This window comes from Mytilus trossulus, chromosome 5, assembly GCF_036588685.1.
Source record: "Mytilus trossulus isolate FHL-02 chromosome 5, PNRI_Mtr1.1.1.hap1, whole genome shotgun sequence".
NCBI lineage: Eukaryota > Metazoa > Mollusca > Bivalvia > Mytilida > Mytilidae > Mytilus > Mytilus trossulus.
This window is the reverse complement of record NC_086377.1, coordinates 66,417,499-66,535,160: the sequence shown is the minus strand read 5'-3', so window position 1 is coordinate 66,535,160 and position 117,662 is coordinate 66,417,499. Positions and strand designations below refer to the sequence as shown.

Here is a 117,662-nt window from a genome sequence, read left to right as displayed (position 1 = left end):
CTCCATGCATCATTAATTATCTTAGCTTTATTTACATATACTTACTTTGACAGACTCCATGCATCATTAATTATCTGAGCTCTATTTACATATACTTACTTTGACAGACTCCGTGCATCATTAATTATCTGAGCTCTATTTACATATACTTACTTTGCAAAGTTACATGCATCATTAATTATCTGAGCTCTATTTACATGTACTTACTTTGCCAGACTCCATGCATCATTAATTATCTGAGCTCTATTTACATGTACTTACTTTGCCAGACTCCATGCATCATTAATTATCTGAGCTCTATTTACATATACTTACTTTGCCAGACTCCATGCATCATTAATTATCTGAGCTCTATTTACATGTACTTACTTTGTCAGACTCCATGCATCATTAATTATCTGAGCTCTATTTACATATACTTACTTTGCCAGACTCCATGCATCATTAATTATCTGAGCTCTATTTACATGTACTTACTTTGTCAGACTCCATGCATCATTAATTATCTGAGCTCTATTTACATGTACTTACTTTGCCAGACTCCATGCATCATCAATTATCTCAGCTCTATTTACATGTACTTACTTTGCAAAGTGTCATGCATCATTAATTATTTGAGCTCTATTTACATGTACTTACTTTGCAAAGTTCCATGCATCATTAATTATCTGAGCTCTATTTACAGGATGTATAACCTATAATACAACAATATATGTTTTTCAAGAAAACAATTTGGAAATTAATGATCTTCAAATGTTGGCCTTTAATACAACCTGCAACTATGACTCGGATCATTAAATGCTGTAAACCAACTTATTTTCGCGGATACTTTATTTCACGTTTTACCCTTTCTTGACCACTTCGCGGCTATTGAATTTCGCGATTTTCTGATTTACTTGATGAAGTTTGATAAGGTTAGAGCCAAGTTTTACATATTCGCGACGATTTATACTCGCGTTATTGTTCTACTAGTGAAAATAAATCGCTCGCGAATAACAAGTTGGTTTACAGTATCAGTTTTCGTCGGTCCTGCAGAAGATTCTGTGTGGTTTTATTCGTTTAAGACGTCTGCATGGAAAGCTGTGAAGAAACCATTCAGTATAAACAGAAACAGCACGTCGATCAAAATGTCAGGTTTTTGTTTTTTTACTTTGAGTTTGAATGTCCCTCTGGTATCGTTCGGCTCTCTTTTTGAAGGAAGTGAACAATTCCATGTACCGTAAATCAATTTCTGTTAATTTTTCAATTTGTGTCAAGCCGTTACAAGTGTCATGGAAAAAATGAAATCAGTACGTTATATAAAATGTATACGTCCGAAGCGCTTTTCTGTTTTTACCTTCTCCAGAAACACTCCAAATCAAATATTAAGCCTAGGCAGACAAATTGCAAAAGCAACAATACTCAAATGACTATTGAACAATAACACAATGACGGGATGTAAAGATACCAAACCACGCCGAAAGAATAATCCATGTGATGTACAATAGTATTTTTAAAAAGTTAAATAAAAGAACGATAATGTACTTTATGATCCGTTTTTAGTTGATCTATTAATTTGATCCAATTGTCTTCTGGGTAATTTACTCTGTAGAACCCATATTGTCTTATATTTCCTATATACCAGTCATTCCCACTTATTACTCCTGATAGTAAAACTGAAAGTAAAAAAAAATGATCCATCGATAAATACGATTCGTATCTACAATGATGAAAAAGAAGATGATATGCATTGTTTTTTTAACATGTAAAACTTTGGATAATGTTAAAAATCCATTTCATAGTAAAATATAAAGTGAAAATAAAAAAAAATAAAAACTTATTATTTGGTAAATGAAAAATGAAGATAAAAACATTTTGATAATAGTTTGTCAATTATTAGAGGTTTTAAATATAAACATGAATACAATATTAAATTAGATTTCCCTATATAAAGATATAGAATGATATGTATGATCATATATGCATTTTTATTAGTTGTTTCTTTTATATGTAATGAATTAATAGTATACAATGAGATATGCTGTCTAATAAAGGGACTAGAGTAACAAACAACAGGTCATATTATGTTTAATCTGACCTCCAATAGATTTATGGGGAGATTATTGGTTAATGGACTACACGTGGTGACTATGTATATTTGATATAGGGTGTCTCATGGTTAGTTACCATATAGGGTTAACAAACATATGGGGTTATTACTTCCCTTTGAAAACAAAAAAAGATGCCACAACCCTTTATAAACATGATAAAGACAACACAGTGTTGAGGAAATATCTGAAAGGATTCAAAGACGACGAAATGACGATGAAAGGTTGAAATAAGTGCATATTGTTACTATTAGCATAACGGAGTTATTTCCCTTTCAAAGCACGAAATCTGAAAGGACTCAACAGACGAAGAAATGAATACATGTCATACACGATTGAAATAAATTCATTTAATGAATTTAAAGCTTAAAAGCTGTTATAGTTTGTTTTTTCGTATAGACAAATGGAAGTATAGGAACTAAATACTAAATATTGACGACTTGATCACTTTGATCTTGTAAACATCCCACATGTGTAGATAGTTGTTAAAATAAATTCGTTACACGGTGTGCTAGCGACCTTATACGCTATATGTGGGGTAGGTAAATACCCTATGGAGATTCGAGCTTTGCTCTCACTCCATATATCTCATATAAGGTCACTAACACATCATGTAACTAATAACATATATTTATTATTACAAATTGCTACTTCATTTGCTGTGATATTTTATATTAACCAATTAAATCAAAATCAATCAAACTGTGGTCTTTGTTTAGCCTATTTTTAAATGTGCTTAACATTATGTTTGAAAATTATATTGTTATCATTCTGCTCATTTAAGACTCCGGGATTGGCAAATTAAATATGTGTTTGTTAGTTTTTGTTACGACTATTCATCTTAATAGATTACCAAATGCAACTTGATGGATAACATATTATTGTCTTTGGTAAACCTGTTGTTTGAACACAATAAACTATTACAAATCCAATTACAAATTTGTTATTCTATATGCTTGGATTTTATACGAATTAATGAATTTACATTGAATGAGAAGACATTATCTATGGTATTTACGACAAGAATGATGTTGACTTTCAACATATGGTTTTCATTTTCGTTTGAAGAGGAGTAATATGCAAATATACGTCTGGCATACTTACCGTCTGACCCGTCTTTTCCCATCCAGATTATGTCAGTATCGTTCTGGTTGAAATCTTTACTAGTTTGGGTTGTAAGTGTGACAGGTATTTCCCATTTATATCTAGGAAAGTATTATATCATGCATAAATGACAGTGCATCATAAGCCTCTAACGGATGGTTGGTATAAAATACATGTTAATTGATTTCTTATGTTTAAAATTGTAATACATTGTATTTCATGTACTTTTTGTAAGACTAAACATTTAAGAAATCCATATATCTTTTCCTTAAATGTGACTTTTTTAAGTTTGTACTTAAAGAGATTCGCTATTCAGTTTCAAAAAAACAAACTTTTCATAACCTAGTATATATTGATAGGTAATAAATAAAGGAACAAAAAGATCAAAAATAAAATATCGTTCAATGTGCTTGTTTTCCAGATATATAACCATTGAAAGTTTAAGTTCTTAGACTTGAACTATTAAAAAATAACAAAGATTTATTAGACTTTTACCGATGGCTTATAATTTTGAATATAAAAGATTTAAATAAAGAAAGAAAAATTGAGGTCAAAGCGGCAAATTGTTAAGGCATATAAATGGATAATTTCAGAGGATTCCGAAATTCTGAAAAAAAAGCACAAAAGCAAATATCCTTAAATGAGCAACACGACAGATAAAACATGTGATGCAGTATATACTTTCCCCGCCGGAGCACCTGAGAGCAGTTGTGTTTTTATTGTATTCGGGGTGGTGAGTTATAACTTTTCTAGGTTGTGTTGTGCAGCCTGTTGGTTTTTTGTTCGTCAGTTTTCGTTATTTAACGTACAAAACATTTGTCTTCCACTGATGATTTTGAGTATGCCTTCGGTATCTTCTGAATCTCTTTTCAATCAGTTATTATGCATTGCATTTTGTTTATTTATTGTTTATGATTGTGTACAATGTTTTCTGTGTTTGAATTAACTTGAAGTTACATGTTGAAATTGTTTTATCTTATTCAATGACAGGTCTTGTCCATTCGTTTTACATGTGTTTTTCAAATGATTTTGCCATGTGATAATGGACTTTCCCATAAGATTATCCACTGAGTTTAGTATTTTTGTGATTTTACTTTTTATCATACGGTAATACTGTTTTTCTTTGTCGAATCACATTTGTTAAACTATAGACGTTATCTTATGTGTCTTTAAGTCTTTGAAATATATGCAACACTTTTTTTTATTTAATGAAATAAACTTACCCGAAAGTTGAGTTATACTTTCCAGGATCAGTAGCAGTTTTGTCACGTAGATACCTGGATTGACTTAGTGTTATGTTATTTCCTTTTCTTTTCATGAAAACTGTTGGGTAGTTCATTTGCAAAGTCCAGGTGTCCATTATTCTTTTAACATCATTAACCTGTTGTAACTTACCATCTATAACACTTTGCTATATAGAAATATAAACATATTTATTATTAGCTAATCACTTATTTGCATATATCAAATACTTCTTCGAATCAACATAATTTAGAATATTTTTAGCATTTTTGTTTTTGTAAATTTGATACAGTGATTATCAGTCAAAACTTTATCATTTTGATAAATTGATCATTTCAATAGATTGATTGTCGAACCAAAGTGGATCATTTCAATAGATTGAGTATAGGACATACCACAGATCGTCCTGTGATGATACTCCATATGCTCTCTCTGTCATGTATAGCTAAAATGTAATACTTACTCTTCCTAAAGCATCCCACAGATCATCATGTGATTCTACATCGTATGCTCTCTCTGATATGTATAGCTTAAATGTAATACTTACTCTTCCTAAAGCATCCCACAGATCATCATGTTATTCTACATCGTATGCTCTCTCTGATATGTATAGCTAAAATGTAATACTTACTCTTCCTAAAGCATCCCACAGATCATCATGTTATTCTACATCGTATGCTCTCTCTGATATGTATAGTTAAAATGTAATACTTACTCTTCCTAAGGATTTTCTAAGATTTTCTTACCCCAGGAGTAGATTACCTTAGACGTATTTGGCACAATTTTTTGGAATTTTGGGTCCTCAATGCTCTTCAACTTTGTATTTGTTTGGTTTTTTAACTTTTTTGATCTGAGCGTCACTGATGAGTCTTATGTAGACGAAACGCGCGTCTGGCGTATAAAATTATAATCCTTGTACTTTTGATAACTATTTACACCACTGGGTCGATGCCACTGCTGGTGGACGTTTCGTCCCCGAGGGTATCACCAGTCCAGTAGTCAGCACTCCGGTGTTGACATGAATATCAATTATATGGTCATTTTTATAAATTTTCTGTTAGCAAAATTTTGAATTTTTCGAAAAACTAAGGATTTTCTTACCCCAGGAGTAGATTACCTTAGACGTATTTGGCACAATTTTTTGGAATTTTGGGTCCTCAATGCTCTTCAACTTTGTATTTGTTTGGTTTTTTAACTTTTTTGATCTGAGCGTCACTGATGAGTCTTATGTAGACGAAACGCGCGTCTGGCGTATAAAATTATAATCCTGGTACTTTTGATAACTATTTACACCACTGGGTCGATGCCACTGCTGGTGGACGTTTCGTCCCCGAGGGTATCACCAGCCCAGTAGTCAGCACTCCGGTGTTGACATGAATATCAATTATATGGTCATTTTTATAAATTTTCTGTTAGCAAAATTTTGAATTTTTCGAAAAACTAAGGATTTTCTTACCCCAGGAGTAGATTACCTTAGACGTATTTGGCACAATTTTTTGGAATTTTGGGTCCTCAATGCTCTTCAACTTTGTATTTGTTTGGTTTTTTAACTTTTTTGATCTGAGCGTCACTGATGAGTCTTATGTAGACGAAACGCGCGTCTGGCGTATAAAATTATAATCCTGGTACTTTTGATAACTATTTACACCACTGGGTCGATGCCACTGCTGGTGGACGTTTCGTCCCCGAGGGTATCACCAGCCCAGTAGTCAGCACTCCGGTGTTGACATGAATATCAATTATATGGTCATTTTTATAAATTTTCTGTTAGCAAAATTTTGAATTTTTCGAAAAACTAAGGATTTTCTTACCCCAGGAGTAGATTACCTTAGACGTATTTGGCACAATTTTTTGGAATTTTGGGTCCTCAATGCTCTTCAACTTTGTATTTGTTTGGTTTTTTAACTTTTTTGATCTGAGCGTCACTGATGAGTCTTATGTAGACGAAACGCGCGTCTGGCGTATAAAATTATAATCCTGGTACTTTTGATAACTATCTTCCTAAAGCATCCCACAGATCATCATGTTATTCTACATCGTATGCTCTCTCTGATATGTATAGCTAAAATGTAATACTTACTCTTCCTAAAGCATCCCACAGATCATCATGTTATTCTACATCGTATGCTCTCTCTGATATGTATAGCTAAAATGAAATACTTACTCTTCCTAAAGCATCCCACAGATCATCATGTTATTCTACATCGTATGCTCTCTCTGATATGTATAGCTAAAATGAAATACTTACTCTTCCTAAAGCATCCCACAGATCATCATGTTATTCTACATCGTATGCTCTCTCTGATATGTATAGCTAAAATGTAATACTTACTCTTCCTAAAGCGTCCCATAGATCATCATGTGTAGCTGCACCGTATGCTCTCTCTGTTATGTATAGCTAAAATGTAATACTTACTCTTCCTAAAGAGTTCCACAGATCGTCATGTGTAGCTGCACCGTATGCTCTCTCTGTTATGTATAGCTAAAATGTAATACTTACTCTTCCTAAAGCGTCCCATAGATCATCATGTGTAGCTGCACCGTATGCTCTCTCTGTTATGTATAGCTAAAATGTAATACTTACTCTTCCTAAAGCGTCCCACAGATCGTCATGTGTAGCTGCACCGTATGCTCTCTCTGTTATGTATAGCTAAAATGTAAAATGAAAACATTTTAAATAGTACACATTAAATTATAAAATTATCTTCTGATTGCAAATGACTGTCATAAGAAAATTGCCATCGTTCGATGTGTCTTGATCTTTTTGGTATGATGCAATTTGCCTAGGATATTCCTGTTCAGAATTTTCCTTGGAGTTCAGAATTGTTTTTATTTCGTTTTCTCGCATCTAGCCAAGGATTACAATCCACTCCCCTCCACTCCATCCATGGCGGATAAGATAGAATTTCGAAAATAGAAGGTAGTGGTTGTCATTGTTTGCAGTCGTAACTGGCTGCGTCCAATCACATGATTACATGTAAATGTAGAACATATAGGTAAACAATTGCAACGTGCTGATTATGCAACAAGTCTTTACACCCAAAAACATACGACGATATCAAGTAACAATTTTAAATTTTTAATTAACTAATTCCAGTTCCTGTGTATGTTTCTTGGCCAAATGTTGGAATATCAAGGAAATGTTCGCTTCCTGTTTTACCAAGTTAATAGATTCTTGACGCTACCATGTTTTATTCTCCACACGGAAAAGAGATCAAGTGCTACCATTGGTCAAGTATAATGTATTCCGAATGAACGTGCCTTTAATCAACAGATAAATGGCGCAACATTGTTATTACAAATTTTGGCTTGATCTGTCAAGACTGGAGAGGATTGGTGTCGTCTAACCACTGGCTAGCGAAGATGACTTTCTCCTAAAGAATTGACATTTATCTGTGAAACTTTTCAGTTAATAAATTAAAATGTTGATCTAATGAAATTAAGGATGGAAATGGGGAATGTGTCAAAAGACAACAATCTTTTTTCTACTAAAACATTCTTTTTCACAATATAAGAAAAATGTGTTCATAGATTCAAGTATGTTCAAAACGCTTACTTCGAACACTCGTTAACAAGAAATATCGCCCATTAACATGTTGAAGTAAGAATGCGCGTATTTCATCTTTGAACTAATTTGTATTACAAAATGTACGCTATTAAAAGGATAAAAACAAACAAAGTTAATTTTTCGAAAACGATTCACAAAATAACTTAATATCGATAGGATTGAAGTGTTGTTTGAGTATGAACTATGTTAAAAGATCGAATTTAATTAGGAAAACATGCCACTCCCACTAAGCTCGACACCATTATTTTACCACTACTTTGAGTTGGTTCTGAAAACATAATCCTGAAATTTTCTAATGGGATACATCTACGGTTCGTTTTTAAACTATTAGAATGCACATGTAGGGTTTATCTCATCCAAAGCTTATTCGATGCAAATCCAATCTAAATATCAAATCAAGGGGCCTTTTAGATAATTTGTCCGCATCATACACATTGGAAATTAGTTCATAATCATAATTCGTGAAAACAGCAAACCTGTGTGTGTGATGACTCAGTTGCCATCATTCGAAGATCTGAAATCGGTGTGTGACTTTCATACAATATACAAGTGAAATGTTAAGCTCACTTTAAACCCAGGTTTAATCCACCATTTTCAACATGACAAGATGCATGTACAAATTGAGGAATATGACAATTGTTATCCATTCGTTTGATGTGTTTGAGCTTTTGATTTTACCATTTGATCAGGAACTTTCTTTTTGAATGTTCCTGTGAGTTTAGTATTTTTGTGTATTTACGTTTTACCGAAGTACTGAAATCGGTCTTTACATTACAAAATATCAATACTCACCTGCATACCTCTTTTGAATGTTTCGTCACCCAAAAAGAATTGCATCATTCTTATAACAGATCCACCCTAAAAAAAAACATTAATGAATATGATTCGTCTCAAACAAGAAATTATGATATTTTTAAATTGCATATACATATACATAAATATAGTGAAGTATATATAGTGAGAAAGCTGTTATCATAAAATGTGTTTACAGCCGTGCATAACCTTCACTGGTGACCCAATGGATAGATCAGTCGTAGAGTTGTCACTTGTTCAGACGTTCTTATTAAAATATTTATTCCTGTGACTGTGCATATCATATGATCCTTAACGATGAGACTGTCATTATAAAGTGAGAGGGTTAGCGCTATAGAACCAGGTTTAATCCACCATTTTCTACATTTGAAAATGCCTGTACCAAGTCAGGAATATGAAAGTTCTTGTCCATTCGTTTTTGATGCGTTTTGTTGTTTGATTTTGCCATGTGATTATGGACTTTCCGAATTGATTTTCCTCTAAGTTCAGTATTTTTGTGATTTTACTTTTTACGACAAATATTAGCTAATTTGAAAAGATATAGCACTATGCCACCGAAAGCTGAATTATTATCGTCTCTGACTAAAAGTCATGTAATAACAAATAAAAACTTTAATGCATCTTAAAGCGTATCGATTCCTCTGATTTAACAACGGACCCATTCCTGAGTTTTAAAATCACAACAACATGTGACTTTGAATACAATTACGGGTTAAAAGCGAATTATACTGGTACTTTTGATAACTATTTGCTACGTACCTTTTCGTATAAATATTTTGCTTCGTACCTTTTCGTTATAAATATTTTGATACGTACCTTTTCGTAATAAACATTTTGCTATGTACCTTTTCGTAATAGATATTTGGATACGTACCTTTTCGTAATAGATATTTTAATACGTACCTTTTCGTATGAAATAGTGTCAAATAATTGGAAAACTTCAGCTGTACCGGAAACAGGAACGTATATAGGATGTGAGGAAATAAGTCCATCAACACTTAAAGCTCTCTGAACACTATTGACAACAAAGTGATCGAGCTACAAAAAAAGATATACTGTAAAACCTGTCTAAAGAGCCCACTAAAGAGAGAAAATCAAAGTGGTCTCTGAAGACAGGTAGTCTTTAACTACATATAGAATGAAAATGTGCCAATGAGACAACTATCCACAAAAGACCAAAATGACACAAACAAACTATAGGTCACCGTACGGCCTTCAACAATGAGCAAAGCCCATACCGCATAGTCAGCTATAAAAGGCCCCGATTAAAATGTAAAACAATTCAAACGAGAAAACTAACGGCCTTATTTACATGTTCAAACTATATGAAAAGTACTACAGAGGAATCTAAAAGTTATGGTCTAATGATACTGGTTTTTACTTAATACAGGTGGTCTCTTAAGCAGGTTTGAATGTATAAAAATACTTAAACCGATTCTAATTTGCTGTCAATCCAAGTTTTTAAGCTGTGATTTAAAGAAATTGCAAAGAATAATTTCAACAGAACAAAGAGCATAAATCGAAAATATATGGTAGAAAATCTGATTTTGATTTTTGTTGTTCCTTGTTAAGGATGCCTTTTATGTTTTTGTTGTTGAACAGCAAGACGTAGGATCCTTTTTTTTTTTTAATTTGACTGAAAGCACTTTTTAAGAGAACATGTTTTTTAATTAATTTCAAAATCATAATTTTAATTTTTCTTTTTATGGCAACTAGTAATACAATTGATAGATTTGCAGTCTTTGATACAAGCCAACCACCGTTGAGTACACCTTAAAGAATAAAAGACTTTCATGTATTTGGTTTTGATGTTATATTTGTTATTCTCGTGGTGTATTGTCTGTTGCTTGGTCCGTTTCTGTGTGCTGTTGCGTTTCGGTGTTGTGTCGTTGTTCTCCTCTTATATTTAATGCGTTTCCCTCGGTTTTGGTTTGTTGCCCCGATTTTGTTTTTTGTCCATGGATTTATGAGTTTTGAACAGCGGTATACTACTGTTGCCTTTATTTTTCAAATATGTTCACGAAACTTGTCTATTGTTGATGCATAAACGTTATCCTCTTAATGTCTGTCAGGCTTCTGTGTACTTGTTGAATCTTTATTCATAAGTAGTCGGTAACTAGTTGTTTACATTAGACTTAACATTTTTCTGTTCCAAGAATTTTTCCTGAGTTTTGCTTGGTTATTTTCAACAACAAAATCCAGCACATTTGAAAATTTATACAGTCCTGCGACAAATCAAAATCCAGAACATTGCACAATCCTGAAATTAAATATTTACCACCAGCCAGTCTTCGTGTATGAAGTCCATTCCAACAAATGCTATATAGTTGGCAAATCCTTCATTGAGCCATAAATCATCCCACCATGCGGGTGTCACTAAGTTCCCAAACCACTTCAAAATAAAAATAAAGTGTGAATATGTTCCGGACCATATGAGTATTTGGACCATACGCGTATGGTCATGACCATATGCGTATACTCATATGGTCCGACCGTACGCGTATGGTCGGACCATATGAGTGTAATACTCGTTTGGTTATTAACGGGCAGGACCATATGAGTATTTGGACCATATAGGTATATATATTTTTTCAAATTACATTATAAACGTTCCAATAATACACAAAATTTATCTAAAAAAACAGCGATGGTTTAAAACATGATATTTTTTTTTTTATAATCCAAAAAACTACGTAAAAATTTAATATTGATTCCATAGTTAGTTTTCATCGCTAGTTACATTCGTGCATGTAGGCTTGGATGACATTCCCTTCCACACGGTATCATAGCTTTTTTGCACTTGCAAGAAATTTGTGCACGATCTTTTTCATTTACACATTTTGTTTGCGAGTGAAAAACAAGCCTTTTTTTTGCAGCTGCGTACAGTGATACCGAGGTCTTTGGCACTTCTGATGTCTACGGTGTTTTTAAGAAGCTCTGAGATCTCAGATATCGTAAAATGACTGCAATACACCATCTTCGCAACACAACTTAAATAAACTAATAGTACGCTACTTTCCAGTGACTTCTTATGTAACAGTTCATTAAGAATTGTTTTAATTTAATTTTGTAGTCGACATATTGCCTTTACTCGTAATAACAAATCGGTTATGACCATCGGTAATGACCATCGGTATAAAATGTGTTTCATAACTACTTTAAATTTGACAATTAAGTAAAATTATAAGTTAGTGAAACTTCTTATTTTTATTCAGCTTATCTTTTATTATAATATAATGATAAAATTACCTATATGATAGCGTCTTTTGAATGAACGGTCATACCATATGAAGAGTTTACAAGTATTAAAAGTAAACTGTAACAGAGTGTTAATTACCCCGACCATACGCGTATGGTCGGACCATATGAGTATATACCCATATGGTCATGACCATACGCGTATGGTCCAAATACTCATATGATCCGGAACAAATATATAAACAATATAAATATTTAAGCAAAAGAGAATTACATAAAAAGCTTTTGAAGACGTCAATATTATTTGGACCAAGTATCTTTTAAAGGTGAATGGGTATTGTTATAATAAAAGATAAGAGCAAGGTATAAATCATGAACAACATTGGGACAAACTCTTTTTTTTTTTGTGGTAAAAAAAGAAGGAAAATGTGAACAAATTTTATAAGTGTCAACTTAAGCAGAGTTAAATAAAACAAGAGAAATAATGACAAATTACGCGCCTTAGTGTGATCGGTTACAAAGTTTATTAATACACGAGAAATGATGACAAATTAAGCGACTTCGGGTGATCGGTTACAGAGTTGAATGACACCAAAGAAATGATAACAAATTAAGCGCCTTTGTGTGATCGTTCACATAGTTAAATAATACCAGATATATTATGACAAATAAAGCACCTAAGGGTGATCGATTACAGAGTTAAATGATACCAAAGAAATGTTAACAAATTAAACATCTTAGTGTGATCAGCGACATAGTTAAATATTACCAGAGATATTATGACCAATCGAGCGCCTCATGGTGATCGGTTACAGAGTTGAATGATACCAGAGAAATTATGAGAAATTAAGCGCCTTAGTGTGATCGGTCGCGTAGTGAAATAATACAGGACAAATGATGACAAATTAAGCACATTAGTGTGATCGTTGACATAGTTAAATAATGCCAGAGACATGATGACAAATTAAGCACCTTAGTGTGATCGTTGACATAGTTAAATAATACCAGAGAAATGATGACAAATTAAGCACCTTAGTGTGATCGTTGACATAGTTAAATAATACCAGAGAAATGATGACAAATTAAGCACCTTAGTGTGATCGTTGACATAGTTAAATAATACCAGAGAAATGATGACAAATTAAGCACCTTAGTGTGATCGTTGACATAGTTAAATAATACGAGAGAAATGATGACGAATTAAGCACCTTAGTGTGATCGTTGACATAGTTAAATAATATCATAAAAATAATGACGAATTAAGCGCCTAAGTTTGATCGGTAGCAGACAACGACTGACATGCGAGATTTTTTGACTAGTTTAAAAACAATAATAAGTACTTCCCTCTTTTCAAAATAGCCTATTCCTACAGACAGATAGATGGATTATCTATTGGACTAGGCTTCTTTTAAAACAGGATGGTATATCTATCTTATTAATGTCTTCACGGTTTGATTAGCAAGCACGCTAACCAAACTATAACCTTTACCTACACACTCAATGCAATCGGCTGTAAAACAAAAGTAAGAAATATTTTTTACTGACCATGTGTGCCAATTCATGGGAGATAACCATTGTTACAAACTGTTTATCAATTTCTGCTGTGTCCAGAGGATCGTACAGCATGGACTTTTCTTTGTACACCACCAGTCCCCAGTTCTCCATTGCACCAAACAAAAATTCGGGAACTGCTATCATATCTTCAAATAAAAAGTTCTTAAATAGCAACTTACACTTAAACAAATACACTCATCATAGATATCAGGATTGAAATTATGATTAAAAGTTCTTGAATAGCAACAAAAACTTATACAAATACACTCATCATAGATACCAGGATTCAAATTATGAATAAAAAGTTCTTAAATAGCAACAAACACTTATACAAATACACTCATCATAGAAGTTGTCTGTTCTATGGCCGGGTTTTTGTCGCTTTGACACATTCCCCATTTCCTTTCTCAACGTTATTATCATCATAGATACCTGGATTGAAATTCTAATTAAAAAGTTCTTAATTAGCAAGAAACACTTATACACATACACTCATCATAGATAACAGGATTGAAACTATATATAAAAAGGTTTTAATTAGCAAGAAACACTTATACAAAGTATATAAAACACCTCCTAATATAATTTTTTTTTACAAGAGACCAAATGACACAAAATTAAAAACTATAGGTCATAGAACGGCCTTTAACAATGAACAAAGTCCACCAAGTTGTTTCGTTTTAGAAAAGGTAGTAGATTTAAAACATGAATCATGTAGCTAACTAAAAAAGTTAAAGATAATATCAAAGAGTAAAGTCAAATGGAAGTGAAATTTCATTTGAAACATTTCATGATTTAGCAAATTATTTGATAGAATTTTTTTTTTTATTTCATATTTATTGTTAAACACTATAAACGATATCCAATTTCATTGACAAAAAATCATATAACCCAATGTGTACTAAATCCAGACGCTATTGTCTAGGGTTAATGTTTACGAGAAATAAAATCTACGAGAGAAAAAAGTCACAAATAGATTTGCAAAAGAAGAACAAACCAGAGAGTAAAACAACAACCACAGGAGAAACACAACGGAACAAACAAAACACAGAATCGCCACAAAACAATTGTTAGCATGCATCATGTTGCAGAAAAAGGGAGAAGGTTTGGATCCATTAAAACGTTTAATCCCGCTGCAAATGTTTGCACCTGTCCTAAGTCAGAAATCTGATGTACAGTAGTTGTCGTTTGTTTATGTAATATATACGTGTTTCTCGTTACTCGATTTGTTTATATAGATTAGACCGTTGGTTTTCCCGTTTGAATGGTTTTACACTAGTAATTTTGGGGCCCATTATAGCTTGTTGTTCGGTGTGAGCCAAGGCTCCGTGTTGAAGGCCGTACTTTAACCTATAATGGTTTACTTTTTAAATTGTTATTTGGATGGAGAGTTGTCTTATTGGCACTCACACCACATCTTCCTATATCTATCATGTTGTACATCGAAACGGACTTTTTAACAACAACCCCATAAATCTGATTCGGTACATGACATGTTAAGACCAAATGATAGGCTGAACCTGGTTTTATGGCTAGCTAGAACTGAATGTTCGGGCTTTGAATGGAAGGGAAGAGGGAGGAGTACTTAAATGAAGTTATGGAATTTAGTTAACCTAATCATATATTTTGGATAGTGTTCCCAACCTATTCACATATTGTTTAGTTTGAAAGGTGACCTATTCCAGCGGCACATCCTATCACCTTGTATATAGGAAGTGGACCCCCGAGACTAAATATGTACAAGGTTTTATTATTTTATTGTTGTATGGATGGTAATTAGGATTAACGGATATACATATTATGCAACTTACCTTATTAAGAAAGCGAAGAAGAAAATAGTACATGTATGTTAATTATGTTGTGAAAGCGAAAATGGATTCGTATACAAATATTTATTACCTTATTTAGAAAACGGAAATGAATTCGTTTACAATCGTTCACCTTTTACTTTGCTTCGAACGCGGAAACTTAGTCGTATACGTACCATGTTGTGAAAGCGGAAGTTGGTTCTTTTGTATATAACTTTTATAAAAGGAAACTTATTTGTATATACTCTTACATTTGTAGGGAAGTAAAATTGATTTTATACCTATAACTCTTACCTTGTTTCGGAAGCGGAAATGATGTAGCAAAGTACTCCTCAAAGAAAGTCAAAATTCTGACTCCAACGTCTAAAGCATATGTTGTTTGATTGATAGCTTCTGGACGAGCCCACGCTTTGTACTGATAAAAAAGAAAATCAGATTTAATGCTTCGTACGTGTGTGTTATTTACAAATAAGATAGATATGTGTATGCTTGTATGACAGTGAGACATCTATCAACCACGAAAAACATGCTAATAACTACATGCTTCCGAGTATTACTAATCGTACAGGCAAAATAAGGAACTATTCGAAAGGAACAAAACTTAGGACTGCGTTTTAAACGAAAGTCGATATATAGTCTTAACAACATGAACTGATTTAGAACCAAAACACCGGGATTGACATCTGTTTTTTTTCTGAAGTGTAGATAGAACACTTAGAAACTATTCAAGAAAGACCACTAGCAGACGTCGATAATTTGTCTCATTATAACACAATGTTTAGGGCTGTAGTCCTATTTTTGACATTTGTATGTATGATTACTGTTTGTTTTGTCCTCACATCATTGTCAATATATTGGAATGTAATGCGACTATCATTTAAGTCAGAGCAATAAAACTAGGGTTAATTCGTTACTTTCTACTTTAAATAATCCCTGTACCAAGTGAGGAATACGACATGTCGTTATCCATTCGTTTGATGTGCTTAAGCCTTTGATGTTGCCATTATGTTAGGGACTTTCCGTTTTGAATTTTCCTCTGAGTGTAGGATTTTTTATTTCACTATTTTTGTATTAACAAACGAAAACACGAAATAGTTATAGCCCTTTTACTTTATTACTTACTAATATATTATTGGCAGTTCTTTCTTCTATGAATGTGAAATCACAAACAACCAAAGCTAATAAGTACGTTGACATCAATGGTGTATCTGCGTAACGATCCGCTATCCAGTCGTTAGCTCTTAAATAAAAACAGAGCGGAATAGTCCATTTTAAAACTTCCGACTTTTGACTTCGGAATTTATAACCTTTCGACAGGTTACCCGTAGTAGGTCAACCCGGTAATAGGTAAAGGAAAAGTAATTTCAATTAGTGAATTTTTAGATTCTAATCGGTACAATTTTGAGGGAAAGTTATATGTTTAATGCGTTTTATACTTGACAAAATCATCGGAAAACAGCGAACATTACCCCTAATTTGCATCGGTTCTATAACAAGTATTTGATTGGACTTCTTTTGATTGATAGAATATCATGATGTCCTACCACATAGAAGGTAACCTATTTAAAAAATATAAAACCCGAAGTCAAAATTCGGTAACATAAAAATGGTATCTTCATAATAATATTTTAACTTGTTTCTTTTAATATACTGTGTACCAACTAATTTTCGCAAGTTATTTATTTTTGCTAAAAAAAATGCGAATATATGTTCCCTCAGTATAAGTTTGTAACCCGGATAACAAAGCGATATTCAAACAAGAACTAAAGAGAAGTTGAGGACAACAAGTAATATGATATTGATACAAAAACTAACAGCGGATGATTTCAAAGGAATATTCAAACAAAATATTAAAGAGAACGGAAGATACGAAGAGATATTGAAACAAATGTCAATGAGATCGGAAGATACAAAGAGATATTGAAACAAATATCAAAGAGAACGGAAGATACGAAGAGATATTGAAACAAATGTCATAAAGATCGGAAGATACGAAGAGATATTGAAACAAATATCAAAGAGAACGGAAGAGACGAAGAGATATTGAAACAAATGTCAATGAGATCGGAAGATACGAAGAGATATTGAAACAAATATCAAAGAGAACGGAAGATAAGAAGAGATATTGAAACAAATGTCATAGAGATCGGAAGATACGAAGAAATATTGAAACAGATATCCAAGAGAACGGAAGATACGAAGAGATATTGAAACAAATGTCATAGAGATCGGAAGATACGAAGAGATTTTGAAACAAATATCAAAGAGAACGGAAGATACGAAGAGGTTTTGAAACAAATCTCAATGAGATCGGAAGATACGAAGAGATATTGAAACAAATATCAAAGAGAACGGAAGATACGAAGAGATATTAAAACAAATACCAAAATGAACGGAAGATACGAAGAGATATTTAAACAAATGTCAAAGAGAACAGAAGATACGAAGAGATATTGAAACAAAAACATACAGAGGAGGAATTAAATAAAGGGATAGAAGATTAAACCATATATACTGAAGAGATGCAGAGGATACCAAGGGGATATTAAAACTCACAAGAAAACAAACGGAAAGATTAACAAAAATATGCAAAAGATAATACATGTATAGCATATTAATGGCTGAGCCACTCGAACTCTCAAATACATTCAAAAATTACCTATCTGATTTTCCTTCTCGCATCATGAATTGAAGTTTCATAAAAGTTCAGTTGCAGCGGACTTGTATACATTAAACATATACATATATATTCCTTCTGGTACATTTAAGGAAATAGATGATACAATGATGATCGATGGCATTTACTAGTCTCTAAATATCGAATTGTTCTGTCGGAAAAGCTTACGGATGTCAAAAATAAATTTTCCATTCGATAAAGATTATGATATTTTTTATCAAATAAAAATGGCGGGAGATACATAAGAATTTCAAAATGAGTCATTTGAAAACAAAATAAAAACGAGAATAAGGATACATTTTCAACAAGACATTCCATGCATAACGACACTAAATGACTTAGCAACACAAACCCCACCAAAATCTGAGGTACATTGATAAATGTATATCGTTGAGATGTATCACGTGACATATTTGTCTTGACATTTTCTATATCCAAATGATGTTGTGCTGCTATTGTTTGATTGGATTTATTATTTTAAAGATATACAGAAAATCAAATCTTACAAGTCAGTGGATCCGATTTGGTTCGTATTGAACAAGGAAATAAGATGTTGTTTTCTGATCACAGTCACACGAAATCTTGCTTTAATAGCTGGTTCATCGAAACACGGCAAGACTCTTCTAGCATCTGATGGTTGCATCTGTGTTGTGGCAATATATCTGTTCAATACATAATGACGAAATGTATAATTATTGACAATGCAAGTAAAAAAACTTTTTATTGGTCCACAGCACACATCAATTGAAAATTACTTGACTTTGTACGGTAATTTTCTGATTCGGAAAATTGTGGATAAAACCTGATTTAATAGCTAGCCTTACCTCTTACATGTATGACAGTTACGTCAAATTCCATTACATTGAAAACATATATATCATTTTTATTGGTTTACGTCATACACATCAAGTGAAATTTACATTCATTTTTTTGACTTAGTACGGTATTTTTCTGAATTGGTAAATTGTGGATTCAACCTGGTTTTATAGCTACCTTTCCTTCTCATATGTATAATAGTTATCAAAAGTACCAGGATTATAATTTAATACGCCAGACGCGCGTTTCGTCTACATAAGACTCATCAGTGACGCTCAGATCAAAATTGTTAAAAAGCCAAATAAATACGAAGTTGAAGAGCATTGAGGATCCAAAATTCCAAAAAAGTTGTGCCAAATACGGCTAAGGTAATCTACTCCTGGGGTAAGAAAATCCTTAGTTTTTCGAAAAATTCAAGGTTTTTGAAAACAGAAAATTTATAAAAATGACCATGTAATTGATATTCATGTCAACACCGAAGTGCTGACTACTGGGCTGGTGATACCCTCAGGGACGAAACGTCCACCAGCAGTATAACAGTCGCATCAAGTTCCATTATATTCACAAAATCATCATTTTTATTGGTTCCCATGAACAAAACAATTATCATGTTTTGTGAGATATCAACCCTTCTCTATAATTCTAGCCAATGTGGAATAAACAATCACACGACTAAAAAGAAAAATCAGAAAAATACTGAACACTGAAGAAAAAATGAAAACGGAGAGACCCAAATCAAATAAGGAATTAATCAGCTCAAACACATCATTTGAAAGAATGGATAACAATTGTCATATTCCTGACTTAATACATGCAGTTTCGTATGTAGAAAATGGTGGACTAAACCTCTCAAGTATAACAGTGAAACTCCGATTGAAAGAAGTCCAAGTCAGATATTAGAATAGTTAACAGACGAAACTAAACAAAATAGACAACGACAACGGCTAACATAAATAAATAAAGGATTAGTATCAGTTAATGATATACGAGCCTTTAATTAAACTAACTGAACGATTATATCTTCATCATATGAAAATCACGCATAACCCCTTCTGTTAGGAGTCTAGTATTATGCCATCATAAATTATAGTTTTTAATGTGGTTCGCGTTGCTAAGTCTTATTACTGACTTCTTTTCTATGTGTCATGTGTACTTTTATTTGTCTGTTTGCTTTTTTTCTATTTTTAGCCATGTCGTTGTCAGTTTTTTTTTTTATTTATGAGATTGACTGTCCTTCTAGTATCGTTTGCCCCTCTTTTATAACATATATTTATATGTTGGGTCCTCAATGCTGTTCAACTTCGTACTCTAGATCTTTTGGCTTTATAACTTTTTTGATCTGAGCGTCACTGATGAGCCGTATGTAAACGAAACGCGCGTCTGACGTATTTGATTTTAATCCTTGTACTTTTTATAACTAATTATAAGAGAAGAAACATATTAGAAGGGTATACAATAATATATGTGTATACAGTTAAAATCGATTACTTAAATTGTTTTATTTCCACGTTGAAATAAGCCACGCCTACTAACCTAATATTGAATATACTCGGTCTCCACGCGGTTGCTTTTAACCAATCGTATTTCTAGACACGTATAGAAAATAAGATAATGAAATATGTGTATACTGTTTACTTACATTGTATCATTTCCACGTTGGTATGAACTTTGATATAACCCAGCAAGGTTAGAGAGTATAGGACCATTAAACTCAATGTAAACAGAATAATTCGATCCAGCCACCAATGACGTAGTTGATTTCAAAATCAGGAACTGATTGACAGTGTCAAATTCTATTGTAGGAATAATTGTACTTTGTCCAGGTGACATTGGTGTTATTGTCACAGAACTTGTCGTAATGTTAAGCTTATTACTGTGCAGAACTATTTCATTTGTTGATCTTCTGCATTCCATGTCAATCCTAACTTTTCCAATGAAATAGAAATCTGATGAATTTGTTTCATATATAAAAGGTTGTATCTCAAGGTCATATAAGAATGGATACAAATTGAGCGGCAAACGAACATCTCCCCCACCAGGTGGCGTTGTACTTACAGTCGGAGTTGTTGTAGACGGGGGCAGGGTAGGTTTCCCCGGTCCGTACCTATAGTGCTGTGTAGATGAAGGCAGAATAGGCTCCCTTTGTCTGTACCTATAGTATTGTGTCGTTTTGGTACCTGAAAGTAATTATATGCTTATCGATATTATATGCACATACGTTTATTATTTGAAATTGATGAAATTGATGAAATGATGAAAGCATTTAAATTGTTGTTTGGGTTTGTTTGTCGTTTTGTCATTTTCCCTCTAATTTGTGCCAACCAACTTCGGAATCATTTTGTCTCTTGTGAAGAAAAAATTCTCATTGGCCATCATGCAACATCTTTTTTTATATCTGTAAACACACACAATACATCGTACGTAGTAACAAGAGGCTCTCAAGAGCCTGAATCGCTCACCTGAATTTTTTTGGTTAAATCTCTCATCAATGATAATTTTGGCTTTTCAATTTATTTAAATGTTCTTTGAATCGTCCTTTTTTCTTTAAAAGCAAAATAATAATTTTCTCCTATGTTCTATTTTAGCCATAGGAGCTATGTTTCTTGACATACAAGGAAATGAAATATAAAATTTATACTAGATACTCTGAAACTAATTTAGCCTAAGTTTGGCTGAAATTGATAGAGCAGTTTCAAAGGAGAAGATTTTTTAAAGAAAGTCAACATGATGAACAAATTGTGAAAAAAGTCTTTAAAGGACAATAACTCCTATTGACAATTTTGGTCAAATTGACTTATTTGTAGATCTTACTTTGCTTAACATTTTTGCTATAAACAGTTTATCTGTATCTGTATCTGTATTCAGGACAGGTAGACCTTGACCTAATAAATACTTTAACATCTTGTTTTATTTGCTCTAAATGCTGGAGTTTTTGAGATATAAGCCAAAAACTGCATTTTACCCTGTGTTCTATTTTTATCCATGACGGCCATGTTTTTTGACAAAATAAAAAATAAAGCACAAACTTTATTTTATACACCCTACTGATCATTCAGTTGAAGTTTGGTTGAATTTGGTTGAGTAGTTTACGAGGAGAAGATTTTTTAAAGATAGCAAATATGATGAACAAATTGTGAAAATTGTCATAAAAGGACAATAACCCCTTAAGGGGTTAATTGACAATTTTGGTCATATTAACTTATTTGTAGATCTTACTTTGCTGATCATTTTTGCTGTTTACAGTTTATCTTTAATCTATAATAATATGATGAACTTGACCAAATAAACATTTTTCCCCATGTCAGATTTGCTCTAAATGCTTTCGTTTTTGAGATATAAGCCAAAAACTGCATTTGACCCCTATGTTCTATTTTAAGTAACGGCGGCCATGTTTTTTGACGGATCAAAAATTGAAGCCCATACTTTGTGCAGGATATACTAAGGAACAATCATGCTAAGTTTCATTCAAATCCATTCAGTAGTTTCAGAGGAGAAGATTTTTTAAACTTAGCAAATATGATGAACAAATTGTGAAAAATTGTCATTAAAGGACAATAACCCCTTAAGGGGTCAATTGACAATTTTGGTCATATCAACTTATTTGTAGATCTTACTTTGCTGATCATTTTTGCTGTTTACAGTTTATCTTTATCTATAATAAAATTCAAGATAATGACCAAAAACTGCAAAATGTCCTTAAAATAACCAATTAAGTGGCAGCAACCCATCAATGGTTTGTTTGATTCATCTGAAAATTTCAGGGCTGATAGATCTTGACCTAATGAACATTTTTACCCCATGTCAGATTTGCTCTAAATGCTTTCGTTTTTGAGATATAAGCCAAAACTGCATTTTACCCTATTTTAAGTAACGGCGGCCATGTTTTTGACGGATAAAAAATTGAAGCACACACTTTGTGCAGAATATACTAAAAAACAATCATGCTAAGTTTCATTCAAATCCATTCAGTAGTTTCAGAGGAGAAGATGTTTGAAAAATTGTTAACGACGACAGACGACGACGACGACGACGATGGACGCCAAGTGATGAGAAAGGCCAGGTGAGCTAGTAAAAGTAAGCAAATACCGCAAATCAAGTAATAAAATAAATAAATCAAAGAATGAAATAGCTAAAAAAACAACAAATATATATTGATGGATGGCATCCAAGTACTAAAATACACAATTTAATCATAGAATTTTACGGGAACAAAACCATGATTGTAAGAGTCTCCTTCACCTGAGCATGCTTAGTTTGGGCCGCTTTCAATTATGTGCCCGTATTATAACTCTTTCGTCATATCTCATTAGTTGATCTATATCATTCTTCACGGGAACTGTAATAATTTGACGGATGCCATTTTTCCGTCTCATATTTCGCTATAGTAAAAAAAAAAATTATTGCGATCCTTTACCATACTTACCTCTGTATCGTTTTGAATGGCTCCAAGAAGATATTCCTGATATAAAATAAGACAATGACAGTCAGTTATACTACATTGATAGTCAGTAATAAGACATTGATAGTCAGTAATAAGACATTGATAGTCAGTAATAAGGCATTGATAGTCAGTAATAAGACATTGATAGTCAGTAATAAGGCATTGACAGTCAGTAATAAGACATTGATAGTCAGTAATAAGACATTGATAGTCAGTAATAAGACATTGATAGTCAGTAATAAGGCATTGACAGTCAGTAATAAGACATTGACAGTCAGTAATAAGACATTGACAGTCAGTAATAAGGCATTGATAGTCAATAATAAGACATTGATAGTCAGGAATAAGACATTGATAGTCAGTAATAAGGCATTGATAGTCAGTAATAAGACATTGATAGTCAGTAATAAGACATTGACAGTCAGTAAAAAGGCATTGACAGTCAGTAATGAGACATTGATAGTCAGTAATAAGACATTGATAGTCAGTAATAAGACATTGATAGTAAGTAATAAGGCATTGACAGTCAGTAATACGGCATTGACAGTCAGTAATAAGGCATTGACAGTCAGTAAAAAGGCATTGACAGTCAGTAATGAGACATTGATAGTCAGTAATAAGACATTGATAGTCAGTAATAAGACATTGATAGTCAGTAATAAGGCATTGACAGTCAGTAATAAGGCATTGACAGTCAGTAATAAGACATTGACAGCCAGTAATAAGACATTGATAGTCAGTAATAAGACATTGATAGTCAGTAATAAGACATTGATAGTCAGTAATAAGGCATTGATAGTCAGTAATAAGACATTGATAGTCAGTAATAAGGCATTGACAGTCAGTAATAAGACATTGATAGTCAGTAATAAGACATTGACAGTCAGTAATAAGACATTGACTTCAGTTATATGATATTGACAGTCAGTAATAAGGCATTGACAGTCAGTAAAAAGGCATTGACAGTCAGTAATGAGACATTGATAGTCAGTAATAAGACATTGATAGTCAGTAATAAGGCATTGACAGTCAGTAATACGGCATTGACAGTCAGTAATAAGGCATTGACAGTCAGTAAAAAGGCATTGACAGTCAGTAATGAGACATTGATAGTCAGTTATAAGACATTGATAGTCAGTAATAAGACATTGATAGTCAGTAATAAGGCATTGACAGTCAGTAATAAGGCATTGACAGTCAGTAATAAGACATTAACAGTCGGTAATAAAACATTGACAGTCAGTAATACGACATTGATAGTCAGTAATAAGGCATTGACAGACAGGAAAAAGTTATTGGCAGTCAGAAATAAGGCATTTACAGTCAAAAATATGACAGTTACTAATTACAAATTGACAATCAGTTATAAAACATTGACTGATAGTAATAAGACATTGACATTCACAAATAAGACAGTGACAAATTCCACACTTAAGTATTGACAATCAGTAATTAGGCATTGACACTCAGTAAAAAGACATTGACAGTCAGTAATAAGACATTGAATATCAGTAATAAGACCATGACAGTCAGTAATAAGGCATTTACCGTCAGCAATAAGACATTGACAGTCAAAAATATGACAGTGACAAATAGCACATTGACAATCAGTAATAATACATTGACCGTTAGTAATATAAGACATTGACATTCATAAATAAGACATTGACCATGTTGACAGTCAACTTTAAGGCATAAATAATCAGTAATAAAACAATAATTATGATAGTCAATCAGTAATAAGACAATGGCAGTCAGTATTAAGGAATTTACAGTCAGAAATAAGGCATTTACAGTCAGTAATAAGACATTGATAGTCAGTAAAAAGGTATAAAAAGTCAGTAATAAGCTATTGACAGTAAGTTATAAAGCTTTGACAGCTAGTAATAACACATTGCTTGCCAGTAACAAGACATAAACAATCAGTAATAAGACATTGATAGCCAGTAATAAGACAATCACCGACAGTAATAAGACATTTATAGCCAGTTATACAACATTGACTGCCAGTAAAACGACATTGACCGCCAGGAGTAAGACATTGACCGTCAGTAATAAGGCATTGACAGTCAGTAATAAGGCATTAACAGTCAGAAATAAAGCTTTGACAGCCAGTTATAAGACATTGACAGTCAGTAACAAGGCATTACCAGTAAGTAATAAGGCATTAACAGTCAGTAAAAAGCTTTAACAGCCAGTAATAAGACATTTGCCTACTGTAATAAGACATTGACTGTCAGTAATGAGGCATTAACAGTCAGTAATAAGACATTGACAGTCATAAATAAGGCATTAACAGTCCGTAATAAGACATTGACAGTCAGTAATAAGGCATTTACAGTCAGTAATAAGACATTGAAAGTCAGAAATAGGGTTTTATATTTAGACATTGCCAGTCAGTTATAAGGTATTGACAATAAGTAATAATGTATTGACAGTCAGTTGTGATGAATTGACAGTCAGTAATAAGAAATTGACTGTCAGTAATAAGACATTCACCGTTACTCATAAGGAATTGACAGTCAGAAATAAGCCATTGAGTCAGAAATACACATTGACAGTCAGTTATATCATATTGACAGTCAGTAATAAGACATTGACTTCAGTTATATGATATTGACAGTCAGTAATAAGACATTGACTTCAGTTATATGATATTGACAGTCAGTAATAAGGCATTGAAAGTCTGTAATAAGATATAAAAATTCAGTTAATAGGTGTTGACAGTCAGTAATAAGGCATTGACAGTCAGTAAAAAGGAGTAAACGGTCAGTAATAAAACAAAGACAGTCAGAAATAAGGCATTACTAGTCAGTAATCAGTCAGTAATAAGACATTGACAGTCAGAAATAAGGCATTATCAGTCAGTTATAAGAAATTGACAGTCAGAAATAGGGTATTGTAATTAGACCTTGACAGTCAGTTTTAAGGTATTAATCGTTAGTAATAAAGTATTGACAGTCAGTAATAAGGTTTTGACAGTAAAAAACAGTGTATTGACAGTCAGTTGTGAGGTTTTGACAGTAAGTAATAAGTAATTGACAGTCAGCAAAAATGAATTGACACAGTCGCTAATAAGACATTGACAGTCACTATTTAGGTATTGACATTCAGTAGTAAGGCATTGACACTAATAAAAAAAAAATATTGTCAGTAATAAGACATTCACCGTCAGTCATAAGGGATTGAACGTCAGTAATAAGACATTGACAGTCAATAATAAGCCATTTAGTCAGAATAAGGCATTGACAGTCAGAAATATGACAGTGACAATTTACACACTGACAATCAGTAATATGATATTGACAGTCAGTAAAAAGGCTATGCCAGTCAGTTATAAGAAATTAACAGTCAGATATAAGGTATTAACCGTCAGTAATAAGACATTGACAGTCAAAATAGTGGATTCTAATTAAACATTGACAGTCAGATTTGAAGTATTGACCGTTAGAATTAAAGTATTGACAGTCAGTGTTAAGGTTTTGACAGCAAGCAATAATGTATTGACAGTCAGTTGTGAGGAATTGACTGTCAATATTTAAGTATTGACAGTCAGTAGTAAAGCATTGACAATCAGTTATAAGAAATTGACTGTCAGGAATAAGACATTCACCGTCAATAATAAGAACTTAACAGTCAGTATTAACGCATTGAAGTCAGTTATAAGGCATTGACAGTCAGTATCAAGGCAATGACCGTCAGAAATAAGGCATTAACCGTCAGTTATAAGATATGACAGTCAGTAATAAGCCATTAAGTCAGAATAATGCATTGAAAGTCTAAAATATGACAGTGACACATTTCACATTGACAATCAGTAATATGATATTGACAGTCAGTAATAATATCGTAGATTGGCAGGTAATATTTAGGTATTAACAGTCAGTAATAAGACATTGACAGTCAGTTACAAGACATTAAAAGTCAGTAATAAGGCATTGATAGTCAGTAATAAGGCATTGACAGTCAGTAATAAGACATTGACAGTCAGTAATAAGACATTGACAGTCAGTGATAAGGCATTGACAGTCAGTAATAAGACATTGACAGTCAGTAATAAGACATTGATAGTCAGTAATAAGACATTGACAGTCAGTAATAAGACATTGATAGTCAGTAATAAGGCATTGACAGTCAGTAATAAGACATTGACAGTCAGTTATAAGACATTGATAGTCAGTAATAAGACATTGACAGTCAGTAATAAGACATTGATAGTCAGTAATAAGACATTGATAGTTAGTAATAAGGCATTAATAGTTAGAAATAAGGCATTGAAAGTCAGTAATAAGACTTTGACAGTCAGTAACAAGACATTACAAGTCAGTTATTTTGCATTGACAGTCAGAAATAAGGCATTGGCAGTCAGTAATAGGACATTAACAGTCAGTTATTTTGCATTGACAGTCAGTGATAAGACATAATCAGTCAGTAATAAGACATTGACAGTCAGTAATACGGCATTGAAAGTCAGTAATAAGACATTGACAGTCAGTAATAAGACATTGACAGTCAGTTATAAGACATTGACAGTCAGTTATAAGACATTAAAAGTCAGTAATAAGGCATTGGCAGTCAGTAATAAGACATTGACAGTCGGTAATAAGACATTGACAGTCGGTAATTAAGCATTGACAGTCAGTAATAAGACATAATCAGTCAGTAATAAGACATAATCAGTCAGTAATAAGACATTGACAGTCAGTAATAAGACATTGACAGTCAGTAATAAGAACTTGAGAGTCAGTAATAAGACATTAACAGTCAGTTATAAGACATTGATAGTCAGTTATAAGACATTGACAGTCAGTAATAATTATAAGGCATTGTCAGTCAGTAATAAGACATTAACAGTCAGTAATTATGCATTGACAGTCAGTAATAAGACATAATCAGTCAGTAATAAGATATTGATAGTTATTAATAAGGCATTGACAGTCAGTAATAAGGCATTGACAGTCAGTTATAAGACATTAACAGTCAGTAATTATGCATTGACAGTCAGTAATAAGACATAATCAGTCAGTAATAAGATATTGATAGTCAGTAATAAGGCATCGACAGTCAGTAATAAGGCATTGACAGTCAGTTATAAGTCATTGACAGTCAGTAATAAGGCATTGACAGTCAGTTATAAGACATTGACAGTCAGTAATAAGAAATTGAGAGTCAGTAATAAGACATTAACAGCCAGTAATAAGACATTGACAGTCAGTAATAAGACATTGACAGTCAGTAATAAGACATAATCAGTCAGTAATAAGATATTGACAGTCAGTAATAAGGCATTGACAGTCAGTTATAAGACATTGACAGTCAGTAATAAGAAATTGAGAGTCAGTAATAAGACATTAACAGCCAGTAATAAGACATTGACAGTCAGTAATAAGACATTAACAGTCAGTATTAACACATTGACAGTCGGTAATATGACATTAACAGTCAGTTATAAGACATTGACAGTCAGTAATAAGGCATTGACAGTCAGTAATAAGGCATTGACAGTCAGTTATAAGACATTAACAGTCAGTAATAACACATTGACAGTCAGTTATAAGACATTAACAGTCAGTAATAACACATTGACAGTCAGTTATAAGACATTAACAGTCAGTAATAACACATTGACAGTCAGTTATAAGACATTGACAGTCAGTAATAAGGCATTGACAGTCAGTAATAAGGCATTGACAGTCAGTAATAAGACATTGACAGTCAGTAATAACACATTGACAGTCAGTTATAAGACATTGACAGTCAGTATTAATCCATTGACAGTCGGTAATATGACATTGACAGTCAGTATTAACACATTAACAGTCAGTAATAAGACATAAACAGTCAGTTATAAGACATTGACAGTCAGTAATAAGGCATTGACAGTCAGTAATAAGGCATTGAAAGTCAGTAATAAGGCATTGACAGTCAGTAATAAGACATTGACAGTCAGTAATAAGACATTGACAGTCAGTAATAAGACATTGATAGTCAGTTATAAGACATTTAAAAGTCAGTAATAATTATAAGGCATTGGCAGTCAGTAATAAGACATTAACAGTCGGTAATAAGACATTGACAGTCAGTAATAAGACATTAACAGTCAGTATTAACACATTGACAGTCGGTAATATGACATTAACAGTCAGTAATAAGGCATTGAAAGTCAGTAATAAGGCATTGACAGTCAGTAATATGACATTGATAGTCAGTAATAAGACATTGACAGTCAGTAATAAGGCATTGACAGTCAGTAATAAGGCATTGAAAGTCAGTAATAAGGCATTGACAGTCAGTAATAAGACATTGACAGTCAGTAATAAGACATTGACAGTCAGTAATAAGACATTGACAGTCAGTTATAAGACATTACAAGTCAGTAATAAGACATTAACAGCCAGTAATAAGACATTGACAGTCAGTAATAAGGCATTGAAAGTCAGTAATAAGACATTGACAGTCAGTAATAAGGCATTGACAGTCAGTTATAAGACATTTAAAAGTCAGTAATAATTATAAGGCATAGGCAGTCAGTAATAAGACATAATCAGTGAGTAATAAGACATTGATAGTTAGTAATAAGACATTGACAGTCAGTAATAAGAAATTGACAGTCAGTAATAAGACATTAACAGCCAGTAATAAGAAATTGAGAGTCAGTAATAAGACATTAACAGCCAGTAATAAGACATTGACATTCAGTAATAAGACATTAACAGTCAGTATTAAGACATTGACAGTCAGTAATAAGACAGTGGCAGTCAAATCTCCAAATGACAGTGGCAACTCTTCAACTACAGTACTGTCATTCCTTAACTAGATAATAGACCAACGACAAAAATAACCACAGAAAACACGGTTAATGTGCTCGTTTGTGCATCAAATTTGGCCTTTGTTAGTCTTGTATGATTTTAAATTTTAGTTTCTTGTGTATAATTCGGAGTTTAGTATGACGTCCATAATCACTGTACTATTATGCATAATTTTAGGGGCCAGCTGAAGGACACCTGCGGGTGCGGGAATTCTCGCTACATTGAAGACCCATTGGTTGCCTTCGGCTGTTGTTTGCTCTATGGTCGGGTGGTTGTCGCTTTGACATATTCACCATTTCCTTTCTCAATTTTATCATGTAAAATCGTTAAATGTTATCCTTACTATCAATACAGTATAAAAGGACGAGATGTGGTATAATCGCGAAAGAAACAACTATAAACTAGTGGGCAAACCAATTATACGTAAACAAAATAACAAGGATACGGTTTGTTTATGTTCGTCTCGAGCATCAATAATGAGACATTACTTGTCGAAATGAACATTTTATAAAGTAAAAAATAAGTGTCAATAATGTTATTTTACTAAAATTCCCAAAACAAAACATTTTTTGTATGCGTGTCTTACCTTTGTAACGGTCATTGTGACTTTTGTAGCGATTAGTTTGACCTTTGTAGCGGTTAGTGTGACCTTTGTAGCGGTCATTGTTGCCTTGGTGTCGGTTATACGCACGTCCATAACGTCCTGTAAAAGAGAAAGCAATAAATTACTTTTATGACAATTTATTTAATGATATTAATAACAACAGTTCAATCAAATTGCATACTGCCAAATTAATTTCAACAAATTATCCAGAGCTACATTTGTTTTGTGTTTTTATTTCACATTCTTTTTCATCATACACAAAAGATTATTTTTCTTAAGTATGGCTTGCACAGGTCTATAAATGTGCAATGTTTGTCGTTTTAAAACAAATCTTTATGACAAAAGCGATGATTTAAACTTTCCAATTGTGAATTTTCTATTTCTTTGTAGAAAAATATTCCAGCAGCGTCTATAAATGAAGTAAACATCTCCCAGTTAATACGATATCACAGGGCTTGGTTTTTTTCCGATCAGGATTTCCTTGAAAGAGGATTACTGCTCACAAGGAAGCTATAAATCCAAGAGTTCCAAATTGTGAAGTTGAAATTCTCCCTAGCACATTCTATAAACGTCATCGCGAGTTGGTTCACCGTAATGGTATATATCAGTTTCACAGATGACAACGATATGAATATGTAACAATAAACTATTTTTATATTACCGACTTTGGACTCCGGTTTTTATTATTTTTCAACAGGTTACCTGGTACTCGGTCAATTAAGAGCAGTCATAATAAGTAAAATCAAACATTTAATCGATGTAATTTGAGGTGAAAATTTACTTTTTTCCGATGAGTTTGTCGTGTAAAAAAAATCTGAAGCAGAATATTTCCCCCAAGAATTGTACAGATTAAAAACTTGATGAGACTTCTTTAAGTTGCCCTAACTCGACTTAGTACCAGGATGTCCTAGGTAACCTGTCGAAAAAAATTAAACTTCAGAGTCAAAAGCCGGTTAGAAGAAAATAGTCTATTGCCATATAGCTACAATCTCGTCCTTTTTCCCCGAATGGGACATTCGGAATGAGATTTTTCTTCTTACATGAACAACACGACGGTTTTCACATGTGGATCAGGATATGCTTACCCTTCCGGTGCACTTGAAACCACGCACAGCTTTTGGTTGGGTTTGTGTTGCTCAGTATTTTGATTTTTAATTATGTGTTTTGTGTATGTTACTGTTGTTGGTTGGGTTTTTTTTGTTTTTTTATCCTTTTTAGCAAATGTCGTTGTCAATTTGTTCTCGATGAGTTTGAATATCGCTTTGATATCATTCGCCTCCCTTTTTTATGGTAGAGTAGATTTATCCTGTCGGCTTCGCATGTTCGGATATTTTCTTTAGGGTATTTCATATTCCTCCACCGATAAAAAAAATAGTCTCTATGGTAACGCACAAGTAAAAGATGTTTTAAACAACAACAAACTATTATTGCAATAAAAATATCAAAACAGTAAGATACCTTGTAGAGTATATTCCACCAGGACACATAAAAGTAGAATTTTCAACATCATAAAAAATATCAAATAGATGACGCTTTGATGTTTCGGAGTCTTTCAATAACGGTCTTGTCGAGTACTGAGTGACGCCTTGATGTTGGAAGTCTTTATAAATGACGCCTTGATGTTCGGAGGTCTTTCAATAACGGTCTAGTCGAGTACTGAGTCTGTTTTATAGGCAATCACCACATCTGTATATTTGTATAGTATAGAAGTGCATTGGTGACCATCAAAAACTTGCAGTTTCTGATTTTGCTATTGATTTGTAATTACAAATTTTGAAACAGCTGGCTTTAATATATACACAAATGATGCAATGTGTTTGTTAAAATAATGCATTTATGAAATGTTTTGATAAAAATTTACATGTTTACATCCCGGAAAACATGTAAAATTACGCAAGACGAACAAGTTTGTACTTTTTGTGGAAATATATTGTTAATTAATATGCATAGACAAATATTATTGAAGTATTTTTCTTACTGAATTGTTGTGCAGCATTGCGTAGGAAGTTAGAGTTTATGTACTTTTTCAGTACAAATTTGTTTTAGCATTTTATTTAAACTTTATATCTGGATTACCACTGTATTTGTATTAGTAGTTTATTTCTGGATTACCACTGTATCGTACAATTCAGGTACAATAACTACTTGGTACTTGTTCAAAACTTTTTTATTGTACTTTTGCACAAACAAAATCTAAGTTGCTGTAAATTTCAAGGACTTAGTTTTTATACTTTGAACTAATTTACGTATTCTGTACTACAATGTCATCTCAATAAACTAATTGTATGTTTGGGCGGGGGGTCTCGCTGCGTTGAAGACCTATTGGTGACCTTCTTTTGTTTTCTGCTGTTTGGTAAGGTTTTTGTCTCATTGACACATGCCCCGTTTCCATTCTCAATTGTATGTGTATAGTTTTTAGGTAGGCTGGTCCGCTTCCTTGCAACAAATGGGTATATTTCTGTGAGAGACAAACAGATAGAGGACAGGGAACCAGTCGAAGATTAAGGAGACTCTCACTGCTACCTACCTCACAAATCTACAATATATTGACTTAAAAATCTATAAAATATATCATTTGATTCTACTGTCTTAATTATCACTAGAATCTTTTAGATTTAAAACCGACTGATATATTTGATTTATTGGGTTTTTTTGGGAGGGATATGCAAGTACCCGTTCACGTCCTCTCTATGTGTCTGTATATTTAACGCATCAATGTAAATATAACAAAATTTGATAAGACTGTCATTAAAGTGAGAGGGTAAGCGCTATAGAACCAGGTTTAATCCACCATTTTTTACATTTGAAAATGCCTGTACCAAGTCAGGAATATGACAGTTCTTGTCCATTCGTTTTTTATGCGTTTTGTTATTTGATTTTGCCATGTGATTATGGACTTTCCGAATTGATTTTCCTCTAAGTGCAGTATTTTTGTGATTTTACTTTTTAGATGTATCTTAATTTGTAACCATCTGATGAGTTAAGCATATTTCATGCAACTGTATTTTGTAGTTCGTTCTGATGTAGCACTGTTACACCACTGTCCCAGGTTTAGGGGAGGATTGGGATATCTCTATCATGTAGAATCCCGCCACGTATGTATGTACATGTATGTGCCTGTCTTAAGTCAGGAGCCTGTAATTCAGTGATTATCGTTTGTTTATGTGTTACAGATTTGCTTTTCGTTCATTTTTTAAGGCCTTACCTTATTTTCTCGTTTGAACAGTTTCACATTGTCATTTCGGGGCCTTTTATAGCTGACTATGCGGTATGTGCTTTGCGCATTGTTGAATGCCGTACGGTGACCTATAGATGTTAATTTCTGTGTCATTTTATCTCTTGTGGAGAGTTGTCTCATTGGAAATCATACCACATCTTCTTTTTCATATTATAAATTAAATGCCTTATATACCTTCGAGTTTTGCCATAAGACATATAGCTCCTTCATTTGTGTATTTTACATTGGTGAAACGCATTCTTTGGGCTGAACTGTTCACATCTTTCAAGAGAGGCGAAAAATACCCGAAGGACATCAAACCTCATATGTGGAACGAAAACTGACGAAGCCATGGCTGAAAAAATGAGACAAATAGACAAACAAATTATCAACCAGGTAAACGGCCCTAAGAATAAAGCTTGCTTTTTGGGAGTGCTGGTGGTGGTGGTGTCAAGAACATTGAGTGCAACATCTAGCTAGGGGTCAGCAAAATGTCGTTAACACTATACAAAACTAAAAATTACGTTAATGTTACGAATTGAATTCCCGCAAACCGACTCATAAAAAAATACAAAAAATAAACGGGTGCACGTCGCTATGTCATGATAAAGTTGGACTTTGACATTCTTTTCGTTTCTTATTGCTAGTTTTGAAATCCGAATTTGATGTTTCTGATTTCAAAACAAGCAATAAGAAGTCAGAAACATCAAATTCGGATAATGAACGGAAAAGCTTTGTGCTAAAGATGGAGTAATTAACTATGCGCGAATTCTTGAAATGTGCTTTTCCACAAAATTTGTATAACCAAATCTGTCAGAATAGTTTATTACCGGTGTGATATTTAACTGCATCAATAAATGCCTATTCGCAGTGATGCTCAATGCTTAATTCAAGAGGGCCCTCATGGGGTTTTTGATTATGTGATTACTTGGCCGTTTTTTTAATGATTATTTGATTATTAAGCCAAATATTTCATGATTATTTGATTACCTAGGACTGTATTTTTAGTTTATTATTATTTGATTACTAAAGATAAGCAAATATTTAATGATTATGTGATTATATTGGCAAAAAAATGGTGATTATGTAATTACTAGGACCCTCCCATGAGGGGCCTCAAAAATAAAAGAACTGATAAAACAAAACGCGGGAAGAGAAAATCTAAACCCAGGCAACGACGACGAATCATAGCTGAGATATAAAATGTATAAAGGAGAAATGAATAAATGCATTTTATTATTATTCACCAGTATTAATAAATCAATCGCCGAAATCATTTGCTCTAGATTTATTCGCAATGTATATAATAGTATATTGTTCCTTTTTTCAAGTTTTCCGAGCTATTCAGGAATTCATCAAATATTCGTACTTTTAAAAATTGCATGAAATCGCTTTCTTGAAGGGTGCCAGTAGCGATTCCAAATGGGGGTCCGCGAGAAGGAACCCCCTTTTTAATGACGACATGTGGTTGGAATCCCATAATCCTGGATTGGAACCCTCATTTTTAGGTGTAATACCACCAAATCATGGTACGTCACATCCGGTCACATCCGGTTGCATACGAAAGTAGGTCTAAAAAAATACTCCCTTGACTTTGACCGTTGTAGGTAATTAATCCTACATTCTATTGCAGTAAAACTATTTCTGTGTCATAAACATATGTCTTGGGTATTTCAAAACACCATTATTTTTTATTTGTGATATCTATAGAAAATTTTGTAATCTTGAGGTTACATGGTGACTAAACCTTGTACACAGATAGAATAAGGGGAGAAATTTGATTGGTTGACTTCCAATGAGGGTTATTTTCTTATATGCAATGAAATGTTATGTGAAACTTTTTCTATAGAACTGGACAGGATAAAACTTTACTCATGCCAAGTATTTCTTTATTTGAAACAAAGATAAATTCTGCACAATTTTTTGAAAAGTGCAAATTTAACAAAGACTAATAGGGGAAAATCAATGGTGGTATTACACCTTTACAAATAACTGGATATGCCCATGGTTGTAGTAGTCAGTGACTTATAACTGCTTAAATTCACGTCTTTTAAGTTGGACTCTGTGGGATAGTAGTCTATTTAGAAAAGATGGAAACACAACATAGAAAATTTTCTGAAGACTGAGCAACAAACATTTAGCGTTGTAACGTCACCGGCGCTCTATATGTACAGTACTTTTCTGGATTTATCTCCTTTTGTTATGGAATACGTTCCATGTCGGACATTCACTGAAATCGAAATCCTGAGCCAACTAAGGCGTAACTTGAACTCATAGATTATATCTGAACATTGATATCGGATAATTCTTAAGGATAAACATATCCTGCTCCACATGTGGCACCCGTTTCGTTTTGCTCATGGTACATTTGTAGTAAAAACCCGGTAATAAGTCTAATTCGGCACGGCACATTCGAGAAAAGTGTATAGAAATCATTTGAAATCATCTATTTCATCAGGAAGATTAAAATCATTTTTTTTAACTCTAAGCAATGTTGACACCAAATATACTTATATAGTGTTATATGCATTAGGGTAGCAAGCAAATATTCACAACAAGCATTCTGTGAGTATTGCATGGCTATACCTATTCCCCCTACGAAATAAAAATTCATTGAATGGGAACAAAATTCAAAGTTGATCTCTAACGTGTCACCATGGTCATGATGTTAACTATTATATAACAAATATCTAGTCAATATGTTTAAGCATGACGAAACTCTGCACATAATTATCAGAAGAAATTTAGAACTGGTCAGTAACTTTACTAGTCACGAAAAAAACACCAAATATCAAATCAATATCCTCGTAGTGGAGTGACAAAGTCGATAAATTTTCAACTTTAATGGACCACCCTACCTGCAGGCTTAATTATACATTTTTGGATAGAGAATTGATTAAAGTTTAATGTTTGCCTGGTCGTAGAATCGAAATATGGTGCATTTTTTTTTTAATTTGGGGTTAAAGTGCAGTGGTCGATTTTTTCACCGAAGTACATTTATTTCACACGGGGTTATGAAGAATCAAAAAAATAATATCACATTTGCTTTAATAAACAAAATTTAATTCTTAAATGAAGCAATAAACTGTAACAATTCACTATCCCACAAAAAAAAATAAAAAAAATTAAAAAAAATGGCGATTTTAAAGAAAATTTAGATCAGAAACAATATTTACACACAAAATAAACATGTTTATGACCTTTAATTGTTATTTTTTTCTTCACATATACATTTTACGATGTTTTTTTGATTTATACGTTTTTTCAAATTAAAAGAGAATAAATTATGCTTCTGGTATGGTATATGTCATTTGTCAGTGGCAAATATTTCACCAAAGGTATGTGAATGAGATCGAAACAATTAATTCCAATGCGTCAATGTTATGTGTACTCCAATAAAAATACATATTGTACGGATAGAAAAACAAAATTTCCCTTATTGCAGGATAGCTATGCATACATGAAACCCATAAAACAAGTAAAAAGTGGTCAGTCATAAATACACAAAATCAAAGAACCAAACAAAATACACAGGTTCAAATAATCGCTTAGTCGAAGTGATATTAACCACAAAGAAACCACAAAGAAACCAACAGTAATCATTTTGTTAAAAATATTGTCATGAATATATACAGCTTTACATGATTCACTCAGACCCCATTTTCATCGTCATCTTCTTCACTAATTTAAATGTGAGTAAGATAGTTTCTACAACTCTCAGAACCTTCACACGAACAAATAGTTGTACAACCTAGATTGTGCTGGTTGCAGACACAATTTTTATCGCAAGCCTTTTTACCCTTGCATGTGCAAATAAGGTCTTGAAGGAAATCTGCTGACACAGGTCCTTCAAACAAAATCGGTAGTAAACCATTTTTACCCTCTTGCCAACCAGAGTTTTTGGGCTGTCTGGTTGCTGGTTTTGCAATGTGTGAATGCATCCAAACTTGCGCCTGTAACATTGCACGGAGGATGTGTTGTTAAAAGGACGCCTCACATGGGGGTAATTTAACAAGATTCATATCTTTTGTTGTGGAAAATTTCACCCTTAACTTGTTTAGGTCTTCATGTAAATCACTGAATTTCCTCTTCGGATCGTATAACAAAGCAACAAATTTGCGTCCATCATGAATGGCGGATTCCTGATCTCCCGTGGAAAAACCTATCTGAAGGGATTGGAAATTGTCTGCACTTTTCTGCAAAAGTTTGTACATAGATTTTTTTCCGAGACCAAAAAAAGAAGAAGTCGTATCGCATCCTGTGAGGGCATGTGTGACTGGCAGTAAATTATAGATTGAGGGTTCAAGAGAGCGGCATATATCGTGAACAGGTAGAAAACGCCTTCTTTCTTTCAAATTTGATACTGACCCAGTTTGGAACCACATATCCTCTGTATTTTCAAGTTTAGGAAAATAGTGGACACAGAGCACTAACACATCAGTGTCAGATGACTTTATAATAATACGACCTTTTCTATCATTCGAAAAAATATTGGCATCTGCATACACCGAATGAAGAATCATTCGTGTATCTGCTTCTTCTTGTGTGCTGTATAAGTCAGTACATTTTGACAGGCCATCACAAGAAAATCTCTTGACAAATTCTAAGTTTTCAAAAACACCCTCGAGAAACAATTCGGTACCTCCCTCTAAAGGGGACTGTCCAAAATACCGTTCGCAATACTCACCAAGTAATCTGATAAGTGACTGTCTATTATTTTCTGGATTGCAAGGGAACTTTTTCCTGTCCGGAATTGCTCTTCCTTCAATAACCTGATAAAACTTTTGAGCTCCAAATGACAAGGTTCGACGCAATCTTTCCGCTGCTTTGATTGAATGTTTTACATCGTAGCGATGAAAAACATCGACCACTGATCCCGCATTCAAAAAACACATCAGAAGCATTGTTACATAGTTTCGTAGCAGATCACCAAAATGTGTTGCATTTCTTGACATCCATTCATTGAATAAGTCCCATACCATCACGTATCAAAACTGTATTTGCTGTGTCATAACTTGGAAGGTTGAAGGAAGAGCAGATTTCATCTTCAAGTAGGTGAATTATATCTGATTTGCAACACTTATGCATGGTACCATCATCGTGGAAAAGTGCTGAAGGTATTGAACCAATAGGATATGCCAAGATCTTGTCTCCTGTAACATCTTCTCGAACATTAGCCAGGGCTAAAGCGCGACGAAATATCATTTCTGGGTTAATATGGGCTTTCACAAAGTCACCTGTTTTACATTTGAGTTTTGAAGTCTAAGTCATATCCTCAAATGTCTTTATTGGAGACTTCGAAATAGAACTGTAGAAAACACGGGTTTCACCTTCATTAAAGCAACCTTTGACAAATGAATTGACCATTTGGTTGCCACGTTTAAGAGATTTTAGATTGATTGATTGATTGATTGTTGCTTAACGTCCAGTGGCAAATATTTCATGCATATTCAGGACGAGAACAAGTTCACAATAAATACAATAGGTAGGTTGATACAATAGAGGCCACTTGGGATGATGGTCGGAGAAATTTGGACTGCCACCGGAAAAAGAGGGTATATTGGATAGGGACAGAAATTTTGCCTTGCAACAGGCCACCTACGGACCCCTCAGAGAGTTGTTGCAAGGGTTCTTAACGTGCAAAGAGCATGGCACTCTCTTTACACGAGGCATCGGATTAAACGTCCCCCTTCTGACCGGACGTGACTGCGAACTTGATACATCCCGCACAGCCAAACGGACGCCCCACTTCGGCTAGCGTTTTACTGCCGGTCGGGAGAAGACCAGGTGACCATATTTCTATACCCCAGTCACCCTTGGGGATAAGAGATTTTAGAAGAGAATCTTAAACGTCTTTTGAGGCTTGCATCCTTGTAGAAATATTGATCAAGTATTTTGGATGATTGGTGATGTTAAATGGATCAGTCATGTTTGAATGCACATAACTAACCAAATCAGACACATTTTGGTCATCGCGATTCATTGCTGTTGGTTTCTTTTCTTCGTGATCACCTTCTGTGTCGGTCGATAATCCAGATGTTGCTCTCATTTCAGCACTGAAATGCGCTAGAATATGCCTTGTAAGCATCCATCGAAGTAATGCTGCTTGTTTTCTTATCAATGCTACAATGCCGCCACAACCTTTGGAATCTTTAATGATAGTTTTTTTCTGTGGCCATTCACTCCAGATACCATTAAAGGTTCCAGGCTTTTGTCTGACTGCAAACTCACCTGATAAAAAGGAGGACTTAACCGTTTCTGGTAAAAACATATCCAAAACGTACTAGGCTGGAGTCCACCTAGCATAGTTTGTCCGGTTAGTTATGGAGAAGTATGGCAACATTGCAGACACTGATTTCAAATGTAAAAGCCACAAACCATCCCGTTCAGCTCTTATACTCTGTAACAATAATTCAACTGCACGAAGAAACATATCCCAAAATGCTAAGGTTGGTGATATACTACAATAATGTGTTCTGATTTCTTCAAACAAAGGTAAAATATGTTCTTCAAAAACATTGAAGAACTCCTCAATATCTTCAGTGCTTTGTGGTGTGCTGGGGACAGCAAAGGAGCTATGACAGTCAATGAACACCTTCAACACAGTTAGTTGAATCGTTTTCATACGGTTGTCATTTCTACACCAATTAAAGAATGCCTTAAACAAAAGAACCATAAAAACCTCATAGGTCAATGTTAATCCTCGAACACCACGATTAAACTGTTTACCAACTAGCATTTGATCAACTGTATTTGAAGCATAAATTCCAGAGTCTACAAGTAAGTCAGAGAGCCCAGCTGATGCCCATAACTTACCAACTGTTGCTATAAAACAAGAAAGCCCGTGAAACCCACCGAGTCTTATTATATGGGAGTGAAAAGCATCCGACATAGACCATAGACCATTTTACCTGTTGGGCGAGAGCCTATAATTGCTGATCAAAAGTTTGTACAGCGTATTGATGACCAGCACAATGTGACATATCTAAACATCATTTCATGGTGGTATATACTGTTGCCATGTCGCTAGGTTTGGCGTCAATGACTGGAGCATAGGCTACAAACGTAAATTCATATTTTGATTCAGATTATCTTTTGTAGAAACCGGTTCAAAATGGGACAATTTGTTCATTACTTTCTACAGAAATAGGAATAGGATCAATGCTGCGTCTCGACAGTATTCGAAGGAAGACATGTCAGCAACATCTAGTCTTTAATCAATAAAGCTCGACACAATCTTGTCATAAGCATCTGAATATCGTGGGGGCCATAACATTCTTTTGGCTTGTCGTAAGGTAAGCATGCCATAAGTTTGGTATTATAATTTTCAGACGTCAGAGATCTTTCTGGTCCACGTTTAACCTTATTGGAACTTATACTTGCGTTGTATGTGTCATTTTGATACTGAAAGACAGCTCTAGGCATTGAGTGAAAGGTATTCTTACCATCTATATCTTCGTACTTTCTGAGTATGATGAACAAAAGCCATGTGAATTGACATTTTCAATCAAGATGAAATGGGGTAAAAATGCCTTTATTCAATAAAACCATACATTCGGCTATTGCAAGGACTTTATGCATCACATCGACAGGAAGGTCAGAAACATTACCCTCTTCATTGTATGACTTATCATCAATAATCCACAACAAAAACTGTGTTAATAAGCAAGGAGCGTGCTGTGTAGAATAAGACAACGATATTTCAGATGGTTTTGGGTAAGTCTCATTTGATATATCTAAGGACTGCAATTGTCTACGGATTATTGAAGCGGCCGGCTGCATGTAAAGTCTGGTCTTCATTTATAGGTCCTTTTTCAACTTCAGCTTCAATTTCTGAAAGTTTTAACTCACATTTTAAATGGCTAGCTGCTTGAATGGCTTCGGCAATTGATATAGAACTGCTGAATACTATATTGGATCTTCCCTGCCCTTTCTGTGTCTGAATGACGATAGAATGTCCATATTGCTTTTCTAGCCTTCGTTGAAGTTTGGCTGAAACATATCTCGTTTTTAATTCGGGATGTAAGAAGAAACAGTATTTTTCTAAAAGAAAAGACATTAAGTATGCCTTTTTGTGAAAAAGCAAGTCTTCATTTGTGTGACCAACGAAGGACTGAAAAGCCTTGTCATGTACAGAAATGTCCACCTCATCATTAAGTTCTTCTTTCTTTGAAATGCTAAGTAAATAATTAGCAATGCAATCTCTGTGGTAAAGAGCTTTAGATTTAAATTCTTCCGAAAAAAGAGGTGACTTCAACTCTAAATCACGTTTATGGTCTGCTAATTCACTTATTTTTTGTAGTCTTTCATCACTTTCTAAGTGACGTAGGTTTTTGTCGCGCTTATACGACTTGTGCTTACAGAAAATGCAAGTAGTCCAATCAAACGGCGTGAACATTTATCTGGTCTGAACAGGATGGGAACAACATTGTTGATTCGCATTGGGAGTGTCTTTAAGATTGTAAGATCGGTAAGGAATATAAAAATCCGGAAATTCAATGAATTTCATAGCAATGTTTATAAATTGCTAAAAATATAGATATACTCATCCAAATAAGCCAAAGTTGGTCTCATAAGTTTAGAAAATGAAGTTTTAATCCTTTTACATAAAAAAAACTTTGTAATATATCGATAAATTATGAATTAAAAGTTTTGTAACCTCTCCGTTCAAATAAAAAAAAGAGTATGCATTTTTCAAAGGGGGATAAAAAAAAGTTAAAAAAAAAGGTTCAATGGAACAAATTTTCATTTTATAATATACATGTGTAGTTACTCTCTTAATAAAATCCAAAATTAAGAGTTTGTGGATTATAAAAATGAAATCATGTTAAAAAATGTTTTTGGAATGCATTTCATGTTAAAATCGAAAATTCATTTTCTTTTCACTCTCAAAAAAAATTGCACCGTACGAAATGTCTACGACCGGGCAAAAAAGTTAGATTAATGTATTGGCTTTGCAAAAATATAATTTTCAGCCTGCAGGTATGCCGGTCCATTAAACTCGTAAAATAAGCACCTTTTTCGTGATTTGTCACTCCACTATCGAGCATTACGAAAAAAAAGCGGAAAACTGATTATTTATTTCCAAGGACCATAACTTTGCAAAATCCCCGGCAGTTCCAGTTCCGATCCGCATACGGGCCCGAATACTACTCTACACTACAATCGTAACTACTCGGCCATTCTCGCTATGCAGTACAATAACCTCGTATGCACTACGGAGAAATACTTCTTAAATTGTTGGCCGGAATTGTAGTGATCCGCGACACAAAGAAGTTCTATCCTCCAGGTGGCGCTATAATTTGGTTACATATCACAGTAATCATGAACTTTAACTCTGCCAAATATTTTGGCGCGAAAGAAGGAGCAAAGTAAATAAGTAATGGTAAAAAAATTGTACCATTCCAGTCGAAAAAATATAAAATTTAATCGGATCGGAAAATTTTCCGGACAGGAGCAAGGTAAATCAGTAGTGGTAAAAAAAATGTACCAGTCCAGTCGAAAAAATATAATTTTGAATCAAATCGGAAAATTTTCCGGACAATGATTCCTCCGCCTAATGCATACGAGGTTATTTCTTCGTGCAACCAGAAAGGCCGAGTAGTTCCGATTGCTCTACACTAGTAAAGGAAAATAGTTCCGGAACGGAAACGATCACTGTCCGGAGTTTGATAACTTTGCTCAAAATCATCACATCGGAACAACGTTCTTACTTGATCTGTAACTTGTCATGATCAAACAATTTACAAAATATCATGAATATCAAACCAAAATTATGAAGAAAAAAGTGTGAACACTGTTTTGGCGTACGTCTGACGGTTGGATAGACAGACGGACGGAGTGCCGACCTAAAGTCTCCAATTCGACTTCTTCGGGAGGGGACTAAGAAAATACAATTGTAATAAAACTTTATTTGAAACAACTAAGAACACAAGGAAACCACCATTAGATTTCTAAGGGAGGATTTTGAAATAATGATATATATGAATATATAAATTATGACCTGATACATGTGATAAGAACTGATAAGAAAGTTTGCCTGAAAGACCTTTTCTAAATACTTATATATTCTAACATTTATTGCCATATAAACTAAAACATTAAGTTTGTGACACATAAAATAATAAACAATATAACTATATTTCACATATATATATACACAATCATCCATTTACAGTAACTATTCCAGTGTCCCCTGTCCTCAGTTCTAATGACCTTTTGATGTAGGACCCCAATTTATTTACTTGTGATGGTGTTGATGGATTGAGTATAGAAATCAACTTTTCTTCATAAGATAAATATTTAACAGAAAAATTAAAATCCAAGTTGTTAAAAAAGTTATTTCTTAGTTCCATATTTAATTTACAATCTAATATAAAATGTTTTCCGTTTTCTAATGTTTTACATTTAAGGCATAATCTCTGCTCTCTAGGAATATTTGTATGTCTGCCTTTTTCTATATTTAAATTATGGTCACTTATTCTTAGTTTTGTTGTTAATTTTCTATAAGTAAAGTTTGATGTTCTTAAATAGTCTTCAAAACATAAATTTTGTTTAAGATTCTTATATAAATAAAGTTTACTTTTTTCATCTATGTTTTGCATCTCATCATGTATCAAATTTTCAAAGAAGTTTTTAGAGCTTGTTTTTATATAAACTTTAAATGAATTATTTATTTTTTTGTCTGAACTAGTATTTTGTTGAACTTGTGCTATATCTATAATAAGTTCACTTAAAATATTTTTAACATAGGTAAACCAGGAGTATACTCCTTCCGAGTCTAAGTTTTTACTAAGCATGTAAGCTTCTTTCAAAAGAGGATTTAATTTACAGCATTCAAATCTCTTTAAATATAATAATGTTTGTGTTTTAATATTAAATTCTATAGGAAGTCTCCCCAATTCAATACATCTAAGTTTTAAATCCCATATGTGTTTTTCTGAAAGTTTGCGCGAAAGACCTATTAACACATCTAAGTTTTAAATCGCATATGTGTTTTTCTGAAAGTTTGCGAGAAAGACCTATTAACACATCCAAGTTTTAAATCGCATATGTGTTTTTCTGAAAGTTTGCGCGAAAGACCTATTAACACATCTAAGTTTTAAATCCCATATGTGTTTTTCTGAAAGTTTGCGCGAAAGACCTATATAAATTCATCTAAGATTTAAATCCTCTCTGTTTTCTACTGAGTTTTTGCAAGAGGCACAATTCATAAAGACATTCACTGTATACATTATTTATATAAATATAAAAAAAGGTTTACATCAAAGATATACGTGTTCTATGTTTTTGTAAGTGTCTTAGTCACAAAGACTTTTACTGTTTATACCATACATACGGTACATCTAAGGATTATATATCCCCTATCTCTTTGACCTTTCATGAGTATGTACATTGAGTTTCATGTACAGAGGTTATGTAGTTCAAACTCTTAACAACATTCAGCTGACATTAATTCCGTTGCACTGGGTGCATCACCAAACTTATATATACATGTATATAAAATATATAATCAAATTAACGGACTCTTTAAATTGTGACTTTGAGTTAACTCTTTAAAGCAAACATCGGCGATTCACATTCCATATGAAGGCATCATGTATTGCCAGAATGCGTTATAAAGTTAGTCTTAAACGATCTGAGAAAAATAACACTTTATAACATAACTCATACTCCATTACCTAATGTATCACCGATCGGGAATGAATTCTCAAGTGAGTTTTTAAGTTGTGCTTTTGTGTAAACATTTTACCACATACATCACATACATATGGCTTTAAACAAGTATGAGTTCTCTTGTGCCTACTCAATGAAAAATACTGACTAAACCTTTTACCACATACATCACATTTGTACGGTTGGTCCCCAGTGTGGGTTCGTTTGTGCATCTCTAAATTTCCACTCAGCCTGAATCCTATACCACACACATCACACAGATGGGGCTTTTCTCCAGTGTGAACTTTTATGTGATAGATCACGGCATTACTGCTGTCAAACTTTTTGTCACATATATCACATACATGAGGTTTATAACCAGTGTGTGTTCTCATATGTCTGTTTAAGCCAGTTTTTCTACTGAATCCTTTTCCACACAAATGACATAAATGTAGTTTTATGTTACCCGTATGTGTTCTCTTGTGTATCTGTAAGTCATGGTTTCGTCTAAACACTTGACCACATACATCACATTTGTGGGATTTACCCTCAGTATGTATCCTCATGTGTGTCTGTAAGTTATGACTCTCACTAAATCATGAACCACACAAATTACATGTATACGGTTTGTATCTTATATGTGTTTTCATGTGTTCTTTGCAGTCGTCATTACGAATAAAATCTGTACCACATAACCCACATTTATAAGGTTTATCACAAGTATGTATTTTCGTGTGTGTTCTAAAGTCACTTCTTTGACTAAATGTTTTACCACATAAATCGAAGTCACGAGATTCATCATATGTGTGTGTTCTCACGTGTCTCTGTAAATGACAAAGGCGACTAAATCCTTTACCACATACGTTACAGTCATGAGATTTATTTCCAGTATGTGTTTTTGTATCTGCCTGTAAACTAGACTCCTTCTGACTGACCCCATTATTATATGCATAACATTTAAATGGTTGTATACCCTTATGTTTACTTCTCATATGTCTCTTCAACATGTTCAAGTCCCCTCTTAAATCTTTACCACAAATACTACAATGATAGGGTTTATCACCAGTATGTGTTCTCGTATGTCTTGTTACGTCCCTTTTACGACTAAAATCTTTACCACAAATACTACAATGATAGGGTTTATCACCAGTATGTGTTCTCATATGTTTCATCCTGTTCCTTTTGTTACTAAAATCTTTATCACAAATTGTACATTGATAAGGTTTTTTAACCGTGTGTGTTCGCATGTGTATTCCTAATTGATGGAGAAATGGGTAATCACAAGTATGTTTACTCTCATGTCTTTGTGATTTATCCATCTTACTAAAACTGGAATCACATACATCACATTTATACAGTTTATCACATACTTGATTTTTGATGTGTCTCTGTAAGTGAGAATTTCGACCAAATCCTTTGTCACATGACTCACATTTATAAGGCTTGTTATCAGTATGCTCTCGTATATGTCTCTGTAATATAGAATTTGTGCTAAACCCTTTACCACAAATACCGCATTGAAATGGTGCCCCACCAACGTGAGTACTTATGTGAGTCTTTAAGAGTTTAATTTGTTCAAATCCAACACCACACACACCACCATATTATCTTTAGTATCTGACGTCGGCTCCATATCATCTTTAGTATCTGACGTCTGTTTCATATCATTTCTAGTATCAGACGTTTGCTCCATATCTTCTCCAGTATCTGACGTCTGCTCCATTTCTTCTCCAGTATCTGACGTCTGCTCCATATCTTTTCTAGTATCTGACGTCTGCTCTAAATCTTTTTTAGTATCTGACGTCTGCTTCATATCATTTCTAGTATCAGATGTCTGCTCCATATCTTCTGTAGTATCTGACGTCTGCTCCATATCTGTTCTAGTATCCAACGTCTTCTTCATATCTGCACTAGTATCACAAGTATGTGTTTTCGTGTGTGTTTTAAAATCACTTCTTTAACTAAATATGTTACCATATACTTCGCAGTCACGCAACTTATCATTTGTCATGTTTGTATGTGTTCTCGTGTGTTTCTGCAAGTTATGAAGGTGGCCAAAGCCTTTTCCGCATACACAACAGTAATAAGAGATATCTCCGGTATGTGTTTTTGTGTCGGTCTGTACACTAGACTCCTTCTGACTGCCCCTTTTACAAATGTATAACATTTAAATGGTTTTGTAACCTTATGTTTTCTTCGCATATGTCTCTTCAAGTCCCCTCTAAAATCTTCACCACAAATACTACAATGATAGGGTTTATCACTGGTATGTGTTCTCGTATGTCTTGTTATGTCCCTTTTACGACTAAAATCTTTATCAAAAATACTACAATGATAGGGTTCATCACCAGTATGTGTTCTCATATGTCTTGTTACGTCCCTTTTACGACTAAAATCTTTATCACAAATACTACAATGATAGGGTTTATCACCAGTATGTGTTCTCGTATGTCTTGTCACGTCCCTTTTACGACTAAAATCTTTATCATAAATACTACAATGAAAGGGTTTATCACCGGTATGTGTTCTCATATGTCTTGTTACGTCCCTTTTACGACTAAAATATTTATCAAAAATACTACAATGATAGGGTTCATCACCAGTGTGTGTTCTCATATGTCTTGTTACGTCCCTTTTACGACTAAAATCTTTATCACAAATACTACAATGATAGGGTTATCACCAGTATGTATTCTCATATTCTTGTTACGTCCCTTTTACGACTAAAATATTTATCACAAATACTACAATGATAGGGTTTATCACCAGTATGTGTTCTCATGTGTCTTGTTACGTCCCTTATACGACTAAAATCTTTATCACAAATACTACAATGATTGGGTTTATCACCAGTATGTGTTCTCGTATGTCTTGTTACGTCCCTTTTACGACTAAAATCTTTATCACAAATACTACAATGATAGGGTTATCACCAGTATGTATTCTCATATTCTTGTTACGTCCCTTTTACGACTAAAATCTTTATCACAAATACTACAATGATAGGGTTTATCACCAGTATGTGTTCTCATGTGTCTTGTCACGTCCCTTTTACGACTAAAATCTTTATCATAAATACTACAATGAAAGGGTTTATCACCGGTATGTGTTCTCATATGTTTTGTCACGTCCCTTTTACGACTAAAATCTTTATCACAAATACTACAATGATAGGGTTCATCCACCCGATCCTTCAATATTAGCCACTATTAGTGGAAATCTATTAGTTAAATTAGTCCACTAGTAACACTAACAACAGTATACTTTTATACTGTACAGTATAGATGTTAAGTGCTGGTAGTTCTAACAAAAGTATGTTGAATTCGGGGATAGCAAAAATCATGACAAGGGTTGTTTTGATTCTAAGAAAATGGCGTGCTGAATCACAGGTACCAACATGGTTTTCAAAAGGAAAAAAACAATCAATTTAGTTACACAACAAACGAGGAGAGGTAAAAGAAGGGCTTTGCTGTCAGATACTTTTCGTGATATGCACGTATCGTCACCACTGGTAGTACTCAGTGTCAAGATCTGTCATCTTTACAAGTCGGGTATACATACAGCAATGAATGAAGAAACAAAACAGAAATATCCACACGACATTCAGATTGGTTTTAGCTGAGACTACTATAACACAGTAGTCTCAGGTTTTAGTAATAAGCTGGTAATGGTAATGAGGGTAATTAAATCGTTTTTAGAAAATGTTAAACGGTACAACGTTATCCCGATGTAAATGTATATACTCGGTTTTACACATACAGTGCCGTCTGCGAACGCCGTACTATCCTTTAATTTCATTAAAGACATAAACTTAAACATAAACTTTATAGTGTAGGATATAGTGAGAATACAACATAAACGCCAACGTCAATTTACGCGTTTAATAAAAAATAGAGATTTTATTTAAAAAACGGATTACTCGGGAAGGATTCCGATTTTGACTCCGGTTTATATTTTATTTTAGATCTCTACGATAAAGGTAGAAAAGGTATATATAAATATAAAAGTTTCATTTGTCTCATCTATTTAAATTAAACTGTGCCGCCGTTCCATCTATAGCATCGCACAGAAGGAACTGGTTGGAGCCATCGTCTAGATATGTCCTATTTTCGGTGCAAAATATATTAAGTAAGTCGAGATAGTTCCTGTGAAGCGCCCAATTGAAAATTTCTAATGCTATCGGAAATCTCCAAACTTATTGTACATAATAATAGTTTTGTGTCCGTGTGTCCGGACACAAAATGAATGTCAACTATATTTTGCACCGAAACCTTGCCACTAATACCATCGTCACCTTGGCGAGATACAAATTCAACGTTTCGCTAATGAAATTGACCATTTATAGGTATAGGAAATTGCAAATGTTAATACTGGGATGCCGCAAAATAAACAAGATATTATTATTAGCCACATGGTGGTAGCGCAGATAAATGACAAACGAGCGTGTTATCAGGTTCTTGACAAACTGAGCAGGTGTCTTTCATTCCCTTAAGAACTCACTAAGGTTATAAAAGTCAACGCACTATTGACTACATACTGTAGATTCTTCATTATATATATGTTCCTGCCACAAGTATTTGTACGGTGACAATTTATTATTGAATAGAAAATCATGATGTCCATCAGATGTATATGGTGTGATTTTTCTTATTTTACCACTTAAGATGAAAGAGTAATTTTGTCCGCAATTTTAAACAAAACTAGGGTTTGAAATCAGGGGAGGCAGGGGTTTGGAGGCCGCCGAATGAGGCAGATTTTTTTCTCTCATTCATATCAGAATACAGGATCTCTCATTAAAATGGCTAAAAGTTACCCTTTTTCCTTCGATTTCCTTACTTTAAGAAACATCGGTATTGCTTGAACCTGGAAACAATTTTTATTCAAAAACAAGCTGAAATTACTGTTCGAGGTGAGCCAAGGCTCTGTCTTGAAGGCTGTACTTTGACCTATCATTATTAACATTAAATACCTTGTGAACGCGGATTTTTTTCTCAAGTTGAAATGGCTTAAATGACCCGTTTTCCTTCAATTTCCTTTCTTTTAAACACATCAGTATTGCCGGATCCTGGAAGCAATTTTTATGCAAACAATAGGCCATTTGTCAATTCCCGTTATTGACCCTGTTATTAGAGATACCTCTTCTAGTTGTCTCCCTTATGAGGGACATTAATTTTCATTTATAATGGAGAGCTAGCAGAACGAGCAAATTCATCTGAGTGTTATGTGAGTAATCTTTAATGTTTTCAAATCTTTTAATTTATATACATTAATTTGTTGTTAAACTAAATACTTTTGACATAAAAAATTATTATTGTGAAAAATTAGTTCAACCGCCAATACATCACTTTCAATTCATCATACTTTGCACTGTCATTGGAACCAGTCTACAATTGACAAAGGAAAGTAATTTGTTTAAAAAGTGTGTAATTACAGAATCAAATCTGTAATTGGCAAATGGACTATTATTATCTGTATACATATAATTTAATTTTGGACGTAACATGTCTTCTGATTGGCTGACCGTTATTTTGTTATGAGCCCATAGCCATAATTTAGTCATGTGACTATGACGTCATCAACATTTTATCATGGTTTTCTACGGTTTAAAATGGAATTTAGAATTAAATTATAAGAAATGACTAATATTTTTTCTGTCTATTCGAAATAACATAAAAAATGTGGTGCTCACTGTTGAATAACCCTCTTCTCGCGTTATTCAGTGTGCACCAAACTTTTTATGTTATTTTTTCATAGACAGAAAAAATATGTCAGTCATTCCTTAATTAAAAATCTTGTTGTTAGAAATAAAACTGATAAGTTAGAAAAAACATATACAGCAAGATCATAGAACGCAAGTTATATTTTTTTATCGAGGACCCTGAATTTCAATATTGTTGAAAGCTGAACAGACATGTACATGTATATAACTACAACCAGGGACTTTCTATTTTGAAATTTATACTAGTATACTTAGTAAAGAAAGTCCCTGCTACAACGAATGGGAGTGTTTAAATATTTTAAAGACATTGACCATAATGTTCTCGTACGATCAGGAAACGATAAAAATAAATGATCCAACTGCTGATTCAGCTGGTTACGAATTTCCGATATTATTAAAGATTCACAGTACAAAGGGAACTTCCTATGCTTAATTGAGTTCTAAATAAATGTGAACAGTTAAGGTTTATTCAAAATTGTCAAAAATCAAAGTTTAATATGTGTTCTCGTACGAATACTGAATAACAGACAGACGGCCACAGGAAAAAAAATTCCAAACAAATACTGAAACGTTTCACTAAAAAATCTGAAAAATTACACATATCACGTATCATGATAACATTGTTTAACTGTAAACTTGTGTTGTTTATAATATAAATTGAAATTCTTCGTGTACATATTGTCAATATTTCATTTTATTACTTGAAATTTTGCAGGTGTAGAAAATTCAGGGGAGGCAACTGCCTCCCCTTCCTCAGTCATATGTAGTTACGGCCCTGAAAACTGTTAATATTACAAAGGCTATAGGCATGATAGGCATGGTAGGTATTGATAGCATGAAGAAGCTAAAAACCAACATTAAAATGCATTTGAATGCCCCCTTGAATGTTTTTTAGGACTGTAAGAGCCATCTTACATATTCAACCACCATGGGCATTTTGAAAAGTTGGAAAGTAGGACAATTATAACTTTTTTTAATGCCCAAACGCTAGTAGAAGAGGCATTAACTTCTACTGTTGTCACAATGTTCTCCATGCATATATGTCTGTCTGTACAGAAATTGGTTTTTAATTTTCTTACTTAAGTTTCACACAATTCTTTTTTTCACAAAACACTGATTGATGATAGTGATCAATTTAATTTGAAATTGAGTGGCATTACTTTGACCATTCGTAAGTTATCCCCCCTAATTATGCAAAAAATCTTTCTTTTCTAGTCTCTAACTTTAGTTTGTTACAACAATAAAACTTATACACTGCTTGTTACCACAAAACATATATGATCTGAACTAGACTACTAATAACTATAGTACACATAGTAGTTTCAGCACAGATCAAGGTAAAATTTGAACTGCATCACTGTTACTGTTCTTGAGTAACCTGTACTAATGCTCCTTTATTATTAAATGGAAAATTGCCAAATCTATGGCTGATCCTACAAACTTTTGTATACAGATTATATTTTTTTAGATATGATTTACAAACTTCAGAAAAGGTTGAGAAGCTTTTTTATTCTAGGGAATATCAACCTGAAGCAAGTTGTACCAATGGAAATGACAGAAGACCCAGTAAGAACACTTCATAATTGGGATTGCAACTTCACCATCTAATACAGCATCTAGTTCATCAAAGATGACTTATGCTGAAGTAGTGAGACTTCTTGTGCGTGCAAAAGGAGACAAAACTAAGACCACCTTTGATATTAAGGTATGAAAATAATGTCTAATATTATATGAATGGAATATGTGCCGGAGACTTGTAGTTAACCCCTCTGTCATTCCTCTGTATGTCCATCCTTTTTGCAAGTGCAACCCCTCTGATCTGCTAATATTGATGAAACATTACACATTAATTTTGATGCGCAACTGTTCAGGGAATGACCTCTGGGGTTGTATAAAGCTGTGCCCTGCGGAGCACCTGGTTACATGATAAACACTGTATTAATTCATGCAAGCTTCTTCAGAACATTTTTCCTCAAAATGGGTCCTAAATGAACGTTACGGTCATTCTGGCGTGACACAATTTATTGACTGACATCATTGTTTGGAATGTGACGTCACAATGGTCAAATTTTCATATTTCTGACACATGAAATGCAAATATAAAAAAAAGAACTCCATGAAATACCATACAAAACACACAAAAAACACAATTTATTTTTTTAAAACAACAGCACACAAATTGTAAGGTAACCCACGTACTTCTGATGAGTAATTGAGCAGTTCTTTTAAAGCTTTTAAAACAATAGAAAAGAAAAAATGAAGGTAACCCAGGTTCTATGGATCAGAAAGCAATCATATACATGATATATCATGCGCGTAGCTACGTTTACGTCAAAACGCCCGGGCGTACACTTGAATTTTGAAAATAAACAAATAATCGACATAGAATAAGAAAAACTGGTCAAAAGCACATCAATCTTGTACTTTTTTTCTTCAATGGATTGTAATTTTGAATAAAAAGGGACTTAACTTACTCAAATAGATCATTTAATATATTTGTTCGAATTTTTGTAAAAGTCTGAATCTACTATGTATTTTACGTGCTTTAAAATTTCTTATATTTAAAGCAATTCACTATCTGTTAAGATTCGATATGCCGTCTGTATTTTTGTCGAGCCTGCGATTTATATCCCAAAAGCGAGACAAAGCGGCGTCAATATTTAGATTCCGAATGTGGATAAAGTCTATTTTTAAAATGACTCTCCTTGAAATTTTACGAAAGTTGGACAGAAACTGTTTATGATCAAAAGAGTATATTCAGAGCAATATAATAATGCAATTATATCTTTAATTTTCCCGCATTTTAAGGACAAAATGTTTTTCTTTCTGCAATTAATAAGTGATCGCAGTTTGGGCCTACAATTTGTTATTTCTCAATTATATTAACTACTTGTCTAGCATTCATCGAATTTTATGAAATTGCCGAAGAAGCTTTTTCTATGACTAATGTCTAAAGCTAAAATTTTGAAAGCATTTGTTTCCGTTAATTTTTCTGTTCTTTTCTGATAGACAGATAGCCGGACTCTTCTTTACGCAATTAATTGTTTTACATGCTGAATTTATAAACCTTCATAGGTTGTCGTGAAATATTCATTCAAGAGAAAATAATAAAAGAAAATTTTTGATTTTTTTAAAATCCCTTTAAAGGAATGATAAATTGATTCACTTTTTGAGGGAAGAAATCCTAGGTGTTCCAAATTTTTTTTTTATTGCATATTTTAGAAATATTTTTGTTCGTGTTCATTAAAAGGTGCTACTGTCGATTGTAATCTCTCTCACGGTACCCTTTAAACTTATTCAAAAGTAATATTGGTTAGGACGTTTTCTCTAAAACCAATTTCCATTAGGCTAGCTTCCAGTTTAACACGATACATAAGTTAACACATTACAAAATTTAACCAAAACAAATAAACCATTTAGATTCAAAAGTATGTTGCTATCAATGATTTTTTACTGACAGGAATCATTACGGTATCTCATTATCGATAGCTTTCGGGGGCTTCGTCCCTTTCGAACCCACTACCAGCAGGTGCTTTAATATTGAGCGCTTGGCACATCTCATATTCCTCGCCAAGGTTCGGGCGTACACGTAAAAATGACCCAGCTACGCCACTGTATATACTCTTGATAAAGCGTATAAAAATATTATATATATATATATATATATGTATATATCATGTTCCAGACCATATGAGTATTTGGACCGTATAGTTTTTATATGCGTTACGGTTGGACCTGTGAGAATACTAGTATGGTCCAGTATGAGCTGACCATACATATTATTGGATTATATGGGTTTAAACAAACATTTATCACAATCTTTATTTTTTAGTTTTACAAAATGTTATTACAAAAATGTACATGTATTACAATTTAACTAGTAGATGGATAAGATGAACAAACGGACATTTGAAATTAAATATTTGTTTTATTGTATATCTGAATCATATTGAGGTACTCTAGCCCAAGGTGACATTTGCTATCTCACGTGACAAGAAACGTAATATTTTTAACGTTTCCATGTTTGCAGTTCATGCATCTTACAGATCCTTTGCATTTGCCTATTTTTGTCGAGCCTGCAACTTTTGTTGCAGAAAGCTCGACATAGGGATAGTGACCCTTTGGGTCGTGCACTATTGTATCTCACCCTGGGTACTATTTTCGCATAGTCAATGTAAAACACAACATTATTATATAAATAATTAATCCGCTAAAAATAAATCTTAAAATTCTTAATTTTTAATTTGGTCTCCTGACATAAAGAAGCTGTACAGCATATTATCATATGTTTAGTAGTAAATACAGTAGTTTTGCATATGTGATAAATAGCCTGCTGTTTAATCCATATCATGCTACTTTGATGCGCACCCTTAATCGCATACCTTTTTTTTTTTTTTTTTTTTTTTTTTTTATACATAAAGTCAGTTTTATTTTATTTTGCACAAGACAAATTTTCTTCAAAATATGTCAATTTTTGGAATGACATCATTGTCTGGTATGTGACGTCACGAACGTCAAGTTTTCATATTTTTGGCACACTTATTGCAACTATAAAAAGTACAAAACACACAAATAAATACAATAATAAACAAAATATTTTTTTAAAACAACAGCACGCAAATTGTAAGGTGCTTCGCTTCGGATAAGTAATTGAGCAGTTCTTTTAAGGCCTTTGAAACAAAACAAAAGTAGAACTAAAGGTAACCCAGTGCTATGGATCAGAAAACATTTTATATAATATAATACTCTTCGGTTGAAATATATGATAAAGCGTATAATACATGGCAAAAAGGCCCTTGGGCTGATATTGATGTCTCGGGATGATACGACATATGATACGGATTTTGCCATGTATTATTCTCTATATATTGCAGTTAATGGACTGAGATGTGACTATGAGTCTCCTATAAACCTAGAAAAAATTTATACCAGGCAAATATTGCATGTAAAATACTGAGACGTGACTATGGGTCTCCTTCAAACCTGGAAAACAATTTATACTGGGCAAATATTGCATGTAAAATACTGATATGTGACAATTGGTCACCTGTAAACATAGAAAACAATTTATACCAGGCAAATAATGTATTTAAAATTCTGAGATGTGACTATGGATCTCTTTTAAAACTAGAAAACATTTCATACTGGTCAAATATTGCATGTAAAATACTGAGATGTGACTATGGGTCATTTATAAATCTAGAAAACAATTTATACTGGGCAAATATTGCATGTAAAATACTGAGATGTGACTATGGCTATGGGTCTTCTATAAACATAGAAAACAATTTTTACTGGGCAAATATTGCATGTAAAAATACTTAGATGTGACTATGGGTCATCTATAAACCTAGAAAACAATTTATACCAGACAAATATTGCATGTAAAATACCGAGATGTGACTATGGGTCTCCTTCAAACCTAGAAAACCATTTATACTGGGCAATATTGCAGGTAAAATACTGAGATGTGACTATGGCTATGGGTCATCTATAAAACTAGAAAACAATTTACACCACGCAAATATTACATGTAAAATACTGAGATGTGACTATGGGTCTCCTTCAAACCTAGAAAACCATTTATACTGGGCAAATATTGCATGTAAAATACTGAGATGTGACTATGGGTCTCCTCCAAACCTGGAAAACAATTTATACCAGACAAATATTGCATGTAAAATACTGAGATGTGACTATGGGTCTCCTTCAAACCTAGTAAACAATTTATACCAGACAAATATTGCATGTAAAATACTGAGATGTGACTATGGGTCTCCTTCAAACCTGGAAAACAATTTATACTGGGCAAATATTGCATGTAAAATACTGAGATGTGACTATGGGTCTCCTTCAAACCTAGAAAACCATTTATACTGGGCAAATATTGCATGTAAAATACTGAGATGTGACTATGGCTATGGGTCTCCTATAAACATAGAAAACAATTAACAACAGGCAAATATTGCATTTAAAATACCGAAATGTGACTATGGGTCTCCTTTAAACCTAGTAAACAATTTATACCAGACAAATATTGCATGTAAAATACTGAGATGTGACTACGGCTATGGGTCTTCTATAAACATAGAAAACGATTTATACTGGGCTATTATTGCATGTAAAAAAACTGAGATGTGACTATGGGTCTTCTATAAACATAGAAAACAATTTACACCAGGCAAATATTCCATGTGAAATACTGAGATGTGACTATTGGTCTTCTATTAACATAGAAAACAATTTATGTGTTCTATAAACCTAAAAACAATTTACACCAGGCAAATATTGCATGTAAAATACTGAGATGTGACTATTGGTCTTCTTTTAACATGGAAAACAATTTATAACATGCAAATATTGCATTTATAAAACTGAGATGTGACTATGGGTTATCTATAAACCTATAAAACAATTTATACTGGGGATATATTGCATATAAAATACTGAGATGTGACTATCAGTCTATTCAAATCAAACTTCAAAACAATTCATACTGGGAAATATTGTACTGAGATGCATGTGACTATCAGTTTATTGTAAACCTTGAAATCAATTTATACTGGGAATATATTGCATGTAAAATACTTTGATGTGTCTCTCAGTTCATTATAAACATATAAAACAATGTAAACTTGGCATATATTGCATGTAATGAATATCTTTTTCAGAGATGGGTTTAAGCTGACAGAAATAACAGAATAAATGTCTCAGTAATTTCTAACAATGGAGTTGAAAGCAAAATAAAACACTAAAATATGAATACTTGCAACTAAGGAAATCCTTCACCTTGAGCCATTTGCTGTCGGTGATGGATATAAATGGCAGGTATGTTTATTGTATCATGAACAAAAAATCAACATTTATGGTCTTCTTAGTTTTTGTTTTTTGTTGTCTTTCCTTTGATTTCAAAATAAGAAGATACCTTAGTTTAGTTTAAACATATTTATTTATAGTGTATTGGGAAACAAGTTTTGCAACTAAATATTAATCCCTTTATATGTATGCTCTTGTAGGGGCATCAACCTGCTCTTTTTCGAAATCTATAAGGGTGTCTTTAACAAGCAGATACCTGATCTAAATTCAAAAAAAATAATGAAATATTTTTTATATAATTGTTACACTGTACTGTATGCTAAATCTATTGTAGATTATTGTTTAAACCCCTCTGCCATGGTAAAATCTTGTTCTTTATCAAACTAATGTTAAAAACACCCAACAAAGTTTTTAGGTGAATATAGAAATGACCCTGTCTGTCTGTCTATCCGTAAAAACAAAACACCAATTGACCTATCAAATAAATGTAATTATCTGCCCTTGATTCTAAACGTTTTTTGTTTTTATAAATTTAAATCACACTTAGTTTTTTCATAGTTTGATCTACCTTTTCAAGCTAAAGATGTTCCAGCAGTATAATGAAAATTACTTGTTAAAATATTTTTAAAACAAAAAGGTATGTTTTGCACCATACCCAAACAGGAAGATCAGAAAATGACACCATTCCAATTTGAGTTTATTATATCATTCGAAAAGCCAGCCATCTGGTAGAACTATGATCAAAACAGTTCAAAGTTTATATTTTTGTTCATTTTAAATGCATGTTTATTTCAATAATTGAACCATATTTGTGAATTTACATGAAAGCAATTCTATTTTAGGTTGATCAAGACTTCAAGTTCCGATACTAGTGTCAAAGAGTGAAGGACAAGAACAATTTTAAAGAACAGAGAAGACTGGTTTTATTGTACTTAGTTTTTAGTTTTTGTTAATGTTTTACCACTATGATGGTTATAGAGTATAAATGTAAAATTCTGGAAATGTATTTTTTTTATATATCTGTTTTGTAATTACTCCTTTTAAGATATGTTATAGATGTTGTTGGTTTTTTTTATACCTGTTCCTACTTGAGTACCAAGGACAACTATTTGAAGTTTTTAGTAAGGTTACTTTCTTTGTATTTTTTTTATTGCATAAGATTAAGATGTCATCCTTGGATAACTCAGACATGCATATATGTTTTTTACTTCTTGTTATGTGTAGTATTAATCCCTCCCCACATTATATTTAGTTTTGAAGAAAAAAAATACCATACCATAAGGACTGTCTACTATGGATGCCTCTAAAAAAAAAGATAATATTGGCATACATAATACAAAAAATTAGGAAGACTTCATACAAAAAAACTTGAAAGTGTCACATCAGTGATTCTTTTTGTATAATTTTGGTTAGTTTTTAATCTCATTTTTCAATTGAGATTTTCTTTGTTGCATAGAGAATTTTCAATTTACCTCACAATGTGATTTTTAAATGTTGTAAATACAGAAAAAACATACATAATAGTCCAGTCAAAACTTATCCAGTCAATCTAAGGTTTGACCTCAAACTAATTGCAACAGAAAATGTTTCAGTTCTAATCTATATAAAATTAAGCTCCAGATATACACAGAAAAAGGTCCAATAGAATCTAACTTGAGGAAAACTCAAAATCAGCAATTTTAATTTCCAACATTGAAAAGGAAAGATAACTCAGCAAAAATGAGTCTTTTTTGTCAGTTTTTTGTTGATTTTCCTAAAATTCATGTAAAGCATGATATTTTAATTGGGTTATTAGTTCGTATTTGACTGTATTATATCATCTCCCGCACTTGAAATGTACAAAACCAAAGTGTTATAGGTATTTCTATTGTTTTTGCACATTTTTCATTAAAGAAATTGCAAATTTGTGGCTTTGTGACCATTTTGAAAAAATAATGTGAAAATTTGGTATTATATCTTTTTTCAGCATCTACTTTGTTTAAAAAGACTTCTCTAATTCTTCCTCAATTTATCCCTTTCTGCACCCATTTTATTAAAAAAAAAATAATCAACATGTGGTTCTTTTGATCTCAGTACTTCATTGGTTAAAATCTGATTATGACGTCAAATTTTCTTGCTCTCCTCTGAAATTCCTATTGTGACGACATGAAAAAAGGCGACCATACCTGATGTCGTCACATAGAAAGAACACATCTTTTTGCAGATCATTGGAAATGAAGGAATAAGTTTGCCTTCATAATGTTAGAAAATCATTAGAGAAACAGATTCCACCACCAAATATCGTGTAATACGATATTTATCCACTCTCGACAGTTAAATTTTAAATATTTAAAACGCTCGGGCAAGCCTCGTGTTTTAAATTTGAAAATTTAACTGTCTGGAATGGATAAATATTGTATTACTCTCGATGCAGTGGTAGAATCTATATTTAAACCACAAAAAGAAAAACCTATGCTTAATTATTTTTGCTTAATTTATTAAATTTGAGGTTCTTTACCTTGACATATTAAATTTTTTAATAAATGGTCAACTATGAATTACAGAATCTTGGTTGAAGCTTGATATGATACACATTTAGAGTTATTTTTTATACTCGAAGGTCAGCTAAAATATCAAGAATCAATACATTCTGCTGTATAGAAGCCATAAAGTTATAATTTTGTATCAATTTTTATTGATATTCTGCCTTTTTGGCAGAGTTATCTCCCATTGTAATGCAAATCTCCATAGGAATTATAAAATCTTTATATTTTTATAGTCTTCCTCAAGTTATATTTTGTTGGACTTTTTTCTGTTTTTTTTGGGGGGTATAATGCTTAAGTTTAAAACTTTATAGTCTTCTGTTGCAATTACTTTGAGGTAAGGGTCCAATTTTGGCTTAATGGACTGGACTATAATGATTATTATATGCTAATAATTCATTTTTGCAAATGATTTTAATTAAATTTATGATAAACATATTTAATATTTAATATTTTATGCTTGTTGATTGTTGATGTTGTGTGTTGAAAAACAGAAAGATTGAGTCAAAGGATTCAGAGTTACAAGAGTGAAAGTCAATAAGTCATTATCAAGGAATTTACAATTATCAAATGTATAAAAGAAATTCATTAAATATTGTCTCTTCTAAAATAAATTGCTTGTGCATTATCAATTTTTGAAAATGGTAAACTTCTTAATTAATTAGTGTGGTCTATATTATATAATAAAAATGCTTATTGAATTAGTCTTTCTATTTAACAAAACAACCCTCAAAACCTCTTGTGACCTCTTGCTCTATATTTTATGGTAGTTTGAATACCTTTTTGTCTATTTTGTTTTATACCATAATATAATGCATGATACATATAAACTGTGCTGTATGCATGTCACTAATGTATAGATAATTTTCTTTAAATGTTGTATAAACTTTATTCAGGTATTTATGCTACTGCATTCATTAACCTATATACAAATTTAGAAAAAAAATGAAAGTTTTATAATAAAGAACAAAATTAATTAAACATGTTTTGATTGATTTGATTTTATCCAATATGCACATCAAAATGAAACCTGTTCCAATTGGTCCGAGAACACAATTAATTCGTAGTGCATTTCTTTTAGAACATAAATAAAAATTTAAAAAATCCCACCTGCGCTTTCTCAATGAAATTTTTACAGTGTGTTGTACTATTTTTGGGACAAATTATATCAAAATTATAGAAAACTTCATCGCCTCTAACTCAAAATATGGACAATTTTGTGTTTAGGGTGTCTTGAAATCTTTTGACAGCTTCCAAAGTGCTATTTTTAACCTTTTTCAGCTGGACCAAATCACTACTTTCCTGTAAAATTCTGAACCCAAATTTTTTTACAGTGTAATTTCACCCCCCTACTTACAATTTGAGGCATTAAACATGGAGAAATAAATTTGGAAGGAGTATAAAAATTAATGGCAAGTAACCCAATTTTAACACTAGGGACTATATTCGTGAACAACGAAAATCAAGGGACGACAATTGTGGTCTCGGACCAATTATAGAGATGGCGTATAAATGTAACTTGCATCATATAGAAAATAAAACAGCAAAAGATAGAAAGCAAAAGAGAAAATTGTTTCAACACGGTTGTACAAGTACTGTCATATTCAAAGTCACATGTCCTGTTTACAGAAGGAATAATTGAGTGCAATATAAACCCTGAATTGGACTTAATATCTTTGCTAAGCATTTGTGAATTTATTTATTAAGTGATGACTTTACTAATTTTACCAAGTAAAACTAGATTTGACAGGATACAATCTGTTTGAATTATATGGGTTTATTAGAAATGGTCTACTTGTATCTATGTATGTATTGTCTGTGGTTCTAAGATATTCACAGTATCAGGTTCGTAGATCTAGTCTGAATGTATTTTCAAATATTCAAATCACAGGCACTTGTTTCAATCCATATGAAGGTAGACTATCCATATAAATAGAAGAAGCTTCTTCTATTTATATGGATAGTCGACCTTCGTATGGATAGAAACAAGTGCCTGTGATTTAAACATATGTTGTGTATGCTGTTTTTGAGGGTCTTATGCAATATTTAAGGATTTAGAATTATAATACATGACAATAAACTTTATCATGTACAGGATCATTTTTCTTAAAACACCTTTCATCACAGTTCTTGTCTATTTATATAAAGCTTTATATTTCGAAAAAATAGAAGACCTGGTTGCTGCAGATACCAGATGTTACTGAAATTCCCTCTGTCTAATGTGCATTGCCCTTAACCTCATTTTTATGATTCAGCATCCGCTTATAGAAAGAACAATGATTGTCATGTAAATTTCTGCATATTTAGAGTAATAGGATAACTAAATTTGGCATAGGGGTTCCTTGCAATGTCTACATTTCAGTCAGACAGGTTTCTTCTGACCTTGACCTCATTTTGTGTTAAAGTTCTGTGATTTGATCCATATCTAAAATACTGGAAGTAGTAGGTCAAGTATATGTTGTGTATATGTTATGATTGTAAGGGATACATGTCAGTCTTGCAGGTTTCATCTGACCTTGATCTAATTTTCATGATTCATTGATCAATGTTAAGTGTTTTGGTCTTTTATCAAATACTTCAAGGCAATGTGTCAACTATATTTGGTGTATGGAATTATTGTTAGGTGTGCATGTGAATCTGACAGAATTGATCTGAAATGTTAATTGTCTGTGATACTTGTACTGAAACCATAATCTATGACTCATAAACTCAATGGTCATCATTAAAGTAGGTGAGACATTTCAGCGGTTCACTCTTGTGTGTTTTTAGAAGTCAAATATGAGTTGTTTGCCTAAAAAATGTACTTTTACTATATATATACAAGCACATATATACAGCAATAAGTCTAATTTAGTTCAAAATAGATTATGAAAGATGTCAGGCAAATGTACATGAGACAATAAGTAAAATAGAGATAATGAAAGATAAAATGCATGAACACAAGACAATGAGTTAAACATATAGATGATATAATATGAATTAAGGCGAATTGAAATAATAGTATTGTCTGAGGTTCCTAGATACATTCTGTAAGTATCGCCTGTGTTTCCTAAATACAGTCAAAGTTATGTATGAGGTTCTTAGTTGCAGTCTGTAAGTATTGTCTGAGGTTCCTAGATACAGTCTGTAAGAATTGTCTGTGGTTCCTAGATACAGTCTGTAAGTATTGTCTGAAGTTCCTAGATACAGTCTGTTAGTATTGCCTGTGGTTCCTAGATGCAGTCAAAGTAATGTATGAGGTTCTTAGTTGCAGTTTGTAAGTATTGTCTGAAGTTATTAGATACAGTTTGTAAGTATTGTCTGTGGTGCCTAGATAAATTCGGTAAGTATTGTCTGTGGTTCCTATATACAGTCTGTAAATATTGTCTGTGGTTCCTAGATTCAGTCCGTAAGTATTGTTTGTGGTTCCTAGATACAGTCTGTAAGTGATGCCTGAGGTTCGAAGTTGCAGTCTGTAAGTATTATCCATGGTTTCTAAATACAGTCTGTAAGTATTGCCTGTGGTTCCTAGATACAGTCTGTAAGTATTGTCTGTGGTTCTTAGATACAGTCCGTAAGTTTTGTCTGTGGTTCCTAGATACAATCAGTAAGTATTGTCTGTGGTTCCTAGATACAGTCTTTAAATATTGTCTGTGGTGCCTAGATACAGTCTGTAAGTAATGCCTGAAGTTCTTAGTTGCAGTCTGTAAATATGTTCTGTGGGTCCTAGAAACCGTCCGTAAGTTTTGTCTGTGGTGCCTAGATACAATCAGTAAGTATTGTATGTGGTACCTAGATACAGTCTGTAAGTATTGTCTGAGGTTCCTAGATACAGTCTGTAAGTATTGTCTGTGGTGCCTAGATACAATCAGTAAGTTTTGTCTGTGGTTCCTAGATACAGTCTGTAAATGTTGTCTGTGGTTCCTAGATACAGTCCGTCAGTATTGTGTGTGGTGCCTAGATACAATCAGTAAGTATTGTCTGAGGTTCCTATATACAGTAACTATTGTCTGTGGTTCCTATATTCAGTCTGTAAGTATTGTCTGTGTTTCCAAGATACAGTCCGTAAGTATTGTGTGTGGTGCCTAGATACAGTCCGTAAGTATTGTCTATGGTGCCTAGATACAATCAGTAAATATTGTCTTTGGTTCCTAGATACAGTCTGTAAATATTGTCTGTGGTGCCTAGATACAGAAAGTAAGTAATTCCTGAGGTTCTTAGTTGTAGTCTGTGAAGTATTGTCTGAGGTTTTTAGATACAGTCTGTAAGTATTGTTTGTGGTGCCTAGATACAATCAGTAAGTTTTGTCTGTGATTCCTAGATACAGTCTGTAAATGTTGTCTGTGGTTCCTAGCTACAGTCCGTCAGTATTGTGTGTGGTGCCTAGATACAATCAGTAAGTATTGTCTGAGGTTCCTATATACAGTAAGTATTGTCTGTGGTTCCTATATTCAGTCTAAGTATTGTCTGTGGTTCCTAGATACAGTCCGTAAGTATTGTGTGTGGTGCCTAGATACAGTCCGTAAGTATTGTCTATGGTGCCTAGATACAATCAGTAAATATTGTCTTTGGTTCCTATAGATACAGTCTGTAAATATTGTCTGTGGTGCCTAGATACAGTAAGTAAGTAATGCCTGAGGTTCTTAGTTGCAGTCTGTGAAGTATTGTCTGAGGTTCCTAGATACAGTCTGTAAGTATTGTCTGTGGTGCCTAGATACAATCAGTAAGTATTGTTTGTGGTTCCTATATACAGTCTGTAAATATTGTCTGTGGTTCCTAGATACAGTCCGTAAGTATTGTCTGTGGTGCCTAGATACAATCAGTAAGTTTTGTCTGTGGTTCCCAGATACAGTCTGTAAATATTGTCTGTGGTGCCTAGATACAGTAAGTAAGTATTTGCAGTCTGTAAGTATTGTTTGAGGTTCCTAGATACAGTCCGTAAGTATTGTCTGTGGTGCCTAGATACAATCAGTAAGTATTGTCTGTGGTGCCTTGATACAATCAGTAAGTATTGTCTGTGGTGCCTAGATACAGTCTTTAAATATTGTCTGTGGTGCCTAGATACAGTCTGTAAGTAATGCCTGAAGTTCTTAGTTGCAGTCTGTAAATATGTTCTGTGGGTCCTAGAAACCGTCCGTAAGTTTTGTCTGTGGTGCCTAGATACAATCAGTAAGTATTGTCTGTGGTTCCTAGATACAGTCTTTAAATATTGTCTGTGGTGCCTAGATACAGTCTGTAAGTAATGCCTGAAGTTCTTAGTTGCAGTCTGTAAATATGTTCTGTGGGTCCTAGAAACCGTCCGTAAGTTTTGTCTGTGGTGCCTAGATACAATCAGTAAGTATTGTATGTGGTACCTAGATACAGTCTGTAAGTATTGTCTGAGGTTCCTAGATACAGTCTGTAAGTATTGTCTGTGGTGCCTAGATACAATCAGTAAGTTTTGTCTGTGGTTCCTAGATACAGTCTGTAAATGTTGTCTGTGGTTCCTAGATACAGTCCGTCAGTATTGTGTGTGGTGCCTAGATACAATCAGTAAGTATTGTCTGAGGTTCCTATATACAGTAACTATTGTCTGTGGTTCCTATATTCAGTCTGTAAGTATTGTCTGTGTTTCCAAGATACAGTCCGTAAGTATTGTGTGTGGTGCCTAGATACAGTCCGTAAGTATTGTCTATGGTGCCTAGATACAATCAGTAAATATTGTCTTTGGTTCCTAGATACAGTCTGTAAATATTGTCTGTGGTGCCTAGATACAGAAAGTAAGTAATTCCTGAGGTTCTTAGTTGTAGTCTGTGAAGTATTGTCTGAGGTTTTTAGATACAGTCTGTAAGTATTGTTTGTGGTGCCTAGATACAATCAGTAAGTTTTGTCTGTGATTCCTAGATACAGTCTGTAAATGTTGTCTGTGGTTCCTAGCTACAGTCCGTCAGTATTGTGTGTGGTGCCTAGATACAATCAGTAAGTATTGTCTGAGGTTCCTATATACAGTAAGTATTGTCTGTGGTTCCTATATTCAGTCTAAGTATTGTCTGTGGTTCCTAGATACAGTCCGTAAGTATTGTGTGTGGTGCCTAGATACAGTCCGTAAGTATTGTCTATGGTGCCTAGATACAATCAGTAAATATTGTCTTTGGTTCCTATAGATACAGTCTGTAAATATTGTCTGTGGTGCCTAGATACAGTAAGTAAGTAATGCCTGAGGTTCTTAGTTGCAGTCTGTGAAGTATTGTCTGAGGTTCCTAGATACAGCCTGTAATTATTGTCTGTGGTGCCTAGATACAATCAGTAAGTATTGTTTGTGGTTCCTATATACAGTCTGTAAATATTGTCTGTGGTTCCTAGATACAGTCCGTAAGTATTGTCTGTGGTGCCTAGATACAATCAGTAAGTTTTGTCTGTGGTTCCCAGATACAGTCTGTAAATATTGTCTGTGGTGCCTAGATACAGTAAGTAAGTATTTGCAGTCTGTAAGTATTGTTTGAGGTTCCTAGATACAGTCCGTAAGTATTGTCTGTGGTGCCTAGATACAATCAGTAAGTATTGTCTGTGGTGCCTTGATACAATCAGTAAGTATTGTCTGTGGTGCCTAGATACAATCAGTAAGTATTGTCTGTGGTTCCTATATACAGTCTGTAAATATTGTCTGTGGTTCCTAGATACAGTCCGTAAGTATTGTCTGTGGTGCCTAAATACAATCAGTAAGTATTGTCTGTGGTTCCTAGATACAGCCTGTAAGTATTGTCTGTGGTGCCTATATACAGTCTGTAAGTATTGTCTGTGGTTCCTAGATACAGTCCGTAAGTATTGTTTGTGGTTCCTAGTTACAATCAGTTAGTAATGTATGAGGTTCTTAGTTGCAGTCCTACACATGCATGATGTATTTGCCACTGGGCGTAAATAGTCTGTACGATGGACGGAGTCAAGCGGTTCTGCTTTACCTAACTATTGTATTCATCGATAATATGATCTCGTCATGAACATGAATGAAATATGTGTTCTCATCCTAAACATGCATGATATATTTGCTACTGGACATAAATAGTCTATACGATGGACAGAGTCAAGCGGTTATGCTTTTTATACCGAACAATTGTATTCATCGATAATATGATCTCGTCCTGAACATAAACGAAATATTTGCCACTGGACTTAAATAGTCTGTACGATCTACGGAGTCAAGCGGTAATACTTTACCTAGCTATTGTATTCATCGATAATATGATCTCGTCCTGAACATGAATGGAATATTTGTCACTGGACGTAAAACAATCAAGCAATCACTAGACTAGTGGCCAGGTATAACTATGTACTAAAAAACAGCTTAAATTGAAATGCCTATTTAAATTACATGTTCTACATAGTTTTTCGATAAGTATATGCATGCTCTATATAACGTTCATACATCAATGAGACATAGTTATTCAATGGGTATACACCCTATACAACGGCCACCACCAAGGAGACAGAGTTATTCGATGGGGATAGACCCTATACAACGGTCAGATACCAATGAGACATAGTTATTCAATGGGCATAAACACTATGCAACGGTCAGACACCAATGAGACAGAGTTATTTGCTACTAGTATGAGACGGTAATTCGATTGTCCATTGTTGAATAACATAAAATTTATTCAAGCCAAAATCTCTGTTGGATAGTTGTTTTATCGTAACGATTGTGCATTGTTGAAGGTCAGATTACCTACAATTGCTTATATACAAGATCTCAGCTGGATTGTTGTCTTATTGTAACGATAATTCATTGTTTAAAGTCAAATTACGTATAATTGCCTATATCCAAAATCTCAGATGAATAGTTGTCTTATTGTAACGATTGTTCATTGTTGAAGGTCAGATTACCTATAATTGCTTTAATATATCCAAGATCTTAGCTGGATAGTTGTCTTATTGAAACCATTGTTCATTGTTGAAGGTCAGATTACCTATAATTGATTTCCAAGATCTCAGCTGGATAGTTGTCTTATTGGAACCATTGTTCATTTTTGAAGGTCAGATTACCTGTAATTGCTTATATCCAAGACATTAGTTGGATAGTTGTCTTATTGTAACAATTGTTCATTGTTGAAGGTCAAATTACCTATAATTGCTTAAATACAAGTTCTCAGCTGGATAGTTGTCTTATTGGAACCATTGTTCATTGTTGAAGGTCAGATTACCTGTAATTGCTTATATCCAAGATATTAGTTGGATAGTTGTCTTATTGTAACAATTGTTCATTGTTGAAGGTCAAATTACCTATAATTGCTTATATACAAGATCTCAGCTGGATAGTTATCTTATTGGAACCATTGTTCATTGTTGAAGGTCAGATTACCTGTAATTGCTTATATCCAAGATATTAGTTGGATAGTTGTCTTATTGTAACGATTGTTCATTGTTGAAGGTCAGATTACCTATAATTGCTTTAATATATCCAAGATCTTAGCTGGATAGTTGTCTTATTGAAACCATTGTTCATTGTTGAAGGTCAGATTACCTATAATTGATTTCCAAGATCTCAGCTGGATAGTTGTCTTATTGGAACCATTGTTCATTGTTGAAGGTCAGATTACCTATAATTGCTTTAATATATCCAAGATATTAGTTGGATAGTTGTCTTATTGTAACAATTGTTCATTGTTGATGGTCAAATTACCTATAATTGCTTATATACAAGATCTCAGCTGGATTGTTGTCTTATTGTAACCGTTGTTCAAGGTCAGATTACCTATAATTACTTATATCCAAGATATTAGTTGGATAGTTGTCTTATTGTAACAATTGTTCATTTTTGAAGGTCAGAATACCTATAATTGCTTTTATACAAAATATTAGTTGGATAGTTGTCTTATTGTAACGATTGTTCTTTGTTGAAGGTCAGATATAACTGCTAAAATTCTAGATAATGTAGAACTTGTAACCATTCCATACATCAATACTGTAGACTTAATGCTTACAGTATCCAAGAAACAGACCAAACTGAGAGAATTTAAAATTGACCAATGAACCATATATATGTTGTCATGTTTTTGTAGCTGTCACTGATTTGTTCACATCACAATCATCTAATACACCAAAACAAAGTCTTTTATGACAGGGGGACAAAATTAAACATACCGGTAGGCATTCAATCAGCACTATATAAGAAATATCAAATAAATACTTCAAGCCTAAACTTGACTTGATTTGACAGAAAATAAATCAGCGTTCAAACTTTTAGTTGGACTGTCCTCTTTGACTTCATCAGTAAGGGACTAATTACTTGCATATAAATCGTTTGAATTGTTTTACATTGTCATTTTGGGGCCTTTTTATAGCTGACTATGCGGTATGGGCTTTGTTCGCTGTTGAAAGCAATAGTGACCTATAGTTGTTAATTTCTGTGTCATTTTGGTCTCTTGTGGACAGTTGTCTCACTAGCAATCATACCACATCTTTTTATATATAATACTGGGTTCAAACTAGTAATAACATTTTTTGACACAAATTTTATTTCATTTTTAGTCACAAATAATTAATAAATCATTCATCAGTTAATGTTCTTGTTGCATCTATGCTAATCAGCAATGAAGTTTGTAAGGGCTGACTTTCACATATCCCTACAACCAAGAACATTTTTTTAGATAATTTTACATAAGGGTAATAGAGGCTTACTAAAAAAAGACTAATGACACACATTCAATAACCAAACTTCCCTTCCTTCCCTCCCACATAAATTGTAATGGAATAGCCCTCACAGATAACATACAGAATTTAAAACACATTTTAGCCATAGTGGCTATGTTTCTTGATCTACAAGGTAATAAATAAGATACATAATTTCTAATTGATACTCTGAAACTCATCCAGCCAAATTTTAGCTGAAATTGAAAATCGTTTCGAAGAAAAGTAAAGTAAACTTAATTAAGATGAATAAATTCATGAAATTGTGAAAATTTCTTTAAAGGGCATGAATTGACAATTTTGGTCTTATATATACTTTAATTTGTAGATCTTAATTTTGCTGAATTTTTTTCTATGTACAGTTTATCTTTATCACTTTAATAATATTCAAGATTATAATAAAAAATTGCAAATTTACTTAAAATTACCAAATTAGTGGCAGCAAGTGGGTTGTTAGATTCATTTGGAAATGTTATGGCTGAAAGAATTTGACCTTCCAGCAATCAACATTTTTATGTCACATCAGATTTGTTATATATGCTTAAAGGGTTTGAGATTTAAGCCAAAAACTGCATTTCACCCCTATGTTCTTTTTTTAGCCATAGCGGCTATGTTTTTTTTCCACAAAAACAGAAAATATACCCATACTTGATTTTAGATACCCTAAGGATCATTTAGCTTAGTTTGCTTGGAATTAGTTCATTAGTTTCAGAGTTGAAGATGTTTGAAAAAGTTTACACCACAGACGATTGACGTCATGTGATGGCAAAAGCTCAATGTTCCTTTGGAATGGCGACCTAAAAAGGAGAACATTTTATACATGTGATATTGTTATGAAGACATACATCAAAATATTTTACAACCATCATTTCAAAAAAGTTTTTCTGTATTTGATGTATTTGCGACATCATAAATGTAGGTGGATTTGGTTAAAACATTAATTTTTGCATTATTTCGCAAAATTCATGACTGTATTCTAAAAAAAAATCAGATTTCCACCATTATTTGCTAAATATTCATATATATATAAATATAACCAACAAGTCAATAGGTGATGAGTGGAGCCACATACAAATCTACAAAAAGATAAAAATAAAGGTGCAACATTTATACAAATATGGACAAAAATGAAATCTGTCCTATGGAATACATATAAGGCCTATATTATTTATCAATTTTTTATGACTTCCTAATACAAGTTTAAAAATTTGTCAATCATTTTGAACTATCTTAATACATCTGTATAAGTTTTTGTTAAAATCCTGTTATAAGAAGACATTTGAAAAAATTATGATGCACAACTGTGAAAAATAATAATGTTAAACCAAAATAATTTTTTTTAAATATTTATGTTAATTTTCACTATTTACTGTTCTTGAATCAATGATATGCTGGACACACTTATATGAAGACCTGTCAATACGTTGGCCGTATTAGAATAATGGATACTCCAAAAACAATACTAACGTTATCTCAATTTGTGATGGAGTATGCGCTAAATCAGGTCTCATTTAGAATTTGAAATTTTTATGAAATGAACTTCAGACAAATCAAAATAGTTTTATTTTTAAAATAAGAAAAAATTGTGAAAAAAATCACCTTATGTGAATAGATATTTGAAATCTAAGTTTCTACTAATGAACAAATTTGATCAGGTATATTTGTTAATATGGCAAAGATAACAACAATACCATTATTTGACAGTCAAAAATAGGTGCCATATACAAAAGAAATATTAAGTGCAATTGAAATATTAAATTCTTGCATATCTGTATCTTTCCTCTGTTAATTTTCTTCCAAAATGAGCTGAAAATAAAATCATTGTTTCATGGCTATTAATTATTAATTTTAAATATCAATGTACTTTAATAAAGCTTTTTTTCCACATATTCCCTTTGATTATAAAATCCATTAAGAGATAGGCTAATTTGCAAAAACTGATCTATGAAGAGTATCAAAATAATGTTAGCTACAGATAATCAAATGTTTTTTGTTTCGAAAATGAAAAAAATGATGTCATATCCAGAATGAGTAGGTACCCAAGTCAAAGTGAATTGCAGTTCTTTAGCAGTTAATTAGCATTCACAGTTCCCACTTGACAGCAGTTATTTGGCAGTTTATTAGCATTCACAGTTACTAAATATAAGGCAATGATTAATTTGCATAAAGGCATTCCAATAGCATTCCATAGCTGTTTCTTAGCAGTTTATTTAGCCTTCACAGTTCTTTGGCAGTTATTTTTGACGAAAAATTTAAATGAGATCTGAATATTCATGAGAACTGCTATAATAACAGCTATCAAATAATGAATATTCATGAGAACTGCTATAACAACAGCTGTCAATAATGAATATTCATGCCAACTGCTAAGTTTTACATCCTAATATGGTTTTATAAACTGCTAATAACTGCTGTGGAATGCTATCAGATCTGCCAAAAGTTGCAATAGTATTACAAAGGCGACACATGAATACTGGTAATCAATATACAGTGTACAAGATATGAAAGCAAAAATTATTAAAATTCTAATATTTTACTGTAAGTCTTATGTGAAATTTCAAAAAGTTGTACTTAAACTTATATTTGTAATTAGAGCAGTAACTATACAATCTAATAACAGACTTAATTTTACGGGAATGTAAAAAAAAAAAAAGAGTAGCACTTACTTTAGCTGGTCTTAGACCCTTTATTAATTATATAAGTGGCCGTAATGATATAGGAACAATTAAAAAAGAGCTATTACTGCTAAGAGGCTTATCAGTACCTTGACTAAGTGATTTTCAAATAAGAAGTTATTTCATTGTTATCATTATTTTATTACCAAACATGCCAAATGTACTGTTTTTATTCTATTAAATGTGGACCAAAAGACAACAGTTATATCCTCTTTCTCTTTTGGAATTTTAAACAAATAAATTCTTGATACATGTAATATATATTATGTTTCTTTTTTCTGAAACAAACTAAAGTAAAATTATATATTATAAATTAATTTCATTAAATTGATTGTTTGGACAATTTTAACCAATCAGCTATTTGCAGTCTAGGTTTACCTATGAATTCCCTCCCCCTTTTTTCAACTCTCGAATACGATTAGATTTGTTTTTTTAACAAAATAATAGATTAAAATAATCATATCTATTTTTTTCAAATAACGTCTTGAACTGTAAGTATATATATGCTAGTATTCTAATACAATCCTGTCAACATCAGATATTCTATTTAAGTAAACAACTATCCCCCCTTTTTGTGGGCTTTCTGTATGATTTCTGTTTCCCCCAACAAAGTTATGTCAGAATATACACAAGCATTAACTGTAACTTTCAACTTACTGTACTGCAGGTGTGTAAAAGTATTCAATTCATCCAAAATTAAGCTTATAAATGACAAAAATACAGTTTTTCACTAGCAAGTATTTCCACACAACATGGAGCCAAAATGCACATTTGAAAATGATCAAATTATCTTCAAATAAATGTTTAACTTCAAGCTGAAAACATAGCCAGATCCAAGCATTTTTATAACAAAGATTAATAGGTCAACTGCTATCGAACTGCTGTCATAACTGTTGTCCTGACTGCTAAGAGGAATGCTAAGATGAATGCTAAGACGAATGCTAAGTCGAATGCTAAGATGAATGCTAAGACGAATGCTAAGCCGAATGCTAAGAAATGGTGAAATGTGGCAGTTTTTCAAACTGCTATTAGATTGAATGCTTAGAACAGCTAAAGGACTGCTTAAAATATGAATAACTGGCAAATAACAGCTAAAAAACAGCTAATAATAGCAGTTCAGTTTGACTTGGGTAGCCATTTAAATATGTAGTTTATCATAAACATCTGCATCATTAATCTATAGGTCTCTGGTGGAGAGTTGTCTCATTGGCAAACTTAATGCCACATCTGGTAACCTGGATTGGAGTAATATAAATTCTATCACAATTTTTTTTATTGCATTTATCAACTTGAAAAAAATAAAATGTTAAATCTATTTTTTTTTTTTATTATATTAAAACACATAAGGGCTGTTCCAGAAAATACATTGCCAACAAAAACACACCAGATGTTTTTACTTTGTTTGTTATTCAAAATTCATGATTTCCATATACCTATTAATGAAATCAACAAAGAAACTAATAAAAATGCTTCACTGAGCACAGCCTGATACGACTGCAGAGGTAGACCCCTGAACAATTGGGGCAATTTGGACTAATATATGTAAGGTTGATACTGTTGGAATTTGGAATATGATCATATTTTTTACATAATATAGGTTTCAATGGTTTCCATATTATTTTTTTTTTTTATTTCATTTAGTAAATCTGGTTGTTGTTCTTTCTAATTAGTAATGTTTAGGTCTTTTATACTCATTGTTAAAGGCATTATTTATTGTTCCTTATATCTACATCATTTCATTTGAGGATAGCTTTACATTGGTGATCATACCACATCTCCATATTTTCACATTTAACACTCACTTAATTAAGTTTAAAAAAAACATTTGTAAAGGAAAGAGAAAGATATAAATAAACAAAATGAACTTGGGTAATTTACAAATCTATTATTTTCCTTTGTAATACAGAAAAAACATCATATTATCATCTTATTCACTAGCATCAATAATATCAATATGAAATGGAAATTACATTCACCAAATGAATCCTCTTTACCACAGGAGTTTTAAACAATGCTGTTATAAATGTTATTATACTAACCAGTTGTTTTCAATTTCCAGTATCAGAAGAAGTTCCAGTAAGGTTTTCAAGGACCCAGCAATGATTCATCTGAAAAAAGTAGACATTTTTAATATGATTTTGACAGATTGGGGAAAAAGCATGTTCCACGGCATAACTATGAAAAAGGGAAATAAACAATGACAATGTTGAATTCCTGGCATATCAATACAAATAATGACCTTCTACAGTTCACATTTAAAACAAAATAACTATAGCTCTGGTATGCATAGGACTTTACATATCAATAAAAAAAATTGTGATGTTTATTTCTTTTTTAATTATTATTGTGAAAATTGTGATTGGTAAGTTGAGCATAAAATATTGGCAAGTTATTTTAATAACAGCTTTTTTATATACGTCTGTCCATCAAGCCATTACATAAAATGGGAAATAGTTATTTTCTAAAATGAGATGCAGGTCAAAACCAAATTGTGTTTATTATTAAGAAATATAATATATCAAGTTGTCCAGAAAAACACAGAAGATAGTTTGAACATTTTAGCAATTGACATTTGTAGCATATTAGGGAATAGGTTTTGATCTAAATAATCACTAAGAAAAAGAATTAATAAACAGTTATTGATTAATTGATTTTTTATCTGATAAAACTTTAAAATCATTTAAGTTAATGAATACATGTACATGTTCTTCTTCTTTAAGTTTGCTATATACCAATCAATATTTACCCTTAATTAATTCAAACTTTTGTAAAATATATAGAATAATATATCCACAAAGCAAAAAGTAAATAAGTTTAATATAACCATGCATGTATTCACAATTTTGGTACCACTATCAAACTTTAAGCAATACATGTATTAAGATATATTCGCTGTCTCAATCAACAGATCAACTGAGCAGCAGACTCATACTCGACAACAACATGTTTACACAGAGAAATTAACACAAAACAATTTTACTTATTTCTACATCAGCCATGATAAGTTGAACACCAGTGATATCTCTCTTTTTTTTTAAAACAAAATCATCAACTATTATTATCTTAATATTCTTCAATTACAATTTTCTTTCAAGTGATTTGCCTACAAGTTACCATTATCTTTTTTAAAGTAACTACTTGATAGGTATTATTTCGGTAAAAAAGCCATACATGATATCTATAAGTTAGACTATAACCATGATAACACACATATGTAAAGCAAAATATTGTCCTATGAAATATTGTATGACAATATATAAGGGAGGTTATATTTGTGTGTATTGAGACAATATTTCACAGATGAATACTATGAAATTTTGTCCTGTTAAAGGGAGGTTATATTTAGTGATTATTGAGACAATATTTCATAGACAGATTGTCATTGAATTTTGTCTCATGAAGGGGAGGTTATTAACATATTTTCATGTTATATAGGTTGTTTTTTTCTGCAACATGTGCCTGTGTATAAATTTACAAAATAAGTGATTGTCAGTGCATTTATTATATTTGTATATTAGTATTATAATGTAATACAATGAAACATATACGTTAGACAATTCTTTATTGTATACTTAACCATTTGTAATGTATAGATGCAAATTTAAAACTGCACTATTAGTAATAATAGAAATTCCTTGATATACAAAACCATTTCAATTATAAATCAAAAATGTGCATGCTGCATGCTTATGTACTATTTCAAATTTAATTGTGTAATAATTTGATTAAAAAATATTTTAAAATAAAATTGAGAAAGGAAATGGGGAATGTATCAAAGAGACAACAACCCAACCATAGAAAAAACAACAGCGGAAGGTCACCAACAGTTCTTCAATGTAACGAAAAATTCACTCACCCTGAGATGTCCTTCAGCTGGCCCCTAAACAAATATATACTAGTTCAGTGAAAATGAACTCCATACTAATTTCCAAATTGTACACAAGAAACTAAAATTAAAATAATACAAGACTAACAAAGACCAGAGGCTCCTAACTAAATATTGTCCACTGACCGTATTTCATAATAAAATAGTGTCCTTGTCCATGAAATTTTGTCACCTCCTTCTGGTCGATATTTCACTATGAAATTCCAAATTTTCAAACCTCCAAAGAAGCTCCTGTACATGTATGAAGTCTGCCTCATATGAAAAAAAAGAACAAATGTATATATTGATCACATGTTGCTTTTTGAGCCCAGAAGTATAGAAAAGACTTATCTATCTTTTAAATTAATTTATTCGAAAAGGTTATTAAATCAACACAATAATTAGTTATTAGATCTTTGAATACTGTTTTTATTGGTATTATTATTGATTTGTTATCTGTAAATTAAAAACAAACTATAATTGTAGTTGTTTACATATGCACATTCATGGATCTACAATTCTGTCAATACTTGTATCTTGGCATTGCACATGGTCATGTTTTTCTCTGACTGTTTATGACGCCTTATCACTAAATCCATTGGCTGAACATTGCAGGTGTATTGATTAATTATTTAGTCTTAGATGCATGAATTTTATTAATTATTATTGGCTTTGAACTACATGAACCAGCTGTCAGTAACAGATCTATCCTTAGTGTATGTGCCTGTAATTAATTCAGTGGTTGTCTCTTGTTGCTGTGTTAAATATTTGTTTTTCATTCATTTAAACTTTAGGCTGTTAGTTTTCTAGTTTTTTTGGTTCTTTTTAGATGTATTCCTATTCATATCCCATGAGATGAGCTATTAAGCATTTTTCAATTGATTTTTATAGTTTGTTGTTATAATGACTCTTTATAATGTTCAGCACTGTTCCCGGTTAGGGGAAGGAGAATGGCACCTTCAAACAAGTGTAACCCTGCACATTCTGTATGTGCCTGTCCCATGTCAAGAACCTGTAATTGACAGTAGTTGTTGTTTGTTGCTGAGTTACATATTATTTTTTACATAAATAAGGCCATTAGTTTTCTCGTTTGAATTGTTTTACATTTTTTATTTTGGGTCTTTTTACAGCTGACTATGTGGTGTTAGTTTTGCTCTTTGTTAAAGGCTTACAGTGACCTATAGTTGTTGACTTCTGTGTAATTGGCAGACAGACAATTTCTTTAAATATTTGCTTTATATCTTTAAATTATTTGAATAATTTCAGTGCAATGTGGTTTACCCTAAAAACATCTTCTCAGTTCTCATGTGTGAACTATATATTGGTGTCCAATCATGCCAATCGGTATTCTTTGTCATATTGTCTGGGAATTAAAGTCATGCAGTATCGCTGCTAAATGGGATAGTATCTTGCTCTTTACTTCATCAAACACTTTAACATGTTTAAGGGCATCTGTACCTGAAATATAAGAATTTATTCCTGTACAAAAATAGTATGTGAGTAGAATAGAATAGAATATTTTTATTTCCCAAATAACAGGGCCTATAAAGGGCATAAAATCAGTTACAATCGATAGACATAATTGGTAATTACAACAATAAAATCACAATGAAAGGTATATTAACTATGTGAGCATAGGCCAGTTCTGAGATATGGTTTTCAGACGAATCTGTCATGTGACTTCCATCACCACATGACAAAAATGTATGCATCATCATTCCAAAAACATGCATACATGTACATGTTGAACAAACAGGAGAAAAAGTGTGATTTTATACTGCACAAAATATTTGGGAAATTTAAATCCAAAAAGATAGTCACCCTCCTTCAGTCATACACATGAAACAAATTCCTGTATGAACTGTGACGCCCGTATATGACACGGAAACCAGGCGTAAAAATCATACTTTATCCTGGCGGCATTGCAGTGTTTACAATATGCATGTCCAGGCGTCAACCAGGCGTCAACCAGGCGTAAATTAGGCGTAACTAAGGCGTAAACCAGGCGTAAAATTAGGCGTAATATTTAAATGAGTACGCCTGGTTCACAAAAAAATAGGCGTAATATGCAAATGAGTACGCCTGGTCAATAAATAAACCAGGCGTAATATCTTAACATAATACTACACTTATTTTAGTTCAGTGTATTAACTTTGCTGTGTACTTTTGTGTATTTGATACAAACTTCTGTGCTGTTGATTTTATTTCTTATTGTTTGACAAAAAATATTAACCTTTGAAGAAGCTTATATAGAAATACATACATTTTATGCAGACAATGGCTCAAATAAGTTTAAGTTTAAATAAGAATTATGACAATTACTTTTTCTTGCAATAAAAATAGCATTTTAACTAAGTTGTTTTTGAAAATTATTGTCTTTTGAACTAAAATATAAATGACAATACTGCAATTTAACTTAAAGTAAAAGATTTTAGTGTTATTATCCAAGGATAAAGGTTTTGGGATTTCAAAAATTCTGATAGATTACATAATAGTCTTAATAACTAAAAGTTATACTCACATTATTATCATTTACCATGTATAACTACTTTCCTTTTATTTCACAATTTTCATTTATTTATTTGATTCAGTATTTCCAATTTCAGATTCTTTCAAAGAGCACAAAACAAGCAAATTAGCACTGAATATATATGAAGCTGCCATGTGTCCAACTCTTGCAAACTAAAGAGCCTAATTTTGAAAAAAAATCCCATGATCCTTTAAACAAAGCATTATGGGTATTTTTATTTACGCCCGTAAGAAAACTTACGCCTTGCTAATTTCAATTTACGCCAGCTGTACTGCTTTTTTCTACGCCCGTAAGGACTACAAATTTACGTTTCCTGCTCCCTTACGCTTGGATCTAGACACGTAACTACCACTTACGCCTGGTTTACGCCTTATTTCCAGGCGTAATACGCCTTATAATTTCGTACGGGAGGAATCAAGATTACAGACTTACAAAACATTATTTATTTCTATATTCTATACTAACCTACAGAATAACGATTGTGAAAGTGCTAGAGCCTTTTAATAGAGCAAAGATACATTTGTACAGGCGAGCCATCTCTGGTTTTAATATGACATCATAAAGATGTGCCAAATTGACGATCCTTTCTGGTGAAAAACTTTAATTCAGAACTCACTTATTGGTCAGAATCAGAGCCAACAACAATATATATAATGTGAAGAATGAAATTACATTCTAGGCATTCATTGTAAATTATTTACTAGACTAATTCATTTGTAATTAGTGAATAATTATCAAACTTAGAATAGTTTAGAGGGACTTTGTTTTCTGCTCTTTGACACAAACATTAATACGAGTACAAAGTCAGGGGATGTTGAATATGTTAAAATAAAAGTTTTGCATTATACATTAACTGCTGATATCTGTATCTTGGTTTCTGTTTCAAGTTTTCTTCCATTGTTGAAAATTGCCAAAAACTGCAGTCCATGAGTTGAGCTTCAATAAAGAAGATATAAACAAACAATTAATAGCAATCAAAAATCTTTTCACATAATATTATCATATTACCTACATTGTACATATATATATATATATTCTATTATTATTATATAAGTACGTATTATATATGGCAATTTTAAATTATTTTGTCCATCTCTTCAAATTGTTTTTATTGAACACCACACAAAACACTTAACATGCTTAAGCAACACACAAAAACAACAAAGGGTGGTTAACAGTTAGTAAAACCTACAGCCAGGGATAAGTGATGTTAATTGATACTGCCGGCATATCATTGTCTCTTGAAACATGTGATAGTAGCTGTGCTTCCACTTTTATAAGTCTCACTTTCACTGACCTTGTTGATATTTCAACATGTGCTTGTGGATTACTCATTGAGCTGAGTTAGTAGAGCAGAGACTTTTTCTGCAAGGATCACAGGTTCGGTTCAAATTTGGATCGGTACAGTTATTCAATTTGGAAGGCAAATAATGATCCCTGAGTGGGTTATGTGTTAACGTATTAAGCTGAATATGGTCTCCTAATAATCTATCAAAGCACCTGGTTAAATTCTAGCACCCATTTTAAATATTATGTTAAATAAATATTTTTTTAAGTATTTGAAGCTAAAAGATCTCTGTGTCTGAATGAATCCATTAATGTTGTCAATTTAATACCAATACTAGCTTTAATACAAAAACTTAATATATATTTTGTAAAGAGCACTGCTGATTTATTGATGGGGCATGACAGCAGATTTGAAGCTCTCTTTGCTTCATTTCTTGATGTGGTGACACTACAGTGTTGTCTAGATGACTCCACACGATCACCGTCTTTATCGATACAAAGAATGAGTCTGAATATTGTGGTACTTTGCTTTGTGGAATGTCAAAACACTTAGAGTGATTCTTTTCTTGATTTTCCACAATATTTGTTGTGTGAAATCTGGTTATTGTTCGAATTTCTTGGCAGTTGTGGTTCTCTTCGGAAATGCTTATTTGAGGAATTGGACTGCAACCACTTTGTACATAAATATTAATTTTTGGCTTAATTGTTTGTCTTGTCTTAAGATCTTGTTCGGCAAGAATTTTGGAATTACATCAGTCTAAATATAGATAGATTAAAAAAGCAAGGGGTTGTCCAGAAACATGACTTAATTATTTTCATTTTACATGTTTTATGAGGGTTTCTGTGTATTTTACACTCAACTGATTGTACATTCAGATTCACCCTGGGAACAGTATATCTAATATATGTTCCTGATTCACAATATCTATTATTGAATGTTTTTTATGCATGTTTTAACCAAAAGATAATTTTGACATTAGCATTGGCCATTGACATTGTACAGACGATACAGCACAGGCACTTGTTTCTATCCATATGAAAGTCGACTATCCATATGTAACCCGAGAGTATACTGTATCTCCTCTACAAATTTATATCGTCACCACCAAGATTCAAACCGTGGAAGATTGGGTGACAGTCAGTGCTTTAACCCACTGAGCCAAGGAATCAATACCCTAGCTCGGTTGATTAAGACTGGCTTTATATGTTCTACATGTACTAAGGAGGAGAAGCAACTACGCCACACTATTCCACTGCCACAAGTCATCATATCTTTATATATGACTCTAAACAACGCAAATCAGGGCAATACTCCAGATAACCATCATGGATTTTTTAGTTAGGCGCCAAATGTAACCAGTGCATCTAATCTACAAATTTATATCCTCACCACAGGCATATCATTGGAACCCAGGCCGCCTGCGTAAGTCAGTGTGTTAAACCACTGAGCCAAAGAATCAATTCCCTAGTTCAGTTGATTGAGACTGGCTTTAAATGTTCTACCTGTACTAAGGAGGGGAAGCAAGAATCTGCTGCCGTCCGCCCTGATTTCGGTTCGCCCTAGTTACTGTTCGCCCTAGTTCCGTTTCGCCCTGAGACCGTTCACCCTGATACCTGTTCGCCCTGGGTATGTTTGCCCTGATTTTTATTTTTTATTACAGTGTTGTGTTGTGTGTTTTTAATTGAATATTTTGAAGTCAGTCTACAATTTCGTCGAATATTTACGATGTATTGTGTTGTATACAGCTAGCTGCTACTAGGTTATAAGTTCTTGACAATTTCGCCGAATATGTACGATGTATTGTGTTGTCTACAGCTAGCTGCTACTAGATTATAAGTTCTTGTAAATTTCAGGACTACAAGATATTTTGACTTCAAGGTATTGAGAACTAAGTTAGTATCTGTATGTAAATACGTTACTAGGAAATTAGTTTTTGTGAATTACTTGTTGCTGCTTCTGGGAAATAAGTGTCTTGAAATTTCAGCACTACATTGTATTTTCAAATGTAAAACAACTGAAGACTAAACTATTTGTATGTTGACAAATGGTTGAAGTCTGTTTAAATTCACCGAATATTTATTTATGATGCAATTACGTGTTGCTGTTTGTATAACACTGAATACTAAGTTATTATGTTGTCCTTCTGCTACAAGGAAAAGGTTCTGTGGATTCAAAGACTACAAAGTATTTGACATGAAAAAAAAACTAAAGACTAAGTTATTTATATGTTTAACTTTAGCCACGAATTTTATTTAATTAATATTCTGTATTCAGCTTTAATAGATAAACATAAATTTTAATATAAATATGCATTTCTTTCATTAATGTAACATATATACATATCGTTAATGAGAATAGGGCGAACGAACTCAGGGCGAACGGAACACCAGGGCGAACAAACTCAGTGCGAACGAACCTAGGGCGAACATGTAATCAGGGCGAACGATACCGATACCGGGAAGCAACTCCGCTACACATATAGGCCTAAATAGATTTTTTTGTATTTAATTTAAAGGGTAGAAAAAGCGTCCTAAGTGGAGACCGTGGTGACCTAAAAAAAACCTGTTATCCACCTTCTATTTATGGATATTCGACTTCCTATGGATAGAAACAAGTGTCTGTGCGATACATGCTCATTACAGCCAATACGGTACCGATCAATACCGGCAATACAGGATCCGCTCACGGTTTTGGAGAGTGTTTGAAAAGTTAGAACGTTTAACATGAAACAGTAATGTTAAACCATGTCAGTATCGACCCCTGTTATGTGCTTGTCTATATATTTTTACCAATACATGCTTTTGTGGCAAATAAATCACAGATTTCTTTCTTCTGATCGCTTCAAAATTCCAAAAATGGCGGCTGGAAACTTACAAATAACACGTGACTCTGGGTATGCAAAAGGTAGAAAGGTATAGCCTAGATACGTCTATTAGACGTATTTACACTTGTATGCAAATTTGTCCGCCATTACATAAAGTCACACAGGTTCCCGTAAACCTTGACATCATAATTTAAAATATTTGACGTCACAATTTAAAATTGTTTGTTGCTTGACGTCAAAAGGTGATTTGGAGTCGATCTAAGGTCATTTGGAGGCAGGATACAGCTAAATACCGAAAGTGTAAACAAATAATATAGAATATTAAAAAAATAAACCGAGTGATAAATAGGTTAAAACATTTATAAATCCCGGTTTATATTTGATATATTTGTAACTACCTTTTCAATAAAATGCGTCTTCATTCATGTAAACGAAAAACTATATCTTCCGAGTAAAGAAAAAAAGATACAGATTTTTTTTTAATAATATTCTTTATGAACGCTCAAAATTGTACAACATATAAAAGCACATGAAAATACTCTCAAAATACTATACATATGATGCACATGCAACTTACAGATTATTGTCAATAACTGCTTATGAAAACTAGTCTATGCTCAACAGTACACATTATGTCATATGATAATGGTTATTTGATAGTCCTTGATACCAATGATCCATCATGGATCATCATGCAGGTATCCAACTGTTCTGTAAAAGTCATTTATGCTTATTTTGATACATTTACAACATGCAGGACTGAGGTATCTAACTGTTCCGCCAGAGCAACTTTTTCCAATAAAACTGACCTAGAAAAAAATGAAGGAAAAAAAAGTTCATGCAGTTGTTGGTCTGATGTTTTTGACCAATTAGCTATTGCCTAGCTTCAGGATGAGATATATATCTATAAAACTAAAACCAACCGTTGTTACAAAATAAACAAACTTTTTATGATTCTAAGGAAAATCAGTCTTTGAAGAATAGCAACCATTCGTTTATAAATAAAAAAGGTAATTAAAGTTTTTAACTATTAAAGATGTCTCTTGTAATACTACTCTATTATAAACATTTGTGTTGTTTCAAAAACCGACAGTCGCTTTACCGCAGAAGTTATTTCCGTCGTTGTTCCGGGTAATACAACAAGTACGTTAACATTATCCCGGAAAAGATCCGTGTTGGTACTGAGTATTTATATATTGTACGTTGTTACGTTCTACAACTGCTAACATCTTATACTGTGCAGTATAAAAGTATACTGTTGTTAGTGTTACTAGTGGACTAATTTTACTAATAGATCTCCACTATTACTGGCTAACATTGCAGGATCGGGTGGTTCATCACCAGTGTGTGTTCTCATATGTCTTGTTACGTCCCTTTTACGACTAAAATCTTTATCACAAATACTACAATGATAGGGTTTATCACCAGTATGTATTCTCATGTGTATCGTCAAGTCCCCTCTGAAATCTTTACAACAAATAGTACAATGATAGGGTTTGTGTTCGCATGTGTACTCTAATGGATAATTATGAGTAAAACTTTTCCCACACACATCACATTTATAATTTTACCCCCAGAAACCTCTAGATGTCTTCTTTTCATGTGTTTCTTCAAGTCACATCTATAATTAAAATCTTGACCACAGATTCTACAGAGAAATGGTTTAACACCAGTATGTATTCTATCATGTCTTTGTAATTTATCAATCTGACTACATACATCACATTTATACAGTTTATCACATATTTTATTTCTAATGTGTCTCTGTAAGTGAGAATTTCGACTAAACCCTTTTCCACATGACTCACATTTATAAAGTGTATTACCAGCATGATCTTGTATATGTCTCTGAAATATAGAATTTGTGCTAAACCCTTTATCACAAATACCGCATTGAAATGGTTTCTCGCCATTATGTGTACTCATGTGTGTCTTTAAGAGTTTTATTTGTTCAAATCCAACACCACACACACCACATTTATGAGGTTTGACTCGTATATCCAAGGTTTGTTCCATATCATCTCTGGTATCTGACGTCTGCTCAATATTTTCTCCAGTATCTGACGTCTGTTCCATATCATCTCTAGTATCTGACGTCTGCTCCATACTTTCTCTATCAATAAAACAAAACAAAGCTAAACCTCTCACTTGTATAACAGTCGCATTAACTTCCATTATATGGACAATGATGCGTGAATGAAAACATACAGACAGAAATAAGAGGTAAAAATGTCACAAATAGGGGTACAGCATTCAACATTGTGTAATAATCTTAATCAAGACCAAGCATATAAGCAAAAATTAATGACAAAATACACTAATTTATTATAGTCCAATCACACTATGACGGGATTTATATTAAAGTGCAGTGCCAAGTCATATATGTATCAAAGAAACACATAGGCCAAAAAATTAAGGAAAATATGAATATGTTAAATTGCATTTGCACGATAATCGAAGACAGATGAGAAGCAAGCGTTCTTCAAGTAAGCAGCTGTACCTTTATGATCTAACCCAGCAGCAGCAAAAGCAGCAAAAACAGCAACAGCTACAGACGCAACATCAACATTAGCAGCGACACATCTAAGGGATCGACAATATGGATGCACTGTTCGTCGTTTTCCTCGTAAAGAGGTTGCCACCTTTTATACAACCAAACGATTCTGTCTGGACACGATCTGCACAGCCTTTTTATTTGTTGAAGCATATTTTTTCCTAAAATGATTTTTTTTTGCAGGATGTTGGACCATACACAATCATGGTAAAAGGGTGTCTGAACACGAAAGCCTCCTGCTTTTGCTGTTGCTGGGTTAGATTATGGTGTTACAACTGCTCACTGGGTGAATGTTTGCTTCTCGTCTGTCTTCGAAGGTCGTGCAAATGCAATTATACAAATTCTTGTTTTCCTTAATTAATATCTTTGGGCTTATATTTCTCCATTCATTATATTTTGCCTCACATATGTCTCTGTTCCTCATATTTTCGCTTCAATATTTCTATATTGTTTATATTTTTGTCTAGCATATTTGTCTATTTCTTATTAACCCCACCCCCTAATATCACTGTATTATTAATGTTTCAGCCTTCCACATTTCTCTATTTTTTATATATTGTGCCTGCCATACTTTGTTTTTTTTATATATTTTCACCTCCCACAACCTCTACTCTTAATATTTTTCCCGCCCATATTTGTCTAATCTTAATATTTTTTCAGCTCATACCTCTCTTTTTTTTATATTTTTACACCCCGTATTTTTCAATTCTTAATCATGTTTGCATTATTCGTGTATTTTAAAAGATAATAAAATCATCAGCAGGGCGCAGCTTAATACGACAACAGAGGTCAAACTCTGATAAAATAGATGTTAATAATTTCGAAAGAGGTTTCGTGGAGGTTTAACCCTAAGGTATGATGTATAAGTGTATCTCATTTCAAAACACCAGATGGGTTTTATCTCTGTATCCAATTATTTCAGGTATCTTTTTTATCATGAACATATGATATTAATTAGACGGTTCAAGGAGGTGTGCCGGATAGTAGGAAGTAGAAATTTGTAATGCTTTTTATAACATGATATCAAACTTTTTAATCCAAATTGTCTGTATAAGTTCATCAAATATTCATAGTACCGTCTACTGAATTGAGTGACAGTTTATGTGATTAACTGATTAAATATAAATAGTGTATCTTGAAGAATTCTTACAGTTGTTATAAGCATGTTTTAGTAGTAACTTATCTAAGAACGTTTATTAAAGTGTACTTTCCACAGACATATGGTTCTGGTGTTGGGTTTAAAGAGTAAGCGTTTAGCTAAGAAGAATTCAGGTCCACTTTCCACAAGGGTGTGAAGTGACTGATCCAACATTAAGAGATGGTGTCCAAGGTTAAAGTCCAAATATGGCGTCGGGGTTCCGATTTCAGGGTCAAATGGTCAAATCCTACGTTCGCGTCTCGATTTCCGGGTCGTATTTTACGTCGACGTCCAGGGTGTAGGCCCTCATGATACTTTGACGACCTTATGTCATAATCTCATGGTTTAACCCTAAGGTATGATGTTAATGTCCCGATTTTAGGTCCAAATATGGCGTCGGCGTCCTGATTTTAGGATTTACACTGTTAGACAAGACGGTAATGCGTCCGCGACCTGATTTAAGGTCTTATATGGAGTCAGCGTCCAGGGTTTAGGCCAAAATATGGAGTCGGAGTTTCGATTTGTGGGTATACATGGACAAAACTCTGGTAAGATGTTCGCGTCCCGAAATAAGATCTTCTATGGCGTCGGCGTATAGGGGTTAGGCACAAATATGGCGTCGGCGTCCCAATGTCAGCATGTACATGAACCAACACTAAGGTATGATGTTCGCATCTTTAATTAAAGTATTATATGGCGTCGGTGTCAACGCCCAGGGTTTGGGGGTAATACTGCTCGGCTATCACTACTAGTAAGATTCTTTCCACGTTCTGACCAAAAAAAAATAATGGGTAAAAGATATTATAATAATCTATGACGCAATACTGGCCATTTTTCTTAAATTAGAAATTTAAATTAAAAAAATATGATCACCCCTAAAAGATCCTTTTTTATCTTTAACACCCCTTTGTTCCCCCAGAGTAAATACTTCCTATTTCAATCTCAGTCTCTTCAATATCAGTCGTCGTCCGTCGTCAATCGCCATAAACTATCTAAAAAACCTTCTCCTCTGAAACTACTTGGCCAATTATCTTTATACTTTACAATGTATCTAAATGTTCTTTGGTTTATAAATTGTATCCGAAGATATGATTCATCAATGAGGCCTCTCATGGGGGGTCCTAGTAATCACATAATCATCATTTTTTTGCCAATATAATAACATAATCATTAAATATTTGCTTATCTTTAGTAATCAAATAATCATAAATATATATCACTAGAACAGAAACATAAATACAGTATTATATTGTGTATATCACTAGAACAGAAACATAAATACAGTATTATATATTGTGTATATCACTAGAACAGAAACATAAATACAGTATTATATTGTGTATATCACTAGAACAGAAACATAAATACAGTATTATATATTGTGTATATCACTAGAACAGAAACATAAATACAGTATTATATATTGTGTATATCACTAGAACAGAAACATAAATACAGTATAATATACTGTGTATATCACTAGAACAGAAACATAAATACAGTATTATATTGTGTATATCACTAGAACAGAAACATAAATACAGTATTATATATTGTATATATCACTAGAACAGAAACATAAATACAGTAATTATATATTGTGTATATCACTAGAACAGAAACATAAATACAGTATTATATATTGTGTATATCACTAGAACAGAAACATAAACACAGTATTATACATTGTATATATCACTAGAACAGAAACATAAATACAGTAATTATATATTGTATATATCACTAGAACAGAAACATAAATACAGTATTATATACTGTGTATATCACTAGAACAGAAACATAAATACAGTATTATATATTGTGTGTATCACTAGAACAGAAACATAAATACAGTATTATATACTGTGTATATCACTAGAACAGAAACATAAATACAGTATTATATACTGTGTATATCACTAGAACAGAAACATAAACACAGTATTATATATTGTATATATCACTAGAACAGAAACATAAATACAGTATTATATACTGTGTATATCACTAGAACAGAAACATAAATACAGTATTATATATTGTGTATATCACTAGAACAGAAACATAAATACAGTAATTATATATTGTATATATCACTAGAACAGAAACATAAATACAGTATTATATACTGTGTATATCACTAGAACAGAAACATAAATACAGTATTATATATTGTGTATATCACTAGAACAGAAACATAAATACAGTATTATATATTGTGTATATCACTAGAACAGAAACATAAATACAGTATTATATATTGTGTATATCACTAGAACAGAAACATAAATACAGTATTATATATTGTGTATATCACTAGAACAGAAACATAAATACAGTATTATATACTGTGTATATCACTAGAACAGAAACATAAATACAGTATTATATATTGTGTATATCACTAGAACAGAAACATAAACACAGTATTATATATTGTGTATATCACTAGAACAGAAACATAAATACAGTATTATATGTTGTGTATATCACTAGAACAGAAACATAAATACAGTATTATAATTTTATATATTGTATATATCACTAGAACAGAAACATAAATACAGTATTATATATTGTATATATCACTAGAACAGAAACATAAATACAGTAATTATATATTGTGTATATCACTAGAACAGAAACATAAATACAGTATTATATATTGTGTATATCACTAGAACAGAAACATAAATACAGTATTATATATTGTGTATATCACTAGAACAGAAACATAAATACAGTATTATATATTGTATATATCACTAGAACAGAAACATAAATACAGTATTATATACTGTGTATATCACTAGAACAGAAACATAAATACAGTATTATATATTGTGTATATCACTAGAACAGAAACATAAATACAGTAATTATATATTGTGTATATCACTAGAACAGAAACATAAATACAGTATTATATACTGTGTATATCACTAGAACAGAAACATAAATACAGTATTATATATTGTGTATATCACTAGAACAGAAACATAAATACAGTAATTATATATTGTGTATATCACTAGAACAGAAACATAAATACAGTATTATATATTGTGTATATCACTAGAACAGAAACATAAATACAGTATTATATATTGTGTATATCACTAGAACAGAAACATAAATACAGTATTATATATTGTATATATCACTAGAACAGAAACATAAATACAGTATTATATACTGTGTATATCACTAGAACAGAAACATAAATACAGTATTATATATTGTATATATCACTAGAACAGAAACATAAATACAGTATTATATATTGTGTATATCACTAGAACAGAAACATAAATACAGTATTATATACTGTGTATATCACTAGAACAGAAACATAAATACAGTATTATATATTGTATATATCACTAGAACAGAAACATAAATACAGTATTATATATTGTATATATCACTAGAACAGAAACATAAATACAGTAATTATATATTGTGTATATCACTAGAACAGAAACATAAATACAGTATTATATATTGTGTATATCACTAGAACAGAAACATAAATACAGTATTATATATTGTGTATATCACTAGAACAGAAACATAAATACAGTAATTATATATTGTGTATATCACTAGAACAGAAACATAAATACAGTATTATATACTGTGTATATCACTAGAACAGAAACATAAATACAGTATTATATATTGTATATATCACTAGAACAGAAACATAAATACAGTATTATATACTGTGTATATCACTAGAACAGAAACATAAATACAGTATTATATATTGTGTATATCACTAGAACAGAAACATAAATACAGTATTATATATTGTGTATATCACTAGAACAGAAACATAAATACAGTATTATATATTGTGTATATCACTAGAACAGAAACATAAATACAGAATTATATATTGTGTATATCACTAGAACACACCCGTGAAATCGCTGGTCCGTGACTGAATCAAACTATGTGTTTAAAGCCTTATTTTAGCCTGGATATTTAGTACTGATATTGTCATGCTGATTATAAGATGCACAGTTTTCTCTACTTTCAAAATCTTTCTGTTTGAAAAGACTGACGAAAGATACCAAAGGGACAGTCAAACTCGTAAATCTAAAACAAACTGACAACGCCAAGGCTAAAATTGAAAAAGACAAACATAGTACACATGACACAACATAGAAAACTAAAGAATAAACAACATGACCCCCACCACAAACTATGGGTGATCTAATGTGCTCCAAGAGGGTAAGCAGATGCTGCTCCACATGTGGCACCCGTCGTCTTGCTCATGTGATAAAAAATCCAGTATATAGTCTAATTCGGTAGGTCACATTCATGAAAGGGAACGGGATTGATTGTAGTTACGACGCAAGGAACATATTCGATATCATTTGTGAAACGGTGAAACGGTGAATCCGTCCACCTGGAACTTATCAATTATTGGTTATAATAATTATTTAAAAAACAAAAGGCCTGGAACGGAGTAATGTTTTATCATCAGCATTGTCCAATATTAGTTATAGATAAAATTGAATTCTTTGTTTCGCAGTTTTGCGTCATGCTGTCAAATCCTAGATACACCGTTCGGTGGTGCGCCTGTCAGATGCGGAACGTACGTACAGATAAGGTACATGTGTCACTGGTGAATATACTATTGGTATCGGAATCGGATTCGACCTGGAACTTGTTTATAATTATTGGCAATATTAATTATGTGGAAAACAAAAGGGTCTGGATTTTTTTTAATCAACATCATTTTGCTATAATATTAGCTATATTTAAAGTTGAATTCTTTGATTTGTTGTTTTTATTTTAGTATTATAGATGTATATATTTCTTTGATTTCGGTTAAATTAATCAAATTATAAACTTTTGACAATAATATTATATTTCTGTTTTCCGATCTAATATAAATAATGAAACCAGCATACTCTCGCCTAAGATATGATGAAGATAAACAATATCACGTTAACTAAATCTTCAAACATAATTAGTTTACATGTTATCGATATAATGCATACTACCTCGTTATAATTGACCTAGAAACACACACGTGTGGTCGTTTTAGAACAAATATAATCGCGTGTTGTATTGTATGATGGCCGATTAAGGCCATTTCGCGTTTTCGCCTTTCATATTCTGTCTGAGATTCGGCCATTAAGACAGTATCGTCAGCATTTACAATGACATATAATTTTAAATAAACATTTAACTTTATTTCTTACTCATCAGAGATAGTGCATAACCCTTCTAAATTACTAAGAATCTTGAACGTTTGTCAGAGTCTTTCAACGATACTTTCACACTCTTATCCGTAAATAGTTTTGTTCCTTTTGGGTAAGATTTTTTCCCTTTAGAATGTTTAGATCTTCTCCTTTTCATATATATTTTCCCTTTTCTCTGTTTACTTCCATGTTATAAAAATTACTTTTGTTGCAATACACATAATGCAATGAGATAAGCTAGACTTCAATATTTATCTTGACTGTGGTCAAGGATTAACAGCTGGACACTGGTATCAAAAGATGATTAGTTTATTCGCCCCTCCTAAATGACTATATATTTAGATTAATTACCATGTGCTTTTATTTTCATCATTTCATTGTCAATTTACTCCTTGGTACGATATGAATATGACTTTCAGCTGTGCAGATAAATACTTACTTCAATTTATGTGATAAAAAATATCTTTAAAAAATATCTGTTAGACTGTAAATTCATTAAATATATAATCATATTATGAATAAATTCATGAAAAATAAGCCCTGCGGCAAACATTTGCCGAAAGTTTGCTGCAAACTTGCCGCAACCATTTTACCATGCAAATGAAGTTTGCGGCAAGCTTGCGGCAAACACAATTATGCAAATTAGATTTGCCGCAAGCTTGCGACAATTGTTTGCTGCAAGCTTGCGGCAAATTTTTGTGGCAAACTTGCGGCAAACTTGCAGGAACTACACATATACCAATGTCATGTGTGTAGACACATTCAATTTATTCTCTTTCAAATTACACAGTAACATTTTAAAAAAACCAATTCCTGTCCTTATAGAAACAGTCATTGAAAGAATTCTTGCAAACTCATGAGATGTGAGGAAATACATACATGCATTTGAGTTTTGAAACAGGGACATGAGTCATTCTCAAATGACATAATATACCTGTATGAAAAACTGAAAAAGGTAAAATCTCAATATGTATTGAGTATAAAGCTAAGTATAATTGCATTACAGAATTTAACTTAACCTTAATAAACATGATCATGATGGTGCAGTACATCAGTTACAAATTCCAACATATAATAGCTTAAAGTAAGTTTTTCAATCACACATACATGTATATATAGTTGCTTACTTAATTATGTATGATGATAACATTAAATATTTTATCAAAACATGCAGTTCCATGAATCATTTGTACTTACACAGTTACATACTGATTATCCCATATTATTGAACCAAAATGCCTTCTTGATCTCTTATATGTGAAATGCATTTCCGAACATAACCAACATGACCTAGCCACAATTTCAAATTGTTAGCATCCAGGAAGTGCCAACTAGGCATGCCCAGTCAATATTGTGTAATTCCTGCAATGTTCTGGCAAACATATAGAATGGTCAAAGTTTTCTGCAATCTTGCGGCAAACATATTGAATGGTCAAAGTTTTCTGCAATCTTGCGGCAAACATTCTTTCTTATTTTAAACTTTCTGGCAATCTTTTGGCAAACATTGATGTTTCTGCAAACTTGCCGCAAGCTTGCAGCAATGTTTGCCGGAAGTTTGCAGCTAGCGGCAAACATCTGCAAACAATTTTTTCTGTGTTCCTGCAAACTTTTTGTTTGCCGCAAGCTTGCAGCAAGTTTGCGGCAAACAATTCAGTTTCATAAGGGTTTGTCTTTAGAAAGATATAAATATTCTAAGATAGCCATGCGTACATGTATGTGCCTGTTTTTAGTCTGGAGCCTGTAATTCAGTGGTTGTCGTTAGTTTTATGTGTAACATATTTTTTTTGTTCATTTTTTTATATATATAGATAAGGCCGTTAGTTTTCTCGTTTGAATTGTTTTACACTGTTTTATAGGGGCCTTATATAACTGACTATGCGGTATGGGCTTTGCTCATTGTTGAAGGCCGTACGGTGATCCATTGTTGTTAATGTCTGTGTCATTTTGGTCTTTCTTTTGACAGTTGTCTCATCCGCAATCATACCACATCTTCTTTTTATATTGAAGGTGGTGGCTGTTATACCGGCTCTGGTTATTGTAATATTATTTTAAGTATTGGCCTTGTATAACTTGGGCTGTATAACCGTTTCTCTAATTCTATGGAAATTTATCCCTTTTCGAACCCATTGTATAAAAAGATTTAATCAACGTGTGGTTGCTGGTGATCTAAGAAGATCATTGGATGATTTTAAGGGTCATGACCTTTTGGCTGACCTCGTTACTCGTGGATTATCGGATTTATCCAATCTCGATAGTTAAATTATAAATTTTAAAGTACTCGCCGAGGCGGCTCGAACTTTAAAATTGATAATTTAACTATCTCGATTGGATAAATCCGATAATCCACTGGTATCAATGTAAGAATCTATACTAATTTGTGTACCGAGAAAATAAATGATGCATGGCTAATTTAACAAGTTGCTAGTTTTATTATCTGCAGTTAAGTTGAACTGTCAGATAAGACCAGAAACGATGTCTTGGAGTGTAGTGTAATAAAATTAGTTATGCATGCCTTATTTTTGTTTGTCTAGCGATACACTAGTAATTACACTCTATGATAAAGACCCATTGGTGGCTTTCAGCTGTTGTTACTTAATTATTTTTTTCTTGTTATAAATTATTAATTTCACATTGACTGATGAATGTTTTTAACATGTTTTAACGATTATGTCTCTCAACTATTTTTCGCGGTTTGGAATACCTGACTGTGGTGGTTCCAGGGTGGGGAGGTGTCTGGGGGTAGGAAACCCCTATTTTTGGACGATCAATGCATTTGAATGGGAGCATATAGTTGGGACCCCTCCCCATTTTGCCCTGGGTTGGGAACCCCCTTTAAACGAATGAATCTGGCATTTTCCAGTATATCAGTAAATTATAATTAGTCGATTCTTTTAAGTGCACAATTTTAAAAAACTTTTCATAAGTCAAAAGAATCTATTTTACCCTCTTTATAACAAAGAACCGGTATAATAGCAAGTTTGCTAAATTGCTTGTGCCTGTAAAAATCCATTTTTGTAAAAATATGCTATTTTGCTATAGGAATGCAAACTGTATAGAACCTTACAAAAGGGTCATATCAAATCTATTCTAATTTCCTCACGTTCACGTCAACATATTGAAAATGGTCGAGAAAGGTTAGTAGATAGGGCCATAATAAATAATAGGTTTGTTTGCCCAAACGCTACCTACCCAGAAAAAAGCTGCCTACTCAAATTTATCTTATTGTCCTGATTTGAAGAAGATTTTTTTAATCAAATAGGCATGAAGACTAATATACATCTGATACTTCAATTTCTTTTACAAAAAAAATACCCTTCTATTTCAACCTTTGGGTAGGGTTTGAGCAAACCAAAATATTTTTAAGTGTGGCCTAGTTGTTAGTAACCGTAAACAACAGCTTTTCTTTCTTTTCCAAGATTTTTTTTTCAGAAATTTATTTAGTATCGTTCTTTAAGTTGATAACAAGTAATGTGTTTTATCAGACGGCATTGCTTCCTATCATATTTTTTTTGGTTAAATACAACTTTTCAAAATAAGGGGAGATAATTTTATAGAAAGTTTTGTGAATTTTCTTCTTTTAATTCACATCAAATATTACTTTTTATTTGTTTAAACGCTTCAAAAGGTTTGTCATCCGAATTTTCAAAATTCAAATTGGACTTAAAAAAGGTTTTAATACCTAAAAATTATAAATACTAGAACACACCCGTGATATCGCGGGGCCGTGACTGAATTAAAAAAGTATATGACTATGCGCAAGCCTTATTTTAGTATTAGTATTGTCAGCTGATAAAGTCATGCCGATTATAAGATACACAGTTTACTCTGCTTTCAAATCTTTCTGTTTGAACCTGTCGAACTGGAACTTATCAATTATTGGTAATATTATTTTTTTGGAAAACAAAAGGTCATAGGCATTTTTTAATCAACAGCATTGTTTTATATTAGTTATAAATAAATTTGAATTCTTTGATTCGCTGTTTTACGTCATGCCTGCTAACAAATTGAAAACTGTACCTATACGCCTTATTTTTAATCCAGATTTTTAGTTTTCGTATTGTTATCTTAGAATGTCTTACTGATTTAAAAAACTACGATAGGTAAAAATTTGACAATACAGTAGTGTCAACCCTGCGATTATGACCCGTGTATATAGCATATTAATCCTGAATACACCGTTCGGAGGTGCGCCTGTCAGATACGGAAGGTACAGATAAGGTAATAGGTAACAGGTAAATATACTTTTGGTATTGATATCGGACTCGACCCGGAACTTCTCAATTATTGGCAATATTAGTAGGTGGAAAACAAAAGGGCCTGGAGTGGTGTAATTTTTAATCTACACCTTTGTACTATATAAGTTATATATAAAGTTGAATTCTTTGATTCGTCGTTTTTGCGTGATGACGGCTGACAAATTGGACCTCGTAATTTTAGTATTATAGATTAGAATTAGTCTTAAAAATAATGGTTTCGCTGGAAGCTTTATGATTTTTTTTTATATTCATAATTTATATTTATATGGGTCTTTTGGATTCTAGTTAATTTGAGCTAAGGTGACATACTAACTGTTTTAAAAGGTTACATACTATTCTGTACTGCATTCCAATATTTGCAATCAGGCGTTCCATAGGTATATCTTTATTATCTCCCTTTGAATTTTGCTTCGAGATGCACGTCACGTTAAGGTTGAATTAAGCTTGTTTACATTTACTAGTCTAACAAAAGGTAAGAGTTTGAATAATTGCAATTTGATATAGTAATTTATATATTCACTTAAATCAAGATGAATATAAAAAAAGTGTGTATTTTTAACCGGCAAAATCACGTTCATCCGAAATTCTTTGTTTGATCGGAAAATGTATGGAAAGCCTATTTAACATTGATAAGTTATAAGAATCTCCCTCGTTTTACAATCAATAAAATCTTTGAAATTCAAACACAAGGTTAATAACTACAAAAGGAAGGTTGGGATTGATTTGGGTGTTTACGGCATAGGGGATAAAATGGGGCTCATATAAGCATTTTTCTGTTTCCAGTATATAAATCTCTCTAAAATTATACCACAAGTTTCCATACCAGAAAGGAAGTGATGGCCCAAAATAAGGGACCAAAAAAGGGTGGAAACAGGGGTGCCCTGGTTAATGGTGGTTAATGGACAATTACTTGTTTAGGTAAAATTTGGATTTAATTTACCTCGCTTACACTGCTTATAAATTATTACATGGGTTATTATGTTTACGAACTTCATTAGGAATTTGAATTGAGATTTTAACCATATCTTTTATAAAATGCGGTTTAACCGTTTCTGAGTTTAAGGGTTTATTCAATAAAAAGGGTGGATTTTCAAGTTTTCGGACAATTACGAAAAGCAATTTCACCATTTTGCAAGAAAGATTAGTGATTAATTTATTTCCAGCAAAATGAGCTCCCTTTTAATTATTATCAGTGTTAGACTATATGTTCCAAATTTACGGGGGGGGGGGGGGGGGGGGGGGTTATTACAAAAGGGGGGATTTTCCAGTTTTTGGACAATAACTCAACAATTTTTTCAGATTTGATTTGTGGCACTTTGGTAGATAGTTTATTACTATTGCTGTCAGTTTCCTTTTGATTTCTTTAAATCTTATAGATTTTATGTTTTTGAGTTTTAAGATTTTATTTATAACAAGAACTATCTTTAAAAAAGATATCCGACGTACAATGACGTATTTAAATTTGAGTATATGTTTAAAACTGTCATTTCGATAGACGATTCAAATAACGTTTTCTCTGTTTGTGTTCAGTATTCTCGGTCCTCGTATCATTCTGTTATATTCACCAAAACCCCGTCGAAATCTCACATGCGAAGGTGCGTTCTAAAATTCATGTACGTTCGTACAACAAATTTTACATTGAAAATTATATGATTGTCCCGAATAAACAACTGTCATGGATGCAAAGAGCTATTGAAGAAACAATCATTTTAATAAAAATATAAATCTTTGTAAGATCTAGTTCAAATATTTATAGTTTTTCACTTGCTTTCCATCACGATATAATAAACGAGACGTTTTTTCGAACACAACCAAATCACCCACCATGACAGCATTTTGTCTAATCACAGAAAGGATTTTCGAGCATGCGTATTCTGTTGCCATAGTTAAGCGTCCTTAAGTTCAAAGGACACAAACAGAAACTATACCGACTACGTCGGAAAAAGGGGTGAATTTCACGTTTTCGTACAATATCCTCAAAGTGCTAAAAACGGTTGTCATTAGACTTTGATGACAGATTCATATCTATTAAGATAACCTCCATTTAGTTACTATTGTTTTTTTTCTATAAACTGATATAACATATTGAGAAATTATTGAACTTTATCGAAATAGTGACGGACGTATCATGCGCTCATGGCACAGTTGTTTGCATGTTTCCATTGAATATTTGTATAAGTTAATTGTATACATTTATTTCCCGTACCTGAGGGAAATATGAAGATTTATTCACCCAAGAAAAACATATTTCATCAGGGCATCGACCGAGGGCAATATGACACTTCGAGGGTGAAAAAATCTTTATATCTCCCGAATCCAAGCGAAATGAATGTTTTATTCTATACTGTCTATACTTTTTTTAACTTAACTTCTGAATATAAAATTAACATAGTTATTTTCTTTTTCGTTTTGTTTTATAACTAAAGACATCGCACACAATGATAATCAGTACCGATTTAAAGTACATTTATTATTCAATCTTTTCTATTTGTTTTAAGATTTGAAATAAGTTTTCGTCGCACAAGGCAATCCCGACGTTCAGAGAGGAATATTCCATGTATTTATTAACTAAGTAAATAATATACACTTAAATTTTATCATTTTAAGGTTGGCTGAGTGGACAAGAAGAAAAGATAAAATCGTGGAAATATAGCATTCTTCGTTACAATCCCTGTTATTCTAACCTGCCGAGACAATTCTAAGATGTTTCACATTGGTCGTAGTGGACAGGAAAGGGCGGGAAAAGATAGATTTTTGGAAATGGAGAATAAAGAGATTTTAACAGTTGTCCAACCAACAGACAATTTAGCGACGTTCCATGGTGGACAGGACAAGACAGACCCTGAACAACTTACAGACAACTTAGAGATTGTCCACGGTGGACAGGACAAGACAGAAACAAAAATGCTTTCTGATACTGAAAATAAACTTACAGTCATTCCTCTTGATAAGACTAGTACAAACCAACTGATGAACAGGGATGGGTTATCAGAAACGAAAAATAAAGAGATTTTAACAGGTATCTCCCCTGACGACAAACCTACAGACAATTTAGAGACAATCAACGGTGGACAGGACAAGACAGAAAAAAAGAGTCGCATTATAAAACCTAAAGGTAATGAACGTTTTAAATGTGGAATGTGTGGTGTGGATTTCAGTAAAAATAAATACCTACAGCAACACATGGGGATACATACTGTTGATAAACCTTATAAATGTGACGTTTGTGGCTCAGTATTTCGTATGTCAAATCTCTTACAAAAACACACAAGAACACATACTGGTGATAAACCATACAAATGTGATATATGTGATAAGGCATTTAGACAGAGTTCTCACATGCGGACCCACATGAGAACACATACAGGTGATAAACCGTGTAAAATGTGTAAATGTGATGTATGTGAAAAGGAATTTAGTCAGCGTCCTGACTTAACGAGACATATGAGAACACATACTGGTGATAGACCTCATCAATGTGAAATATGTGATAAAACGTTCACTAGGAAGGAACACTTACGACTACACATGAGAATACATACTGGCGATCTACCATTTGCGTGTAATGTATGTGGTAGAGGTTTTAATTATAAAATCGACGTTGAACGACACGCAAGCAGGCATTCTAAATGTGTTGAAAGACCTTATAAATGTGATATTTGTGAAAAAGATTTTATTCTGAAACATAACTTACAGAATCACATGAGAATACATACAGGCGAGAACCCATATGAATGTGAAACATGTGGTCAAACATTTAGCCTTTCAATTTTATATGCCAGACATATGACAAAGCATAATAATAAGAAGGACACATTAGTTTAGTTCAAAATAAGCAAAATCAGGGATGTCAAGGCTGCCATTCATGCCATTCTTACCTATATTTCTAAGGGAGGAAACTCTGAACAAATTACCTTTTGTATGGCCTTATCTGACAAGTCGTATTAAACATTATATTATATATTTGATATATATAGTGTTTAATAAATAGGAAATTATCATTTAACTTTGATGGTAGGGGTTTATGCCAGCCTTTTTCGCTAAAATATAATGCCAGCCTTTTTCGTTAAAATATAATGCCAGCCTTTTACCATGTTTACGCTAAAATATAATGCCAGCCTTTTTCGTTAAAATATATTCTGATTAATGTTTTCGTTATTAAAATTAATGATAAATTCTTAAAAAAAATATATTAAAGCTTGCGTGCTTCGAAATTAATTTATAAAGGAAATAAAAGAATGACACTGACCACCAACCGTCGAAGTTAAAATCGTCGTTTCCTTCGAAAAAGACGCATATAACTGACACTAAGGTACACGCACGAATTGACATTTTTTAGACACAAAAGAGAGGGTCAAAAGATCCCAGAGTGACAGTCAAACTCATAGATCGAAAACAAACTAACAACGCAATGGCTTACGAATAAAAGGCAAACAGACAAACAATAGTATACACGACACAACACTGAAAACTAAAGAAGAACCATCATGAGCCCACCAAAAACTGGGGGTGACCTCACGTGTTCTGGAAGGGTAAGCCGATCCTGCTCCACATGTATGTGGCACCCGTCGTGTTGCTCATGTTCGGACGAACCCGACATATTATACATGTTATAAAATAGAGAAAATACACACACCCGAATTACCACTCGGAGACAGTATAATATAGAGCACATACACACACCCGAATTACCTCTCGGAGACAGTATATAATAGAGCACATACACACACCCGAAATAGCACTCGGAGACAGTATAAAATAGATCACATAAACTCACAAGAATTACCACTCGGAGACAGTATAAAATAGAGCACATACACACATCCGAATTACCACTCGGAGACAGTATAAAATAGAGCACATACACACACCCGAATTACCACTCGGAGACAGTATAAAATAGAGCACATACACACACCCGAATTACCTCTCGGAGACAGTATATAATAGAGCACATACACACAGCCGAATTACCACGCGGAGACAGTATAAGATAGAGCACATACACACACCTGAATTACCACTCAGAGACAGTATAAGATAGATCACATCAACTCAACAGAATTACCACTCGGAGACAGTATAAAATATAGCACATACACACACCCGAATTACCACTCGGAGACAGTATAAAATAGAGCACATACAAATTTACACACACCCTAATTACCACTCGGAGACAGTATAAAATAGAGCACATACACACACCTGAATTACCACTCGGAGACAGTATAAAATAGAGAACATACACATACCAGAATTACCACTCGGAGACAGTATAAAATAGAGAACATAGACATACCAGAATTACCACTCGGAGACAGTATAAAATAGAGAACATAGACATACCAGAATTACCACTCGGAGACAGTATAAAATAGAGCACATACACACACCCGAATTAGCACTCGGAGACAGTATAAAATAGAGAAAATAGACATACCAGAATTACACTCGGAGACAGTATAAAATAGAGAACATAGACATACCAGAATTACCACTCGGAGACAGTATTAAATAGAGAACATAGACATACCAGAATTACCACTCGGAGACGGTATGAAATAGAGAACATAGACATACCAGAATAACCACTCGGAGACAGTATAAAATAGAGAACATTGACATACCAGAATTACCACTCGGAGACAGTATAAAATAGAGCACATACACACACCCGAATTAGCACTCGGAGACAGTTTTAAAATAGAGAACATAGACATACCAGAATTACCACTCGGAGACAGTATAAAATAGAGAACATAGACATACCAGAATTACCACTCGGAGACAGTATAAAATAGAGCACATACACACACCCGAATTACCACTCGGAGACAGTATAAAATAGAGAACATAGACATACCAGAATTACCACTCGGAGACAGTATAAAATAGAGCACATACACACACCCGAATTACCACTCGGAGACAGTATAAAATAGAGAACATAGACATACCAGAATTACCACTCGGAGACAGTATAAAATAGAGCACATACACATACCCGAATTACCACTCGGAGACAGTATAAAATAGAGAACATAGACATACCAGAATTACCACTCGGAGACAGTATAAAATAGAGAACATAAACATACCAGAATTACCACTCGGAGACAGTATAAAATAGAGCACATACACACACCCGAAATACCTCTCGGAGACAGTATATAATAGAGCACATACATACAGCCGAATTACCACGCGGAGACAGTATAAGATAGAGCACATACACACACCTGAATTACCACTCAGAGACAGTATAAGATAGATCACATAAACTCACCAGAATTACCACTCGGAGACAGTATAAAATAGAGCACATACACACACCCGAATTACCACTTGGAGACAGTATACAATAGAAGACACACACATCCGAATTACTACTTGGAGACAGTATAAGATAGAGCACATACACATACCCGAATTACCACTTGGAGACAGTATAAGATAGAGCACATAAACACACCCGAATTACCTCTCGGAGACAGTATAAGATAGAGCACATACACACACTCGAATTACAACTCGGAGACAGTATAAAATAGAGCAATTATAAACACCCGAATTACCACTCGGAAACAGTATCAGATAGAGGACATACACACATCCCAATAACCACTTGGAGACAGTAGAAGATAGATCACATGCACATCCGAATTACTACTTCGAGACAGTAGAAGATGAATCACATTCACACATCCGAATTACCACTTGCAGACAGTATAAGATAGAGCACATACACACCCGAATTACAACTCGGATACAGTATAAGATAGAGCACATACACATACCCAAATTACCTCTCGGAGACAGTATAAGATAGAGCACATACACACACTTGAATAACAACTCGGAGACAGTATAAGATAGAGCACATACACAAACCCGAATTACCTCTCGGAGACAGTATAAGATAGAGCACAAACACACACTCGAATTACAACTCGGAGACAGTATAAGATAGAGCACATACACATACCCGAATTACCTCTCGGAGACAGTATAAGATAGATCACATACTCACTCCCGAATTACCACTTTGAGGCAGTATAAGATAGAGCACAAAAACACATCCGAATTACCTCCTCGGAGACAGTATAAGATAGAGCACATACACACACTCGAATTACAACTCGGAGACAGTATAAGATAGAGCACATACACCCACCCGAATTATCACTCAGAGACAGTATAAGATAGAGCACATAAACATACCCAAATTACCACTTGAATATAGTGTAAGATACAGCACATACACACATCCGAATTACCACTCGGAGACAGTATAATATAGAGCACATACACACACCTGAATTACCACTTGGATATAGTGTAAGATACAGCACATACACAAATCCGAATTACCACTCGGAGACAGTATATAATAGAACACATACACACACTCGAATTACCACTCAGATACAGCATAACATAAAACACATACACACATTCGAATTACCACTCGAAGACAGTATAAGATAGAGCACATACACTCACCCGAATTACCACTCTGAGACAGTTTAAGATAGAGCACATTTACACCCCCGAATTATCACTTCAAGAGAGTATAAGATAGAGCACATACACACACCGGAATTACCACTCGGAGACAGTATATAACAGAGCACATAACACTCCCGAATTAACACTCGGAGACCGTATGAAATAGAACACATACACACACCGAATTACCACTCGAAGACATAAGATAGAGCACATAAATACATCCGAACTATCACTCGGAGACAGTATAAGATAGATCAAATAAACACACTGTGAACATCCTCTCGAAGATAGAGCACATACACACATCCGAAATACCACTCGGACAGAGTAAAAGATAGTGCACATAAACACACCTGAACTACCTCTTGAAAACAGTATAAGATAGAGCACTTAACCACATCTGGATGATCACTCGATGATAGTAGAAGAAAGAGCACATAAACACACTCAAAATAACACTCGGAGACAGTATAAGATAGAGCAAATACACACATCCGAACTAACACTCGGATACAGTTAAAGATAGAGGACACATACACACCCGAATAATCACTCACAGACAGTATATGATAGAGCACATACACACACCCGAATTACCTCTCGGAGACAGTATAAGATAGAGCACATACACACACCCGAATTACCACTTGGAGACAGTATACAATAGAAGACACACACACCCGAATTACTACTTGGAGACAGTATAAGATAGAGCACATACACATACCCGAATTACCGCTTGGAGACAGTATAAGATAGAGCACATACACATACCCGAATTACCACTTGGAGACAGTATAAGATAGAGCACATACACATACCCGAATTACCACTCGGAGACAGTATAAGATAGAGCACATACACACACCCGAATTACCTCTCGGAGACAGTATATAATAGAGCACATACACACAGCCGAATTACCACGCGGGGACAGTATAAGATAGAGCACATACACACACCTGAATTACCACTCAGAGACAGTATAAGATAGATCACATAAACTCACCAGAATTACCACTCGGAGACAGTATAAAATAGAGCACATACACACACCCGAATTACCACTCGGAGACAGTATGTAATAAAGCACATACACACACCCGAATTAGCACTCGGAGATAGTATAAAATAGAGCACATACAAATTTACACACACCCGAATTACCACTCGGAGACAGTATAAAATAGAGCAAATACACACAACCGAATTAGCACTCGGAGACAGTATAAAATAGAGCACATACAAATTTAAACACACCCTAATTACCACTCGGAGACAGTATAAAATAGAGCACATACACACACCCGAATTAGCACTCGGAGACAGTATAAAATAGAGAACATAGACATACCAGAATTTACCACTCGGAGACAGTGTAAAATAGAGAACATAGACATACCAGAATTACCACTCGGAGACAGTATAAAATAGAGAACATAGACATACCAGAATTACCACTCGGAGACAGTATAAAATAGAGCACATACACACACCCGAATTAGCACTCGGAGACAGTATAAAATAGAGAACATAGACATACCAGAATTACCACTCGGAGACAGTATAAAATAGAGAACATAGACATACCAGAATTACCACTCGGAGACAGTATAAAATAGAGCACATACACACACCCGAATTAGCACTCGGAGACAGTATAAAATAGAGAACATAGACATACCAGAATTACAACTCGGAGACAGTATAAAATAGAGAACATAGACATACCATAATTACCACTCGGAGACAGTATAAAATAGAGCACATACACACACCCGAATTAGCACTCGGAGACAGTATAAAATAGAGAACATAGACATACCAGAATTACCACTCGGAGACAGTATAAAATAGAGAACATAGACATACCAGAATTACCACTCGGAGACAGTATAAAATAGAGAACATAGACATACCAGAATTACCACTCGGAGACAGTATAAAATAGAGAACATAGACATACCAGAATTACCACTCGGAGACAGTATAAAATAGAGAACATAGACATACCAGAATTACCACTCGGAGACAGTATAAAATAGAGCACATACACATACCTGAATTACCACTTGGATATAGTGTAAGATACAGCACTTAACCACATCTGGATGATCACTCGGAGATAGTAGTAGAGAGAGCACAGTCATAAACACACTCAAAATAACACTCGGAGACAGTATAATATAGAGCAAATACACACATCCGAATTAACACGCGGATACAGTTAAAGATAGAGGACACATACACACCCGAATAATCACTCACAGACAGTATATGATAGAGCACATACACACACCCGAATTACCACGTGGAGACAGTATACAATAGAAGACACACACACCCGAATTACTACTTGGAGACAGTATAAGATAGAGCACATAAACACACCCGAATTACCTCTCGGAGACAGTATAAGACAGAGCACATACACACACTCGAATTACAACTCGGAGACAGTATAAGATAGAGCAATTATAAACACCCGAATCACCACTCGGAAACAGTATCAGATAGAGGACATACACACACATCCCAATAACCACTTGGAGACAGTAGAAGATAGATCACATGCACATCCGAATTACTACTTCGAGACAGTAGAAGATGAATCACATTCACACATCCGAATTACCACTTGGAGACAGTATAAGATAGAGCACATACACACCTGAATTACAACTCGGATACAGTATAAGATAGAGCACATACACATACCCAAATTACCTCTCGGAGACAGTATACGATAAAGCACATATACATCCGAATTACAACTCGGATACAGTATAAGATAGAGCACATACACATACCCAAATTACCTCTCGCAGACAGTATACGATAAAGCACATATACATCCGAATTACCACTCGGAGACAGTATAAGATAGAGCACATACACACACTTGCAATTGAATAACAACTCGGAGACAGTATAAGATAGAGCACATACACAAACCCGAATTACCTCTCGGAGACAGTATAAGATAGAGCACATACACACACTCGAATTACAACTCGGAGACAGTATAAGATAGAGCACATACACATACCCGAATTACCTCTCGGAGACAGTATAAGATAGATCACATACTCACTCCCGAATTACCACTTTGAGGCAGTATAAGATAGAGCACAAAAACACATCCGAATTACCTCCTCGGAGACAGTATAAGATAGAGCACATACACACACTCGAATTACAACTCGGAGACAGTATAAGATATAGCACATACACCCACCCGAATTATCACTCAGAGACAGTATAAGATAGAGCACATAAACATACCCAAATTACCATTTGAATATAGTGTAAGATACAGCACATACATACATCCGAATTACCACTCGGAGACAGTATAATATAGAGCACATACACACACCTGAATTACCACTTGGATATAGTGTAAGATACAGCACATACACAAATCCGAATTACCACTCGGAGACAGTATATAATAGAACACATACACACACTCGAATTACCACTCAGATACAGCATAACATAAAACACATACACACATTCGAATTACCACTCGAAGACAGTATAAGATAGAGCACATACACTCACCCGAATTACCACTCTGAGACAGTTTAAGATAGAGCACATTTACACCCCCGAATTATCACTTCAAGAGAGTATAAGATAGAGCACATACACACACCGGAATTACCACTCGGAGACAGTATATAACAGAGCACATAACACTCCCGAATTAACACTCGGAGACCGTATGAAATAGAACACATACACACATCCGAAATACCACTCGGACAGAGTAAAAGATAGTGCACATAAACACACCTGAACTACCTCTTGAAAACAGTATAAGATAGAGCACTTAACCACATCTGGATGATCACTCGATGATAGTAGAAGAAAGAGCACATAAACACACTCAAAATAACACTCGGAGACAGTATAAGATAGAGCAAATACACACATCCGAACTAACACTCGGATACAGTTAAAGATAGAGGACACATACACACCCGAATAATCACTCACAGACAGTATATGATAGAGCACATACACACACCCGAATTACCTCTCGGAGACAGTATAAGATAGAGCACATACACACACCCGAATTACCACTTGGAGACAGTATACAATAGAAGACACACACACCCGAATTACTACTTGGAGACAGTATAAGATAGAGCACAAACACATACCCGAATTACCGCTTGGAGACAGTATAAGATAGAGCACATACACATACCCGAATTACCACTTGGAGACAGTATAAGATAGAGCACATACACATACCCGAATTACCACTCGGAGACAGTATAAGATAGAGCACATACACACACCCGAATTACCTCTCGGAGACAGTATATAATAGAGCACATACACACAGCCGAATTACCACGCGGGGACAGTATAAGATAGAGCACATACACACACCTGAATTACCACTCAGAGACAGTATAAGATAGATCACATAAACTCACCAGAATTACCACTCGGAGACAGTATAAAATAGAGCACATACACACACCCGAATTACCACTCGGAGACAGTATGTAATAAAGCACATACACACACCCGAATTAGCACTCGGAGATAGTATAAAATTGAGCACATACAAATTTACACACACCCGAATTACCACTCGGAGACAGTATAAAATAGAGCAAATACACACAACCGAATTAGCACTCGGAGACAGTATAAAATAGAGCACATACAAATTTAAACACACCCTAATTACCACTCGGAGACAGTATAAAATAGAGCACATACACACACCCGAATTAGCACTCGGAGACAGTATAAAATAGAGAACATAGACATACCAGAATTTACCACTCGGAGACAGTGTAAAATAGAGAACATAGACATACCAGAATTACCACTCGGAGACAGTATAAAATAGAGAACATAGACATACCAGAATTACCACTCGGAGACAGTATAAAATAGAGCACATACACACACCCGAATTAGCACTCGGAGACAGTATAAAATAGAGAACATAGACATACCAGAATTACCACTCGGAGACAGTATAAAATAGAGAACATAGACATACCAGAATTACCACTCGGAGACAGTATAAAATAGAGCACATACACACACCCGAATTAGCACTCGGAGACAGTATAAAATAGAGAACATAGACATACCAGAATTACAACTCGGAGACAGTATAAAATAGAGAACATAGACATACCATAATTACCACTCGGAGACAGTATAAAATAGAGCACATACACACACCCGAATTAGCACTCGGAGACAGTATAAAATAGAGAACATAGACATACCAGAATTACCACTCGGAGACAGTATAAAATAGAGAACATAGACATACCAGAATTACCACTCGGAGACAGTATAAAATAGAGAACATAGACATACCAGAATTACCACTCGGAGACAGTATAAAATAGAGAACATAGACATACCAGAATTACCACTCGGAGACAGTATAAAATAGAGAACATAGACATACCAGAATTACCACTCGGAGACAGTATAAAATAGAGCACATACACATACCTGAATTACCACTTGGATATAGTGTAAGATACAGCACTTAACCACATCTGGATGATCACTCGGAGATAGTAGTAGAGAGAGCACAGTCATAAACACACTCAAAATAACACTCGGAGACAGTATAATATAGAGCAAATACACACATCCGAATTAACACGCGGATACAGTTAAAGATAGAGGACACATACACACCCGAATAATCACTCACAGACAGTATATGATAGAGCACATACACACACCCGAATTACCACGTGGAGACAGTATACAATAGAAGACACACACACCCGAATTACTACTTGGAGACAGTATAAGATAGAGCACATAAACACACCCGAATTACCTCTCGGAGACAGTATAAGACAGAGCACATACACACACTCGAATTACAACTCGGAGACAGTATAAGATAGAGCAATTATAAACACCCGAATCACCACTCGGAAACAGTATCAGATAGAGGACATACACACACATCCCAATAACCACTTGGAGACAGTAGAAGATAGATCACATGCACATCCGAATTACTACTTCGAGACAGTAGAAGATGAATCACATTCACACATCCGAATTACCACTTGGAGACAGTATAAGATAGAGCACATACACACCTGAATTACAACTCGGATACAGTATAAGATAGAGCACATACACATACCCAAATTACCTCTCGGAGACAGTATACGATAAAGCACATATACATCCGAATTACAACTCGGATACAGTATAAGATAGAGCACATACACATACCCAAATTACCTCTCGCAGACAGTATACGATAAAGCACATATACATCCGAATTACCACTCGGAGACAGTATAAGATAGAGCACATACACACACTTGCAATTGAATAACAACTCGGAGACAGTATAAGATAGAGCACATACACAAACCCGAATTACCTCTCGGAGACAGTATAAGATAGAGCACATACACACACTCGAATTACAACTCGGAGACAGTATAAGATAGAGCACATACACATACCCGAATTACCTCTCGGAGACAGTATAAGATAGATCACATACTCACTCCCGAATTACCACTTTGAGGCAGTATAAGATAGAGCACAAAAACACATCCGAATTACCTCCTCGGAGACAGTATAAGATAGAGCACATACACACACTCGAATTACAACTCGGAGACAGTATAAGATATAGCACATACACCCACCCGAATTATCACTCAGAGACAGTATAAGATAGAGCACATAAACATACCCAAATTACCATTTGAATATAGTGTAAGATACAGCACATACATACATCCGAATTACCACTCGGAGACAGTATAATATAGAGCACATACACACACCTGAATTACCACTTGGATATAGTGTAAGATACAGCACATACACAAATCCGAATTACCACTCGGAGACAGTATATAATAGAACACATACACACACTCGAATTACCACTCAGATACAGCATAACATAAAACACATACACACATTCGAATTACCACTCGAAGACAGTATAAGATAGAGCACATACACTCACCCGAATTACCACTCTGAGACAGTTTAAGATAGAGCACATTTACACCCCCGAATTATCACTTCAAGAGAGTATAAGATAGAGCACATACACACACCGGAATTACCACTCGGAGACAGTATATAACAGAGCACATAACACTCCCGAATTAACACTCGGAGACCGTATGAAATAGAACACATACACACACCGAATTACCACTCGAAGACATAAGATAGAGCACATAAACACATCCGAACTATCACTCGGAGACAGTATAAGATAGATCAAATAAACACACTGTGAACATCCTCTCGAAGACAGTATAAGATAGAGCACATACACACATCCGAAATACCACTCGGACAGAGTAAAAGATAGAGCACATAAACACACATGAACTACCTCTTGAAAACAGTATAAGATAGAGCACTTAACCACATCTGGATGATCACTCGATGATAGTAGAAGAAAGAGCACATAAACACACTCAAAATAACACTCGGAGACAGTATAAGATAGAGCAAATACACACATCCGAACTAACACTCGGATACAGTTAAAGCTAGAGGACACATACACACCCGAATAATCACTCACAGACAGTATATGATAGAGCACATACACACATCCGAATTAACACTCGGATACAGTTAAAGATAGAGGACACATACACACCCGAATAATCACTCACAGACAGTATATGATAGAGCACATACACACATCCGAATTAACACTCGGATACAGTTAAAGATAGAGGACACATACACACCCGAATAATCACTCACAGACAGTATATGATAGAGCACATACACACACCCGAATTACCTCTCGGAGACAGTATAAGATAGAGCACATACACACACCCGAATTACCACTTGGAGACAGTATACAATAGAAGACACACACACCCGAATTACTATATGGAGACAGTATAAGATAGAGCACATACACATACCCGAATTACCACTTGGAGACAGTATAAGATAGAGCACATACACATACCCGAATTACCACTTGGAGACAGTATAAGATAGAGCACATACAAAAACCCGAATTACCACTCGGAGACAGTATAAGATAGAGCACATACACACCCGAATTACCACTCGGAGACAGTATAAAACAGAGCACATACACACACTCGAATTACAACTCGGAGATAGTATAAGATAGAGCACAAACATTACCAAGACATTCTTTACCACTTGTATTACCAACACCAATCATTTCCCTGGTCTTATATGCATCGTTCATCAGTTGGTCCGTACTAGTCTGATCAAGAGGGATGATTGTTAGTATATTTTTCGTTTCAGTATCAGAAATAATATTTGGTTCTGTCTTGTCCTGTGCGCCGTGGAACTTCTTTAAAATTCCTGAAGGTTGTTCATAAGATATTTCAGTATCAGAAACCATATTTGGTTCTGTCTTGTCCTGTCCGCAATGGAACGTCTTTAAAATGTCTGAAGGTTTTTGAAAGTTCATCAAGTGTTGACATTTTGTCAAATATCATAATAACCTTTTGAGTAAGATCGTCTAGTTTACAATTTGTGTCTGAATAAGGATTCACCATTGGCTGCATAACAGAGTTTATATTCTGTGGAGTACTGGTGTAAAAACCAACGGCCGGGGAATTTGGAGACTGTTGCACAGGCACTTGTCTCAAAAAAAAATCCTATATACCTTAATATAACATAAGGTACTTAATAAATTTTTGAATAATGACATACCCAGTCCCAATTTCCTGTTATTTTTTTTATTTCTCGGTTGTCAAACCTACTTAAACTTAATATTCCGTAAATCTAGATTGATTTATCTACACAATGGTATATGACACGACTATCATTGTTGTCGGGATCATTAATAGCAGGCCTCAGAAGTCGGTCAACGGGATGTTTTTTTTTGCATTCGTCTCAATTTTTGGCGAATTAAAGGGAAGTCTTTCTTGCATATGATTAAATTACAGTTATTTTTTTGGTTAAATATTACAACTTTAATAAAAAAAAAATGGTTAAAAAATAAAATTAAATAGATATTGAATATGAAAAAATTAAATATTTTTAACGAGAACAATTAAAAATAAAATCTTTAAAAAAAGTATTAGCACTTTTTGAAATTTTACGTCTAGGCAAGGATTTGTATAAACCTAGGATAGACCAAAGACATGGAAATATAATCATAAAAACGTGCCTCAAATAGGTGTAGAACGAGGATTTTATCAAAAAAAAATTCGTTTATTGAAAATAACGTTAAAATTAATTACGAAAGTTATGTCCGTATTTATTTTCATTAATATTGCAAATTTAATAGATATAGGAAGATGTGGTGTGAGTGCCAATGAGACAACTCTCCATCCAAATAACAATTTAAAAAGTAAACCATTATAGGTTAAAGTACGGCCTTCAACACGGAGCCATGGCTCACATCGAACAACAAGCTATAAAGGGCCCCAAAATTACTAGTGTAAAACCATTCAAACGGGAAAACCAACGGTCTAATCTATATAAACAAAACGAGAAACGAGAAACACGTTTATATTACATAAACAAACGACAACTACTGTACATCAGATAATAAATTAAAGTTATTTTCTTTGTTTAAATATTGCAACATTATTTACTTTTTTTTTAAAACAAGGAGGTCACATAATAACCTCTGAATCCTTTTCGTCATTAGAATACGACTGATAAGTATAGATATTCAATATGAAGGGGAAAAAATAACCGTGACTGAAATCTAAATCTAAAATTTATTTTAAAAAAATACACATTTGACCATGCAGATGTAAGAAATGATACTTCAAGCAATGAAACAACGAATTAAATATGCCACTTTAATTACGACTGTTAACCTAAAAATGAATCATGCATGCATTTTTAACAGACTTAACCAGGTCGGCGATAAGATATCGAATATAAAAAAGAAGATATGGTTTGATGTCAATGAGACAACTTTCTACAAGGAACCAAATAACACAGAAATACAAACTATGGGTCACCGTACGGCCTTCAACAACAGACAAAGCACATATACCGCATAGTCGGCTATAAAAGGCCCCGAAATGACAATGTAAAACAATCAGTCAATAAAGAAAACTAACAATGTCCGTATCATCGTATGCGTAACTTAGTTGCGCACCAGAGGAACGCTACGCAAGCGTTTAAACCCGCGTTCCATAAGTTTGAAGTACGTCGAAATGCAAAGGTATACGCTTGATGAACGCGTTTACTTCAGGAAAATTTTAATGGAACATAAAAAATTTCATTCAGCTTAAGCGTTTGTCAAGCGTATATACCTGTAAACTGCACGCACATAATATACACGCTACACGAGCGTTGAAAACGCTATAGATAAGTTTGAGACACGTTAAGGGCACATTGCTTAAAAAATACTCGTCGCCTTAAAGCTTTCATTCAGAAGAAGAAGTCCGATACGGGTGAAACTTCATAAAACCTACCGGTACAGAAGATATTACACCCTCTCCTCTAGACTATAGACATAGAAGTACAGGAACTACTCCCATTAGTTTGAGCTGTACAAGATCTACAAAAATATCCCGCCTGCCTCAAAGGTGTATAGTATCGACCATGGTCCAGCACTAATGATACAAATACCAACCAAAGTTACAATGACGTGGAAGTAAGTCTTTAAAGGCCACCTAGCGGCCTCCAAAAATAAAAACAAACACTATTTAGTCGGCTATTAAATGCCCCGACCATTAAGACTTAAAAACAAAAATCAAACAAAACTAAACAGCCTTATTGATTAACAAAATAATTTACGAAAAAAACTTGACCGACATGAATTATGAACAACAACCACTGTACTACATGTTCCTGGCTTGAGAATGGACATTGGCACATAAACAATGTGGTGGCCATAAACCCAACCCTCCGAATGAACCAAACTTTAAGGACAACACATCGCAAGAAAAAACTGTAAAATATCAGTTGCAATTCGCGTCCCTAAAAATATGGGTACGGTGCACAATAATCACTTACATAAAAACAATAGACACAATTAAATCACTTTATTAACCAACTTACTACAATATGTATAGAAATGTCCATGCTTTATAAAAGGAAAATTTCGACATTGGTCATTCATGAACGGAGAAATTGCTACAGCCAGACATTACGAGATCTCAGTCATGCATTACGAAATCTCAGTCATGCATTACGAAATCATACCCGTGCATTACGAAATCACAGTCATGCATTATGAGCAGATGAAACGGGACATTGATTTAATCAAAATGTCGTTTTATTTCTTTAAATAAGTATGACATTTTTTTTATTCTTTTCTAAACTTTATTAATATCATAAAACAAGTTTAAATGATGTTCATTGACACTGTTTTGTAACGACTTGAAACGGAAATATTTCACAGCCTTTTTCGAGTACGACTTTCGATTATTATCATTTCCGTTGTTCAATCCTCAGAATGCAGACTTTAGAATAGTTAAACTGTCTGATTTATTCTTCCCAGCTACTTTTTATTTGCTAGATGAAATGAAATTTAATAGCATAAAATTAAGTACTTGGATGAGAAATCAGAAATTACATCTGACAATCACAATGTTGACTAAAATTCCATGCGAAATTGAATGCGAAAAGACAAGTTTAAGTTCAGCTATGAAATTCCTGTATCTTCTTCACGGTAAGTTTCTTACTCTTTGTTTAATCGAAGAATTAAAACCATTTTTAAAATAGAAATGTTATGAAACGGGCTTTTCTGTATTGGTCCTGTTGTAGTGTGTGGATAGCTGTATAATTTTCAGTGGCTACTTTTGACGAAATTTAAGATCGTAATGTCACAGGGTAAAAAATAAATGCAAACCATATATCGAATCCCAGCAGGTAATGAATTGCTTTAAACATAAAGAAAATAGTAGAATTAACAGTGGATCAGACTGTTAAAGAACAAATATATAATATGATACCATATGGTTGAAAAGTAAAATTCGTCTATTGAAAAGTAAATTTTGTTACTTTTTTTTTTCGGAATTACAAGCCATTTAAGAAAGAATTACAAAGCCGATGTTATTTTAAACGGTTATTTTATTTTCTTAAGATTACAATATGTGTTTATCAAAATCAAGTGTACACCCGGGCGTTTTGACGTAAACGTAGCTACGCGCATGATTTTGGATCCGAGACTCGAAGACTGTTCTTGAATGAAGTTGCCTTTAAAAGTTGGTTAATAAAAGTATCAATATATGGACTTTTTCATATTGGCCCTGTAACATGCCCTTGATATTAATAATGGCCTCGGACAGTTGTAATGGCCCTCGGCGTTGCCTCAGGGCCATTACAACCATCCTTGGCCATTATTAACACCTCGGGCATGTTACAGGTCCAATATGAAAAAGTCCATACATTAATACTATAGAAATAATCGCACTTACCGAAAGCTATTTCAAAGCTAGTGAACATGCAGACGAACCAGTGGACATAGACGGACTGGTAAACATGTAAACAGACGGGCGAATGTGACAGACTTATTGACAAACATTCACAAATAGACAGACCTGCAGTTGGGAATATAGAAAGACTAGGAGAAACGCTTAGGTACGCTTTACGCACACCCAATACACTCTTTAAGCTCGTTGTGCACACGATACAGATATGATTGACAGGTTTAATGCATCAAAATTACTAGCGTATTGGTAGCATGCATGATTTTTTTTTGCCACGGCCGACGTACGTCGGATCTATACGTTGATGTGTGAGGCCGGTATTACATTAAGTAAACAGGCAATGTCAGTTTCTAATTCTTATGTACAACAAAAGTAATATAAGACAATACATCTTTATTAAACAATTATCTAATATGAATCTAATATATATAATGCCAAACAAGCATTTGGGTTTACGATTGCATTTCTTTTTTTAAAGAAAACAACTTGTCTTATTGTTAAAGGCCGTACTCATTGTATATAAATTGCGAATCCAGCTAGTCCATTTTTACTGTTATATGCGGGTATGTCTATTGTAGAATAAAGGATCATGGGAAAACTGTATTTGTTTACGTTTTGAAAATATCAAGTTAAAGGATTTTAAGTTAAGTTTTAACATATTTTCATTGTGATATGTCTTTATAATATACAAACAAAGCATTAAAGTTCAAATAAGGGTTATAAAAGCATCATAATATAGCATATCGATTATTGAAAGCGATCCATTTTAACTATAGATGCGATGAATTATCACTGTTAGTGCAGTCATTATTAATGTAGAATTTTCAAAGATGCGAGGAATTTTTATTGTAGAATTATGTGATAAATGCACTTGCAACAAATGAAAAAAAAAACTTAGTTGATGACTTTAGGATTTATGATACATGTATTTTCAAATTGAAATACAAACTCCTCATTCATTCCTCATTAAATATATAGCTTTTCAAACTTGTAACAAAAGCGATTCTCAAAATGTCATTGTATTCTTCAGATTACGTTTCTCTTTGATTTTAACTTATATAGGGAATCACTAGAGCGTGACAGCAGCGGGCCCTCT

General features: G+C 33.4%; 4 protein-coding genes and 3 long non-coding RNA genes across 10 annotated transcripts; 2 read left to right on the top strand and 5 right to left on the bottom strand.

The window, feature by feature from the left end:
• Positions 1 to 635: 635 nt before the first annotated feature.
• LOC134718223 (aminopeptidase N-like) lies at positions 636 to 32,458 on the bottom strand. The gene is made up of 17 exons (XM_063580717.1): positions 32,180 to 32,458; positions 30,704 to 30,820; positions 23,291 to 23,326; positions 20,507 to 21,044; positions 18,558 to 18,713; positions 16,497 to 16,614; positions 15,669 to 15,789; positions 13,558 to 13,712; positions 11,093 to 11,206; positions 9,718 to 9,852; positions 8,794 to 8,859; positions 7,018 to 7,083; positions 6,766 to 6,831; positions 4,415 to 4,602; positions 3,192 to 3,292; positions 1,525 to 1,655; positions 636 to 695 (listed from the first exon to the last, which is right to left on the bottom strand). Exons 1-17 carry the CDS (start codon positions 32,229 to 32,231, stop codon positions 636 to 638), a joined length of 2,220 nt encoding a protein of 739 aa, XP_063436787.1. The 5' UTR covers positions 32,232 to 32,458.
• An 11,643-nt stretch (positions 32,459 to 44,101) lies between these two features.
• LOC134718222 (zinc finger protein 227-like) lies at positions 44,102 to 47,496 on the bottom strand. Its single transcript, XM_063580716.1, has 4 exons — positions 47,191 to 47,496; positions 46,412 to 47,149; positions 45,775 to 46,165; positions 44,102 to 44,223 (listed from the first exon to the last, which is right to left on the bottom strand). Exons 1-4 carry the CDS (start codon positions 47,494 to 47,496, stop codon positions 44,102 to 44,104), a joined length of 1,557 nt encoding a protein of 518 aa, XP_063436786.1.
• Positions 47,497 to 49,878: 2,382 nt separating this feature from the next.
• Positions 49,879 to 61,631, top strand: LOC134719096 (uncharacterized). Of its 3 annotated transcripts, none has more exons than XR_010107507.1 (4): positions 49,879 to 49,938; positions 52,829 to 53,017; positions 57,984 to 58,140; positions 58,971 to 61,631. It is a non-coding gene; the product is annotated as an uncharacterized LOC134719096 (long non-coding RNA). The 3 variants fall into 3 exon arrangements; XR_010107506.1 differs by lacking the exon at positions 49,879 to 49,938 and adding an exon at positions 51,999 to 52,132; XR_010107505.1 differs by lacking the exon at positions 49,879 to 49,938 and having other exon boundaries at positions 52,002 to 53,017.
• Positions 61,632 to 70,097: 8,466 nt separating this feature from the next.
• LOC134719095 (uncharacterized) lies at positions 70,098 to 76,786 on the bottom strand. Its single transcript, XR_010107504.1, has 2 exons — positions 75,007 to 76,786; positions 70,098 to 72,098 (listed from the first exon to the last, which is right to left on the bottom strand). It is a non-coding gene; the product is annotated as an uncharacterized LOC134719095 (long non-coding RNA).
• Positions 76,787 to 77,061: 275 nt separating this feature from the next.
• Positions 77,062 to 83,532, bottom strand: LOC134719819 (uncharacterized). 2 transcript variants are annotated; one of them, XR_010107710.1, is made up of 4 exons: positions 83,440 to 83,532; positions 80,211 to 80,298; positions 78,114 to 78,290; positions 77,062 to 77,105 (listed from the first exon to the last, which is right to left on the bottom strand). It is a non-coding gene; the product is annotated as an uncharacterized LOC134719819 (long non-coding RNA). The 2 variants fall into 2 exon arrangements; XR_010107709.1 differs by having other exon boundaries at positions 77,062 to 77,101.
• A 1,457-nt stretch (positions 83,533 to 84,989) lies between these two features.
• LOC134718221 (zinc finger protein 227-like) lies at positions 84,990 to 85,580 on the bottom strand. The gene has a single exon (XM_063580715.1). The coding sequence runs from the start codon at positions 85,578 to 85,580 to the stop codon at positions 84,990 to 84,992; it is 591 nt and encodes a 196-aa protein (XP_063436785.1).
• Positions 85,581 to 97,043: 11,463 nt separating this feature from the next.
• LOC134719818 (zinc finger protein 501-like) lies at positions 97,044 to 100,772 on the top strand. The gene is made up of 2 exons (XM_063582770.1): positions 97,044 to 97,113; positions 99,249 to 100,772. The coding sequence occupies exon 2, from the start codon at positions 99,345 to 99,347 to the stop codon at positions 100,464 to 100,466; it is 1,122 nt and encodes a 373-aa protein (XP_063438840.1). The 5' UTR covers positions 97,044 to 97,113; positions 99,249 to 99,344; the 3' UTR covers positions 100,467 to 100,772.
• Positions 100,773 to 117,662: the final 16,890 nt, after the last annotated feature.

Coding starts and splice junctions, on each gene's coding strand:
- LOC134718221 (XM_063580715.1), bottom strand. CDS start 85,580: ATGGAGCAGACGTCAGATACTAGAGATGATATGGAACAGACGTCAGAT.
- LOC134718222 (XM_063580716.1), bottom strand. CDS start 47,496: ATGAAGAAGACGTTGGATACTAGAACAGATATGGAGCAGACGTCAGAT. Junction 46,166..46,411: donor TTTGTCATTTACAGAGACAC/GTGAGAACACAC, acceptor CATAACTTACAG/ACACACATGAGGATACATAC. Junction 44,224..45,774: donor GTACAAATGTGATGTATGTG/GTAAAAGGTTTA, acceptor TATCTTATGAAG/AAAAGTTGATTTCTATACTC.
- LOC134718223 (XM_063580717.1), bottom strand. CDS start 32,231: ATGATGTTGAAAATTCTACTTTTATGTGTCCTGGTGGAATATACTCTA. Junction 23,327..30,703: donor TCACAATGACCGTTACAAAG/GTAAGACACGCA, acceptor ATTTTATATCAG/GAATATCTTCTTGGAGCCAT. Junction 16,615..18,557: donor CAAATCGGATCCACTGACTT/GTAAGATTTGAT, acceptor TTTTTATTTAAG/AGCTAACGACTGGATAGCGG.
- LOC134719818 (XM_063582770.1), top strand. CDS start 99,345: ATGTTTCACATTGGTCGTAGTGGACAGGAAAGGGCGGGAAAAGATAGA.